Source organism: Pipistrellus kuhlii, unplaced genomic scaffold (genome assembly GCF_014108245.1).
Source record: "Pipistrellus kuhlii isolate mPipKuh1 unplaced genomic scaffold, mPipKuh1.p scaffold_m20_p_31, whole genome shotgun sequence".
Classification (NCBI taxonomy): Eukaryota; Metazoa; Chordata; class Mammalia; order Chiroptera; family Vespertilionidae; genus Pipistrellus; species Pipistrellus kuhlii.
The window spans coordinates 6,125,848-6,257,528 of record NW_023425531.1 but is presented as its reverse complement, the minus strand read 5'-3'; the positions used below and the strand labels follow the sequence as shown (position 1 = coordinate 6,257,528).

At 56.8% G+C, this 131,681-nt stretch overlaps 14 protein-coding genes and 1 non-coding gene across 47 annotated transcripts in view; 5 read left to right on the top strand and 10 right to left on the bottom strand.

Moving 5' to 3' along the window:
* FBXL16 (F-box and leucine rich repeat protein 16) overlaps window positions 1-633 on the top strand; it is a 15,014-nt gene extending 14,381 nt beyond the window's left edge. For both annotated transcript variants that reach the window (XM_045570341.1, XM_036460373.2), the window contains exon 6: window positions 1-633. This exon is cut by the window's left edge and continues 844 nt beyond it. The gene's annotated coding sequence lies outside the window, so the exon portion shown is untranslated.
* A 2,603-nt stretch (window positions 634-3,236) lies between these two features.
* WDR24 (WD repeat domain 24) lies at window positions 3,237-9,143 on the top strand. Of its 2 annotated transcripts, XM_036460366.2 has the most exons (9): window positions 3,237-3,539; window positions 3,940-4,422; window positions 6,156-6,333; window positions 6,487-7,159; window positions 7,659-7,777; window positions 7,855-7,976; window positions 8,070-8,174; window positions 8,255-8,595; window positions 8,721-9,143. In XM_036460366.2, exons 2-9 carry the CDS (start codon window positions 3,942-3,944, stop codon window positions 9,072-9,074), a joined length of 2,373 nt encoding a protein of 790 aa, XP_036316259.1. In that variant the 5' UTR covers window positions 3,237-3,539; window positions 3,940-3,941; the 3' UTR covers window positions 9,075-9,143. The 2 variants fall into 2 exon arrangements, with proteins under 2 accessions (XP_036316259.1, XP_036316260.1); XM_036460367.2 differs by having other exon boundaries at window positions 3,237-4,422.
* Window positions 9,144-9,195: 52 nt separating this feature from the next.
* On the top strand, window positions 9,196-12,073 carry JMJD8 (jumonji domain containing 8). Of its 2 annotated transcripts, XM_036460386.2 has the most exons (9): window positions 9,199-9,462; window positions 9,535-9,630; window positions 9,803-9,851; window positions 9,933-10,029; window positions 10,115-10,180; window positions 10,270-10,389; window positions 10,476-10,543; window positions 10,622-10,756; window positions 10,845-12,073. In XM_036460386.2, the coding sequence occupies exons 1-9, from the start codon at window positions 9,368-9,370 to the stop codon at window positions 10,923-10,925; spliced, it is 807 nt and encodes a 268-aa protein (XP_036316279.1). In that variant the 5' UTR covers window positions 9,199-9,367; the 3' UTR covers window positions 10,926-12,073. The 2 variants fall into 2 exon arrangements, with proteins under 2 accessions (XP_036316280.1, XP_036316279.1); XM_036460387.2 differs by lacking the exon at window positions 10,115-10,180 and having other exon boundaries at window positions 9,196-9,462.
* Window positions 10,975-13,357, bottom strand: STUB1 (STIP1 homology and U-box containing protein 1). The gene is made up of 7 exons (XM_036460372.2): window positions 13,064-13,357; window positions 12,396-12,594; window positions 12,143-12,308; window positions 11,846-11,933; window positions 11,652-11,708; window positions 11,452-11,568; window positions 10,975-11,380 (listed from the first exon to the last, which is right to left on the bottom strand). Exons 1-7 carry the CDS (start codon window positions 13,220-13,222, stop codon window positions 11,255-11,257), a joined length of 912 nt encoding a protein of 303 aa, XP_036316265.1. The 5' UTR covers window positions 13,223-13,357; the 3' UTR covers window positions 10,975-11,254.
* Window positions 13,358-14,987: 1,630 nt separating this feature from the next.
* RHBDL1 (rhomboid like 1) lies at window positions 14,988-18,342 on the bottom strand. Of its 9 annotated transcripts, none has more exons than XM_045570337.1 (8): window positions 17,405-18,342; window positions 17,153-17,173; window positions 16,811-16,972; window positions 16,376-16,600; window positions 16,155-16,303; window positions 15,770-16,058; window positions 15,636-15,696; window positions 14,988-15,550 (listed from the first exon to the last, which is right to left on the bottom strand). In XM_045570337.1, exons 1-8 carry the CDS (start codon window positions 17,441-17,443, stop codon window positions 15,279-15,281), a joined length of 1,218 nt encoding a protein of 405 aa, XP_045426293.1. In that variant the 5' UTR covers window positions 17,444-18,342; the 3' UTR covers window positions 14,988-15,278. The 9 variants fall into 9 exon arrangements, with proteins under 9 accessions (XP_045426293.1, XP_036316275.1, XP_036316276.1 ...); XM_036460382.2 differs by lacking the exon at window positions 17,153-17,173 and having other exon boundaries at window positions 15,770-15,870; window positions 15,946-16,058; window positions 17,405-18,335; XM_036460383.2 differs by lacking the exon at window positions 17,153-17,173 and having other exon boundaries at window positions 15,770-15,870; window positions 15,946-16,058; window positions 16,811-16,969; window positions 17,405-18,335.
* Window positions 18,343-19,441: 1,099 nt separating this feature from the next.
* RHOT2 (ras homolog family member T2) lies at window positions 19,442-25,268 on the bottom strand. 4 transcript variants are annotated; one of them, XM_036460370.2, is made up of 19 exons: window positions 25,130-25,267; window positions 24,949-25,007; window positions 24,760-24,841; window positions 24,632-24,675; window positions 23,696-23,749; window positions 23,161-23,213; window positions 22,976-23,084; window positions 22,647-22,748; window positions 22,476-22,574; window positions 22,255-22,363; window positions 22,046-22,166; window positions 21,665-21,749; window positions 21,435-21,577; window positions 21,246-21,346; window positions 21,039-21,169; window positions 20,836-20,916; window positions 20,594-20,716; window positions 20,277-20,479; window positions 19,631-19,966 (listed from the first exon to the last, which is right to left on the bottom strand). In XM_036460370.2, exons 1-19 carry the CDS (start codon window positions 25,164-25,166, stop codon window positions 19,840-19,842), a joined length of 1,863 nt encoding a protein of 620 aa, XP_036316263.1. In that variant the 5' UTR covers window positions 25,167-25,267; the 3' UTR covers window positions 19,631-19,839. The 4 variants fall into 4 exon arrangements, with proteins under 4 accessions (XP_045426291.1, XP_036316263.1, XP_036316261.1 ...); XM_045570335.1 differs by lacking the exon at window positions 20,594-20,716 and having other exon boundaries at window positions 19,442-19,966; window positions 20,273-20,479; window positions 25,130-25,268; XM_036460368.2 differs by lacking the exons at window positions 19,631-19,966; window positions 20,594-20,716 and having other exon boundaries at window positions 20,279-20,479; window positions 20,836-20,938; window positions 25,130-25,268.
* Window positions 25,269-25,572: 304 nt separating this feature from the next.
* Window positions 25,573-41,348, bottom strand: WDR90 (WD repeat domain 90). 4 transcript variants are annotated; one of them, XM_045570331.1, is made up of 44 exons: window positions 41,236-41,347; window positions 40,875-40,966; window positions 40,575-40,751; window positions 40,379-40,484; window positions 39,952-40,122; window positions 39,566-39,680; window positions 39,416-39,483; window positions 38,986-39,089; window positions 38,735-38,917; window positions 37,844-37,912; window positions 37,145-37,255; window positions 36,926-37,071; window positions 36,798-36,855; window positions 36,094-36,212; window positions 35,839-35,982; window positions 35,627-35,757; window positions 35,444-35,560; window positions 34,933-35,168; window positions 34,581-34,720; window positions 34,272-34,402; window positions 33,705-33,835; window positions 33,250-33,411; window positions 32,931-33,059; window positions 32,611-32,741; window positions 32,467-32,531; window positions 32,174-32,305; window positions 31,858-32,040; window positions 31,511-31,608; window positions 30,831-30,933; window positions 30,598-30,719; window positions 30,274-30,433; window positions 29,983-30,173; window positions 29,728-29,896; window positions 29,466-29,577; window positions 29,154-29,325; window positions 28,110-28,232; window positions 27,752-27,926; window positions 27,532-27,662; window positions 27,293-27,436; window positions 27,098-27,217; window positions 26,928-27,012; window positions 26,379-26,571; window positions 25,862-26,041; window positions 25,573-25,629 (listed from the first exon to the last, which is right to left on the bottom strand). In XM_045570331.1, exons 1-42 carry the CDS (start codon window positions 41,243-41,245, stop codon window positions 26,414-26,416), a joined length of 5,424 nt encoding a protein of 1,807 aa, XP_045426287.1. In that variant the 5' UTR covers window positions 41,246-41,347; the 3' UTR covers window positions 25,573-25,629; window positions 25,862-26,041; window positions 26,379-26,413. The 4 variants fall into 4 exon arrangements, with proteins under 4 accessions (XP_045426287.1, XP_045426288.1, XP_045426289.1 ...); XM_045570332.1 differs by lacking the exons at window positions 25,573-25,629; window positions 25,862-26,041 and having other exon boundaries at window positions 26,414-26,571; window positions 31,867-32,040; window positions 41,236-41,348; XM_045570333.1 differs by lacking the exons at window positions 25,573-25,629; window positions 25,862-26,041 and having other exon boundaries at window positions 26,414-26,571; window positions 35,627-35,745; window positions 41,236-41,348.
* A 777-nt stretch (window positions 41,349-42,125) lies between these two features.
* Window positions 42,126-47,096, bottom strand: MCRIP2 (MAPK regulated corepressor interacting protein 2). 2 transcript variants are annotated; one of them, XM_036460388.2, is made up of 5 exons: window positions 46,913-47,083; window positions 46,709-46,826; window positions 43,095-43,222; window positions 42,762-42,863; window positions 42,126-42,503 (listed from the first exon to the last, which is right to left on the bottom strand). In XM_036460388.2, exons 1-5 carry the CDS (start codon window positions 46,962-46,964, stop codon window positions 42,433-42,435), a joined length of 471 nt encoding a protein of 156 aa, XP_036316281.1. In that variant the 5' UTR covers window positions 46,965-47,083; the 3' UTR covers window positions 42,126-42,432. The 2 variants fall into 2 exon arrangements, with proteins under 2 accessions (XP_036316281.1, XP_036316282.1); XM_036460389.2 differs by lacking the exon at window positions 42,762-42,863 and having other exon boundaries at window positions 46,913-47,096.
* An 18,369-nt stretch (window positions 47,097-65,465) lies between these two features.
* TRNAG-CCC lies at window positions 65,466-65,536 on the top strand. Its single transcript has one exon. It is a non-coding gene; the product is annotated as a tRNA-Gly (tRNA).
* A 347-nt stretch (window positions 65,537-65,883) lies between these two features.
* Window positions 65,884-67,507, top strand: METTL26 (methyltransferase like 26). 3 transcript variants are annotated; one of them, XM_036460363.1, is made up of 6 exons: window positions 65,884-66,133; window positions 66,264-66,426; window positions 66,633-66,692; window positions 66,988-67,055; window positions 67,134-67,212; window positions 67,283-67,507. In XM_036460363.1, the coding sequence occupies exons 1-6, from the start codon at window positions 65,937-65,939 to the stop codon at window positions 67,328-67,330; spliced, it is 615 nt and encodes a 204-aa protein (XP_036316256.1). In that variant the 5' UTR covers window positions 65,884-65,936; the 3' UTR covers window positions 67,331-67,507. The 3 variants fall into 3 exon arrangements, with proteins under 3 accessions (XP_036316256.1, XP_045426286.1, XP_036316257.1); XM_045570330.1 differs by having other exon boundaries at window positions 65,937-66,133; window positions 66,988-67,065; window positions 67,133-67,212; XM_036460364.2 differs by lacking the exons at window positions 66,264-66,426; window positions 66,988-67,055 and having other exon boundaries at window positions 65,937-66,133.
* Window positions 67,508-67,646: 139 nt separating this feature from the next.
* Window positions 67,647-71,349, bottom strand: WFIKKN1 (WAP, follistatin/kazal, immunoglobulin, kunitz and netrin domain containing 1). Its single transcript, XM_036460360.2, has 2 exons — window positions 70,103-71,349; window positions 67,647-69,500 (listed from the first exon to the last, which is right to left on the bottom strand). Exons 1-2 carry the CDS (start codon window positions 70,271-70,273, stop codon window positions 68,028-68,030), a joined length of 1,644 nt encoding a protein of 547 aa, XP_036316253.1. The 5' UTR covers window positions 70,274-71,349; the 3' UTR covers window positions 67,647-68,027.
* A 137-nt stretch (window positions 71,350-71,486) lies between these two features.
* On the bottom strand, window positions 71,487-99,879 carry RAB40C (RAB40C, member RAS oncogene family). Of its 5 annotated transcripts, none has more exons than XM_045570328.1 (7): window positions 99,760-99,867; window positions 98,783-99,008; window positions 80,592-80,652; window positions 79,990-80,050; window positions 74,551-74,628; window positions 74,038-74,260; window positions 71,487-73,225 (listed from the first exon to the last, which is right to left on the bottom strand). In XM_045570328.1, the coding sequence occupies exons 2-7, from the start codon at window positions 98,922-98,924 to the stop codon at window positions 72,945-72,947; spliced, it is 846 nt and encodes a 281-aa protein (XP_045426284.1). In that variant the 5' UTR covers window positions 98,925-99,008; window positions 99,760-99,867; the 3' UTR covers window positions 71,487-72,944. The 5 variants fall into 5 exon arrangements, with proteins under 5 accessions (XP_045426284.1, XP_036316255.1, XP_036316254.1 ...); XM_036460362.2 differs by lacking the exon at window positions 99,760-99,867 and adding an exon at window positions 99,150-99,213; XM_036460361.2 differs by lacking the exon at window positions 99,760-99,867 and adding an exon at window positions 99,129-99,209.
* Window positions 91,776-120,263, bottom strand: PIGQ (phosphatidylinositol glycan anchor biosynthesis class Q). 7 transcript variants are annotated; one of them, XR_006739517.1, is made up of 12 exons: window positions 120,132-120,263; window positions 116,140-116,838; window positions 113,816-113,947; window positions 113,541-113,661; window positions 111,406-111,532; window positions 110,975-111,128; window positions 110,721-110,832; window positions 109,874-109,954; window positions 109,184-109,298; window positions 107,512-107,573; window positions 105,618-106,619; window positions 91,776-92,245 (listed from the first exon to the last, which is right to left on the bottom strand). XR_006739517.1 is itself a non-coding variant. In XM_045570326.1 (12 exons), the coding sequence occupies exons 2-11, from the start codon at window positions 116,826-116,828 to the stop codon at window positions 106,467-106,469; spliced, it is 1,746 nt and encodes a 581-aa protein (XP_045426282.1). In that variant the 5' UTR covers window positions 116,829-116,838; window positions 120,132-120,263; the 3' UTR covers window positions 105,190-105,946; window positions 106,424-106,466. The 7 variants fall into 7 exon arrangements, 4 of the variants coding, with proteins under 4 accessions (XP_045426282.1, XP_036316246.1, XP_036316247.1 ...); XR_006739518.1 differs by lacking the exon at window positions 91,776-92,245 and adding an exon at window positions 103,734-103,744; XR_006739519.1 differs by lacking the exon at window positions 91,776-92,245 and having other exon boundaries at window positions 105,190-105,899; window positions 105,959-106,619.
* A 1,699-nt stretch (window positions 120,264-121,962) lies between these two features.
* On the bottom strand, window positions 121,963-123,026 carry NHLRC4 (NHL repeat containing 4). The gene is given in 8 exon segments (XM_036460164.1): window positions 121,963-122,186; window positions 122,189-122,230; window positions 122,233-122,343; window positions 122,346-122,381; window positions 122,384-122,440; window positions 122,443-122,670; window positions 122,673-122,736; window positions 122,943-123,026. Coding segments are annotated over 8 exon segments (846 nt in total).
* A 1,787-nt stretch (window positions 123,027-124,813) lies between these two features.
* Window positions 124,814-130,764, bottom strand: PRR35 (proline rich 35). 3 transcript variants are annotated; one of them, XM_036460357.2, is made up of 3 exons: window positions 130,131-130,764; window positions 125,981-127,116; window positions 124,814-125,665 (listed from the first exon to the last, which is right to left on the bottom strand). In XM_036460357.2, the coding sequence occupies exons 2-3, from the start codon at window positions 127,075-127,077 to the stop codon at window positions 125,047-125,049; spliced, it is 1,716 nt and encodes a 571-aa protein (XP_036316250.1). In that variant the 5' UTR covers window positions 127,078-127,116; window positions 130,131-130,764; the 3' UTR covers window positions 124,814-125,046. The 3 variants fall into 3 exon arrangements, with proteins under 3 accessions (XP_036316250.1, XP_045426279.1, XP_045426278.1); XM_045570323.1 differs by lacking the exon at window positions 130,131-130,764 and adding an exon at window positions 129,459-129,760; XM_045570322.1 differs by lacking the exon at window positions 130,131-130,764 and adding an exon at window positions 127,819-129,437.
* Between the last annotated feature and the right edge of the window lie 917 nt (window positions 130,765-131,681).

Below are 131,681 nucleotides of genomic sequence, written 5' to 3'. Positions count from 1 at the left end.
TCCCTAGGCCCTGCCAGACTGGGGCTGAATTAGGTTGGGAGCGGTGCAGAATGGGTGACAATGACCTTGGCACAATCAACATTAGCCCAACCAGCTCTGTCCATCTCAACCCAGAGGTGGTACAGCTACCTTGGGAGACCCTGGAGCAAGCCTCAGGGCCCACAGGCCTTGGGAGCAGTCCCGGGTGGACCCTTCACTGCACCCCTGTAGCTAGCTAGGCCCAGGCCTCCCAGTGACACACTTCACCTTGGCCAGGTCTCTCTATATTAGAAACTGGAAAAGTGGGCCCCAGTCCAGGCTCAGGGTCAGCAGCAGCCAGCTTCCAGCAGCCAGCACACCCTTAGCGCCCAGAGGGAGGGAGGGCTCATTTCTAGCCACCCCCACCCCTCCCCAGCTGCCCGAACTTTTGCTGGCCCTATTGGGCCCTGGCCATGATCTGTCAGATCCCAACACTTGGAAGTCCTAGGGGATGCTGGCACATCATGGCAATTGCTGAGGAGGGGGGCTGGGACCCCTTTCCATCCCAACCTTGAACCCCAGGAGATACAGTGCCCACACCTAATCTTGGGACATCCTGCCCACCCACCCCAATCTGGTTGGAAGAGAGTAACCAGTTCGAGAGAGAGAGAGAGAGAGAGAGAGAGAGAGAGAGAGAGAGAGGGAGGGAGGGAACAAGAGATACTATTGAAGCATAGAAACAGTTCAACAGCCCAAAGATCTTCCTGCCCCTGGAGTGCTCGCAGAGGCTCCTGGGCTGAAGTGGTGAGGAGCCAGTTTCTTTAGCCCCTCCCACAGCTCCTTCGTGAGAGGTGGCCGCTGTCCACTTGTCCAAAGTATTAATGCAACTGAAGCTGTGATATTTCCAACGACTGTAGAAGGAAAGATTAAGGGGAGAGAGGAAAACAAAACCAACCAACCCCTAAAATCATTTTCTTATTGTACATAATGACCTCATTCTCCTGTATATGCGGAAGATATAACCTTATATTTGGTAAGTGTTTCTTGTGCTATTTTATCACGTGACCTGTTTATAAAAATATATATTAAAAAGGTTGTAAAAACATGTGTCTGAGTTGTTTTTAGGTAATCAAGCTATGATGGGGAAGGTATATCTGCCTGAGGGGCCTATGTCTCTGGATTCTTGTGCACCTCTCCACTTCTCAAACTTGTTGTTTTCTTTGTTTTTTAAATATTTTATTGATTTTTTACAGAGAGGAAGAAAGAGGGATAGAGAGTTAGAAACATCAATGAGAGAGAATCATCAGTCAGCTGCCTCTTGCACACCCTCTACTGGGGATGTGCCCGCAACCAAGGTACATGCCCTTGACCGGAATCGAACTTGGGACCTTTCAGTCCGCAGGCCGATGCTCTATCCACTGAGCCAAACCGGTTTCAGCAAACTTGTTAGTTTTTTCAACAAATATAGAGTCTGGGTGCTATGGTGCTGACCAAACAGGGAAGGTTCCTAAGCTCTCTGGTTCAGGGCAAAAATGAACCTTGTTTTATGCACAAAGTAAATGAGTTTAAGAGAGGGGCTGGAGCTAAAACTCCCAGTTTCTTAGATATGGCACCAAAAGCACAAGCAACAATAATTTAAAAAAAAATTGGGTTTCATCAAAATTAAAAACTGTGGTTCAGAGGACACTATTAAAAAATGTCAGAAGAGCCTTAGCTGATTTGATCTGTGGACTGAAGGGTCCAGGTTCAATTCTAGTCAAAGGCACATACCTGGGTTTCAGGCTTGATCCTTAATGTGTGGCGTGCACGAGACAGCTGATCAATGATTCTCATCATTGATGTTTCTATCTCCCTCTCTGAAATCAATAATTTTTTTTTTTTAAAGAGAGGGGCAGGATGTCCTAAAAGGTCGCACAATGCAGCAAGGACAGACCAGAACTCCCACCGAGGAGAGAAAGGGAGGGTCATAAAGGGTCATTAACAGGATTGTGTGAACAGACACTCAGGCACTGGAGTTTGTGGAGGCCAAGACAAATGTGATCCCTGCCTGATGGAGTCACATTCACATGTAACAGATAATAGTCAGTAAACAGACAAATGGGTTGAACTACCTTCCACACATCCCACACTGGGAATCAAGCCCGCAACCCAACTATGTGTGCAAATGAAGCATGTGCCCTCACCGGGAACCGGAGCTTTCTGGTGTTAGATAAGGTGGTCAGAGAAGGCCTCTGAGAACGGGACCTTAAGCTGAGCACTCAAGGGTGGGAAGAAGGCATGCATGTTCTGGAGAGGAGAGCCTAGCACGGGTGGCCGAGAGGCAGGAACTTGGTGAGATGGAATAAAGAATGGAAGTCTCTGTGGATAGAAGTGCGCTGGAGAGAAAAAGATCAGGGATTTGGGATTTATTCACCACGTGATGGGGAGCTATGGGACGCCTTAGTCCGAAGAATAGTACATACTGCAGTACGGAGTTCAGATCATGGGTAACAGTGGCCCGGGAAGCCTTTAAGAAAACCTACTCCGTTGAAATTGGTTTGGCTCAGTGGATAGAGCGTTGGCCTGCAGACTGAAGGGCCCCGGGTTCTATTCCGGGTAAGGGCATGTATCTTGGTTGTGGGCACATCCCCAGTAGGGGGTGTGCAGGAGGCAGCTGGTCGATATTTCTAACTCTCTATCCCTCTTTATTCTTCTGTAAAAAATCAATAAAATATATTTGAAGAAGAAGAAGAAGAAGAAGAAGAAGAAGAAGAAGAAGGGAAAACCTAGGGTTCCTGGGGTTCCGGGGAAATGAGAAAGGAGGTGGAGAGCACTGTAGGAAATCGGGACTCATTTAGGGATGATGCATAGAGGGAAAGATGAGCACTGGTAACAAATACTGAATTTAAAAAAAAGAAAAAGAAAGAAAGAAGGAAGGAAGGCAGGGAGGGAGGGAAGGGGAGAGGGAGGGAGGGAGGGAGGGAGGAGGGAGAGAGAGAAGAAGAAGAAAGAAGAAAGAAGAAGAGAGAGAGAGGAGAGAGAGAGAGAGAGGAGAGAGAGAAGAAAGAGAAAGAAAGAAAGAAGAAAGAAAGAAAGAAAGGAAAGAAAGAAAGAAAGAAAGAAAGAAAGAAAGAAAGAAAGAAAGAAAGAAAGAAAAAGATAACCACCGAGGAGAAACCGGGGGAAGCCCTCTACCTCAGTCCTGGACCAAACCTCCGCCTTCACCAGCGCCTATTCCTTACCCGGAACTATTGTGGTGTGGGAGCTCACTTCCGACAGGGGGCAAGAAAGAGACGTACTCTTTCCTTTGCGTCACTTCCGGTCCAGCCGAGCAGCTTTACTAAATGGTTCGGGTACTCACGGAGGAAGAGGTTTCATCAGTTTCTCTGACTCTGTTCCCGCTGCCTTCGCTCCCCCACGCCACCGCAACCTCGGAGCCGCCGGCGCCTCTTGCCTCCCATCCCGCCAGCCAGATCCTTCAGGCTCCTTAAACATCTCAGCTTGAAGTTCCTCTGGGTGCCCTGCGCCCCTGTCCTTCCAAGGCCCCCTCTAGCTCTCTGCTCAGTCCCCCGGAAGCCCGGGAGCCAACTGTGTGGATGGTGGTAACGACCTCACTTTTCTGTTGGGATTGACTGACTAAAGGTCCAGTGACTGCCTAGATCTGACTGTTAAGGGGATGGAAAGGTGGTCTGGGCTGTGACTGACCAGGTAGGAACTTTCCCACAAGTCAGACATGGATTGACCAGCTTCAGGGCAGCTGTGGCACCTTCTGACCGTCCCGCCAGAGTGGTGGAACTTGTCCATCAGACTGACTGACCAATGACGGACTGCTCTGGACTGGCTCACCAAGACTGATTAGCTCAGGTCTACGCAGATTTGGGGGATCCAACTAGGGTGAAGGGTTTGAACTGACAGATCTCTTTGCTTTATGGTGACTGACCTCCTGTCTCCACTACCTGTACAACCAGCTCCACTGACCTCCTGTCTCCACTACCTGTACAGCCATGGAGAAAATGTCCCGTGTGACCACCGCCCTGAGTAGCAGTGCACTAACAGGCCATACTATGCACTGCCACCTGGACGCTCCAGCCAATGCCATCAGTGTGTGTCGCGATGCTGCCCAAGTGGTTGTGGCAGGCCGTAGCATCTTCAAGATCTACGCCATTGAGGAGGAGCAGTTTGTGGAGAAGCTGAACCTGCGTGTGGGTCGCAAGCCTTCGCTCAACCTGAGCTGTGCTGATGTTGTCTGGCACCAGATGGATGAGAACCTGCTGGCCACAGCAGCCACCAATGGGGTGGTGGTCACGTGGAACCTGGGCCGTCCATCCCGTAACAAGCAGGACCAGCTGTTCACAGAGCATAAGCGCACGGTGAATAAAGTCTGCTTCCACCCCTCTGAGGCCCACGTGCTGCTCAGTGGCTCCCAGGATGGCTTCATGAAGTGCTTCGACCTCCGCAAGAAGGACTCTGTTAGCACCTTCTCAGGTGAGGCCCTCAGAGGCGGGTTGGGCAGGTGTGCGTCTTTGCAGGTGGCTGGACTGTCCAGGCAGGTTAAGACGTGCTGCATGGACCCCTGGCCTGGTGGCTCAGTTGGTCAGAGAGTCGTCCCGTACACCAAAAGTTGCCATTGGATTCCCAGTCAGGGCATGGACCTAGGTTGTGGGTTTGACCCTCCATAGGGGCACATCCAGGAGACAATTGATTGGTTTCTCTCTCTCTCCCCCCTTCTTTCTATAATAGATAAAAACATCCTCAGGTGAGGATTAAAAAAAAAAAAAAGCCTTCAGATATATGCTCCCAGAGGGCTTCCTGGGGGAGGGGCCAGCTTAGCAGGACTGAGGGAGTAGGTGGTGGTCAGCAGGGAGGGACAGGAAGGCCTAGTTGAAGTGTGAGGAGTAGCTGGAGTGTGGCTGCAGCTCTGAAGCATCCGAAAGGACAGCTGGGCATTGGACGGAAGGGCAGAGCCTGAGCAGACCTACAGCCAACCTCGGAGGTTGTGGAGATGGTGGTTTCACTGCCTCCTCTTTCCTTGCCTCAGAGCCCCAGGCTGCCTCATTGCAGGAAATCCACTGGGACCTTCAGAGTCCTCAGCCCTGGGATGCAGAGGTGGGGTGCACTGCCTGGTCCCACTGTGGCTCTTTTCCTAACAGGCCCAGCCCCGTCAGTGGTCTTGAGACAGTTCTCCCGTGTCCATCTCAGTGAAACCACGTGAAGCACAGGGCAGAGTCGTTGGAGAATTGAGGGAGGAGTTCCCTTAAGACAGACCCTGAGCTACCTGTGCTGGGGTAAAAGCTGGACACGGCTCAAAGGCTCTTGGTGTGCCAGTTTATGGTGATGGACATGGACCCGCAAAGCCTCCTGGCCTCTGGAGTTGACCGAGAACTTCAGCTCAAGGTGGAGGGACTGGGCAGAGGCTGAGGCACCCTCATCCATGCCTCCTTCTGGGCCTCAGAACTCGTTGGGGAGCGTAGACAGGTGGTCCAGTGAGCCTCCTGTTCACCCAGTCCTGAAGCTAGGCCACAGCTTTGTACAAGGGCTGACATCAGAGAAGAATCCAGGGAAAAGCAAGGTCCAGGAGTTTATATCAGAAACCACCTGATGCCACCCTGCATGGTGTGGATCCGTGGTTAGAGCATAGGCCTGTGCACTGAAGGGTCTTGGGTTCAATTCCTGGTCAAGGGCACACACGTGCATTGCAGGTTCCATCCCCAGCCCCAGTTGGGGTATGTTTTGAAATCAGTGGAAAAAATGTCCTCAGGTGAGGATCAACAAAACAAAAGAAACTGCCTTAACCGGTTTGGCTCAAGTGGATAGAGTATTGACCTGTAGACTCAAGGGTCCCAGGTTCGATTCCTGTCAAGGGTATGTACCTTGGTTGTGGACACATCCCCTTGGGGGGGGGGGGAGGTGTGCAGAAGGCAACTGATTGATGTTTCTCTCTCATCAGTGTTTCTAACTCTCATTCTCTCTCCCTTCCTCTCTGTAAAAAATTAATAAAATGTATTTTTTAAAAACTAAGCTAAAAAGAAACCACCTGATGCCTGGTGTCCTGCTCTCCAGCCAAGGCTGTTGTGTCTGTGAGGCCTCGCCTCTTGTCTATTCTAGGCAGGACTCCAAGGGTCCCAGCCTCTCCAAGGATTCCCCTCTTGGCCACTCTCTCTTCTGGAGCCCCCTGTGGGCTTCACCCCTCACCTTCTCCCACTGACATCCTCCCGTAGGCCAGTCTGAGAGCGTGCGGGACGTCCAGTTCAGCATCCGGGACTACTTCACTTTCGCCTCCACCTTTGAGAATGGCAACGTGCAGCTCTGGGACATTCGGCGGCCTGACCGTTGTGAGAGGATGTTCACAGCCCACAATGGGCCTGTCTTCTGCTGTGACTGGCACCCCGAGGACAGGTATAGGGCGGGCTGGGGCAAGGGCAGTAGGACGGGATGGGTGGCACTCATGGAAGCATTCTCTCTCTCACTGCCTCAAGTCCTGTAAGTCAGAGAGTGGGGAACCCTCCCGCCCCAAGAGAAGAAACTGAGGGCTTCCTGGGCCTTCCATAGGGGCTGGCTGGCCACAGGTGGGCGTGACAAGATGGTGAAGGTCTGGGACATGACCACCCAACGTGCCAAGGAGGTGCACTGCGTGCAGACCATCGCCTCAGTGGCCAGAGTTAAGTGGCGGCCCGAGTGCCGCCACCACCTGGCCACATGCTCCATGATGGTGGACCACAACATCTACGTGTGGGACGTGCGCAGGCCCTTTGTGCCAGCAGCCATGTTCGAGGAGCACCGCGATGTCACAACTGGCATCGCCTGGCGCCATCCGCATGACCCCTCCTTCCTGCTCTCTGGCTCCAAGGACAGCACACTGTGCCAGCACCTGTTCCGTGACGCTAGCCAGCCTGTAGAGCGTGCCAATCCCGAGGGCCTGTGCTATGGCCTCTTCGGGGACCTGGCCTTCGCGGCTAAGGAGAGCCTAGTGGCCGCTGAGTCAGGGCGCAAGCCCTGTGCTGGTGACCGGCGCCACCCCATTTTCTTCAAGCGCAAGCTGGACCCTGCGGAGCCCTTCGCAGGTCTCGCCTCCAGTGCCCTCAGCGTCTTTGAGATGGAGCCTGGCAGTGGCAGCATGAGCTGGTTTGTGGACACTGCTGAGCGATACGCCCTGGCTGGCCGGCCACTGGCTGAGCTCTGTGACCACAATTCCAAAGTGGCTCGGGAGCTTGGCCGAAACCAGGTAGGTGGGGCTGAGGGGGACTGAGGGACCATGACCTTGGGACAAGGTCAGGGGACTCCTTTAACTGCTGCACCCAGCCCCTGCCCTGAGTTCCGCTCACCAACCCTCACCTGCCCCAGTAACTGAGGGTACTCAGGGCCCCAGAACAGAGCAAATACTAGTGCCATCCTAGGGGTACAATTTTGGGGCATCATGAGGCTTAACCCCCCTAATTCTGGCTCATTCTTGCTCAGACCTCCTAAGGTGTCTGGCCCTGTATAAGTCCACACTGCCTCTCTCATCAGCCACCTCCCTCAGCTGCTGCTTCTGTGCCCTACAGGGTGGGGGCTGGAATTTTTTGTCTTTCCCATGGGCCTTGGTGTCCCTACCTGAGGTGGGTCAGGACACTGGGTCCCTGGACAGATGAATGCAGAGAGTTTGTAGTTCCATCCAGGCAAAAGGAGGGCCTGCATGGGACACAGGGACGCAGGACCTGTGAGTGACCAGTGCCCACTCCTAGGTGGCACAGACTTGGACCATGCTACGGATCATCTACTGTAGCCCTGGCCTGGTGCCCACTGCCAATCTCAATCACAGCGTGGGCAAGGGCAGTTCCTGCGGCCTGCCACTCATGAACAGGTAGATCCCTGGCGGCGGCACTCTCAGAGGGCGGGACTGCTGGAGCCTACCCACCTATTAGCCCTCCCTGCCCCCAGTTTCAACCTGAAGGATATGGCCCAAGGACTGGGCAGTGAGACCCGGCTGGACCGCAGCAAAGGTGACACACGGAGCGACACGGTGCTGCTCGACTCTTCGGCTACACTCATCACCAATGAGGGTAGGCCAGAGGGCAACACAGGGTATTGTGGGAGTAGGGCCGGGGCATCCCAAAGCAGCCAGCTGTGTACATCCCTCCCTTCCTCATGGGCAGATAACGAGGAGACGGAGGGTAGTGATGTGCCTGCTGACTACCTGCTGGGCGATGTAGAGGGCGAGGAAGACGAGTTATACCTGCTGGATCCAGATCACGCCCACAGTGAGTGGGGGCTGGGAGGGGCAGGGCTGGGAGTCAGGGCCAGAGGCTCAGACCTTGCCTTCCCGGCCCCTGCCTCACAGCTGAGGAGCCCGAGTACGTGCTGCCCCAGGAGGCCTTCCCGCTGCGCCATGAGATTGTGGACACGCCACCAGGCCCGGAGAACCTACAGGACAAGGCAGACTCGCCACATGTGAGCGGCAGCGAGGCAGATGTGGCCTCCCTGGCGCCCATGGACTCCTCCTTCTCGCTGGTCTCTGTTTCACACGCACTCTACGACAGCCGCCTGCCACCCGACTTCTTCAGCGCCCTAGTGTGCGACATGCTACGCTTTTATGCTGAGCAGGGCGATGTGCAGATGGCTGTGTCCGTACTCATCGTGCTGGGGGAACGTGTGCGCAAGGACATAGATGAGCAGACGCAGGTTGGTGAGCGGCTGGAAGGAGGGCCTCCCTGCACACCTGCCTGGGCTGGTACCCAGCATGCTGGGGTAAACCCGTGCCCACGACTCTGGTCTCTCGCCTCCCTCTGTCCTCCCCGCACCATTAGGAGCACTGGTACGCGTCCTACATCGACCTGCTGCAGCGCTTCTGCCTCTGGAACGTGTCCAACCAGGTGGTCAAGCTCAGCACCAGCCGCGCCATCAGCTGCCTCAACCAGGCCTCCACCACCCTGCACGTCAACTGCAGCCACTGCAAGCGGCCCATGAGCAGCCGGGGATGGGTCTGCGACAGGTGCCACCGCTGCGCCAGCATGTGCGCAGTCTGCCACCACGTGGTCAAGGGCTTGTTCGTGTGGTGCCAGGGCTGCAGCCACGGGGGCCACCTGCAGCACATCATGAAGTGGCTGGAGGGCAGCTCCCACTGTCCTGCTGGCTGCGGCCACCTGTGCGAGTACTCCTGATGTGGTCCGGGGAGGGAGGAGACGAGCCTGGGCAGGCTTGTGAACCAAATAAAGGAAACGGAACCACGGTCTGAAGCTGCCCTGTCCTCTCATTGAGCAACTCTGTGGGGCGGGAGGGCAACGCCCCCCGGGCCCCGGGAACTGATAGAAGTCCCTAGCAGTGGTCTTCCCCCTGCTTTCCGGAGGTAACGCCCCTTGTGGGCGGGCCAAAGGAGGCGCTTCCGGGAGCCCTCCCGACGCTAGGCTGTTGCCACGACTACGGAGTTCCCGTCGAGCCTCGCGGCGGCGGGCTCATGGCGCCGAGGGTGCACAATCTCCTGCTGCTGGTGCTCTGGACGCAGGTGGCTCCCGCCCGGCCCGGCCCCAAAGAAGAAGGCGATGGAGGGTGGTGAGCGGCGCGGGCCGGTTAGGGAGGGGGCGCGCGGCGGGCGCCCGGGTGGCTGACCGGCTGTGCCCACAGGAGGCGGCGCGGAGCCGCCCCGGCGGCGGTGGCGGAAGAGGAGCGCTGCACCGTGGAGCGCAGGGCTGACCTAAGCTACGCGGAGTTCGTTCAGCAGTACGTGCGCCCTCCCAATGCCGCCCCACCTCCCAATGCCGCCCCACCTCCCGCCCAAACCCGTCCGGGAGCGCTGTCACCCCCCTATTTGCCTGCTGCGCACCAGGACCCCCGTGTGGCGGCGGGAACAGGGATGTGTCAGGCCCAACTTAGACTCTGCCATTCCTTCTAGCTACGCCTTCTCCAGACCTGTCATTCTGCAGGGACTCACCAACAACTCAGTGAGTACTGGTTCCTCTCCTGGCCACCTCTCCTCGTGTGGGGCCGGACCCTTAAATACTCTCTCCACTCCCAATCCCCAGAGGTTCCGGGCCCTGTGCTCCCGCAAAAGGCTGCTGGCATTATTTGGGGACAACGTGATTCGGCTGAGCACTGCCAACACCTACTCCTACCAGAAAGGTGAGTTGCCCCGCCTCACAGCCAGCCTGCTTGACAGCATCCTGGAGGCAGCATCAACCAGTCCTGCCCGGCCCTTTCCCCGCAGTGGACCTACCCTTCCAGGAGTATGTGGAGCAGCTGCACCCCCAGGACCCCACCTCCCTAGGCAATGGTGAGCACTTGGGCTGGAGGCAGTGGGTTGGGGTGGCACTTGGGAGTGCCCAGGTGCCAGGACCCCTGCTTCCTGTTTTTTGCTGGCAGACACTCTGTACTTCTTTGGGGACAACAACTTCACTGAATGGGCATCACTCTTTCAGCATTACATCCCACCCCCATTTGGTCTGCTAGGCACCACCCCTGCCTACAGCTTTGGGATCGCAGGTGGGTGCCTTACAGGACCAGGGGATTTGGGGGATGGGGAGTGCAAATTGAGTTTGGTCACTTGCTGCTCATAACTAACCCCACAGGAGCTGGCTCTGGGGTGCCCTTCCACTGGCACGGGCCTGGGTTCTCAGAAGTGATCTACGGACGAAAGGTCAGCATAGGGTTATGGCTGAGACTTCTGGCTCACTGACCACAATACAAAGAGTGACCTTGCTGCTCCCACCCCCAGCGCTGGTTCCTATACCCCCCTGAGAAGACACCAGAGTTCCACCCCAATAAGACCACTCTGGCCTGGCTCCAGGACACCTACCCAGCCCTGACACCATCTGCACGGCCCTTGGAGTGCACCATCCAGGCTGGTGAGGTCAGTGGTTGTTGGGGGGCGTCAGGCTGGGCGGATTGAGGCCCCTCCCACCCCATCCCTGCTAATCTCTCTGCCCCACCCAATCCAGGTTCTGTATTTCCCTGACCGATGGTGGCACGCCACACTCAACCTCGAAACCAGTGTTTTCATCTCTACCTTCCTCAGCTAGCCAGAGCGGGCAGCTGGCGAGCCCAGTCTCACACCAGCACACATCCCTATACTGCTCACAGGTTTTATTACAAGGATAGTGGTTGTGGCAGCAGCCTCTGCCCAAACCACCACAGCCTGCTGTTTCAGGCCCAGAAGGGAAATGGGGGACAGGGAGTGGGAGGGCTCATGGCCTACCAGCAGAACTGATAGAAGATGGGATGGGGACACCAAAGTAGGGATCCAGGGACACAAACTATATACAGGAGCAGAGGGGGGTACTGCCCCAAGGCCCTCCTGGGCCTGGGTGCCAGGCAAGGAGGGGCAAGTTGCCCTCCCACTTGCTGTGCCTCAGTAGTCCTCCACCCAGCCATTCTCAGAGATGAACGCATCGATGACCTCTTTCATGGCCAGGTTGGGGATGAGCTGTTCCTGGGTCAGAGGGCTCCGGGTCACAGGGTCAAAGTGGCCCACACGCTGCAGCAACAACAGAGTCAGAAAGTGTTTGGTGGGCTGGGGCCCTGCCCCCAGCACCCCTAGGCTCTCACCTGCAGGTGCTCCTCAATGTCCTTACGGTCATAAGTGATACCGCTGGGCGTGATGCACGGCTCCCGCATCAGCTCGAAGCTGATTTTGCCACACAGATAGTCCGGGATGTCTCGCTTCTGCGTCACAAGGGTCAGTGGTCAGGAAAGGGGCACTCCTACAGTTCCTGCTACCTGCAGGCCCTAGAGAACAGCCAACTCACCTTTCTCTTCTCGTCCACCTGGGAGAAGAGGTCATCCATGTCTGCTAAGTACTTGTCCTGCAAATAACCAAGCAGCCATGCATGGGCCAGACTTCCCTTCTCCCTTCCCGACACAGACACACACAGGAGCCAGGGCACCCTCACAACATGTGCACACAAACACAAGACCCACACGTGGGCCGGGGCACCCTCACGTGCTTGGCCTCGATGCAGGCCTGCTGGGCCCGGATGTGGCCATCATCCTCATCGCCCTCATGGTTCCGCTGACATTCTTCCAGCTCCCTGGGGGTTGACCGGGAGCTGGTCAGAGACAGATCTGGCCAGGAAAGGTCAGACTCCACCCCAACCTCAGGTTTGTTCAGGCCTTGTCCCCCCCTGTCTTCTGTCACCAGGGTTAGCCTTCAATAAACATTTGTGTTCATAACCAAGTGGTGACTTGTTGGGGGGAAATAGGGGGGAGGGGGTTCCCAGAGTCTGTCATCACAGCCCACCTCTCACGCTCGGCCACAATGAGTCTCGTGAGGTAGGAGTGCAGCTCATTCTCCTGGTGGATGCGCCGCTCCTCAATGCTATTCCAGCGCTTCTTCTTGGCGATGCGCAGAGCACTGGGGATGTCGTCCCCAAAGTTGAGTCGCTGCTCCTTAGCCAGGTTGTAGGCTGGGGGAACAGGCTTCTAGTCACCCTTTGGCCAGTCCACCCACCCGGTCCCAAGGACCCCCTTAACCAGCCAGCCTGTAGACCCACCTCGCTGCAAGTTGGCAATGGCCTCATCATAGCTCTCCATCTCCAACTGGCATTGCCCCAGGAAAAAGTGTGCCTTAACAGACTGCCCATCCAGCTCCAAGGCGCGCCGGCAGTCAGCCAGGGCCTGCTCGTGCTGCTGCATCTTCAGGTAGCACAGTGCCCGGTTGGTGTAATACACTGCCACCAGGGGATTCCGGGTCTGGGGACCAAGGCAGGCCAATCAGCAGGAGGGAGTGAGCTCAGCCTGCCCCCTCTGTCCCAGGCCTTGTCCTGCCCTTGAGGTCCATGGTTGAAATCAAGACACTAGAGGTTTTACAGCTTCAAAGCCTTTGAGGCCTGCCTGAGCCCTCTCAACTCAGCAGGTTTTGTAAAGGTAAGTTTACCAGACTGGGAGGTCCCCAGCTTTGGACTGGGATCCCTGGCCCTGCCGGCACCAAGCGCCCTAAAGCTCCCACCCGACCATAGGTCTCCAGCAACCAGCACTGGGTTCAAGAATCTCGGCCTTGGCACCTTTGCAACGAGATCATCGAGTCCTCAGAGCCTAAGTGCTCCTTCCTCGTCAGAACCAAAGCCCTCGTAAAGTCCGAAAAGGGCGGCCGAGCAGGCCCGGCCCCACCCCCTCCTCTGGCCCGGACGCCGGTCCCCGCCCCCGGCGCCGGTGCACTCACGATGGCGCGGCCGTAGCAGGCCGCCGCCTCCGGGTACTTGCGGCCCACGAAGAGCCGGTTGCCCTGCTCCTTGAGCTCCTGCGCGCTCGGGCTCTTCTCCGGGCTTCCGCCGGCTGCGCCCAGCCGCGCGCCGCCCTCCTTCTCCTCCTTGCCCTTCATGGCGCCGCGCGGCACGGCCCGGGACCCGCTCCCAGACTCAGTGCCCGGGTCGCCCAAGCCCGCAGCCCGAGCCCGAGATCCGCTCGGGCCCGGTCCAGCGATTCGCCACCGGAACTTCCGGCCGCATGGGGCGGAGTGAGCAGGGCGGAACCGTGCGAGCTGGTGGGCGGGGCCGCGCCTGCGCGCGTCGCTCTGTCGGGGGCGGGGCTGATGGGCTCGGGGGGCGGGGCTACGTGAGCCGCGGCGTCGCGTGTCTGGAGAAGCGCCGGGGTTTGCACCGGGAAGCCCCGCCCCTCGCGTGCGGGGGCCGTCCTTCCAGGAGACGGCCCCGCCCACTCCCGAGGCCGCCCACGCCCACCGAGGCCCGGCCCGGCGCGTGAAACTGGCGGCCGCCCGCGGGCTGGGGGGCCGAGAGGACCCGGGCTGCTGGCGCACCGTGGAGAGGCCGGCGGCCGCGCGCGGGGTGACTGGAAGTCCTGGACCTATGGTAGGGCAGGGGGCCTCGGTGCCCAGACTCCGGCACCGCCCCTCCCCTGGCATCCAGAGGATTTCCCCGTGGGCATCGAGGTCGGAGCGGAGCACGAGGCGCGTGGAAGCTGGCGGTGAGGGGCTTCCACGTGAGGGGCTTCCACGTGGGTGGCAGAACCTCGGCGAGCGGGCCCGCCTCCTGGTGTCGGGGCTTCTTTTTGGCGGCCGCCCCTTGCGCCGTGGGGCGGGGCTTCCTCCCAGTAATGAGTCTTCTTGTTGTGGGGCATGCCCTCCTGTGGAGGTCCACCACCAGTGACCATTCCGCCTCCCCCAGCTCTGCTGCTCAGGGCCGCTGTCACCCGCGCCTGCAGCAGCTGGTGACCCCAGAGCTGGTAGTAAAGCCCTGGGTCGCTGCCTCCCTCCACCGCCTCAAGGTTAGTGGGAGAGCTGGTTATATGGGCGGGTCACAGGAGGGACCAGCTAGTGACTTTGCGAGATGAACCCCGGGTCACGTCCATGGCATGGAGGCTCATTGATAATGGCCGCCCTCACCGAGGTTGTTGGGACACTGGCGGGTCTGAATGCTGGCTTTTCACTCCCCCTTCCCACCACCACCCCCCCAGTCTTAGCTGTTGCAGCTCCTGAGGGGGCAGCCTTCATGCCCAATGAGGCAGTGGACCCAGGACCTGGCCTGCCAGCCCTGCAGTATACTTAAGGTACTACCCGCCGTACCTGGACCAGGTGTGGAAGCGTGCCACAGCCCTGAGCCGAGGTGAGGGGACGGTTGGTAGGCTAGAAGGACATCCAGGACTCCCGTCAGGATGGAGTGTACAGAGCTGTTCCGCAGGACAGGATGCCCTGGGCCCCCGACTCCCTGCGCGCCTCCCAGGCTGGGCCTTAGGGCTGTGGAGAGAGCACTATGGACCTGGGCTGTGGGGTAGAAGCTGTGCCCCAACCTGCGTCCTGACCTCAGCCCTAGCCTAGCCATCTCTGAGGGTACCAGGCCGGCCGGGAAGTATAGGACCCAGTCCGACTGAACTTGACTATGGCCTGCTCACCTGCCAGGCGACTGTAGGAGCTCAATAAACGCTTGCTGAACTCACTCCAAACCATGAGGTCCACAGCCCCTCTCCAGGGGCTCCCACTTCCCACGCAGACATCCCTCATACGCCTGCAGAGGAGCAAGGGGGAATCCAGGCTGCCCAAATGGAGGGAAGTGCCCTCACAGTCGGCTCATTGGGGCGGGGGGCGGGGGGGAGGCCAGCCCAGCCCCCAGAACCCCATTACAGCTACCTGGTGTTGCGTAAAATATTTATTCTCCAAAAAGGCTCAGACTGCAAGTGTTGGAGGGAGACCAGGATAGCGTTCCTCTGGGACCACCCTTGGGACCTCCACCACCCAGCCCGGCCCAGCAGTCCTAACCCCCCCCCGGGCCTCAGAGGGGGGCCAGGGCTGGTGTAAGGCTTGGTTTGGACTCAGTAGGCCACAGGGGCCACCTGCCCTCGCGGGAGAAGCAGCCCGAAGACATACTTTCACAGAAGGTGGGCATGCAGGCCACGCCCTGGCCCACGTGGCCTCCAGGAGTCCCTCAGGGTGGTGGAGGGATGTGGGCACCCAGCAGGTCATAGGCGAAGATGTTCCAGAAGATGGCGAAGAGCAGGAAGGTGCCGTAGGCGAGCAGCACCACCCACCAGCCGCACTGGTCCCGAAGGCGTTCCTCATAACTGCGCAGGATGGTCAGGCCCATGCTGACGCCCACCACCGCTCCGGCCAGGTGCGCCATGAAGCTGGGCTGCGGGCCCGAGGCCGGCAGTGGCGGGGAGAAGCGCAGCCACACGGCCCGACCCACCTCCGAGCTCACTGCAGAGGGAGTTGGCACATGGGAGGCACCCTGGCCCTGGGCTCGGTTCCCCGCCCGCCTCCAGCCCCCTTCGTCCCCACTTACTGCACACCAGGGCCAGCACCATTCTCAGCAGCTTGTAGGGACACCTCATCCCAGCCCAGTTCTGATGGGACACGAGACAGGCGGTGAGGCAGGCCTCGGGGCCCCTCCCCAGCCCGCCCCGGTGGTTTCATTACCATGACGACATTGGCCAGGTGTGCAGAGCACAGGGCGTAGACTCCGCCAGAGCCCCCCACCACCGGGGCCCGCATGTCAGTGATGGAGACAGTCAGGGAGCCTGTGTGAAGCAAGGGGACGGCCATGAGGAGGCGGCCTTCCGGCGAGGTGGCCGGGGGCTGTGCGCCCGCCTCACCTGCCAGCACGCCGGCCAGGTAGAGCAGGCTGATGCGGAGCAGGCCGTGCACCATTTCCAGGGGCACTCCAATCATCAGCTGTAGGAGCGCGTTGAACCCCAGCTGCTCCAGCCTGGTCACAGAGAGGCAAATGGGCGTGATGGGTGTGGTCGATCATCAGGCTCCCTGCCGCAGCCACTTGGGGGCGCCAGAAAGGGGCCTCACTCACCCAACGTGCATGAACATGTAGGTGAGGAAGCGCCAGGCCCGCGCTCGGTGCCCGGGGTGGTACACCAGAGGGCTCTTCATGTACTCGGGGTGGTAGGTCTGCAGCACCCACTTGTTGAGGCGGGCCCCATAGCACAGGAACACGATGATCTAGGAGAGGAGGGCGTCAGGACTGGGCCAGGCCGGGGATGTGCGTGGCAGGCAGGCGGGGGGTAGGCTCACCTGGGCCAGAGTGACCGAGGCCATAAACACGGGGGGCGGGCAGCTTCGGTGCCGGTAGAAGTACCAGTGGCGGTCCACCTCTCGGGGCAAGATCTCGTAGGCCACGTAGCGCACAAACCGCTTATAGACGCCCAGGCCCGGCTCGTCGAGCAGCCCATCCCGGGGCAGTGCCCGCTGTCCGTTGGCAATGGCCCGCTTAAAGCTGCTTGAGCGCTTGCTGCTGATCTGGGGGAGCAGGGCCTGAGCATGGGACATCGTACTACCCCCACGGCCTCCGTGCCCACCTGGTCTGCCCAGCTCCGCACAGGGTTTGGAGCTCTGCTCCAGTGGGAGGTGAGGAAAGAGGGGCCACCTGCCCACCCAACTCCAGCCAGGCACTGTGCAGGCCAAGGCCTGGGCCCCCCACTCCTGTTGCCCACCCACGTTAGCACTGACCAGGTCCACCAGCTCCTGGTAGCAGACCTGGCCCCGCTCGTTGCTCTGGGCCAGGGCCACCAGCATGTCCAGCTTGGCTGGATCCAGGGGTAGCTCATGGCTGTGCACCAAGCCCGTGAAGGTGTCTGCACCGATGAAGCCCGTGTTCTCAGGGTCCAGCTGCTGGGGTGGGGGTGGAGGAGGTGATGCTGGCCAAGGCCTGAGCGCGGACCAGACCCACAGACCAAAGGCTGCCCCAAACCAGCTGGAAAAGGCAGTCTCCCAGCACCCTGTGCCCACGTGGTCTCAGGAGCTGCCAGGGAATCGGTTCCTGAGTCCCCAAGCCTCTAGGGGTCTCCTCACCTCATTTTGGCTCTGTCCATCCTGGAAGGATAGGGCTGAAGTCTGAGGACTGTCACCCCCGCCCCTTGCCCCTCCTCGGGCACCCTGGTCTGGCTCACCCCCTCCTGGGGTCTCAGGCGGCGGGCCAAGGTCGTGCATGAGAGGGTTTGAGGAGTGGACAGGAGCGGGGGTTGGGCTGAGGCTCTGCCAGTTCCATTTCCCCGCCCAACCCAGCGGCAGGGGCGGTGCCTGAGCCCCTCTACCCCAACGCACCTGCTCCTGGATAAGCTGCAGCAGCGAGCTCCTGTCCATAGAGCCGGGCCGGTCCGGGGTCGACGGCCAGGCCGGGAGGGGCTGCGCTGCGGATGCCTCCGCTCCGCCCCGGCCCGTGCGCTCCGCCCACTCCGCCTGGCGCCGCGTCACCGAGCCGCCCGCCCGCCCCCGCCGCACGCGTGGCCGGGACACGCGCGTGCCCTGCACGCGGACGCGCTCCGGGATGGTGATGGCCCGGCCAGTGTCCCTCCCTCCACCCGCTCAGCACATGCGGGCTTCCCCAGCCTCGCCCCCGCGTCCTGGCCGAGCTCCATGACGGAGACGCAGCTGCTGCTCCTGACGGGACAGGAGTGGAAACTGAGCCACAGGCGGCAGCCAAGCCCCTGGTATCCCTTCTCCCGAGTGGGGTCTTGGCACCCACACCACCCCCTTGGGGAAGCCTCCCCGGACCACCCACCACCTGATTCCCCAGACGGCGGCTCCCTGAAAGTGTCTGCCCACCAGTGCTGGTCAAGGCCCCCCAATGGGTGCCAAGACTGCCAGGGCTGTTCGTGAACGGCAGAGGCTCCTGCATGCTCTTTGCAGACCAACCCCAGCTCACATCTCTGACTGGAGGCCCTGCAGCCACAGGCCGGACAGTGACAGTGGAGAGGACAACCCCAGGAGGGCACTGGGGAGCCCAGCGGAGACCACGACGGACAAGGCTGCAGCTGATAGGAAGGGCTCCATTTCCTAGGGAGGCAGGTAGAGCCCTCCAACAGCAGAGGTTACAGACCAGGAATGTGTTACCACAGCAGCCCCTCAGGGAACCACTCAGAACCCCAATGCCATGGAGCCATCAATCCCAGCAGCCCGGCCTCAGGATAGAGCCCAAGTGAGAATGACACCTCCACAGCTGCAGCTGGGAGAACAGTAGAACAGTGACGATATGACCAAGAGTCTTACTCCCTCCCCTGGCTGGTGTGACTCAGTCATTGAGCATGAACCAGGAGGTACCAGTTTTGTTTTGTTTGTTTTTTTGGGGGGGTTGTTTTTTTAAAATATATTTTATTGATTTTTCACAGAGAGGGAGAGGGACAGAGAGCCAGAGACATCAATGAGAAACACTGACCAGCTGCCTCCTGCACACCGCTCCCCCGCAGTGGGAATGTGCCCCCAACCAATGTACATGCCCTTGACTGGAATCAAACCTGGGACCCTCCAGTCTGAAGACCGACGCTCTACCCACTGAGCCAAACTGGTTTCGGCTAAGATAACCAGTTTTGATTCCCTATCAGGGCACATGCCCAGGGTTGGGAGCTTGATCCCCAGTATGGGGAGCGTAGGAGGTAGCCGATCAATGACTCCCTCATCAATCATTGATGTTTCTCTCTCACTTCCCCTGCTCCTTTTCTTACTGGAATCAATTAAATATATATTTTTAGTCTGACTCCAGACCCTGCTGGGTCAGGCCTGAGCAGGGCAGGTAACTCCCCCCACCTCCCAGGACAGCACCTGGATGTTCTGGGAGAAACCTGGGTGTGGGAGCTGTCTTGCATGGAGTGACTGACGGCAGGAGGGGCACCTGCCTGGGTAACCAGGGTCTTTCAGTCCCACCATGGGCTGCCTCTGCCCCAGGTCCCAGAACACTGGCCAAGGAAGCACTTGGGCAGGTGCCGAAACATAATCCCAAGTAGAGCCTCCCAAGAAGCCCCCTCCCCTCAGGCTGGCACCTCTTCCTGCCGCCTACCCAGTGAGTGTCAGGCCTCTGGTCAGGGTGCGGGGACAGGGCAGCAGCCACCCTGCACCCAGTTCCACCTCAGAATCCCAGCTCCTCCCCACAGCTCGGGCGGGCTGCCGGGATGGATGCTGAGGTTTGGGGAGAAGGCAGGCCACGTCACGAGAGCATGGACCTCAATGGGCGGCTCCCGGCTGCGGCTGACCCACAACCAGAACCTCATGTGGGACTGTTTGAGGTGGGGGGTCGGGAGGGAAGTTTCCAGTCCACAGAGGCAAAGGACGTGATTAAGAAGAGCCACCTTCAGAAAAGTAGGGTCCAAGATGGAAAAGACACCGAAGTTTAATCAGGAAACCCAACCCTCACACCTTCCACGAGGGGTGCAGCCCTGGGCCAGTTCCCCATCGATGGAGCGGGGAGGAGCACTTCCTGCCTCGTACCCCTGGCTACCTGGGACCAGGAGTGGGTGGAGCCCCGAGGATTCAGATCTAGGACCACTGGCTTCTCACCTATACCCCCTGTCTCTCCAACGCGATGCCCACACAGGCAGGTGGTGCTGGGCAGGCACAGGCTGGCAGGACCTGGGGCCCACCTTTGGGGCTGGGCAGTGAGTAGGCTGTCCCCAGAAGCAAAGTGTAGACAGAAGGGAGCTCCACCAAGTGGGTGGCCCAACAACAGCACCCTGAGGCCCTGAGATCAGACTGCGGGCACCAGGGCCTCATCGGCTCTTCACCAGGACTCTGTAGAGCGAGAAGCTGAGGATGGCAGCAACAGCAGCCCCAAAAGCCCCCAGGGTCACCCGGAGCCAGAAGGAGGTGGTATGCAGCTCCCCGTGGGCCAGGTACCTGCAGGAGAAAGGGGCTGGTTGGAGGCACCCTCAGGGTGCTGTCCAGAGCTTGCTGCTGTACCCCCATCACCACCACCACCCCAATCTCCTGGAAAGTCACAGAGCTGCTAGCAGACCACAGGGCAGCTGGTGAGACCAGGCCCCAGAGGGCCCTGCCAGGACCTCAGCACCTGACCAAGGCCCACCCTGCCACCCTGAATGACTCCAGTCTGACACCCCAGCTGTTCCCCTCTCCGGGGACAGGGACCATCAGTGCCCTAGGACAGGGACAGGCCTCCCACCACAGGGGCTGTGGAGCTGGTACCCACGGGAAGGTGGCCATGGTGGCAAGCCGGGTGAAGACAGCTGTGCTTGGCTCTCCTGGGCCAGCGCAGGAGAACGGGGCAGGGGCGGGCAGCCGGTGCCTGCGGCAGAACTCGGCTGGAGACAGCCCGGGCAGCGCAACACCTTCAGGCAGGTCGGCCTTGGAGGAGACGAAGAGGCAGGGGGTCTGCCCATCCATGTAATGGCGCTGCAGGGGAAGGGGCCACGTGATACACGGTCCCGGAGCAGGCAAGGAGAGGGTGCTGGGGCGCTACCACTCAGCCAGGCTGCCCACAGGAGGGTGGGGGAGGTGGCGGCTTGCCTTGTAGACGTTGGTGCAGAGTGCAAAGGACTGGGGGTCACTGCCATCAAACATCAAGCAGGCGACGTCACAGGCAGCATCCGACGCAGTGGACAGCAGGCTGTCTGCATCCACCTCACATAGCTGGACAGAGGGTGGCCTCAGGGAGATGCAGGGAGCTCAATTCCCCAGGCCACATTGGGACAGCACTGCCCAGCATGCACCCGGGATCTACTGCAGGGACCCCCGACCCCAACACTCACTATCAGGTACTTTTCCTGCCCGTTGACCTGCACCGTGTTGATGGCATAGATGGCAGATATCTGGTGGAACTCCCTGGTGTCCTAACATTGAGGAGGGAGGTACCTGAAACTCACTGGCCCTGATGCTCCCCAAAGCCCTACCCCAACCCCCAAGGCCCCAGATGGGAGCGGGGTCCCCTCCCCTGACACACAGTGATGCTCACCCCTAGGCCTCGGCCAAGGAAGGCCTGCAGGAAGGCAGACTTGCCCACGCCATGCGCTCCCACCACTTTGCACAGAAGGACATTCCTGTGCGTTTGTCCCTTCTCCTGGTCCAGCCTCTTCTCACGGGTGACTGTGAGGATGGAAAAGACAAGAGTAAGCGGCTGTCAGGGAGCAGCTGGCCAGACGCCGGGCGGGTGGGCGCCCACCTGTGATGGCATGAGTCTGGGAGTCCTGATTGCAGAGGGTGGGGTAGCCCAGGTAGCCGAGGTGCTCCAGGCAGCGCCGGACATCCAGGTAAGTCACCAGCCTGGGGCGTGAGGGGCACAGGGGGCGCGGTCAGCATCATGAAAAGGCAACACTGTCTGCCAAGCGGGGCAGGCCGGGGTTGCACTCACGTCCACTGGCAGAGGTACCCATGCAGCGGCAGCCGACCCGCTTCAGTTTGGACTTCTTGCAGGAACTGAGGGCCCCAAGGGGGTGCTGGGGACACGCTGAACAGGTCCTGCAGCTGTGCCAGCGAGAGGGCTCCATCACGGTCCTGCAGGCAGAGGGGCTGTGGTGACACTGCTGGGGGCCAGGACTGGAAACCAAGACAGGCAGCACGGCAGGGGGACAGCGCCCTCACCTGGTCATGCTTCTCAAACACCCTCTGCACAAACTGGTAGCCAAAGTGGTTGAGCTCCGTGCTGCAGCCAGGGGGCACGTGAAGCCTATGGGGTTGCCATCCGTTTCCACCACGCTCAGGGGGTGCAGTCCGACCCTCCCTGCCAGTCTGACTGAACCCCTGAGTTCCCCCGACTCTCTCCCTCGACTGAGCACCACAGCAGAGAAGCAGGCAGGGATGTGGCTGGGGCCAGGGGCCACCTGCCCAGCATTAAATCCCAGTCTGCCTGCCCACAGCAAGGTGCCTCCTGCACAGGCCACCCTCCGCCTGGGCAAGGACTTCAACACCACCACCCCCGCCCCCCGGGCACCATCTAACCCTGAGAGCCCCCCCCCCACTCACGGAGGGAAGAGGTAGTCGGTGGTCAGCTCCAGCGTGTCGCCATAGCCGAAGCGCCGCAGGATGGTCCACGTGGTCTCATGGCGGCCGCGCTGGATGAAGAGCGTGTTCAGGAAGAGGAAGCCTGTTCAGAGAGACGCAGAGAAGGTGACGCTGGGTGTTACCTGAGCCTCTCCCCACACCAGGAGGACAGGCAGGGCACCAGGGCTCACCGTCCAGGGTCAGCCGGTCATCCCGCACCCCTCCTGCCACGTTCTTGCGCACCACCATCTTCACGTCCTCCAGGGCTTGTGGGGCCAGGGGATGCCCGAAACAGGATTTCTGCCTCCAAGAGAAAGTTGCTGCCAGTGAGCGGCTGCCTGGTCACTAACGGCGTGGGGCCCGGCTGCAGCCAAAAAAGGGGGGGCACTCCCGAGAGGTGGAGGGGCCCCACCTGGAAAGCATTGAGCTCCTCGTCGCTGAGCGCCTGGTCCAGGTCCTGGTCCGAGAGCCTGAAGATGCGTGTGAGGGCCTGGGTGCACGCAGGCTTCAGCTGTGGGGACAGCCAGCTCAGCACGTTCCCCAGCCCCACCTGCTGGCCGCCCCACCCAAGCCAGCCGCTCACCTGCTTGGCCTCAGGGTCATAGAGCGGAGCGGTGGGGTGCAGCACGGCCTTCTGGGCGTAGTAGAACAGCTCTGAGATGTTCCTCAGGTTCTTGGCCGAGCACTGGGGACCACCAGGACAGACTCAGAGAGTGCCCGATGCTGGGAGACTCGAAGGCGCTGGCCCAGGGGGTCGGCAGCCCCCATCCCATGGAAGTCCTCAGTAAGAAAGCTTGTCTGTCTTAGGTCCCAGGCCACCAGCATGTGAGTGCGTGCTGCGGGCCCTGGCCTGGCCCTTCTCTTCTCCACCCCGGTGCCCCCTGCCTGGCCCTGCTGTGCACGCCTGCTTACCTCCACACAGGTCTCAATCTCAGGGAACTGGCTCATGATGGGCAGCACAGCCTCCATGGAGCTCCCTGGCCGCAAGTCCGACTTGTTGCCCACCAGGATGATGGGGACCCTGGAGAGAGGCCCACGGTCACCAGGGATGAGGGAGCTGGAGGAGACCCACCAGCCCCTTGGGCACTGCCCATTACCTGGGCCCCTCCTCTGTCCCTCCATTCACCAGGGGGATCCATTTGGTGCGGATCTGAAAGGCAAGACCTGGCATAAGGGGAGGGAGCCGCCCAGCCCACACCTCTCCGATGGAACTTAAACCTGAGCCGAGAGAGACGGGGCAAGTTGAGGGCCACAGGCACGGTCAATGGGAACAAGTGGAGAAGGCACGTTGCAGGTGTGACCTTATCTGATGCTAGCAGTTTCCAAACACCCCCCAGGGACCTGGGTCAGCAGCTCAGGACAGCCCCTCTGCAAGCCCAAGTGGCTTAGACTCATGGCTGCTCATGCTTTCTGCAGGACGGGGTCACAGGGAGCTCCCTGGGGAAGCTGTGGGGGCCTGTGGCCAAGAAGCTCCCCCAAGCACCCAATAGAGATGGGGTTGGCCACGGGAGTGAGTCACCCAAGCACATGCCTCAGCTGGGCACCCCCCTGGGGTCCGAGCGGAGAACAGAATGACAACCAACTGGATGACAGCGGCAGGGACCCAGGACCCTCACTCACTCCCTCGCTCACCTTCTCAATGGTGGCCTCCTCGGACACGTCGTACACCACACATACCACGTTTGCCTGTGGGGGAGGGCACGTGGCACAGCATTACCAGAGGCTTCCGGTCTACACCACCCGGCACTCACAGGCAAGGCAAGGCATGGCTCAGAGACCAGGAAGCCATCCTTCACTGGTGCTCCTCAGCCAGTGCTCCTCGGCAGTGTCACTGGGATGGATGGTCATCTGCTGTGCACATCTCAGACGGCCCTTCCCCGCGCACTTCCAGGTGCCAGCACTGCGACTCCGGTCAGTGAGTCCCCTGAAGGCTCAGGGCATGCACAGCCACCCCAGACATTTGGTACCCCAGATCTGGCCTTGGGCCTTCACTCCTGTCCCTCTGGGCAGAAAAGATGCCGAGAACAGCACGCCAGGACACAGCAGAAGCCGCAGAGGGACAGGGCGAGGCTGCAGGGGCAGCTTCCTCCCAGGGGCTTGGCCCAGACACATGGCCCCCTGGTAACAGGTGAACAGAGGGCTGTGCAGCCTGCAGCCCGGGTCACTGCGCCACGGCTCAAAGGCCCAGAGTAGTGGATTGCACTACAGGGTGGGGGGTAGGTGGCCGGGGCACAGGGCTGTTTCAGGGGTCATTTTGAAAGATAATGAGATCTGTCCCCCAGTGAATGCTGGGTGGAGAGCCATGGGGTTGGCCAGACGTGTGGGGTGGAGAAGGAAGTGATGATCCCTTGTCTCCCCAACTCCCAGCAGGGTGCATCACAGTAACCCCAACAACTTAGTCCTGAGAGGTCATGGAAGAATTAGCGAGGCTGAAGACGCTCTGAGCACCTTAATCCGGTCCCTCAGAGAGAGAAGCCGATCAGAACTAGGCAGCAGCCCACCCCCAGAGCCTGAGCCTCGCCCCCCAGGGAGGGGGCGACCCTCCCTGAGCCCCAGAACACACTGCACCTTGTTAATCTCGTCCTGGAGCTCCTCCACGGTCTGCTCAGCTTCTGGATGAGAAGGAGAGACGGCATTGCAGACCTCCAGCCCGAAACGCGGCTCCAGGGCAGGACGTGGGGCGGGGGCGGCTCTACCTGAGGAATCCACGATGTGCGTGGGCACCTTCTCCGGGGTGACGTCCGCGGGAATGGTGATCTCTTCCGCCCGGGGCGGGACCTGAAGCACACTGGCCGTGAGGGTGGCCCGGGGCGGCGGTAGGACCGCCCCGGGGCCTCAGTCCCTTCCTCTGCGCGCCCGGCACCGCTCAGCACCGCCATCCTCACCTCTTCGGGGAACTCCTCGCCCACCAGCGACAAGATGAGAGACGTCTTCCCCACCTGGGCTGCGCGGGACGGCGCGGTCAGCGCGGCGGCCAAGGTCGCGGCGCCCCCCCTCCCACAGGACAGGCCCGGCCCGCCCCCGGCGCCTACCCTCGCCCAGCCCGACCCCTGCCCGGGCGCCTACCCTCGCCCAGCAGCAGGATGCGGACGTCCCGCTTCATAGCAGCCGACGCAACTCAGGCCGCAGCACTTCGGGAGTCCTCTGCACACGCCGCCGCCCCCAGCCCGCACTTCCGGCCCCGCCCGCGCGGCCGCACCAGCGAGCCCGGCGGGCCAGAGAGGCCGGGGTGCGCGGCAGTGCCACCGCGTGGGCGCATCCGGCATTGCTGGCGCCGCGCCGGCCAGGGGGCGGGGCCACGGCTTCGGGTGCCACTAGGCCCCAGCAGTTTCCGGCTGGGGCAGGACCAGACCACCCTGGGCAGGATAGCCCTTCCAGGTGGACTGGCCAGGGCCTCAGTGCTGGGCAGGGAACAGGAGGTCTGGGATTTGGGCAGAGGCTGATTTCAGGCCAGGCAGGAGAGCCAGGCCCAGGGCAGTAGGAACCTGGAGTGACCAGCAGACAATGCAACAATGCAACAAACATCATGTTTATTTCAACTGTACAGGTAGAAACATAGAAAAGCACTCAGGCCGAGACCGGTTTGGCTCCATGGATAGAGCGTCGGCTTGGGGACTGAAGGGACCCGGGTTCGATTCCGGTCAAGGGCATGTACCTTGGTTGCGGGCACATCCCCAGTAGGGGGTGTGCAAGACTCTCTCATCGATGTTTCTAGCTCTCTATCTCTCTCCCTTCCTCTCTGTACAAAATCAATAAAAATATATTTAAAAATAAAAAAAGAAAAAGAAAGAAAAGCACTCAGGCGCCATCAAGCACTTTACACATGTTTGGGGTCTTGGTGATTTATATACAGAGGGTCCTGAGCCCATCCAATGTGAAGGGACTGAGCCTACCCAGCCATCCTGTCCAGCACGAGTTCTCCACTCACCCGGCTTCTCAGGAAAGCCTCTACCCCGGCCAGGTGCCCGGTGTGACCGGACAGCACAGCCGACCCCAAGGTGCCCGGTGTGACCGGACAACACAGCCGACCCCAAGGTGCCCGGTGTGACCCGGTCAACACAGCCGACCCCAAGGTGCCCGGTGTGACCGGACAACACAGCCGACCCCAAGGTGCCCGGTGTGACCGGTCAACACAGCCGACCCCAAGGTGCCCGGTGTGACCGGACAACACAGCCGACCCCAAGGTGCCCAGTATGACCGGGACAGCACAGCCGACCCCAAGGTGCCCGGTGTGACCCGGTCAACACAGCCGACCCCAAGGTGCCCGGTGTGACCCGGTCAACACAGCCGACCCTAAGGTGCCTGGTGTGACCAGGACAGCACAGCCAACCCCAAGGTCCCCAGTGCAGCTCAGCAGCCTGTGACTTCCCACACCAAGATCTCGTTGTGGGCCGCCGTGAAGAGCAGACTGGCAGACGGGGCAAACCTACAGAGCTGTACCCAGTCGTCGTGGCCAGCAAAGTCTTGTGCAGCCCCTGACACACAGTCCACCAGCCTCAGCACACGCTCTGTGGGCAAATGGTATGGGTGGGTCCTGTGCGCATGTCTGCAACTCCGGGGCCCAGGGGTTCCCAACCCACCCTGGCTGCCTCCAGCTGGACGTTGAAACACCAGAGAATCTGGGCTAAATGGCCTGTCTTCCACACCCACGGCCGAGAAAGAGCCTGTCATTGTCAGGGTGTCTAACAACATGGGGCTTCTAAGGCCCCAAACTGGGCCGCTGAGGCCCTCTATTTGGTGCTTGACTCAGTACCCCACTTCAGAGATGAGGGTGCAGACTGAGGGGCATGTCTCAGTGTGGGGGAACAGGTAAGTCCACTAAGCCCCACGGAGATAGGCAGAGTCCATACCCACCAGTACTCACCAGCAAAGCCAATGGCCATGGAGTGGGCCCTGGGGGACAGACTCAGGGACACAGCAAAGAAAGGGAGTGGGATCTTCTTCACCACCTGTGGGCGTCGAGCATGAGGCGGTCAGCAGGGCGTCACATGCCCTGGACCCTCCCCTCCCAGGGTCACAGGGGCGTGCACATGCCTGCTTCTGGCAGAGGCTGTAAAAGACCACCTGTGGATGTGGGCCGAGGCCTGCACACGCCAGCAGCGTCCTATCCCAGGGACAGAAGGCGGCGAGGGAGGGTGGAGAGCAGTCTGAAGCCTGAGGAAAGGCACAACGTGCTGTGGCAGGATGGGCAGGCACCGTGCCCCCCTGAGGTGCCAGCAGGACCCTCACCTCCCTGAGGATCGGTGCCGGGAAGCTCAGCCAGTCCACCAGCTCACAGCAGTCCCGCAGCCAGTTGGAGGCCCAGATGCTGACCCGCTGGTCCCCGCTGGCAGCCAACCACAGGTCTGTGCCCTCCACCCCAAAGGCTCCATTCTGGGCGGGTAAGGGCAGGTGAGTACCCCCTGCCCCTCTTTGCCCCAGCCCCTTCTCCGCCAGCACCCCCGAGGAGGCCCTGCTGGCCACGTCACCTCCTTGCTTGTGCTCTGGATGGTAGAGATGGGGGCGCCCTGGTGGTCACTCAGCGTACGGACGGTCAGCCCTGTGCATGGCTGGCTCACAGCCACAAGCCCATCCTTGTCTCCAGAGATGATGGTCTGACCTGGGCCAGGCAGGAGCCACTCTGTTACCTTGTGAGCTCCCAGCCCAAAGGTGTGACTTGGGCCAGGCAGTGAGCCCCCAGCCCCTTACCGTCAGCGGAGAAGGCGATGGCTGTCAGTGCGGCCCGGTGTGGGTGCATCTTGAGCTCCATGGAGATCCGGGAGATGTGGAACACACGCAGTGTGCCATCACTGTAACCTGCCGCCACGTGCTGCTGCTCTGGGCGCCCACAGGACGGGGGGCTCCAAGCCAAGCAGAGGCAACTCTGGGGACCCCAGTGGGGAGACATCAGCACTCCCCTGGGGAGCATGATGGGCCCAACCCCAAGGCCGAGGACAGACACCGAGGCTGAAGGGAAGGTGGAGCGCCCAGAGCCCTTCAGTGGGGAGGCAGGGTCCCACCGCAAGCGCACGCGCGCGCACACCCCAGCCCCTGGTGCCCTGAATACCTGGTTCAGCACCTGGAACTGGATCACCAGCTCCATGCTGGACAAGGACCACACCCTCACACTCCCGTCGTCTCCACATGTGGCACAGTGGGACTCGCAGGGGCTGAAGGCCACCTCGTTCACCTGTGGGTAGCCAGCCAGCCCTGAGGCCACTTGGCCAACGGGGCCAGGTCACTCCTATGAGAGCATGTGTCCTTCCCAAGCCCGCCTGGCCATGCTCACCTCCACGTGGAGCAGAGAAACTGTCCCAACCTCTCTTCTGAGTGCCCCACACAAGACCGAGGTGGAATTCAAATTGCTAGGGGCCCATCTGCCATTGAACCTGACCGGAACACCAGAGAAGTGTTCTGGAAGAACCTAAAATGTGGTGGAGGGCCCTGGCCATTTTGGCTCAGTGGATAGAGCGTCAGCCCACAGATGGAAGGTTCAATTCAGGTCAAGGTCATGTACCTTGGTTGCAGGTTCGAACCCCGGCCAGGGTCAGGGCTCGTGCAGAAGGCAACCAACTGATGTCTCTCTCACATTGATGTTTTTCTCTTTCCGTCTCTTCCCCTCCCTTCCCATCTCTCTAAAAACCAATGGAAAAATATCCTCGAGTGAGGATTAACAAAAATAAACAAAAAAATAAATGAAACATGGTGATGGGACAACACATCCGTAGAGGACTGCAAACTAAAGGTCGAACCCTGGTCAGTGGGAGGCCCAGGGATGGATGGCCTGGTTTCTCTGCCACATAAATTACAAGGGGAAAAGCAACAGACGGAAAAGGAAGGAGGAGAGCCAGGCCTGTGGGGCTGCCACGAGTGGACGCCACGTGGACTGTGTCCACACGAGACGACGTGCAGTCTAAGTGTGTGGAATCCTTTTCCTGAAATATGTGCGCGTGAACTAATCCCACAGCTGGGCCTGACCCGGGACAACTGGGGGTCGCGGGCACAACACAGACAGCAGAGAGCGAATGCGGGGCTCACAGCCCGGCCTGTGTCCAGGGCGGAAACCACCTCGGACATCTCCGACAGACGGCTGGCGGCCCCGCCGCCTCACCTTGCTTCTGTGGCCGCTGATGAGGCGGGTGCTGGTGCCCTCGGCCCAGCTGACGTACCAGAGCGTGCCCGCCGTGGTGCCCACCACACCCATGTCCATGCTGTCGTGGAAGACAGCGCTCACGATGGCCCCGTCCAGGGTCAGCTCGCGCTCCAGGAACACAGAGCTGGACCTGGGGGGAAGCAGAGGGCCCCGAGTGGAGGCAATGAGAGCCCAGGGAGCCTGGTGCTTCTGGGGTGCGCCCATGACCTTGAGCTCTGGCCTCACCCCAGCATGTCCCCCCGAGGGCAGGCCCAGCTGGCGAAGGCTCACCTGGCTCCGGAGCCCCTGCGCCGCAGCTCCGGCACGGCCCCCACGGCCCACAGGCGCAGCCGCCTGGTGTTGCTGCCACTGACCAGCCGCGACCCCGAGCACAGCAGCACTCCTAGGGGAGGGGCAGGACGTGGCAGGAGCTGCTTCTCCAGCTGCCCAGGACCCGACAGGGTCCTGCTGCCCCAGCATTGGGGCTCCCAGGGAAGAGGCCACACCCCTAGCTTGTGGGGGGGGGGGGCGCAGGGGCTTCTCAGGCACCCACCGATCTCACCGTCGTCAGCCTCCCAGGCCAGGAAGCACCGGCTGGCACTCGTGTCCCAGACACAGACCTGGCCGGCATTGGAGCCGCAGTACAGCAGGGGCTCGGCCCCGTAGCACAGGGACGTCAGCTCGCCCGCCCCCACCGACTCGGGGATGGGCTCTCGGTGCGCCTGGAGGGACACAGGGCAGTGCGGGTCAGTGATGTCCCAGGGCCCGGCTAGACCCGTCCTCCAAAACCGCCTCTGCGCCCTGGCACCTGGAGGCTGATGCCGGGCCCGCGCTGCTGCAGGAGCCACACGGTGAGGGCGCCCTGGCCCGCGCAGGCGAGCTCCCCGGCGCCCCAGGGGCTGAAGGCCATGTCGTGCACCGGCTCCGGGAGGTGGGTAGACGAAACGAGCTCATAGGTGGCCATGCTCCACAGCGCCAGGGTTCGGTCTCCATAGTCCCCTGGGAGATGCATGTGGTCATACCGGCTGCCCAGGGGTCCCAGGACAGGCAGGGGAGTCCAGAGGCCACTGCCCTCTGCACACCCCCTCCCCCAGCCGACCTAGTGTGACAAGGAGCCGATCGTCCCGTGAGAAAGCTAGGGCTTGCACAGCGGTGCGGTGGTGAGAAAGGAGCTGCTGGCAGGAACCCCCGGGCACATCCCAGATGCGGATCTGGCAGCCAGAGGCAGCAGCACCACTCCCAGAGGCAGAGGCCAGGACCTGGCAGGGTGGGCGAGGGGGAGGTGGTTAGTGGGTGGGGCAGGCCAGGGGGGTACTGGCTCTGGGTGGGTGGGAGGCCAGGTCGCCCGCCCCCCGTGCTGCTCTGGAGGCCTTGCAGGAGGCACACTATGATGTGCACCATGACCTGGGCGTGGGGGGAGCACCTGGGCGTTGTGGCTGAGAGCCAGCGTGGAGATCTCCTCGGAGTGGCCGAGCCAGTGCTGCTGGGAGCCGGAGTGCAGGTCCTCCACCACCACCAGGCAGCCGCAGGTGTACGCAAAGAAGCCTGTGGAGGGAGGGAGCCCCAGAGCGGGTCTGCTGTGGCCCTGTCACCCTCCCTGTAGCTCTGGGCTGGGAGCCGGGGCGCCGGGGGGTGGGGGGTGCCTGTGGTCCCTACCTGTGTCTGGCCTCCAGATCACGTTGGCACGCCCATTCCCGTTGTAGCCCACAACAGCCTTCAGGTGCAGCCACTCGGCCCCGGCAGGCGGGGAGGACACAGTCTGTGAGAACATGGTCCGGGATGCTTACGTATGGCACAGCCCCCAGCCACCCCACCGACCGCCCGCCACCTCGGGCTGTGTCCCATCGGGCTGGGCCTGGGGCGAAGCTAAGGAGGTACACGCCCGGGATGGGACAAATGGCAAGAGCGTGGGCCCAAAAGCCTACACGAGAGGCCAACTGGGGATGGAAGCTGGTGGTGCAGACAGGGGGCAGGAGGGGGAGATGTGGGTGCTCCCTGGAGTCCGGGGAGGGCAGACAGGACAGACAGAGATAGTAAGACCCACGGGCTCTTAAGGACAGGACACACAGGAGGAAGGACCATCGTGGAGATAGTGGGCTTAGCTGGACACTGAGTGTCAGCGTGGGGGCGAGAGCACAAGAGCGCGGTAAAATGTACCTGAGAGGTGACTACTGCCAAGGCCTGGACTGCCGTCAGCGTTGGCAGCAGCCCCAGGGAGACCCAGGGAACCCACGTGTTAGGAAGAAGGAACACTCCCAGAAACCACAGGGCTGTGCCACCTCACCCCTGACCCTCTGGGGTGTCCCCGTGTGCCAGAGGCTCCCACCCCGCACAACCTGGGCCATGAGGGAGGCTTTGTAGCGCGCTGTGAAGTGTCTGTAGGCATCCGGGCGGGCAGTGGGCTGGGTCCTGGCTCCCCTGATGCTCCAGGAACCTGGCAGAGAGGAGGAAGAGGTCACAGGAAGGCAAACCACCCACAGCATTCAGAGACCCCGCCCTCCCAGTCACTGGGCCCGGTTGGACAAGAGCACCCAACCCAGGAAGCACTCAGGGTCAGAGGCTGCATACCAGCCACAACCTGGCGCCCGGCCTCACAGCAGCCTCAGCTCATGGGCTGAACCCCAATCTGGGGCCCATGGGCACCTACATCTGACCCACGCCAGTCATGAGTACCCTGCCCTACCTTGCTTACTAGGCTGGCCGTGGGGGTGGGGCAGCACGCTGAGGTCCCAAGGGCCCCCTGTGGCCCTGTCTCCAGCCCCACAGGCCTCCTTCTGCACCAGCAGGGGTGGGCCTGGGGCCCGGCAGAGCCCCTCAGGGCTGTGGCTCTCCTCAGAGGGTCCTTCATCTGACGCAGAGGACGTGCCTAGGGGAGTTGGGGGCCAGTGAAAGAAGGGCACAGAGCCCCCTACGCCTCCCCTCTCCCCACAGACCTGGAGCAGCACCCAAACACGCTGACAAACAGGCCTGCCCGGGTGCTCCGGGCCTGCTGGCCTTACCATCACCGCCCTCTAAGGGCCCAGCACAGATGCTCAGCTGGGGTGGGGCTGCCTGGGATGGCACGGGCACCTGACACCGAGGGAGCCCGTTGGTCCCGGACAACACATCCTCTTGCTGTCTTGCATTTGGGTCTGGGGATGGAAGAGGCTGTGCTTAGGGACTGAGGAGGACAGAGAGCAGAGGGGGAGGGCTACCTGGTCCCCCACCCCTCATGCACTGGGACCCTCAGGACCGAAGCAGCACCATGCCACTCCCGGTGGCTCCAGTGCCAACATGAGATGTCACCACAGACCTTCCACTGCCGTGCGACCACTCACAGCCTCACTGGTTGGGGGGAGCCCGGGGGAGCTTTGGACGCTGCAGAGGCAACAAGAGAGGGTGTCAGGCGTGGAGGATGAGGCAGGAGGCCTGGCAGAGATGGGTCAAGGGCACTTGCCTTTCGAGGGGCGACCTCTCAGGGGGGGCCAGGACGTCCCAGAGGAAGATGGCATCCCCCACGCTGAGGAGATGCCGCTGGTCCGGGGTGAAGGCCACGGCCTGCACGGGCTCTGAGTGGCCGATGTACACCTAGGGCAGCACATGTCACATACAGGACCCCTGAGGCCTGGCCAGAGACCCCACGATCCTCCCACAGCCAGGCCTGACCTGAATGGTGGCCGGGCAAGGGGTCCTCACGGTGTCAGGCCCTACGGGTCATCGTCCACCCTCCTCCTCACTCCCCCGCCTGCCCACACCCGCGTCCTCAGCAGCACGCACCTGGCAGCTGGGGCTGGACTGCGTTAGGTAGTCCCACACCTTGATGGCACGGTCGGCAGCTGTCAGCAGCAAGCGGGCATCGCCGCTGAGAGCCAGGGCGGAGCAGGCCACGGGGTGCATGTCACAAAACTGCAAGAGAACATTCTCGTGGGGAGACGATCAGAGCACAGGAGTCCCCTGAACCTGGGAGACCTCCCTTCTCAAAGCACTTAGCTCTCAGGAGTGGAAGGCAGCCCAGCACCTCCCCTCCCCAGGCACGGGGGCCACCAAGATGGGAGCCCAGGGGAGCCCAAACCTCCGGCCACGCGCCAGGACTCACCTCCCGAACCATGCGGCCCGAGGTGGCGTCCAGCACCACCAGCTTGTTAGAGGACAGGGACACCAGCAGGTGGCTGCGGGGGGCGGGGCTGAAGCAGACAGCCTCAGCCGAGTCCAGGCCGCTGCTGGCCAGGTCCAGGGCGCTGACATCAATCCGCAGCAGCTGGGAGGGAGCGGCAGCTAGTCATCTGCAAGCCCCGCACCCTCCCCTGGCTGGCCCGCCCAGGGCATACCAGGTCCTCTGTGCCCGTGAGCGAGGGCAGCAGGGCCGGGTCCTCTTGGAAGTGAGTGTGGCCTCCCACCTGCCGCCTTGATGTGTGGCACTCCACACAGGGCCACGGAGATGCCCAGGCGGAGCCCAGGGGAGCCGTGCGGCAGAAACACCCCTGGGGTCTGCGGGCCAGGCTGGTGCAGGCCCGCCCACACTGGGCACACGGAAGGTCCTGGCGGACTCACGTCATCCAGGGAGGCTGCATCCATGATGGTCACCGTGTACTTAAAGGGGCCCATGAAGGCCAGCAAGTGGTTGTCCGCACTGACGGCCAAGGCGTTGGGACGTGGGAGGGCATCCCGGCACACCACGTTAGCTGCCGGGGTCACAGGGGCGGGTGTCAGCTGGGGGGGAAGGGGTGCCCAGAGCAGGCACAAACCCTGCCCGCAAGTGCAGAAACCGGCCCAGGGCCCAGGTCTGCCAGAATACAGAGGGGCTTCTCCTCGGCCACGTGATCCCCCAAGTGACCATCTGACCGGCCATGGGAGGGACAGATGCCCTTGGGTGGGCCTACCCTCTGCCAGGCTGGCACTCAGGCTGCTCACCCCCTTCTGGGGTGGGGCGGAAACGGACCCTCATAGACCTTCTGCTTTGAGAGCTTGGTGTGTGCTAAAACCACACTTGCCCTGGGGGCTCTGGTAGTGAGGCCACTGAAGGCAGTTTCCTGCTCACAGCAGTGAACACTAGGCAAGCCCCACCCCCCAGGAGCCAGAGGAGGCGAAGGCTGGGAGGCGGCGGGGGTGGTGTCTAACCGGCAACACGCAGGACGCGGCAGGACGTGGCAGCGCAGTGGTACTGGGCCAGGGTGCCCTGAGAGCAGGCGCTGAACAAGAGGCTGCCATCGGGGCTGATGACCAGGCTAGCGATGGCTCCTTGGTGACACCTGCCCACACAGGGATGCCCGCTGCCTTATAACACCCCTGACCACGCCCCCAAGGGGCAGCAGGGCAGGAGGCTCCTGAGGACGGCCCTCCTGCTCTTCCCGGCCGCCCACATACCCCAGGGGACCCCCAGGTATCCACCAGCGGCCTCTGCGAAGCCAGGGGCCAGCGGGCACTCACCTGTGCTCCTCCAGGACCCTGGTGGCCTCCAGGCCGAAGGAACGGACGGCCCCGCTGCCGAAGCCGCAGAAGACGACGGGCTGCGTGGGGTGGAAGGCGACCGCACAGGGCGCTTCCTCGGGCGATGTGAAGTCGTAGAGCTGGCGGGCGGGGCCGTGTGAGGGCGGGCAGGGTGCTCGCTACCAGCTGGCCAGCACCTGAGAGCTAGTCCCTCTTCAGGCGGCCTGCACCGGAGGATCCCCAATACGGGCCACCAAAGGGCCTCCCCAGCCCCCCACCGGCCTGGGCCCGGCCCCCCAGGCCTCAGCATGGCCCGCGGCTCTCCAGTCTTTCCCTCCCGGCCGCACTCTACCTGCTGCAGGGTCGCCAGGTCCCAGACTCGGACAGTGTGGTCCTGGGACACGGTGGCCAGCTGTCCTCGGCTGCACTCGGCGGCGAGGGCCAGCACCGGGGCAGTGTGGGAGCGCACCAGCACGTTATACTCCCGGGAGGGGATGTCCAGGAAGCCCAGGTGGCCCGAGGAGGTGGTGGACAGCACACGCAAGCCGTCAGGGCTGAGTCGGACTGAGCTGATGGGGCCCTCATGCTCTGCAGGCAGGGTGGCTGGGTGACCTCCCAGGCAGGGTGGGCTGGCACCAGGGGGGCAGGCTGGCCACACCCAGGATGCACCTCCCTCCCAGCCCCCCAAGACACAAACCCGTTTCCTTGCTGCCTTCCTGTGGACAGATCAGGCAGCTCCCCCGTGGCCACCCACCCCTGGCTCAGCAATGGTGGGTCCCAGGGCCAGGATGGAGCTTCTCAGAGTCCTGACGGCCATCTAGCCCAGGGATGGACCCTGATGGCGAGCGGCCGTCTTGTCCTACCTGCCTCCAGGAGCACCAAGGAGAAGTCCAGGGGCCAGAGGCGCAGGCAGCCATCCTCCGAGCCCACCGCACACTCCGCCTGGGAGATGCTGAGGCTGCTGATGGCGATGCCAGGACCTGGGGGGCAGGCGGTGTCAGCAGGAGCATCAGGGCTGCTCCGCCCACACAGCAGGGGCTACCTACCCGGGCTGAAGGCCTGCTTCTGTGGGAGGGGGCTGCTGGGAGTCTCCACGGGCAGGAGGTAGCGAGCGCACCGCACAGCCATGCGCTGGTGGTCAATCTCCAGGATGTGACCACTCCGGCTGCAGACGTAGCTGCCCGGGGAGGCGACAGGTGAGGGCCGAAGGGCCAGACGGACGGGACGGGGCTAGTCGGAGGACAAGGGTGGTACTCACAGCATGCGGCCATCCTGGGCCTTCCCGAAGGCCAGGTCAGTGAACTCCAGTGCGTGATGCTCCCCCAGGTCCACGGGACAGGAGCACAGGCCGCCGCCTCGAAGCCGCCACAGCCGCACATTGCCCCGCCCGCATGACGCCATCCTGCAAAAGGGTATGAGTTATCCAGACGGGCTCAGTGGTTCCGCCCCACCCAGGCCCATGGGGTGCCAGACCCCCATCCCAGCCCTGCAGGTGGACAGGAGGCCTGGTTACCTGGTTTCATTAAAAAGGGCAATCTCAAACGCCTGGATGTCAACGTCGGTGTTTGCCTTGGCAAGAATGACAGCCTCACCGCCTTGCCCCACCTGGTCAGTGCCCCACGCCACCACCATCTGCAACAAGTTCCTGCTGAGACCCTGCGGCACCGGCCTGCCCTGCTGGGCCTCCACTAGGCTCCTCTCTCCTAGGGGACTCGGCCCTCAGCTGGTGGGAGTGTGGGGAGGGCAGCCCCATGACCCGTAGGGACCTCCACTTGCCCAACCCAGCTTCAGACACAAAACCCAGCTGCCCTATGACTCCAGAAGATGCACCAAAAAGAGTGAGGCGAGTTATTTAAATGTTGACTCTAGACCCAGCCGGTGTGGCTCAGTGGTTGAGCATCAAACTATGAACCAGGAAGTCACAGTTTGATTCCCAGTCAGGGCATATGCTTGGGTTGCAGGCTGGATCCCCAGTGTGGGGCGTGCAGGAGGCAGCTGATCAATGATTCTCTCTCATCATTGATGTTTCTATCTCTTTCTCTCCCTCTCCCTTCCTCTCTGAAATTAACTGACTCCACCCACAAGGGGTGTAAAACAGAAGATACTCTGTAGTGTGTGGGAGGGGGGCCTCCCAGTGGGGCCGGGGAAGGCCAGCAGGGGAAGGTCGCTTCCTAAGTGACTTGGACACGGCCCCACTTCCTCAGCCCGCCCTGTTACCATCTTCCCGTGGCGGTCCTTGCCAATGCAGCAGAGTAGTGTCCCGCTGTCGGAGAAGCTGTGGGCGTGGAAGAGACAGTCAGTGTCACCAGGGCTGTCCCTGCCCGCCTCAGAGGCCCCTTGCCCACCTGAGGGAGCAGACGGTGTGGACAGGGCTCCGGAACAGGGACAGGCAGCTCCTGGTCTGGAAGTCCCAGAGGCGCAGCATGCTGTGGGGGCGTGCCTGGGCTGAGGCCAGCAGAGAGTTGCTCCCATCCAATGCCAGGGCAGAGATCTGGGGAGGCGGCAGGTTGAGGGAAGCTGTGCAGCCTTTGGGTGCAAGCCACCCCTGGGCCGGCAGTTCCCACCTTGTCCGTGTGGCCGAGGAAGAAGCGCTGCTCCCGGGTGTCCACGCACAGGACCACAATGACCGCATGGCAAGGGTACACCACAGCAGTCCCATCCTTGGTCCACAGGGCCTGTGCACGGGGTCGGAGGCTGAGGTCGCAGGCTGGCAGGCCTCGTCTCCCCACCCTGGTATACCTTTCCCACGTCATGTGCACAGGAGTCAACGGGATGCACACATCAAATAGGAAACTGACAGACACATGAATACACGTGCATGCACTCACACACACACTCACACAGTTTCCTCTGAGCCCTGTCCACAATGCAAGAAACTTTGGAGTTCAGGCCATGAAAAGCCAGAGAGCCCACAAAGACTTGGAGCTTGTGTCCAGGAGGGCCTGACAAGCCAGGGCCTCCTCTCCCCCTGTCCTCAACCGCACCCCACAGGGACCCACCAGTCACGCCCACCCCACCCCACACGGCTGCATCAAAGCCTTAAAGGGTAAGAGCTCACTGGTCTCTGGAAGCTCAAACACTCAGACCCACACTGACCAGCCGATGCTCATGAGAACTAAGGGAGCCTGTGAGTGACGGTCACTGAGGAAGCGCCGAGCTCAGTGCAGACGGGAGCAGGAATGGGAATGCAACAGCAACCTCCGGGGGTGGAAGGCCTTTCCTCGGACACTCGTCCAACCCACCGAGAGCATGGGACCCCTCACCCATTTAGTGCTGTGGCCCCCGAAGCCAATGACTCTCTTGAGCCTCAGGACAGGGTCTGGCAGGAGGCTCTGAAACAGACAAACCCACTGTGAGACCCCAGAAAGCAAGACCTGGTCCAGCCAGGGCTGCCCAATGGGGCTGGTTCCTTCCTCCCAACAAGCTGCTTAGGACTGGGTGGCTTCTTTGGACTGCTCTGTGGCAGGAAGTCAGGAAGTCTGGTGCTGCCCCCGAGGCACCTGGGGCTGAGAGTTGGGAGCTGGGCACCAGACCCTCCTTAGTCTTCATTGAAAGGGATTTTTTAAAAACATATTTTAGCCGAAACTGGTTTGGCTCAGTGGATAGAGCGATGGCCTGCAGACTGAAAGGTCCCGGGTTCAATTCTGGTCAAGGGCATGTATCTTGGTTGCGGGCACATCCCCACAACCAAGAGGCAGCTGATTGATGATTCTCTCATTGATGTTTCTAACTCTCTATCCCTCTCTCTTCCTCTCTGTAAAAATCAATAAAATATATATTAAAAAAACATATTTTATTGATTTTTTTACAGAGAGGAAGGGAGAAGGAGAGAGAGTCAGAAACATTGATGAGAGAGAGACATTAATCAGCCGCTTCCTGCACACCCCCTACTGGAATGTGCCTGCAACCAAGGCACATGCCCTTGACCAGAATCAAACCGGGGACCCGTGAGTCCGCAGGCAGAAACTCAAACCAGTCAGGGCTGAGAGGGATTTTTTCCCAAAGCTGCCTCCTGCCTACTCTGTGTTCTGCCAGGGGGCTGATAAGAAGGGACCCTCAAAAGCCCAACTGCCCCACCCCTCCCCACACCTCACCAAGACCCCACCCACCTCGATGGCTTAGACTCCCCTGCCTTCCTCAAGACATGCACTCACCTCAGGCTTGGTCACGTCCTCTGGGGCCTTGGGCTCCACGGCCGAGTTACGAACGTGCCTGTCAGTGGCCTTCGTGCTGGCCGACAGCCGTCGTCTATGGACCCTGGAGCCACGCCCGATGGAGACTTCGGAGCATTCAGACAGGCCATCCTCTGCAGGGAGCCCCGAGGAGGCCCGCCCAGTCTGTGGAGGGACAGTGCGTGTCAGACCCTGGGGCTACCTTCCCCACCCCCGACGGCACAGGCACTCACAGCTGCGGGGCCACGCACCTGGGCCACAGGGGACACGCTGTCCTGTCTGGACTTGCGGAAGGGCACTGGGCGAGCGAGAAGCTGGGGCACGTGTCTCGGGAAGTCTGCAACGAAGCAAAGGGCAGAGCCCACTGAGCAGAGTGAAGAGGCCTGAGAAGGATGTGGCAGAAGGGACCGGGCAGGGCAGCAGAGAGAGAAGCCACCTCGTCAGCTGCAGCCCACCAGCGCACCCAGGCTCCAGCACCCTGCCCAGCTGGAGAGCTTGAGGCCCCCGGGCACCCCACAAGCCGCCTCCCAAATGCATCTGGGACCTCAGGATGACCTCCAGGCTAGCCCAGGCTCCTGCAGGCACCACACCTGAGTTCACCACCACCCAGACACAATGCCAGGACCCGTCCCCCGCAGAGCTGTGCGTGCCCCACAGGCCCACCTGCCTCAGGAGGGGAACAGTTCCTCTGAACCAGCTTGGAGGGCGCTGCTGGGCTGTCGCTTGGAAACCTCAGTGGGGCAGAGGGAGAATCAGCATAGCGGCCACCTGCCCTCCCCTGCCAGCCGCCCTGGGACAGGCAGAGCTGCTCACCGGATGTGAATGTAGTGGTCGTGCCAGTTCTCCCCCTTGGGCACTGGAAATGCCATTTCTCGAGGCATGGGGGTGACGGGCAGCTTTGCCCGCCGGGCCTCGGCGGCAGTGACAGCTACAAAGAGTAGAGTTGCTCCAGGTCTAAGGCAGTGCGCCCAGCAACCTCTCCCAGCCCAGGCGAGACTCTGCACACCAGGGGCTTACAGAGTATCGCCTGGGCACCTGCCCAGCCACCACCTCCTCCCATCAGTGACTTGGGAGCTAGGGCAGCAAGGGCACCTTCATCAGGTGCCAAAGCCTCTCCTGGGCAGAGAATCTGGGAGGAGGGATGGGTTTGGAGCAGCCCAGCTGCAGGCTAAGAGCAGGGCGCGGGGCACAGCCCTCACCTGGGTCGAAGCACAGATCGCTGGTATAGAGGCTTCGGACCAGCAGGCTGGCACACAGCCGGACACCCTTGAGGTGGTTGTAGCGCCGGTTCAAGTACACGAGGAGGATGGCGTGCAGGTCCAGCTGCAGGCAGGTCCAGCGGGCAGCAGGGGGAGGCACACCTGCCAGGTCTGCAGGAGGTAAGCCAAGGTCAGCAGTGCCCATCCTCTCACCAGCCAGCCCACAGTGCCTTCTGTCCTTGGCCTGACCCCATTCCCATGGCCAAAACCATGTGCCCACCCCCCTCAGGCTGCCCCACTCCAGGCCACAAAGGAGCCTGACTGGGCCTGTCCCACCTGCCCCTGGGCCTGCCCCACATCCCAGTCTGCCCTCAGGCTGCTTCTCCTGGACTATCCCTGTCCCCTTCACACCCCATCTCGGTGTCACCTTTCCTGGTTGTCCCTTCACAAATAAAAGGGAATTGAAGCCACGTGGCTGTAGATTTAAATTCCTTGAAGAGGTTGGAAAGGGATACACGGATGACCTGGCTCTCCTGCAGGGGCACAGGGTGGCTGTAAGGAGACCAGAGGTGGCACCAGGGATGCAGAGCCCCCACCATGGACCCTGCTCCCAAGCTCAGCACCTCAGTGGACAAGTCCAGGTGGATGACGAAGTGCTTGGTGGACAGGGGCCGGAAAAGCAGGTACAGGTAGCGTCCTGTCAGTCCCAGGGACTGCGAGCTGGTTTTGGGGAGCTGGATGTAATTGCTGGCGGAGACAGTGCCTCTGATACGATACACGGTGCACTTTAGGGTCTTGTCCTGGAGAAAGAGATGGGCGTGTGCCCCACAGAGCCCGGGAGCAAAGGAGAGGCGCTGCCCGCAGGTGTCCCAGGCAGAGAAGAGGACCCCACGCACCCTCTGCCAGGTCTTCGGCTCACTCACCATCACCGTGGCCACGTCACCCTCCTTGGTGGACCGCTTCCACTCGTCCACCTTGAATTGTCTGAAGACGTTGAGGAATGGGTGCTGCCACACTGGGGGGACAGGGAGGTGTGGGGGACCTGCCCCAGGTGCCAGGCCCAGGGCGGGGCTGGAGTCTGTGTCTGCACGCTCCCCACTAGTGACAGCAATCAAAGCGCGAGTATTGGGTCCGGGCCCGAGATCCGCACCAGCCCGCCCAGGGGCCTGGGACGGGCGCTGACGAAGCCAGGCCCCAGGCTCCGTGCGCACCGGCCACCGGCCCCGGCCGCCCCCCTCAGGATCCCGGACCGCTCGCCCCCGGGTCTGCGGGCCGCGCGCCTACCTCGCGCCATGGCGCAGCCGCTGGCACTTCGCTTGCACTTCCCGCCTCGGCCGCCGCGCGCTCCACGCAGGGCACGCAGCGCGCGCCTAGCAACGGCCGCCTGGCAACGGCGTCACTTCCGCCTTGCGGACCACGTGATCTCGGGCCGCCACCTCCACCTTAGCGGCGCTGAGTTCGTAGTGGTATGGTCTCTTGCGGGTCCCCAAGACCCTGCCCAGTCTGCTCTGGCCACTCTTTCGCTGTCGCAGTCTGGGGTAGGAGCCTTTGTCCCCAGGTTCCTGTGGGCACTCTCAAGCCAGGACCCAATGGGGGAGGGGGGGCTCTAGCACCACCAGCTTTGGGATCCGGGGAGGTTCCTGACTCGTTCTGGGGTCCATCTCCATTTCCAGAATGACACGCACCCCCAGGAGCGGTCCACACCCACAGACAGCCCTCTGGAGGGAGGGTGCACACCGGGTACTCCCCTTCATCCTGTCAGCCATGAGGTCACCTGCCCCACAAGCTAACAGTGTCCCACAAGAGCCTAGGGTTGAGCAACCCCAGCTCCCATAGTCATCTGCCAGGGTTCCCCTAAAACCTGTGGGTCATCTTCTTCCACTGTCCCACTCCATGTCTGGGAGAGAGGACCAGGGATCCTGAGACCCCATCCCAGATTCTGTTACAGAACATTTACGGGCCTCCAAGCTGGGCTTGGGCACCTGCCAACTCCAACAGGGAGAGGAAGCAGGAGTGGGTGTCAGGTGGGGCAGGGTGAGGTTCAGACTTCCAAGGAAGATGAGCTGGCCCCAGCACCGCTGTCAGGACACAGGAGAGCAGCTACGCCGAGCTGAGAGGACACACACACACACACACACACACACACGCACACCAAATAAAGGCCACTCTGAAAAGGCAGTTTCTTGACTTTATTAACCTGGAGCTCTGCCATACAGCCCCAGGGGCTGGTGCCTAGGCACAGTGAGCAGGATTGAGGTCAGACAGGTTCAGCCCCTGGCAGCCTGGCACAGCTGGGCCAAGGGTTAGAAGATACAAAAGTCCAAATGCTGGCACTTCAGGTGTGGCTGGCATCCAGCCTGGCCGGAGGGGAACACGACCTGCTGCAGTGGGTATACAGGGTGCCATGGTCCTCTCCTGGCAGAGGGTCTGCCGTATGGCAGGGCCAGGCCTGTGCAGGCAACGTTCCTTCCAAAGCAGCGCCTAGGAGCAGTTAGTGATTCTGGCCAGGAACTGCTGTGCCCACCACTCATCCAGGTCGATGGGCACGAAGTCTGTGGGCAGAGCAAGAAGGCTGGTCAGTGATGTCGCCTCCCAACATGTCGGCATCTCACTCCCTCAAGCTGACGACAAGCCCCTCACTCAGACCCGAATGTGGCACGCCTAACCCAGACCCCAAATGTAGCAGACAACTGTGAAGATGTGGGTCAGGTTCAAGTCCCCTCTGCTATGTCCTAGGACTAGAACCTGGCAGGGCCCAGGTCACTGTGGCAGGGAGTGGAGGGTCTCCCTAAGGGTGGGGGAGGGCTCACTTTGCAGTCTGGGGTTGGGGGTCCTCTCGACGTACTGCACAGGCCTCGGGCTGCTCTCACCGGCTGGGCCACCACCCAGCTGCTGCTCCACCTGCTGCCAGGCTGTGGGGAGAGGACAGTCAGGGTGAACCAGGCCTCCCTGTCTCCACCCCCCACCCCAAGGCCACTCTGGACCACAGCCCGGACTGGAAGTAGGCAGCCTTCTGGTCTGTCGCAGGACAAACAAGCGGAGAGCCCAGGAGGAACCCAGCGCTCTCACAGCTGCAAGCCAGGTTGCAGCGGGGAAGAGGCCAGGGGCCCAGGCCATACCCTGGAGCCTCCAAACTATTATACCTTCGGACACAAAGCGGACGTTCTCTTCGTGGGCCGGCGTGTAGGTCTCCTGGGTCGCCTCGATGGATGGGGACGTGGTGGGGGGCCTCCGGCCATTCACTCGATTGAACACAAGCCTTGGCCCTGTACTGTGGGAAGAGGGAGGAGGTGATTGGTGACTGCCAAGCCTAGGGGCTCCTGGTGAAGTTCCAGGCCCAGGCTCAGGCCACACCCCATACCCCCAGGCCAAGCCCAGCCTCAGCCCTTCCCTGAACCACAGCCTTCCTACAGCCAGTGGCCAAGGCCTCTTTCCTGCAGCTCTGAGCACACCTCAACCTCCGGCCCTGAGGCATACCTTTGTCCCAGCTCCTCAGCAGGGCCCATGCTCAAGGCACACAGGCACCCCTCCAAGGACCTCTCAGGCACCCACCCCGCCTCCCACCTGCCTCCCACCTCCCATGGACTGGCCAGGCCTCCGACAGCCCGGGTTCTGACTAGTTGTGACCAGATAGATCCCTCTGTCCCAACCCCACCCACCAGGTACAGTTCTTGGCCATTTCTCTCCACAGAAGCTTCTCCATCTCATCAATGCCCCAGGGTGGGAAGAAGAACCCAAACAAGTGCCCAGTGACCTCTGCTCCCGGCCCCATAGGGATGAACCCAGATGGGGTGGGCGTTCTTGGGCAGGTGTGGCTGCAGCCCTGGCCAATCCCTGCCAGCCCCACACAAGGGCAAGGCTCTTGCTCACAGGGGTGGGAATGCTGAATGAGGAGGTGGCCACAGTGGGCATGCTCTGTCCAGGGGGCCGCTGGGCCCGTCCTGGCCAGCTGGACCCAGGGCTGTGATGGGCCGTGGAGGGAACAGGGCCGCACCTAGAGCAGGAAGTGGGAGCCGGGAGTCCTGGGCTGCACGTGCCACTCGGCCAGGCACTCTCCTGCTCGCCATCCTGGGCTCAGGTGCCCCACCGCTGCTCGGACTTCCTCCTCAGCCGAGAGGGGCGCTAAAATAAAGAGGAGCGTCTTGAGGGGCACCGGTCCCACCGGCTCTGGGCTATAGGGAATCTACTGGGACGGGGCTCCTCACAGTCTGAGCTGCAGAACCAGAGGATGTGACCTGCCCATACATGTACACATGCACACACACACACATGACTGCAGACTTCAGGAAAAGTTTGCAGGCTGGATACTGAACAGGGAACAAATAAAGGGAATTTGCAGCCCTGGACTTCAAACCACAGGGACCAAGGTGGTGGCTGGCACCAGCCTGGCCACCCCTGTCCTCTGTGGGCACTTGGTGTGGTTACATAAAACCAACACACAGGCCCTCTGGGGGAAAGGGCACGGGCTCCCATGTGCTCCTGTGATTGAAGGCCACCCTGTGCTGCTCCCAGGGACACTGGCCGCAGGCCAGCTCCAGCCCACAGCACCCACGTCTCTGTAACACCAACAGGGGCATCTTCTCCCCTAATCCCTTCCAAGGCCCCCAAGGTAGACCCCCCCTCTGGTTTTCCGCCCAGAATCTGGGCTCAAACGAAGTGACCTGTCCAAGGTCACCTGCCCTGATGGGTAGCAGCATCAGACCTCAGCTGCACATCTAACCCCACAGCCTACAGCTCTGGTCCCAAGCCCCCTCCCCACCTTCCTGCCTGTCTGCCCCTAGACCTCTGGTGGTCACATGCCCCCATGCCATCTCCTTCCCAGCAGATGGCATAGCCTCTCTCCTGCCTGTCCCTGGCGGAGAGGGAGAGCTTGACAGAGGTCCAGACCCATGTGGCCTGTTCACCACCCTGACCCGGGACCAGCTAGAACCCAAGCCTGTCCATTTAGAGGGTCAGACACTGTGAGCATCTGCAGGGCACCAGGCCTGCAGGATGGATGCAACACCCCCTCCCTCCTGGACAAGTTGGGGCAAGGATGGGGAGCAGTGAGAAGGCTTGGCAGAGGAAAAAAGCAGGGGAGGTGGGCAGGGGGGCAGGGTAGAGCCATTTTAGAGAATGGCCCCCTGAGAAGATGCAGTAGAGGTCAGGGCTCCTCCAGGTAGGCGACAGCTGGCCAGCTGACCTCCCAGTGGGGGCTCTTTAAGGCCACAGGGACTACAGCGGGAAGTTCAGGGGAGGAGGAGTGAGCTAGGAGAGAAGGGCAGCCAGCACAGCGGGCACACTCTCTTCCTGCTCCTCACTCCTCTGCATGTGGTGTGCACAGCCCAGCTCCTCAGGTCCAGCTTGTCAGCACCCTTCTGACCCGGGACTTGGCAGGCTGCCTGTGCCCACGGGCTCAGGGCATGCTGAAGACAGGTGAGGCCTCCTGGGACTTGTAAGGGCTCTGTACTGTCTTCCCCACATCCCTCCCCAGCAGGCGGGACATGGAGAGGAAGGTGGAAGTTTCTCTAGGTGAGAGGGGGGGAGCACGGTGGGCCATTCCAGCCCCAAGCTACCTGGCTGGGTGGCACACCTGTGCCTCACTTCCCCTGGGAGGGAGGGGTGCTCCGAAGACCACCATCCAGGCGACAGGCAGTGTCAGCGCAGCTGTGGTCCCAGAGCAGCCCTGAAAGCTGTTCACTTCCCTCCCAGGAGGCCCCTGTGACTGGCCTAGAACATTCTCCTCACTAGGACAGAGCCCCAAAGTGTCAGCTCAGCTCAGAAGGGTCCCCAAAGGATGCCTCCACATGTGTCATTTGAAGCTTGTGACTGAGGGAGAGGGGCAGGCTGAGGGATCCCCTCTCTGTCTTCCCCGCACACATGCACATGCACACACACACACACACACACACACACACACACGCCCCTGACCTCCTGACCAACTTTAGAGACGGTCTGTCCTCATCTTGGGAAGTCCCCCTCCCAGCACCTCCTCCTCAGCACTGCCTCTGGGGGCCCAGCCAGGAGCCCTCAGCCTGTGTGCGCCCAGACTAAAGCCAAGGCCAGGGCTTGAGCTCTGTGGGAGGGGAATCTGACCTCCAGTTCATGGTAGTGTGAGGCCAAAGTGTGCAGGACTGACTGGTCTCAGGCTCCTGGCACCAGCAAAACTGCTGGTCAGAAAAGGCGAAAACCGCAGGCTCCAGAGAGCCCTGAGCATCTTTGGGGGCCTCTGGGCCCAGCCAGGGTGTTTGGGGAGAAGGGCAGAGGAGGGCATTTGGCATGGCAAGGCCAGAGGGCACCACGTGCCCCTCTCCCCCAGCGAGCTCTGCAAGCAAGGAGTTGGCAGCCGGACAGGATCCTTGAGGGCCGGCGCCGTCACGCACCCGCGGGAGTCCAGAGCAGCTGGCCTTAAACCCTGTTCTCTGAAGCTCAAGGTCGCCAGGACATTTGACTCAGATGCCCGGAGCCCCTCCGACCTTGGAGTCGGTCGGCTTTCTTCCGGGGTGCCACAGGGCTCGCCGTGGGGGTGTCTATCCGACCCAGCTGGGTGCCAGGTGCGGCATTAGCGCTGTGGGAACCGGAGCTGCCCCGCGGGCAGGGCTGGGCGCGGCGGGTGGGGTAGGCGCGCCCCGCCCTCCGCGCCCGCCCACCCCGAGCACGTGGCCCCGGCTCCGCTAACCTTTCCCCAAGGTCACTCTGCGGCCCCCGGGACGGACGGACGGACGGACGGCGCGGGAAGGGGGGGGCCGGGCTCCGGCCGGGGCGGCGCGCGTCTCACCTCAGCAGGGGCCAGGGCCCGGGGGGCTGCGCCCGCGGGGGCGGCGGGGTGGGCGGCGCGGGCTGCCGGCATTTCAGGAGCTCGCCCAGCCGACTCTCCACCTGCTGCTGCGTGGGCCCTGCGGGCACAGGGGGGCGCGTTAGCCGCCGCGGCGGGGGGACCTCGGGACCCCTCCCCAGTCCCGCCCGCCGCCCGCCCGCGCACCTGTGCGGCGCTGCGCCACCAGCTTGCTGGGCCCCTTGGTGATGGTGTACATGGTGCGGGGGCCGCTCCGCGCCGCGCTCGGATGCACGCCCTCGCCTCCCCGGCCCGCGGGCAGGTCCGGTGCCCTCCACCCGAGCTCGCGCCGGGCTGGTGCCGCGGGCGCAGCCCCTTTAACGGGCGGCGGGATGGGGCGGGCCCGCTACACGCCCCCGACTCTTAAAGGGCTCGCGCTACTAGCGGACCGGCCCGGGGGCAGGTCCGATGCCCTCCACCGGAGCTCGCGCGGGGCCCCTTTAACGGAGGCGGGAGAGGGCGGGCCTCCTACACGCCCCCGGCTCTTAAAGGGCTCGCGCTGCACGGACGAGCCTGGGGGCACGCGGCGGAGGCGGAGCTCTGGATCCCGATCTGGCGAGAACAGCGTCCCGCCCCAGGAGGCTGCAAGCCAAGGCTGAGGGAGTGTGGTGGGACCTGAGACCCGGGCCCCCGCGCTGCCCGGAGGCCAGGTGAGCCTTGGGTAAGGTGACTAGACGTCTCGATTTCTAACAATTAACGCCGCGGGACAAACTGTTAAAAATCGGGACGTCTGGTCACCTTAGCCATGGGGCACCCATACGGGGCGCGAGGCCCTGGCCCAAGACCTTTGCTGGGTCAGCCGGGGTGCTCTGTGTGCACCCCGGAAGAGAGCGCTCCTACTGTCGCTGGCCTCAGCCAAGATGCTTGGCTTGGGTGGGCTAGGACAGTGTGAGGGGTCCGAGGGCGTCCGAGAAGAGAATAGGGGGTCGGTCCCCAGGGTTTGGGTAGTTGGCAGACACCCTGGGAGTCTTCCTTCCACCCCAGGAGACAGGAGCCGCCTTCTGCTCCATGTCTCAGCCTCCCATGCCCATGCGCTCCGCCAGCCAGCCCCAGGGCAGGGAGCAAGCATTGGGAGGGAGACCTGTGGGCAATGGGATGGGGGGAGGGAGACGGTGAGGTGGCCCAGCTTGCCTGTGTTATCTTGAGGCAGGTCAATACGAAGTTAGGGACATTCCCTGACAAGTGGGATGAGGGAAACAGACAAAATAATTAAGCAAGGCCAAGGATTTGAACAATAATGAGTCACAAGGTTTTGTTTTTCCTAACCAAGGAAACTGAGGAGAAAATGGTTTACACACAGTCCAGACCGTCTCAGGACAGAACGGCCTGGGTCCTTGTCCCTCTCTGCAAGAATGTTCTTTAAAATTAAAACTAACCAGCCCAGCACAGCTGGTATGGCTCAGTGTTTGAGCCTGACTCACTCCAGTCAGGGCACATGCCCAGGTTGCTGGCTCTATCCCCAGTAGGGGGCGTGCGGGAGGCAGTGGATCAATGATGTTTCTCATCAATGTTTGTTTCTCCCTTCCTCTCCCTAAAAATCAATAAAAACATTTAACAAATAAATAAAACTAACAAAGTTACCCTGGCCTCTATATACATGCATTTTGGTAAATCAACATATCGAAGGACACAAAGCTACTGAATATTCTATTGAGACCCTTCCCTGAGACCTCCCCCAGGATTCCAAGAAAGACAAAAAATTAAAATTAAAAAAACAAAACACCTCAATGCCCTAATAAGTTTGGCTCAGTGGATAGAGCATCAGCCTGTGGACTCAAATGCCCCAGGTTCAATTCCAGTCAAGGGCATGTGCCTTGGTTGTGGGCACATCCCCAGTAGGGGGTGTACAGGAGGCAACTGATCCATGTTTCTCTCTAATCCATGTTTTAAACTCTCTCTCCCTCTCCCTTCCTCTCTGTAAAAAATCAGTAAAATATATATTTTAAAAAGACTCAAGACAAAGGATACAAGGCCCGCTCCCTAGAGCAAGCCCACTGTTACGAAGCGAGTCCCCAAGAGATGGACCACCGGAGCCAATTTGATTAAGCATGCTAGAATTTATTACAGATTCGAATCTGGACTCAAACCATGGCTGACGCAGCAGCCGGTAAACACCCAGGTAAGAGCCCCGATGGAGGGGCAGTCCCTCCAGAGCGCTCACACAAAAACACAGACAAACACACACCTACTGCGGCCAGTCAGGCTCTCCGGAATTGGGGTCCCTCATGGTCCTGGCTGGGGATTCCAGTCATGATCCCCAAGGACCACCAGGGAGCCGAGTCCGATGCAATAAACAAAAGAGCCATCTCCATGCTAGCATGGGCTATCCCACTCATGCTGGCAGCATGGCGGAAGAGAGCGAATATCGCTCAGTCCAGGGGTTTTACTCAGGTCAGTGATGTCACTGCCTCGGCTAACCCTGATTGGCCCCTCAGGACTAAATTCTAAAGACTGGGGACGGCCTGCAGGGTTGGTTCCCAGTCACACCCTGCTTGACATTGGATGTGGCCCTATCTTGCCCATAATACAAAAGCAGAACTAAAGGTCATCTACAGTTTCTACCCCTGAAGCTACTGAGTCAGTGGGAGTCAATCTCCTGCAACTACCCTATTGTTCAAGCAAGTAATCGAAGGTCAAAGTTAGATAGCAAGGTTAAAATTCAAACAGCAGTTTTTACCCAAGTATGAGTGCTACCATATTTCACCCACACTTTGTATCTTTGCTGTTTTTCTTCTAAACACTATGGACCCCATGAGACCTGCAGGAAGGGGACCAGCGGGCAGCAGCAGCTCATCCTGGGCTCAGTCTTTTTTTTTTTTTTTTTTTTTTAATTGATTTTTTATAGAGAGGAAGAGAGATAGAGAGCCAGAAACGTCGATGAGAGAGAAACATCGACCAGCCGCCTCCTGCACATCCCCCACTGGGAATGTGCCCGTAACCAATGTACATGCCCTTGACCGGAATCGAACCCGGGACCCTTCAGTCCACAGACCAACGTTCTACCACTGAGCCAAACCAGTTTTGGCTGGGCTCACTCTTTACCTGTCTCCAAGGCCCTTTTCTCTGACATTCTCCTGTTGCTTCCTCTACCTTAAGCCTTTGTTTCACTGTCCCCAACTTTATTTATTTTTTTAATCAATCTTTATTGTTCATATTATTACAAAGGTTCCTCATTTCTTCCCCCCTCCACCAGGTTCCCACCCCACCCTTCGCTCCCTCCCCACCCCCCATTGTCCTCATCTATAGGTGCACAGTTTATGTTCAGTCTCTTCCTCCCTCCCTTTCCCAGAGAACAGTCAGTCCACTCCCCTCCCATATCTCGGACTCTACTACAATGAACCGCTATTATTGTTCATCAGGTTTTTCAATCTCCTGTTGTTGTTGTTGTTGTTTTTAATTAATAAACTTTTACACTTCTAAGAATAAATTTTAAAATCTAATAATTTTAAACTTTGTTTTTCTGCCCTGGGAATTGAGAGTAAACTTGTTTACATGTAAACTTGCCCTTAGGCTATCAAAAGGTATAGCCATTCAAGTGTAAATGGACACATTGTTTAAACTAGGGGTGTCGAACTCAATCAGAGAAGGGGCCAAAATCTAAAATCCAGCCTAAATCACGGGCGGAATGGTTTACAGAACAGTCATAAACTGTCATTGTGATGGAAACGCAGCGGAGTGCAGTGATGACAGCGCGGTGCAGGCACATTGCAAGGCCTGGCGGGACGGATTTGGCCCGCGGGCCTTGTGTTTGACACATGTGGTTTAAACATAGCTGCTGGTTGGAATTGGATTACCTGTTCTGGGTGGGAAGGGCTTGTCATTCCCTTTCTCCATTAAAATTAGGGTGTTAGTGCGGGGCCTGGATGAGGTTGGTTGACCTATTTGGAAGTATCTTTTGTGTGAAGTGTATCTTTGGGCATGTGGAGGTATTATTGATATGAGAGGATGCTGGGTGACTGATTTACTATCTGAAAAGGGATTTACTGTCGGGGAAGGGGAAGGAGGAAGAGACTGAACATAAACTGTGCACCTATGGATGAGGACGATGGGGGAGCCTGGTGGAGGGGGGAGGAGATGAGGAGCTTTTGTGATGATATGGACAATAAGGATTGATTTAAAAAAAAAAAAGAAAGAAAGAAAAATAAAAAATAAAAAAATAAAATTAAGGTGTTAGCTTTAAAACCTCTTTTTGGCAAGAGACCTTAAACTTTCAGAACTTTAAATTTTTCAGATAGTAAATCAGTTACTTAGCATTTTCTCAATCAATAATACCTCCACATGCCCAAGGATACACTTCACACAAAAGACATTTCCAAATAGATCAACCAACCTCATCTAGGCCCCACACAAGGCACTCACAGATCAACACCCCAGAGCTATACTAACTCAACACATCCAGATCTAAGCCTTCCTCACTTGATTCAGCAGACCCTCAAGTTCCCCAAAAAGTTTCCAGCCATGTCTGAGAGGCAGCTTTGGGGTGGGGGCAGGCCAGGAGCGAGCTGTTTCGGGCCTGGCTGCTCCGGGCCTGGCCTCTGTTGCTCTAGTCCGTTCCACAACCAGCTGCTCCGGGTCTGGCCACTGCCGCTCCTGACCTGGCTGCTCCGGGAGTGGCTGCTGCTGCTCCGGGCCTGGCCGCACCCTACCCAGCTGCTCTGGGCCTGGTTGCTCCAGGCACTGTCCCCAACTTTAATAAACATACTCTCAAAATCATCTCATATTGTGAAAGCTTTCCTACCTAAAGTCAAGAACCCATACACTGCCTGGGGGCTCACACTCACTCCACGCCCAGATTCCATCTGGTACATTTTGTTGCTCAACACGGGGAACAAAGTTGAAAGTTGTTTTCTTTTTTTTCTTTATATGTGTTTTTTAAAATATGTTTTTATTGATTTTTTAGAGAGAGAGAAAGGGAGAGGGATAGAGAGATAGTAGCATCTATGAGAGACCTACCAGCATGACTCAGAGGTTGAACATCAACCTATGAACCAGAAGGTTGAGGTTCGATTCCCAGTTGGGGCATGCAGGAGGCAGCCGATCAATGATTCTCTCCAAGTATTGATGTTTCTATCTCTCCCTCTCCCTTCCTCTCTGAAGTCAATTTTATATATATAAATATATAAAGAAATATTGATGAGAGCATCCAGCAGCTGCCTCCTGCACACTCCCTACTGGGGATCAAGCCTGAAACCCAGGCATGTACCCTGACTGGGAATCAAACCAACAACCTCTTGATTTGTGGGTCAGGCTCTAATTCATCTTTTTTGTCACTTCTCATCATTGGTGTGGGGGAAGCCTACCTATCAGCTGTGGAGTAAATCATCAAAACTTGCCTCATCAGCTGTAGCCAGTTTGGCTCAGTGGATAGAGCATTGCCTGTGGACTGAAGGGTCCTGGGTTCGATTCTGGACAGGGGCACATGCCTGGGTTGTGGGCTCAATCCCCAGCAGGAGGTGTGCAGGAGACAGCCAATCAATGATTCTTTCATCATTGATGTTTCTATCTCTCCCTTCCTCTCTGAAATCAATAATATATATTTTTTTAAACTTGCCTCATCAACGCTGAAATGGAAGGTAAGCCTGCCCTCTGGGCATAGAGCCACCCACCCCTACGACCATCCCCAGGTGATACCTGGGTGACTGGGTCTGGTGAATCAGGACTGGATCACCCTGATGTCCAAAATGATCCTTTTCCTCCCCCCGTTTGGCTGGCATGGATGAGTCCCTGTCTGAGTGGGGTAAATCCATCCCAAGAGGCATCTGGCAAATGTATAGGTGGCTGGTGAAGCAACCCTCAGGGCAGAGGGTAAACATGCTTTCTTTTTGTATTTCCCTTTCTGCACTTTTCTCTGTTCATCCTATATAATAAAAGCCTAATATGCTAAGTGTCCGGTCATCTGGTCTTTCATTCAACCAATCAAAGCATAATATGCTAATGATATGCTAAGGCAGCTCAACCACTCGCTATGATGTGCACCAACTACCAGGGGGCAGACACTCCAACCTGTAGGTTAGCTTGCTGGTGGGGTCTGAGCCAGACAGGCCAGACACGCCCTCCCAAGGTCCCTCCCAGGGTGGCCAACCTCCCCCATCCCTCCCTCGCCCCATAGTGTGCTTGTGGGGTCCTTCAATGTTGGCAAGCCAGTTTCAGCACGATTCCACAGGCCAGGCCAAGGGACCCCGAATTCCTGCACCGGTCCTCTAGTATTGTATAAATCCTGGTCATTTACTTGAGCAGTTTTATTTTTTTATTATTTATTTATTTATTTTTTAAATATATTTTATTGATTCTCCACAGAGAGAAAGGGAGAGAGACAGAGAGCCAGAAACGTCGATGAGAGAGAAACATCAACCAGCTGCCTCCTGCACACCCCCCACCGGGGCTGCGCCCGCAACCAACGCACATGCCCCTGACTGGAATCGAACCCGGGACCTTTCAGTCCGCAGACCGACGCTCCACCATTGAGCCAAACCGGCTTCGGCTACTAGAGCAGTTTTAACAAGTTCATTCCTGTCTGCCACACCTTACCCTCTGCCACCTGGTTTCTCCCTCTCCTGCTTAAACTACTCTTTGGGACTCTGCATAGGTAATTCCTTATCTTGGGGTCAAGGATTTATTTCTGCAGCTCACTCAGATTTCACTGAGTCTCCACAAGTCTTCCTACTGGGCAATTAGAAATGTGAGCAAGGCCTTGCTCAGTGGTATGTGGGTGGGGAAGGGGATTCAGTTCCCAGTCAAGGTCACATATTATACTTTGGTTGCAGGTTCAATCACCAGCTCCAGAGGGCACAAGCAGGAGGCAACCAACTGATGTGTCTCTCTTAGAGAACTGCTTCTCTCTCTCTCTTTCTCCCCCCTCCCTTCCACACTCTCTAAAAAAAAAAAAAAAAAAAAAAAATCCTCTCATTGGGTGAGGATTAAAAGAAAGAAAAGAAATATCAACAAGGTGATTGCCGGAAAATAAACACCCTAATCCTCCCCCTGGAGGCTGGGGAGTGTGGCTTGGCTTCAGTCCTCAGAACAATAGGGGATTAACACCTCCCCCAGGTCCTGTGCAGGTTGTGGGAACAGCAGTAGCAACTGCCTCACCTCAGTGTGAAGGACGAGGGGTGAGGGGGTGGTGGTGGGGGTGGTGGTGGTGGTGGGGGTGGGGGTGGTGGTGGTGGTGGTGGTGTAAGGCTGGCATTAAAACAAAAAACAGCCCAAGCCGGTTTGGCTCAATGGATAGCGCCTTGGCCTTCAGACTTCGGGGTCCCAGGTTCGATTCCGGTCAAGGGCATGTACCTTGGTTGTGGGCACTGTCCCTCTCTCTTCCTCTCTGTAAAAAATCAATAAAATATATATTAAAAAAATAAAAAGGAGAAGAAGAACATAAAAAGAAGAGGTGTCCACAGCTGACTGGCTCTCCTTCCTGGAGGACGCTGTGCCGTTGCCAGAGGGGAGGCCATTGGAAAGGGAGTGTGGGGGCTCCAGAGGGAACCCAGAGCCTCCAAACCAATGAGGCCGAAGCACCTGGAACTGACATGTCTGAGCCTCCTCCCGCTCCCACCAAACAGCTGCCCATGGTGCCCGGAGCCTTGGGTAGCCCTCGCTGTGACAGGTCAGCCCGGTTCATCCTTATTAGACACGGGGCCGCTTACTCTGCTCTGACTCATTCACGCCGAACGGCCTCTTTCTCCCAAAACCTGTCTGATCAGGGGTAAATGGGCATTCTGGACGCTTCCATTTCACTTAACCCTTTGGCTGCCGCCTCGGGAATCTCGCTTTTAGCCATGCCTTTCTTGGGGTTCCGGGGTGCCCCGTTCCCTTGTTAGGGAGGGAAATCTTGTACAGTCTAGGACACATGTGTCAAACACAAGGCCCTCGGGCCAAATCCGTCCCGCCAGGCCTTGCAATGTGGCCCGCACCGAGCTGTCATCACTGCACTCCGCTGCGTTTCCATCACAATGACAGTTTATGACTGTTCAGTAAACCATTCGGCCCGCGATTTAGGCTGGATTTCAGATTTTGGCCCCTTCTCTGATTGAGTTCGACACCCCTAGTCTAGGAACTCATGTGCCCCAGGAGCATTAGCCACAGAAGACAACGGGCCCTCATTGTTATGCCTGATGGCCATAACTCCTCACCCTGAACCAGGAATTAATAAGTTCCAGGATCTGTCCTCATCCAAGTCAACCCCAAGGCATGGGAACTAGAATACCAGGCAGGGCAACAAATTCATCTCCCCCCAACACCCTCCAACCCCGCCGCCCGTCAAGATATCTCTAAAACCAGGATACCATACCCTGACCAAAGACAATACCCCTAAAACCTAAGGCCACTAAAAGGGCTCAAAACTCATTGAAAAATACTTAAAGCATGGGCGTCTCAGGTCCCCAAGCAATACCCCTATTCTAGTACAAAAGCCAAATGAGAACACTGGTTTGTATAAGACCTAAGCGCAGTGAATAAGGCTGTAATTCTGGTACATCCTATAGAGTCAAAATTCTAGGCTATCTTTTTAAAAAATATATCTTCTTTATTGATTTCATATAGGGGAAGAAGGAGAGATAGATACATCAATGATGGCCGAAACTGGTTTGGCTCAATGGATAGAGCGTCAGCTTGGGGACTGAAGGGACCTAACTGGTTTGGCTTGGTGGATAGAGCGTTGGCCTGAAGAGTCCCAGGTTCGATTCCGGTCAAGGGCATGTACCTTGGTTTCGGGAACATCCCCAGCAGGGGAGTTGCAGGAGGCAGCTGATTGATGTTTCTCTCTCATTGATGTTTCTCTCTGTCCCTCTCCCTTCCTCTCTGTAAAATATCAATAATATATATATATATATTTTTTTAAAATTCTATTCTGGTATTAAACTTCCTCACAGATAGAGGATATAAAAAGTTTCTTCATGCCGAAACCGGTTTGGCTCAGTGGATAGAGTGTCGGACTGAAAGGTCCCGGGTTCGATTCCAGTCAAGGGCACGTACCTTGGTTGCGAGCACATCTCCAGTAGGGGGTGTGCAAGAGGCAGCTGATCGATGATTCTCTCTCTCTATCCCTAACTCTCTATCCCTCTCTTTTCCTCTCTGTAAAAAATCAATAAAATATATATTTTTTAAAAAGTTTCTTCAAAAAAAAATTTTTTTTAAAGGTCCTAGCCAGTTTGGCTCAGTAGAGAAGAGCGTTGGCCTGCAGAGTGAAGGGTCCAGATTTGATTCTGGTCAAGGGGACATGCCAGGGTTGCAGGCTCGATCGATGTTTCTATCTCTCTCTCCCTCTCCCTTCCTTTCTGAAATCAATAAAAATATATTAATAAATAATTAAGTAAAAATTAAAATATATTTAAATTTTCTCCCAAAAAGGCCCAAATAACCTCAGCAGGTCCAATACCTTAGGGTATTTACTTAATCCCAGGAGTCTAGACCCTGTCACCCCAAACAAAACAGGCCCTCTTGGCTTTCCATACAGTAAATGACAGCTTCAGGGATATTTAGGAATAGCTGGCTTCTGCTGTTGTAGACACCAGATTTGGGGCCAATTGCTAAACCTCTGTTAATGCAAAAACATTCAAATCTGTGGAGAATTTTTGTGAGTTTATTTGAGCCAAACTGTCAATAATTGCTGGGAAGCAGGATCTGAACAGATTGGGATAATGTTCCAGAGAATGGTGGGTTTTCATCTATTTTTTAAAAATATATTTTTTTTTTTTAATTTTTTTTTTTACAGACAGGAAGGGAGAGGGATAGAGAGCTAGTGTTGTGGGGTCAAACCCTGGGTTCAAAATAAGACCACCGGAGGCTGAAGATTGATTGAAAAAGCAGGCAAGGATTTATTGAAATATCTGGCCAGACAGTCGCAAGAGCACCACATGGGTGGACTCCACACGACTGCACCATTTCAGGGGTAGGCAGTCCCTTTTAAAGGTTCAAACCACAGGAATTTTCCTTTGTTCTAAATTCTAAATCCTAAAGACTACATTCTAAAGACTGGGGTCAGCCCGCAGGGTCGTCACTAGTCACATCCTGCTGGACATTGGAATGTGGCCCTATCTTGCAATAGCTGATAACATAGAAGCGAGCTCAGAGGTTATCTACAGTTTCTATCTCTGAAGGTTATTGAGTCAGTGGGAATCAATCTCCTGGGTCCTGGTCCCAGGCAAGGGAAAATTGCCTTAGCCTCCAGGTCTCCACCTGGAAGCTGAGGTAAATATTCTGTGTTTAATCAGGTGCAGGAGCCAGACTTAAAAGGGTTAAAATTCAAACAGCAGTTTTTACCAAAGTATGGTTGCCACTATATTTCACTAGAAACATCTATGAGAAACATCAACCAGCTGCCTCCTGCACACCCCCTATAGGGGATGTGCCCGCAACCAATGTACATGCCCTTGACCGGAATCGAACCCGGGACCCTTCAGTCTGCAGACCAATGCTCTATCGACTGAGCCAAAACAGTTTCAGCTCATCTGTTTTTATACATTACAATCAAAGGAGGGGACGTAGGTGAGTTACCTGGACTCCATTGGTGATAGACTAGAGAGGCGGGAGAAAACCTCTGGGATTGAATAAGGAGTGAAATGATAGACAAACTTCTTTTCCTCAGATGGGTACAGGATAGCTAACAGTCAACAATGAACATGATAGTAATAACAATGAAGAAATTTGTGGTATCTGTCCTGGTGCCAGGGCATTGGGTTGTGCCCTGAGGGGTCCAGAAAAAGAAGGGGAAGTTATGTTACCCTGACATTTCTTTCTTTTTTTTTTTTTTTTTTGCTTTTCTGGAGGCATAATTTAATCGTCTCACCTACGCGCCTTGGCTCTACTGGCCGTCATACCCTGACATTTCAATGACAGATGCAAAAAGACAATAAGCTCAGTTAAGGGGAAGATTGACCTAACAAGCTCGGGGGTGGCCTGCATGGCGCTCTTGCAAACTTAGAGACAAAAAAACAAAGAACAAAACAAAAAAAAAAACCCACACAAACAAAAAAACTCAGAGACCTAAAGTAACAACAAAGGACGATTGGGGCACAACCTACTGTGCCAGGACTGACACCACAACTTCTTTGTTGTTATCATGTTAATTGTTGACTGTTGGCTGTCCTGCACCCACCTACGTGTGTGTCTATCATTTTAGTTTTTATCCAATCCCAGAAGTCTCCCCGCTTTTCTTTCCACCTCTCTAATCTACCACCGGTGAATTTTATGCAACCCGCCTATGACCCCGCCTTTGATTGCAATGTATAAAAATAGATGAAAACCTGCCATTCTCTGGAACATTATCCCAATCTGTTGAGATCCTGCTTCCCAGCAATTACCAACAGTTGGGCTCAAATAAACTCACAACAGTTCTTTACAGGTTTGAATGCTTTTACGTTACCACCACCCTTGTCTCCCAGTATTTGTGAGAGAAGGGCTCCATCAGACTGTAAGGAGGTGACCAACAGCATGTGCTCTCGTCCAAAAATCACCTACCGTATTTTTCGGACCATAAGACGCACTTCCCCCCCCCCAGAAGTAGGGGGAAAAAGTCCCTGCGTCTTATGGTCCAAATAGCCTACACATATACTTTAAAAAAAAAGTTTTTTTACTTGCCCGGCTCTGTGTGGTCTCTGTGTGCTTGCCCGGCTCTAAAATGGTTCTAAATGCTGCTGTTTACTTTACAGGGTTGATTACATGTGTTTATACTGTGATGTTGGGTTTTAATGCACATAAAATATTTTAGGACACTATTTGTTTCAGAATCTTTTTTTCTTCATTTCCCTTCTCTAAAAACTGGTGCGTCTTATGGTCCGGAGTGTCTTATGATCCGAAAAATACGGTAACTCACCTCCTGACCCCAGCACAACACTGGGCACATACCCTGGGAGGACTGGCAGGCTGGTGTCATGCACAGGTCCCCCAAAGCTCCATTTAAATATTTGCGAGTGTTTGTAGACACCTTTACCGGATGGATTGAAGGCTTTTCTTTCTTTCTTTCTTTTTAAAATAAATTTTTATTGTTCATATTATTACAAATGTTCCTTTCTCTCCCAACCCCACCTCCATTGCTCTCCTTCACTAGGTTCCCATCCCACCCTCTGCCCTTTCCCCACCCTCCATTGTCCTCATCCATAGGTGCACAGTTTATGTTCAGTCTCTTCCCACATCCCCCTCTCCCCTTTTCCCCAAGAATCGTCAGTTCACTCCCCTTCCATACCTCTGATTCTATTATATTCACCAGTTAATATTGTTCATCAGATTTTTTTTTTAATTTCCTTGGTTTTTAGATTCACTTGTTGATAGTTACGTATTTGTTGTTCATAATTTTTATCTTTATTTACTTTCTCTTCTGAAAGAACCCCCTTCAGCAATTCATATAATTCTGGTTTGGTGGTGATGAACTCCTTTAGCTTTTTTTTATTAGTGAAGCTCTTTATCTGGCCTTCGATTCTGAGTGATAGCTTTGCTGGGTAGATTATCTTTGGCTGTAGGTTCTTACTATTCATCACCTTGAATATTTCTTGCCATTCTCGTCTGGCCTACATGGTTTCTGTTGAGTAATCAGCTGACAATCATATAGGTTCTCCTTTATAAGTAACTACCTTCTTTGCTCTTGCTGTTTTAATATTCTCTCTTTGTCTTTTGCTCTTGGAATTTTAAGTATAATGTGTCTTGGTGTGGTCCTCTTTGGATTCCTTTTGATTGGAGTTCTGTGCGCTTCCTGGACTTGTAAGTCTAATTCTTTCACCAAGTGGGGGAAGTTTTCTGTCACTAGTTCTTTCAGTATGTTTTCGATATTTCTCTCTCTCATCTTCTGGGACCCCCATAAATCTGATGTTGGTTCGCTTGAAGTTGTCCCAGAGGTTTCTTATATTATCTTCAATTTTCTGGATTCTCTTGTCTTCTTGCTTCTGCAGAGGAGTGTCTTCTGGTTCTTTATGTTCCAAATCTTTGACTTGATTCTTGCTATCTTCCATTCTGTTTTTAGGACTCTGTATAATATTTTTTATTTCAGACAATGTATTCTTTATTTCTTGCTGATCCCTTATCATTTCTCGTTGATTCCTTATTAATTCTAGTTGATCCCTTATCATATCCTCATAGGTCTTATCGACCTTTTCTAAGAAATTCTTGAAAAACCTTATAAACGTAGATTTGAACTCTGTATCCGGTTGCTTTTTGTCCTTCATTTCTTTCGTTTGTGATCTATTTCGTTGTCGCATTTTCGCAGCTTCCCTGATGGGGCGGAGTTTAAGGTTGGAGCCTATAGCCTTGGCTTCCGTCAGCCCTGCCCTATGTGGCTCCTGAGTCTCAGGGTCCTTCAGTACTCGCTGCAAGCACCTCTGAGCGAAAGGTGCCCTTGATTTTCGCCTGCTACCAAACAGTCTAGGCTCTCTCCCAATAAACCCGGAACTGGGGTTCAGTTCAGTTGGTAGTGGGATTGGAGGTGGCATTCAGAGCAGTCTGGAGTCCCTGTCTCCCTCCCACCAGGGCAATCCCGTGGCACAGCCATCTCTGCGCGCAATGTGCGCGCCTCCGGGACCTCCTTTCACCTCTCCCTCAGGGATCCACCTTACAGCCCAGCTCCCTCTGTTTGAGCCTGGGTCCCCAGGGTCTGACCTAGAACTGGGGTTCAGAGCAGTCGGAACTGGGGCCCAGCACAGTCGGAGCTTTTATCTCCTTCCCGCTAGGGAACGCCAGCCAGGCAATCAGCTGCCCCTTCTCTCTGGCTCCGTCCTCTCCGCGCACATGTCTCCGTACCTCAGGCTTTTACAGCTCCTCTGCGCTTCCTTCTGGTTTTCTCCTTGCTTCTCGTTGTAGAATTTCCAGTCAGTCGACTTTCCTGTAGTTCTGGGTAATGTCCATTTTATATTTCAGTTGTATTTTATTGAAATTGTTGTGTGCGGCTGCGGCTAGGTGTTCACCTGTGCAGCCATCTTGGATTCTCCAGATTAAAGGCTTTTCTACAAGAACAGAAAAAGCTACTAAAAGAAATAAATCTTACCCAGGTTTGGACTACCAAAAAGCTTACAGAGTGACAAAGGGCCTTTCGTAGCTGAGATTACACAAGGGCTGGCTCAAGCTTTAGGAATCAGCTATCACTTACACTAATTATGGCGACCTTCATCCTCAGATAAGGTACAAAGAGCTAACCAAACCCTAAAAGGGACTCTAGCCAAGCTATGCCAAGAACTTCAGGGTGTCTGCGAACCTGGGTGTCTATGTTACCCATAGGCCTCGTGCGAATGAGAGCTGCACCTAAAGAAAAATCACAAGTTAGCCCCTTTGAGCTTGTGATCCTATACGATAAAAGGCTAATATGCAAATCGACTGAACAGAGGAACCATCGGTCACAATGACGTGCACTGACCACCAGGGGGCAGACGCTCAACACAGTGCCTGGGTTGTAAACTCGGTCACCACTGGGGCTGTGCAGGAGGCAGCCAGCTGATGGATGCTTGAGCTCTCTCATAAATGTTTCTCTCCCTTCCTCTCTCTGAAATCAATAAAAGCATACTGTGCCGAGTCCCTCCCAGGCTGTCTTTCCTCTCACGTGCCTCACACAGGGCCCTTTAGTTCTGCACCCTGTCCTAAGCAAAGTTCAAGGTCAAATGCCTTCCTCCGGGACTTAGCTCCGGGACCTAGCTCCAGGACACAGACTCTCAGGACACAGGCCCTCCTCCCACGCCTCCCCCTGTGGTGTCTCCCCAGTGTGAGTGAGCCATGCTCAAGGCCACCAGAAAGGCCAGGACAGCCCGCACAGCTGGTGCAGGAACACGCACAGAGCAAGTGGGGTGAGCGGTTCCTCCTGCTGGTCTGTTCCTGCTACACCCCTCTGTCCTCTCCCCTCTGCTTATTGTGTGGCACAAGCGTTCCTAGACTCCTCATCCCCAGGCACCCACTCTGGCCGGCTCGGATAAGGGGGAAGGAGGGGCCATTAACAGGCAGACAGGCCCAGCCTCTGAGCCCTCTGGTGGCCAAGCCCCAAGGCTGTAATATCCTGGCCCTGCCCACAGGCCTAGTCTGAGGTCAAAGGTTGGTCCAGAGACCTGAGAAGGGCCCCAGGATGCCAGCCCAGTTGGAATGGTCCTGACCAATGGGAGGGAAGGAGGCACAGATCAAGCAGGGCTGCAGGGGTGTGAGGTGAGAGACCCTGAGCCCGGGGAGCAGGGGGAACTGAGGAGGGACGAAGCCCAGGTGGTAGGGGCAGCTGCCAGCCTCACTGCTCCCAGGACACAACTGTGAACACAAGACTCTCCCTGGCTTGGGGGACAAAGGTTGGCATCCAAGGGGCATGGGATGGGCCCAGCAAGAGCCCCCCCAAACTCAGCTTCTTTCTCTTGAACCGGCAGGAACCCCAGTCAGCTCTGCAAGGTCTGCTGCCCCATCCCCACCTCCCTGGCCTTCCTCTGTGCGGAGAGACTGTTCAAGGACATCACTGGCTGAAACCGGTTTGGCTCAGTGATAGAGCGTCGGCCTGCGGACCAGACTGAAGGGTCCCAGTTAGGTTCCGGTCAAGGGCATGTATCTTGGCTGCAGCACATCCCCAGTAGAGGGTGTGCAAGAGGCAGCTGGTCGATGTTTCTCTCTCATCGACGTTTCTAGCTCTCTATCTCTCTCCCTTCCTCCTCTCTGTGAAATATCAATAAAATATATTTTTTTAAAAATAAAAAATAAATAAAAACAAAAACAAAAACAAGAAAACGACATCACTGGTGCAGACTCTCAAATTACATCTGCCTCCATCAAAGAGGGAAGCAGCAAGGCCCTGGATGGAGACCTAAGGTCAAGACCAGAGGGAGGAATGCAGTGTGGGCACTCCTGGGGGTCCGCCCAGAGTCTGACTCACATCCACGATATTGCAGAAAATGTGTGCTCACATAAGCTCCGGTGTTCTCGCATGCGCTCACACGCATTCACACAAGCTCGATCATGCACACATTCACACACTGCAGCAAAGGCTGCCACTGCTTCTGTGCCAGGTTCAGAGCTTGGCGGTTGCTGAGGGCGGATGTTGGCTCACAGCATCCAGTCTAAAGGGGCAGATGTGGCAGGTAGTTACCAACCTGAGATCAGTGCCATTAAACAGCCATTGCTGCTGGGCATTTGGGCAGTGCCTTACAGCAGCCCATAAGACACAGGGGACGCAGGCAGATGGGCCAGTCTCCGGCTCCTCCCCACTGAATGGACATAGGGCGAGAGGAAAACTTACTTTCCTGTATTTATTATAATGCCTGACACCAAATGTACAGGTTTTCCTCACCAAGTAATTCTCCAGTTCTCTGCAGACACCAACTGGTTGTCCTGTAACTTAATTCTGACACTAACTGCCCGGCCTTAGGGCAGACCCGTAGGCTAAGGGCTCAGTCCCACATGACCGCCCAATTTCGGACCCAAGCCACAAGTCCAGGATGCCAGCTACAGATTGGGGTTCCCATGACTGACCACCTTGGATTCCATAATTAGGAAGGCTCACGGAACTTAGGGACATGCTTTATATATGTTCACTGGTTTACTATAAAGAATACAGGTGGTATGCCCAGGCCGGTTTGGCTCAGTGGTGAAGCATCGGTCTGCGGACTGAGGGGTCCCGGGTTCGATACCAGTCAGGGGCATGTACGTTGGTTGCGGGCACATCCCCAGTGGGGGGTGTGCAAGAGGCAGCTGGTCGATGTATCTCTCTCATCAATGTTTCTGGCTCTCTATCTCTCTCCCTTCCTCTCTGTAAAAAAATCAATAAAATATAAGTCAGAAACAATGGAATTAAAAAAAAAAAACACACACAAAAAGAATACAGGTGGGGGGAAGGAGGGGAGAAAGGAAAGGAAAGGGAAGGGAAGGGAAGCCTTATCAGGTTTGGCTAGTGGATAGAGCATATGCCTGCGGTCTGAAGGGTCCTGGGTTCGATTCTGGTGAAAAGCATGTACCTTGGTTGTGGGCACATCCCCGGTAGGGGGTGTGCAGGAGGCAGCTGATCGATGTTTCTCTCTCATCCATGTTTCTGGCTCTCTATTCCTCTCCCTTCCTCTCTGTAAAAATCAATAAAATATATATTTTTTAAAAAGGATACAGTGGGGGTCTCTTCCCCCTCCCACGTGGGAGCCAGTTCCGTGGGACTCTTCCCTCTCTCTACATGGGCGTCTGTACTTGTTCTTCAATACATCTCCATCTTTGCTGTACCACTTTTCTGTCCGTGGATCCATTCTTCAATTCCATCGGACAAAGAATCCGTGTTCCAGTCCAAAAATTTGGTATCAGCAGGAAGAGCAAGTATCAAGCATTCTTGCCGAAACGGGTTTGGCTAAGTGGCTAGAGCCTAGGTCCCAGGTTCGATTCCGGTCAAGGGCATGTACCTTGGTTGCAGGCACATCCCCAGCAGGGGGTGTGCAAGAGGCAGCTGATCAATGATTCTCTATCACTGATGTTTCTAACTATCCCTCTTTCTTCCTCTCTGTAAAAAAATCAATAAAATATATATAAAAAAAAGTATCAAGCATTCTTTTCTGAAGATTCTCTCACCTCTGCATCAAGTGAGGAAAACAAACTAACAAAGAAACTCCATGACCTCGCCACTTGCTAAAGCTCACAAGTCATCCTGTCTTTTTGTTTTTTTGTAAAACAAACAAACCAGACCCCTCAGATATAACTTCATTTTCCACCCCCCCTTTTTTAATTTATATTTTATTGATTTTGTACAGAGAGGAAGGGAGAGAGAGTTAGAAACATAGACGAGAGTCATCCATCAGCTGCCTCTGGGGATGTGCCTGCAACCAAGGTACATGCCCTTGACTGGAATCGAACCTGAGACCCTTCAATCCCCAAGCCGACGCTCTATCCATTGAGCCAAACCGGTACCAGCATTCCCCCCCATTTTTTTTAAGTTTAAAATTTATATGGGTTTTTGGCTGATCCAGGATTAAATTATGTTTACTTGCCCCATGTGAGGTTCCACCTTTGAGTCCAGGAGTTACTGTAGTAACCAGCCTAAAGGAACATTGACCAATCAGAGGGGATATCAAGGCACCAGGATCTGCAGCCTTTATCAGCCACAGGGAAAAAGGAACTCAGTGGGGCTCTCCCCACACGGGCGTCTGTACTTGTTCTTCAGTAAGTCTCCACCTTTGAGATATATATATAAAGAATACAGGCGGGAACAACAGGTAGAAGAGACGCATGGGGAGCTGTGGGAGGATTTGGGGCTCCCATGCCCTCTCCAGGAGCACCACCTTCCCAGCACCCCCACGTGTTCACCAAACCCCTTCATTTAGGGTTTTTATGGAAGTTCCATTACACAGGCTGGTTGGTTAAGTCATTGGTCATTGGTTGACCAGCTCAGTCTCCAGCCCCTCAACCTCCACGGAAGTCAGGAGCAGGGAAGAAAGTTCCAAGCTCTGGATAATCACATATTATTGTATATATAATCACATATATAATCATATATAATCACATTCTCCTCTGGCAACCAGCCCTCATCCTCCAAGAGTCACCTCATTGTGTAAACCAGCTAAGCCTGGAAGGGGCTTGTTAATAACAGCAAATGGTTCCAGCTTCCAAGCGACATAGCGAGACCTCCCACCATCGCGGACCAGGTCCGGTGGCATTCCCACCCTCGCTGCCGGCTCAGCCGCTGGACCCGCCTCTCCCAGGCTGCAGGGGCGGCGCACGCATTATGACATTTTTTGAGCAAGGGGGAGGTTGCGTCATAAACTCCTAGGTCTCGCGAGCCACACAGAACCAACAAGCGCCGCTGGTGTAGTGGTATCATGCAAGATTCCCATTCTTGCGACCCGGGTTCGATTCCCGGGCGGCGCACTTAGTCTTTTCATTTTTATTTTTTTTCTTCCCCCCATCTCAGAAAGCTGTCGGTGACAGCAGGAATTTCCAGACGAGAGAAAACCCGTGCAAGCACGAACGAGGCCATTTCTGAGTCACAAGTGCTATGAAAATGTTAGGGCAGCCACGGCGACGGAGTGCTGAGCTGAGGAGCACCTACACACCAGCGACCCAAACTCTCCGCCCGAGTCACCGCAGGGGCAGCGGCTCCCTAGGCGCCTCCGGATGATGCGGGCCCTTTAAGCTGCTGCACCGGACCTCCTGGGAACTGTAGTCCGTGGGGGAATGCTTCGCGGAGGGCGGGCTTCCCGACTGCCTGACTACAACTCCCGGCGGGCCTTGCAGCGGCCGCTCTGGGAGGACCAGCTGGGGCGTCGCGATGCTTTTGGCTGCGGCCGCCGAGCGGAACAAGGAACCAATTTTGCGCGTTCTGCGGCAGTATTTGGACCCGGCTCAGCAAGGCATTCGCGTGCTTGAAGTGGCCTCGGGCTCCGGCCAGCATGCGGCCCACTTCGCGCGGGCCTTCCCCCTTGCAGAGTGGCAGCCGTCTGACGTGGACCAGCGCTGCTTGGACAGGTGCGGGGAAGACGGGACCCCGGGTGATCAAAGTGGGCCTCGCCCTGCCATCCCCGCTTCTCGAGCCAATGTGACTGCTGTGAGCGCGGTTGCACAGGCCACCCCCACTCACGGGCTGCCCCTCCGACAGCATCTCGGCCACCATTCAAGCCCAGGGATTGTCCAACGTGAAGGCTCCGCTGTACCTGGACGCGACCTGGGGTTGGGAGAAATGGGGCGGGATCCTGCCGCAGTCGCTGGACCTGCTGCTCTGCATCAACATGGCCCATATCAGCCCCCTGAACTGCACCGAGGTCTGTGAGGGCGGAAGCGAGCCACCCCCAGGACCAGTACCTGCCCCAGGGGGCACCCTTCCCCCTGCATTGGGTGCCAAGTTTGCCCCATTTCATAAGGCACTGAGGCCTGGGGAGTTCAGGTTGAGCCTCCAACCCCCCAGCCCAGAGCTCTGTTGGAGGCCTGGGTAAAGTTCCTCACTGCCCTCCTGCCTCTCCCTCCCTAGGGCCTCTTCAGAGCAGCAGGACACCTGCTCAAACCCAAGGCGCTGCTCATCACCTATGGGGTGAGTGCTCCTGCAGGGGATGGAATTCCCCTGGCCCTGTGATCCCAACCAGCCTCAGCCGTCCTCTCTTTTCTAGTCTCCTTCCCTCCTGTCTCAGGATTTTCCTTTGCCCTCTCCCCTGCTACCTGCCACCATTGAAACAGACCCAGACCTTCCCCCGTCTCCCCACACCCCCTAGGCTCATGGGAGCAGGGAGAAGTGTGCCTTTTCATCCTCTGGGCACAGCCTGGAAGTCTGCCCAGTGGCTGGCTGACCCTGGGGCTGTGGGCAGAGCTGTGTCCCTCTGTCTCCACAGCCCTACGCTGTCAATGGGAAGATCTCTCCCCAGAGTAATGTGGACTTCGACCTGTCGCTCAGATGCAGGTTAGAGCTGGTGGTGCGAGGCCTTACTTGGGAAGGCAGGTTAGTTGGGCGACTCCTAACTACCTCTTCCCCCCGCAGGAACCCAGAGTGGGGGCTGCGGGACACGGCCTTCCTGGAGGGCCTGGGCCAGGCCAACGGCCTTCTCTTGGAGAAGATGGTAGGTGGGAAGGCCTGGGGGACTGGGTGGCCTCCCTGGTAAGCTTCTCCAGCCAAAGCAACTCTCCTAGGTGGATATGCCAGCCAACAACAAATGCCTGATTTTCCGGAAAGAGTAACCCTTCTCCCTGCATGCCTATGTCCTCGGTGAGGCCTCTTCTGGGACAAACCCAGATAGCCAGCTCCTGCCTTCCTGGACCGGGCCATGCAGATTGGCCTTGCCCATTCTGGGGGCTCTCGGCCAGTGGCCACAGGGCTGCAGAGAGCCTGGGAATAAAGTGTTTCCTGCTATCCTATTGCTGGTGCCACTACGCCTCTTCCTGGGAGCACCCTAGATGGGGCTGGGTGTTCAGGCTGTCTCCAAGGGCTGCATTCCTGGGGGCAGGAGAGGCCTGGCCTATGGGGTCAGGGTGTATGGACATCCTAGACCCGGCTGTTCCACTTGCACAGCAGAGAAGGGAGAAGACAGGGGCTGCTGAGGCAGGACCGAACTGGTTGCGTGGTCCTCCTGCCACCAGAGGTGGCACCCACCCCTGGACCTAGTCCTGGCTTGTGCTCTTGGAGGGAGACAGGAGTCTCCCCAGGAGGGAACTAGTGCTCCATGGTGACCGTGGACTAGAGCCTGAACACCAGTGTGGAGGCGGGACCCAGCTGGATTACAGGTTGGATGGAAGAAGGATGGTAACCCTGGGAGGCTCAGCACCAGCAGCCATGATGTCTCTCCTGGGAAATGCTTTTATTGGGGGGGTGGGAGGGTGAGAGGCAGGGACTGGGCGGGCTGGAGGACAGGGCAGGCAGTGCTCTAGGTCGGTGGGGCTAGTCCTGGAAGCGGTTGAGCAGCTCGCAGGCCCTCTTCTCCAGCAGCTCCGAGATCTTCTTGATGCGCTTCTCGCTGGCGATACGGACGTAGCTGCCAGCATCCAGGACAGCCACACCGTCTCGCACTTCCCCCATAATGACCAGCGGACCATCGCCTGCTGTCACATTGGGGCAGGGGCAGGCCCAGTCCATGCCACTCAGGGTCACCTCCAGGTACTTGGTGCCCAAGAACCTGAGGCCCATCTTGTCATCCTTGAGCACATCGTCTAGGGCCACACGGGCAATGCTGCCGCCGCCAGCCTCGGACTCCTCCAGCACCTCTGTGAGTCGCCCTACGATGGCAAAGTCACTGCGGCACAAGCTCAGCGCCAGCTTGCTCCTGAGGCGGCAGGCCCGGCAGGGCGGCATGCGCGGCACGGGGCAGGCATCCTCACAGCTCTCTTGGCTCTCAAAGCTGTTGCCGTTGCCTTCACAGCCACCGTACACGAAGGGGTGGCACTGCTGTAGCAGTGGGCTGTAGGCCCAGCGTGGCTCCCAGCCTTGGCAGGGGCCCTGCACGGCTGGCAGCACACAGTTATCCCCTGGCCCGTGGGCACAGGCTTGCTGGCACTCCTCATAGGTCTCAAAGCCCTGGGTGCCTCCGTCACAGCTGCTAACTTGGAAGGTCATGCAACCCCCCCGCTGTGGATCGAAGTGCCAGAGGACATGGCTGGAGAGGGGGCTGGCACAGGCCTGCGCTTGGGGCAGGCACTCAGCAGGGGCGCCGGGGGCCCCGTCCCTGGGCGGATCCCGCTGGACCACAGAGAGGGGGAAGTCGGCCCGCAGCAGGCCGGCGGTGTTGCGGGCGGTGCAGGTGTAGAGGCCGGCGTCCTCAGGCCGGGCGTTGTAGAGCACCAGCTGCCCGATGCTGGTGACCACCACATTGCCATACATCTGGTCCGGCCGCATGATGAGGTTCTCCCGCTGCTCACTCTGCTTCTCCCAGGTCACGGCGGGCGGCGGGCGGCCACTGACATCGCAGTGGAGGCTGGCGGTGCCCCCCACATACACCACCTGTGGGGAAGGGTTGCTGTAGAGGGCAGGTGGCACCGGGGTGTCCCCGGGTGTCGGGCGGGCGGTGGTCTCAGGTGGCCCTGGGCTGCTGGGCGGCCAGGTGAGGATGTGTTTGCAGGGCACGACGTGCAGGTGGAGGCCACGCAGGCAGGCCTCCGCATCCATGTAGCAGCGGTTGTAGTAGGTGAGGCCATCTGAGGCACAAGTGAAGCTGGGTTCCTTCTCACAACGGTCACGGCAGCGGCACACAGGCTGCCCGTCCCAGATGTCGCAGTCTGAGCCCTGCTGTGGGCATGAGAAGCCCTCGCACGAGGCCACCAGTGCAGGTGTGGCCAGGCCACCCTCAGGGAATCGGGCAGCCACACAGCTCTGCAGCCCACACACGTTGGTGCAGCACTTCTCGGTGGTCAGGCAGTCCTGGAAGGGGGTGGGGGGGTGGGTGAGGGGGAGCTCAGCAGGCAGTGGAACACTCCCGGCCTCACATGGGGCTCTGGCATTGCTAGGTTGGGGTGCCCCTACTGCAGCTCCCTGAGCCCGTTTTCCCTCTGGAGAGCCCCGCAGGCTTGCACACATTTCCATCCAGTGCTATTCCAGTTACCTCACTGATAAGTCCTGTGTGTCACCTCACTGAATCCTCAGATCCCCACCCCTCAAAGCAGGTTTAATCATTATTCCCGTAGTACAGAAGAAGAAACCGAGGCCCAGGGAGGATGGGCAGCATGCTCAAGGTCACTTCAGGGGATGCATGGCCAGGCCAGCCTGCAAAGGGGCATCCACACAGCCCCTGCCTTTCTCCCTGGCTGGTCCTGAGAACCACCAACCCCAGGGTCTGATGGGCGATGAGGGTCAAGAGGAATGTTCCTTAAGACCCTCACGGGAGCATGGCCTGAAACCCCCTGTGGGAGAAGAGTAAGGAGACTCCAAAGGCTGGGGGTCAGGGGTAGGACCTGGGCTCCCCCCGTGCCACCCTAATTCCCTGGGACTCCCACCGGGGTGGGTGGGGGTGGAGCCACACTCACCTGGTCCCCGGTGCACTCGCGCTCACAGGTGCTCTGGGCGTCCACCCACAGGTTTGGGCTGAGCTGGTTGGGGCACACGCCTGAGTGGCTTCTGGGCCCCTGCAGCAGGCTGGCCCCTGAGGTCAGCCCAACCATGAGCAGCAGCAGCAGAAGCAGCCTCTGGGCTGACATGGGGACCACCGGCCCAGAGGGTGGGGGTGTGTGGCTGCCAGCCCTTCAGGCCCTGATCCCTTCAGGCATCCACCCTCCCAGGCCTGTGGTCAGCACCCTGACCATGGGCCCCTGACCGATCCTCTGGGCTCCTCGTTGGCTCCCAAGGCCTGAGCCACAGCAGATGCTCCCTCTAACAGTCTTGTGATTCCAGATCTGAGTTCTGGCAAGACCCCTTCCCAGCCTGGCTCTCTGTGGTTAAGAGGGCAGGGGGCGTGGTGGGGGAGGGGCTGAGGCCCAGGAGCAAGGAGACACTGGCCACCAGCGTAACTGAGGGGCGGAGAAGGGCTGGCTGTGGTCAGAGTGGGGAGGGTAGGGAACACTGTAACTGGAGGCCCTCCCCCCTCCAGGCTCCGGGCTCAGGGGATCAAAGCAGCCTCACAGACCCTCCCAGCTTGGATTCAGGACCCGGAAGGAGGGGGAAGGGAGATCAAACACAGGGACCGCCAGAATCTGCCCTCCCAAACCCTTTCCTGGGGTCTGGGGCCCCAGGAGCATCTGCTTTAAGACTGGATGGAAAACGTCCCATGACCCTGCGTCTGACCTTCTGACCCAGGAGGCAGGGTAATAAGAGCCTGGTCTGGTCAGAATGAGACCAAAAGACACCCCAGGTGCAGAGGACGCCATTGATCTGCCCTGGGAGGGGGCCTCAGGCATGGGGGCCAGTGGGCCAGACTTTGGACGGGGCTCAAGGCCCAGAACCCTCCCACAAGCTGTAGCCTGAGGTGGGGGTAATGTGCAGTGAGATGGTCCTGGGCTGGAGTGTGTGTCAGGGGACGGCCCACCGTCTCCACCAAATCCCTGCTCCGTGCTCACCGCCCTCCCAGGCAGCAGTGAACCCGAGTGGTTATGCCCCACCAAAGCCCCAGGGAGGGCTCAGCTTCCCAGGTTCAGGATCCCAGACTCCAGCCTTTGGGGGCAGCGGGGAACAGGTGATCCCGCCAGCCATCTGCTTTACTGCCGCACAGGGAAGCACAGGCTGGGAGGGCTGCCTGCCTCACCAGAGAAACAGCTCATCCCAGTATCCAGGGAGGCTGGTGCAACCACTCTTGGCCCCAGGGGCCACGATGTGTACCCGTCAACAAGACTAGTTATAGGGGTGGTGCGATTGACAAAGCAGCCCTGGACCCATCATGTGTGCAGATCCATCCCACTCCTCCAACTAACCAGCCAGTTAAAACCAGAGACTTTAATTCACATAAAATGTAGCCTGGAGGTCAGAGCTTACATTTACTGTACAAAGAAACAAAAACCGTCCAAAATGAGCTCAGGAATGGTGCGAGTGTCAGCAGCAAAGGGTAGTGTTTATGTGGTGAACGCGGGACCGTCCACACCCTCACATCAAAGTCCATGTTATTTGGTTCAGAATACAAAGAAAGGGGCTCCGTTGGCAGGACAGGACAGGCAGGGCCTCCTTTGCCTGACCCTGCTGGTGGCGAGGCCTTGGGCAGGGCCCCAGGCACCGCTGCTCACAAGGGCCACAGACCCCTGCCCAGCTGCCTCCCGGAACAGCAGGCACAGGCTCCTCCACAGAGTCAGGGGATCTCAGGCCCAGGGGAGCCCAGCAGGAGGTAGAGTCGAGCACCAGTGTGACTGGTGGTCATGTCACCAGCCAGGCAGGTGGAAGGAATGAAGGCCTCCAGCCCAGGGTTGGCTGCCAGATCATGGAGGAGGTCCACTGCTGTGACTGCTCCAGGTGGCGTCACTAAGAACTGGGTTCTGGTGACATGTGCCTCAAAGAGGGGCGATGCCAGGTGAGGAGCAGCTATGGGGTGATAACCAAGGTCAGGGAACAGAAGCTGGCAAAAGTGGGGTCCAGGCGCCCTGAGGCAAGTGGGCCAGGACTCAGTCCAAAGCTGCAGAGCACCTGGCAACCCCTCAAGTATGCATTGCCCACAGACAGCTCTGCACCTTCACACACGGGTGCAGAGTCCATCTCACAGCAACGTGTAAAAGTGTCTCCACTTCTCTTTTCCCAGAAACATTGACCTTCTGCTTGGAGTCCACGGCTCCATGACACACAGGAACATCACCCCACTGTGCAGACTGCCGGGCCCACCCCCGCACCACTGACCAGTACTGTGTGGTAGGCACAACACTCAGAGAGGCTGGCACAGGGAGCGGGGTCCAAGAGTGCTGCCCAGAGCTGCATGTGCCCCCCTGGGCCTGCAGTCCACACCCATGTGAAGTGTGACGGCAGATTCCTTCCCATCTTTGCCTCGGGTTCCACGCTCCAATGTCCCAAAGTTCATCCCCACAAGCAGACATGAGCCCGCCCCATGGCTGCATTAAGGCTTCCCTGTCGGCCCTTTAAAAAGGTATAAAAGTGGTGAAATGTCTTCTATATAAATAAGTGAGCCAGGCCCCACGGGACCCTAGGACAGTTCCCTCGAGGTGGGACCAGGAACAGCACGTGGGGACTTGGGCTTGTTTGGAGGCCCAGCCTCTGCTGTCCTACAGGGCTCCTCTGGCTGAGACCACCTGCCTACGAGGTGGGCCCACGCTCCCAGGAGGGGTCATGTGGCCAAGTCTTCCCTGTACATGGTGCCGCCCGAGCGCCCAGCAAGGAGCTTCGCCAAGCCCGAGACCTGACTCCCCGAGCGTGTCCGGATGGGCGGTGCCTGCCTCCCTGCTAGGAGATCTTGCAGTTGCTCCTGGAGCAGTTCTGGGGTGGGCTCTGGGGGGGACGAATGGACTTAGACCTCTTGAGGCTGTTGCCCTTGCTACCGCCACCCCCCGCCCCACTGGCCAGCGAGTAGGAACGCCCATGCATCATCACGGCGTTCATGCCATTGGCCATCGAGAAGGACTTGAGGTGGCTCTTGATGGTGACAGGCAGTGGGAGCTTGTCGATGAGGTGCACGGGAGTGCAGGAGACGATGGCGCGGCAGCAGAGATCCTGCAGGCTGAACACTGCGGGGAGTGGTCAGAGAGGGGGAGTCAGATGACCGGGGTCAAAACAAACCGTAGGGGAAAGGGGTCAGTGGGGGGGGGAGGTGTCAGATGGGAAAAGGATCAGATATGGCAGGGGCGGGCCCTGGAGAGGGTCAGACCATGGGGAGGGCGGTCTGATTACGGGGACGTTCAGAATGGAAAGACGGTGAGATGCTCACAGCCTAAGGACCTGAGGGGGGGGGAGGACAGGAAGGGACAAGCTGTCATCTGGCCAGATGAGCACAAGTGACACTCATGGGGATGGAGGTTTCCAAACCAGGACCTTGGATGCTTCATTGCCCTACTTGGTGCCAGGCACCACTGGGTGCAGCCCCTGGATGGCACCGTTCCTGCTTTCTCCCTACAGCTGCATACTGAGAAATGTCCTTGGGGACCCCACTTCTGAGGGCTTAGCCAGCTCTGCCCCCAGCACCGCAGGAGACTGAAGCTTCTGGGAACACTAGCTATCCCTGGCAGCTCTGGGTGGCCAGGGCTTGAGCAGCTGAAGGACAGGGAAGTACACAGGATTAGAAGTCGTTCCCCTGCTTGCTCTGAGACACGTCACCACCCCCAGCATAAGGGCATCATCTGAATGTAAGGCACAGTCCTCTCCCAAATCTCTGGGACCCCCAAATAAAGCATACGCAGGAGGCAAGTTGGTTTAGTTGCGGCACGTTGTGTAAGTTCTACAACTGGGGAGCCTGGACACCTGGGAGGGACCACGACCTCTGAAGGGTCGCCTGTCCACTGCATCCACACTCAGGTCTCAGGCCGCACTAGCCGCACCTCACCTCGGTTGGGCCTCCAGATCTTCTCCATGCCGTGCCGCATGAGCACGATGCGGGACAGCTCAGTGAAGGACTCGGTGACATTGAAGTTGCACAACGGGCTGACCTCAAAGAAGGTCATGCAGTTCTTTTCTGCGTAGGCGCGTGCCTGCTCTGTTGGGACTTGCCGCTTGAAAGCCAGGTGCAGCCGGTTCCCAACCAGGATCCGGGGGACCCCAGGTGCATGCTGGGAGGGCAGGGCAGAAGACTCAGCACAAGTATAAACCCGGGATGCCCCCCTCTTGGCTGGGCTGTCCCCATCCCAATTCTTGATGAGGTGGGGCTCAGACCCATGAGCATGGTCTCTTGAGGCAGGAGACCCCGACCTTCAAGTGCCATGGATGCAAGAAAGGACGCACAGAGCTGGGGCCACGAGAGCAGCAGCAAATGGGGGCCACAAAGGCTCTTGTGGGGATGGAAGCACATGTGCCCTAAGGAGGATGACCATGGAAGGGGTTTCCACAGGTGCACACCTACCTCATCAATCTCCTTGATCCACCGGTCAATACCATCAAAGGACCAGCGGTTGGTGATATCATATACCAGGAGGATCCCCTGTAAAGAAGACAAAGGTGTCACGAGGATGAGGGGTCAGCCAGATGAAGGCCTCTTGTTTTGGCATGAGCCCCGGCATGGACATACACCCCTCTTCCTAGGACAGGCAGGACAGGGACACTTGGCACAGCCAGATACCTTTCAGGGATTGTACAGGTTACTGAACACATGGCAGTGTGGACAATGTACTGTGAGACACCCTGTCATATTTAAGAGGGGTCTCTGGTGTTGGACACTGTGTCTTTTCGCCTGGGCCAGGTCCATGTGGGGTGGCAGCAATGTCATTCATGGTCAAGGATCTCATAGGCTCAATGCTGCCCTCTCCCTCCCTTTGGGGACTTGGCTAGGACAGAAGTGGCATTTTTTCAACTCCTTTCCTCCAAGTACACAGGAGGCACCATCCTGTGACCATTTGAAAGTCATGGGAGCTAAAGCAGATGCATGCAGATCTAACAGTGTGGGGCAGGCCCTGTGGATAATCCTGGTAGGCAGATGTGGACGACTTGCCTGACACTCTAACCGTGTACTCTTCCTTGGGGCCCCAGGGGAGCTGAGCAAAGGTGTTCCTGAGTTTTCCAGCCCAAACCTGCAGAGCAGGACATCAGTTACTCCAGCAGCTGCATGTGCAGCTCCACTGGCCAGCAGAGGGCTTGCTACAGGCTTTCCTGCACATCCCTCAGAGACTAATTACTCAGAGCTCAGCTCTAGGCTGTCCCCATCTGCTCAGAATGTCTCAGCAGTGACCTGTCAGAGGCCTTAGGAAAGTGACTCCAGAGAGTGCCCCAGATCTGCACACCGCCCATCTGGAACAGGCTCTGGAGCAGGCTCACAACCCTCCCTGCCCCACCATGTCTTCACTGAGCCTATGTTCCCAACATAGAGACAGGAAAAAAGTGCAGCTGAGATGGAAGGCACAGGATTTTTCTATCTCAAAATGAGTGATTTTAAAGCCTTTCTCCTTAAAAAATGTTCTTCAAATTTTGGAAGACTTAAACGTAGCCCCTAGGCCCTATTAAGAGGAATGTAGAAATTACTGAACGCCCACCCAGTGGCCCTCTGGACGGAAAACTTCACACAGAACAAACAGAGCTGCCTATCTCCAGGAGGAAGAGCTATGATTGGAAGGAAAGGCCCCCTACCTGGAGCCCACCTGAACAAACCATTTGATGGGACAGAGAATAACACTGGAAGGGAACCATGGGGTAGCAGGAGGGAGTCCTGCTGCTCGGGGAGCAGGGAACAAAGCCCTCTGCTCTGGGGTTGGATGGAGACGTTCCATCGACCCTCCAAATCCCCTAAGAAATGACAGAGAACGTGTCCAAAGATCAGCCTCACAGATGTTCAGCACAGCATGACACACTGCATATGCAGAGAGGGCTGCTGAATCAGTTGAGGTGCATACATGCTGATCCTGGGCAGGTGCACAACAGACTGCACAGTGAGAAGCACGGATCCCAAGTAATGTGTATAATATGGTGTTTGTTTTTTGTTAATCCTCCCCTGAGGATGTTCTTTCCATTGACTTTTTTAAAGAGAATGGGAGGGGAGGGAGGGGAGAGAAAGATACAATGTAAGAGAGATATATCTATTGGTTGCCTCTTGCATGGACCCCAACAAGGGCCTGCAACCCAAGTATGTGCCCCTGACCAGATTGGAGCCTGCTACCTTTCAGTGCATAGGCTATCCAACAAACCTCACTGGCCAGGGCAGTATGGTATTTTAAAACAAATATAAACATAGAACACACCACACGGAAAATGTTTCCTAGGATGTAACCACACTTTGAAAAGCTGGATGAGGGCTTATCCTCTTGCTTTTGCTTATTTATTTATTTATTTATTTATTTAAAAGTTCCTTAAAAAAAAAAAAAAAAAAAAAAAAATATATATATATATATATATATATATATATATATATATATATATATATATATTATTGATTTTTACAGAGAGGAAGGAAGAGGGATAGAGAGCTAGAAATGTTGATGAGAGAGAAACATCGACCAGTTGCCTCGTGCACACCCCCTACTGGGGATGTGCCCTCAGCCAAGGTATTATACAATACATGCCCTTGACTTGGAACCCTTCAGTCTGCAGGCCGATACTCTATCCACTGGGCCAAACCAGTTTCGGCTTATTTACATAACATTGAAAAGCTTAAACTAGCTTGGCCGGTAGTTCAATGGTTAGAGCATCTACTCACACACTGCAGAGTCTCAGGTTCAAGGGGTACATGTTTGAGTTGCAGATTTGATCTCTGGCTCTGGTCAGGGTACGTGTAGGAGGCAACCAATTGATGTGTCTCTCTCATATTGATGTCTCTCTCTCCCTTCCTTCTACTCTCTCTCTAAAAATAAAAAAATAAAAAAAATCCTCAGGTGAGGCTTAACAAAAAAACAAAAAAATTCAATCCAATTTTGGCATGTGTCGTGCATTTGTATGGTGGAGCTCCCAAGGAACTCAGGCTGCAAGTGGAAGCCTCTGCCCCAGCCCCACAGCACTTCGGCTCTGCCCAGAAGTAAGTGACGCACTAAAAATGGTCCCTGAGCCATATGCCCACCCACCTGATCGGTCCTAACCGCACTCACTGAATGGTTAAGTGCACACCCCACATCTTGAAACCCCTTTTTTGTGTGGACAAACTGATCTCTCTCCAGAAGGAGACTTGCTCTTCCAGCTGACCCCAAACCCTAATCTAAACAGGACACCCACCCCACCCCCATCTCCAGCTCTTAGCACACTGCATCCAGGGACCTGCTCTCTTCAGCAGCAGAGGCACTAGCCTCCCAGGGCCATGAGTGGCCACATCAGATCTCGACAACACAAAACAAGGGTCATGCATATAGGTCAGTGACAGAAAGGTTATTTCTTGTCCAGCTGGTGTTCCTCAGTGGTTGAGCCAATGAACCAGGAAGTCACGGTTTGATTCCTTTCCTGGTCAGGGCACAAGCCTGGGCTGCAGGCTTGATCCCCAGTAGATGTTCAGAAGGCAGCTGATCAATGATTCTCTCTCATTATTGAAGTCCCCCCCCCCTCCCCGCCTTCCCTTCCTCTCTGAAATTAAAATAAATAAATAAAAACTTTTAAGAAAGTTTACTTCTCACGATAAGAACTACAAGACAGTCCTGTTGCAGAACAGATGACAGCAGTCGGGTTGGTGGTGGCTTTTGTAATGTGGGCCCTGAGGGGCCCCGTAAGGTCTCTCCAGTCTTAACCAAGGGTGGGGAAGTGACTGGAAATATAAAACCTGACTGGGAAAGATGGTCCTGCAACTCAATGTACCATCAGGGGCCACATAGCAGCAAAGCCAGGAGGTTTACTCTGGATGCTGCCTTCACTTCTACGCTGCCACCATCAGGCAGGACGGAAACGGGACAGGGCAGAACAGGCCATGCAGTAAGAGCACAAGAGGGCAGAGTTGAGCTCAGAACCCACCAATCACCACTCAGGCCGAAATGTGCAACTGGCTCCTTCAGCCCAGAACTGACAAGAACCTCCAGAATTAAAGCAAGAGCAACAGCAAATACACAACCAACTGGACTGGATGCTTTGGAGAGAACCGAAAGTGACTCAGTGTTTGCTTCCATGAAACACTGTACATGCTGGCAAATGCCCGAGCTTGTTGGGTGTCCTCAATTAGCTGAACAGAAACAAGTGTCTTCAGACTGTCCCACGTTCATAGTCAGAGTGCGCAGATCCAGGTTTAATCTCAGTGCCTTTCTGAGGTTTCCAACTGCCCTTCATTATCACAACCCAAGAACTACCCTTACCCTTTCATTTTCTTTTTTATTTCAAAAGTAGTATGTGTTTATTGTAGACAATTAGGAGCTGCTCAAAAGCAGAAGGCAGACAACAGAACTCAGCCATCCCGCCATTCAGGCTAACAGCACCTTTGGAACACAGCTTTCTCATCTTCTTGTCTGTATAAAATTACACATGCAGTCACTTCTTTAAAAAGAGAAAGGGACCCGTAGGATGCATTCATCTGAAGGGCACTGGGTTCCGCAGGCAGTTCTAGCCATTCAACCTCACCTCTGGTGCTGACTAACGTCCCCACGCTGTGATCCACACCTTGATCACCTAGGATTAGCTGCTCCAGGGGGAACTGCTAGATGAAGCACCACCCCTACAGGCGCCAACACCACACATGCTGAGGGGCCATCGAGCTAAGGCTCCCGGTGCTATCACCCACACCTCTGCAGAGGCTCCCAAGCCCAGCCTGGGAGTCCTCGGCACCCCCGTTGAGGAGAGAAGGCCACATCCAGATCCTCCCACCTCCCACCACGTCTAAAAGGCCCCTACTGAGGAAGGCCCTGGAGGAAGGCACAGGTCGGGGTCCCTAACAAACCTAAGCAGATTCGGCCAGACCCCTGCCACAGACTTCTCTCCCTCTCAGCCTCCTCGGGTCTCATGCAGCAGCAAGATCAGCAGGAGTGCAGAGTGCCAAATAGTCTTCATCCATTCTGACTAACAAAGCTAAAAAGACATCCCATGGTGCTCCCCGAGCCCAAGCCAGAGTGAGGGGGTGACAGGAAGCCCCTGCTTCTGCTGAGTGCAGACCCACCTGGAGTTCATGCCCCAAAACCCGCCCAAGTGTCCCCTCTCACAGGAGTGCTGCTCTCAGTGGAGGACCCTGCCTGGTGTGTAGAGCAGGTTTGAACTTGGGAGTCTCCTTGCCAATTCCAGAAATCTGTGGGGGTGGGTCATGGCCTGCTCTGAATTATAGACCAGACTGATCAGAATCCTCACACTGTCACAGCAGCAACAGCCTTTCATTGGCCGGTTCTTGCAACTGCTTCTCCCTCTCCTTAGAACACGGTTGGGGAGTCCAGAGGATAAGCAAGCCCTCACATACCCCTCCCCCCCAGAATGCCCCTGTACAGTTCTCAGGGTGCCCTCACAACCCCGTACACTGACCCAAACTTGGGTATACTTCCATGGCAGCCCCCGGATAGCCCCCATCTCCTGCTCTTCGCTAACACCCTCTCTATGAGCAGCGCGTCCCAGAGTGGCTCCAAAGCTCAGTCCCCACAGTCCTGATCAGGAACACAGCCCAGCCCGCCTGGGAGCCCTAGCCCTGTGAGGGACCTGGCTGCCCCAGCAGCCTCCTCACTTCAGGGTGACAGGGAAGTCACTTTTGATTCCTAGTGAACCAGGTGACTAAGTGGAGTCTCCACAGTACTGGGTGGAAACTCAGAGTAGGAAGTGGGGGGAGGGACGGGACCTGGTACCTTCTGACAGCTGAGGCCCTTCTCTCAAAGGGCAGCCTAGTGGAAGCCTGATGTCCCAACATAAAAACTTGTTAAGAGTCACACACATGGGGTCCCTCTGGAGAGCAACGCCGGCAGTATGCTGATCTTACCTGTGCGCCCCTGGAGTAGGACCTGAAGATGGTGCAGAACCTGCCTTGGCCCGACGTGTCCCTGAAACACAGGGGGAGTCAGTGGGATGTGTCCTGTGGGACCTTGGCATGCGCGGCGTGATCCCTACAAAGTGCTCTCCTGCCCCCTCCACAGCTTACACTGGCCAACCTCGTGGGCCTGAGTGCTCTAGGACAGCTGTCACCAGCCTTTCGGACCTCATGGACTACAGATTGGAGACCGCTGCTCTAGGAGACCACGGTGCCAGGCTGGAGAATCCCACACCTATGGGAATTCACATCTCAACTTCAAGGCTCTGGAAAATGTATAGCGCGGTAAGAGGGAGCGAAGGGAGGCTGTGGCTAATGTGGAAATGAGTAAGGGTAAAGGGAGCCGGGCTCTATCAGAACGAACAGCACTTAGCAGAATCCATTCCATGTTTACACAGGACCTCTTCAACAGCTATTTCACTTAAAATGTTAACAGGACTCCTTCCTTCCTGCTCCTTTAAGGATCCTTGACTGACTTCATTTAGCTTCTGAGGCTCCAGCTAAAACTCTGAAGTGCTGTCCCCCAGCCCGCAATCACACACAGCCCGACTCACCAGAGCTCCAGTTTGACCCGCCGGCCATCCAGTAGGATGGTAGTCGTCTTGTAGTCGATCCCTGCAAGAAAGCAAAGGGCGGCTGAAGGGGACGCCTGGAGAGGAGCCTGCCAGGATCCGCCTTGCCAGCACTCAGTCTACAGGCTGGCGGGGTCAGTCATGGAGGAACAGACTAACCCCAGTTGGAGCCTTCTTGTGGCTCCAGCCCAGGGACCCAGACGTGCTGGGCACTGCTGCGCCAGTCAGAGGGAGGATGCACAGGAGCAGAGCTCAGCAGGCCTGCAGAGGACGGCTCATCTCTAACTGACCTACTTTACGTGGATCTCAAGCAGAGAAATTTCCGAGTTCTTGGATTCACCATAGCCCCTAAGTACTGACAATCAGTGTGTGTCTAGAATATCATTAAGGGTAAAGTAATTTCTAAATCCATTTCTCTGGAGAGCTCTCTGCAGAACCTATGCATGCCATATTGTTAGCTTTTAATATTTTTACTTTTATGGGAAAAAATCAGTCCAAGAGAAGTTGGTAGGATCAGGGACAGTGCTGGACAAGTTACATTACATGTAAAGATCTTCAACTGATTTCATTTATGTATATTTTACCACAATAGTTTTTAAAGTGAGAGATTCTCTGGCACATATTTTCATGTGAAAGAACTATTCGTCAGGAAGAGACAAAATTCAGGCTTGCCTCCACCATACCGTCTCAGCATTTGCCCTTCCCCCAGCTCTCATCTCCTGATAACCAGATTCTCTGGGTGGAAGCTCCTGGAATTCTGTCAAACAGGAAAGACAGATTTGGCCAGGACTTGCCTCCTCTCAATCCTGTCTCCACAGCTTCTGTGAGAGGGACCCCATGAGGGTAATTTCCAGGAAGGCTGGGTGTGGGTGCCCATCTTCTAGGCAATATCAGCTCTGCCTCCCCGTGGCAAACCAGCCACACAGGCTCAGAACTCAGGAGGGACAGGGTACAGGGAGAAGGCTCCCGCACTCCACCCGCCTCTGGGCTCCCTCCCACATCCAGCACTTTGCAGACCCATGTACCTGAGTTCCACCCAAGATATCAGGTCATTAATTGTGGTCTGGATCAGATAGGACACCTCATCCCTGCTCTCCAGCAGCTCTGCTCAACACTGCCAAACACACACATGGGACCAGTGGGGACAGTTGCTCACAGTGGTACAAGGAGGGGCCACTGTCCTCCCAACACCCCTTCTGCTGCAGAGCTACCCACCTACACGGGTCAGAGGGCTCATTAGAGAACAAGACTCTCAGGGAACACAGCAGAGGAAAAGCTGAAGTTGTTTGATGGCTGAGCAACAACACCATTAAAGTGATTTGGTCTCAGAGTGACTGTGCTCTCTGGAGCCCTCTGGTGCCAGCCCGGGCCTCTAAGGAAAGGCGGCCTCCATGCCTGGCTCCAGCATGCACACTGCCAGGAAGGCTGAGCACCGGTGTGAGTAAAGTGGGCAGCAAGTCCCTACATAGCGGAGAGCATGGTCCAGCTGAGAGCTGAGGACTACCCGGGAGCCAAGAAGTCAAAGTGTGGTGGGGCAGGTAGGGGAGGAAGGGGAGAAGGAGATGGTATGCATGGAGAATTCCTCAGCTCACACACTCACTTGGATATTGAAAATTAAAATTCAAGTATATTCTTCAAGCTTATTCTGTCCCCCACCCCGCCACATCCCAAATCTGGATAAAAAAATAACAGTGTGCTTTATAAATTAATAGAAAATATAAATATAGCAAGTCCACAGAGAGAGGCAGGTAGGAAGACAGAATCTCCCTGCTGTAGACAAAGATAGATGCCAACCAAACTTCAGCTCTGACAATTCTTTGGTTTGAAGATTTGTTGCTGAAGAATTTCAATCACCCACTTTGAAAAACAATGACCAGAGGCTTCATTCAAACATTTAATCCTGCCCTGGCCGGCATGGCTGTGGGTTGAATGTCATTCCATACACCAAGAAATCACAGGTTAATTTCCCAGTCAGGGCACTCATCCAGAAAACAGTATGCCCCAATAGGGGGCATGCAAGAGGCAGCCAATGCTATTTCTCTTTCTCTCCCTTCCTCTGTCTAAAATCATTAAAAACATAGTTGAAAAAAACTGAATACCCTGTACAGCACAGGCATGACCATTGAGAACAGAATCAGCTATGGGCATAGAACCACTGCTGGTGCACAGGGATGAGCAGGCTTCCTGGGGACGGAAGCAGCTCACACAGGGATGCCGAGGTCTCAGACCCTAGGACTGCAGACACTCCCTGGATGGACGCGGGAGGCCACCAGCAGGTGACCAGAGGTTCTCAGGGGAAAAGAGTGCGGTTCTGATTCCTAGCCCTTCTCATATGAAAGCTTTCGGGGCTTTATCTGTCCAGTGTTCTGGGGGTATTTTTCACTCTCTGTGCAGGGAACCCAGGAGCCATTCAGGTCCCCAGTTCACCCCTCTAACTACATGCTCCTCTGTCCTGTCCCACATCCTGGCCTCCCATTAGCCAGAGAGTGACACCTGGGCTAATGGTCAGTTTTCTCCTCTATTCCTCCAACATTATCATTTTGTTCAACTTTCTGGAAAATGCCTTCAATTTAATCTTCCAGCCCTTCTAAGATATTTTTTAAAATTCTGTTATTTTAAATTTGATTTTAAAAGCTTTCTGGTTTTCTGGAATGTTCTTTTCTAAGAGCATCCTGTTCTTGGATGCAATAATTCTTTATGTCAGACAACATTAATTATAAGGTTAAGGTTCTCGAATGTCTTCCTCACCTGCGGTGGCCCTTGGCTGTCCATTCACTCCTCAGAGATCCTAAAAACCTGTAGGAGCCCTGGCTGGTGTGGCTCAGTTGGCTGGAGTGTCGTCCCATGAAGGTTTGATTCCTGGTCAGGGCACATGCCCAGGTTACAGGTTCAGTCCCTGGTTGGGCTGTGTACCGGAAGCAACCAATCAATGTTTCCCCCTCACAATGATGTTTCTCTCTCTCTGAAATCAATAAAGAACATATACTCAGGTGAAGATTAAAAACCCATGGGAAGTTCTAAGTGACTCTGTCTTGTGACCTGGGCTTACAATACTAGTAAAGCTGCCAGGAACCTTGAGGAGTATGGCGCTCACGTCTCTTTGACTGATGTCTGCTGCCACAAGGCTCCTACCTGAGCACTGAGGATGAGGGGCAGCCAGGGTCTCCTCATTTGGAATGGACTTACACTTGACCGCCACCGTGCCTGACTCTCTCGGAGGGTAGACCTCTGTGTCCTTGCTGTGGGCCACCCAACCATTCACCCCCTGCCCTTATTTCAGCCTGTCCTCCTTGTGTTGAGTTCAGAGGGGCCTGCAGACAGGGAGTGCAAGGTCCAGAGCTACAGGATCCATACTGGCCCCTCACAGCCCAGGCCTTAGCTCTCTGCACTCAACTGTGACAATGGCACCTGCTTCCCAAATTGTCAACTTCTCTCACCTGATGGCAAGTTTTTAAGAATGCATTTCCTATTGTTTCATGGGGTTTCTGAAGGGAATGAATACCTGACATGAATTACTTTCTGAATTTCTATTATACGGCAGGCATTGTTCCAGGAGCTAATGGACTCCTGATGCCAAGCTGCCTTGTGCCATGTTTTTCAGGGCTGCCACCACCTTGCAAATCACAGGAGACAGGGTTTTGTTCATAAATTTACGAGAGAAGAGAAGTCTCATCACCAATAGTGACACCCACACCAGGTACAGTGTAACTGTCATCTTCTCAGCATTTAGCACAACTGTGTCCAAGCACTGAACTACTGAAATACAAATGACTTACAACACCTTGCACCCTTTCTTTCCCCCTATATTACAGGTATATTTACATGTGCACGTCTACTTTAGTTTTAAATAGAAGTAGAATACATTATTTATGAATTTCACTTCTTTTAAGAACAGTAAAGGGGATGCTGCAACACAGTGGGCCAGAAGGACATGCCTGGGCTCAGTACGGCACATGCTGGCGTCCTCCCACGCCATGTCCCTGCATCACTGGCCTCATGTCCCAGTGACATCCCTCATGACCCCATTTGTCCCTTGACAACAGCCAAGGCAGGGAGGAGCACAAAGCAGATCACTGGCTCCAGAAAAATGCTGACGGAGGCTGAAGTTGCAGGAACATTATAATTATCTGTCTGCTGACTGCTGTCCTTCGAAGAGGTATTTCAAAGTACAAGTTCAGAGAAAGGAGGTGGAGGAGGAAGGAGGAATGTTACAAAAATTATCATTAAAGTCTCAATTTTCTAGAAAGTCGCTTTATTTTCTGACAGTCACCCTTGACTTGGTGATTAGGAGAGTTCCCCAGGGCACCCCTCCTGCTCACTGAGTCCCACTTCATCAGGAGCTGTAAGCAGAGTGGTGGGGAGGCATGGGAAGAAGGCTTTGGGCTGGGTGGCACTGACAAACAGGACATCAGCTTTGTCTTCACCTGCCCTCCCATACTCCAGACCGGGACACAGACCACCTGAGTGGGACATCCATGGTCATGTGGCCAGACTATAAAGAATAATCTGCACAATCCACTCTTCTCCAGCCAGCTAGTCTGCACAGCACAGCCACTCTGCTGGCTGAAGTCAAGGCACAGTGTTCCACCAGGAGTCTTGAGACAGAGTAGGCTAGAAATCACAATTTCCTCCTCCACGTCCCTTCCTTTAGATGTTCACAATACTCGCATATCTGTTAGCACTGACACAGGACACCGGACCCCAAGTAAACCCACCCCCCACTAAAGCCCTGGGAAATTACAAGGTAATCAGGGCAAGGGAACAAAGACACATGAACAAGAATCAAAAAATTCTCAGAGATCTGCTCAACTGCCTGAGATCCACCCTCAGCTTTGTTCTGGGTGCATAAATCAAGATTGCTGAATATTTTAAAGTTCAATTTTCTACTGTTCAGAGAGAGCAGGGACTGGTCAGAATGAGGACCACTATTACAACTTAGCAGTCCTCCAGGTGAGGGCATTTCCCACAAACCTGCCCAGATTCCACCTGGACCAAAGTGGAGGGAGCAGGCAAGGCGGGATGCCACCTGCCTAGGCGGGATGCCACATGCCTAGGTAGCATGTGTAATCATCAAGCTACTAGCCAACATAATTAATAGCCCAGCTAGTGTGGCTCAATGGTTGAGCACTGACCTACGACCCAGGAGGTCACAGTTCAATTCTGGTCAGGGCACATGCCTGGGTTGTGGGCTTGATTCCCACAAAGGGCGTGCAGGAGGCAACTGATCAATGATTCTTTCTCATCATTGATATTTTTTCCTCTCTCTCTCCCCATCTCCCTTCCTCTCTGAAATAAAAATATTTAAAAAGAATGAAACAGAAGCCTTGGCTGATATTCTCAATGGTTAGAGCATCAGCCTGTGAACCAAAGGGTCGTGGTTTTGATTCCTGGCCAAGGACATATACCTGGGTTGCAGGTTCATTCCCTAGCCCGGTCAGTGTGCACATAGTAGGTAACCAATTGATATTACCTCTCTCACATCTCTGTCTCTCTCTCTCTCTCTCTGTCTCTCTCTCTACCTCTCTTCCTCTCTCCCTCTCCTCTCTCCCTCCCTCCCACCCCCACGCCCTTCTACTCTCTCTCAAAGGAAAAAATATTCTGGGTGAGGATTACAAAGAAAAAAAAAAAAAAAAAGAACAAAACAGAAAATGCTAACCAATGTTTTCCTTTGCAGTGTTTAAACAGAGCACAGAAACCAGAAACTAGAATGCTGGCTAGTGTCCGAGGGAAAGAAAACCATTCCCAACAGGTTCTCCCCATTGTGGCAGCTCCATGATAGAACTAGAAACATCTCTGGGCAGTGTGGACCGTGAATGTCCCTCACGCCGAGTCAGGTGACCCAGCTGAACAGAGGTCACCTAGTGACTTCAGGGAAGGCTCCAGTGCAGCTCGGCCCCTCCACACTGGCAGGAGACGCTGCTGTGTCAAAAGGCGAACTTGTTGGCTTTCTACACAGTTCTCAGGTCTCACTTCCTGGGAAGCACAGCCCCAGCCAGGATGTCTGAATGAAGCGCATGCCTGTGTTTCAACACGATATCTAACTCATAGCATGAGGGTGCCACCCCCAAACCCAAGACAGGCAGCTGCTGTTTCTTAGTGTTATTCCTTAGGGAGGGAAAATAAGTTCCCAAAGGCAGACAAATGGCAAACAGGAACGTCAGGTCTTCTAGGAACCAGAAAAGCTTTCCATAACACAAGCGGGGAAGTGCCCTGGATTCACACACCAGCCACCCAGACAGGTCCAGGCAGTCCTTCCGGATATGCATGTAGCCTGAGACACTTGACCAGCCTCACTCTTACTCTCCCAAGGGTAAGGTACATGTTTATACCACAGAGTGGGGACAGAAAAGGGAATTCCATGTCCCAGTGAATTCCATGCAACTGGGTACAGCCCTAAGGAGGCAACACTAAGCAGTGCGGCAGGCACTCTCAGGTGGATCAAGGATCCCACCTCCTGGCATTCATGCTTGTGGGTACACCCCTCCCCTTGAGGGTGGTAGGAGCTGATACCTGCTTCTGACCCTGAGTAAGGCCAAGTAATGGATGGCCCCTCTGATCACCTTACATGAAACTCCTGCAGGCAGATTCTCTCCCTTGCTGGCTCCATGAACAAGCTGCCCTCTGGAGGGGCCCATGTGGCTAAGAACAGAGGATGGCCAGAAAGATAATAACCACTTGAGTTTAGAAAGGATTCTGCCCCAGCCCACACCTGCCTATAGCTTGTGAGAAACCCTAAGGCCTGTGAAGACCCAGCTAAATTGTGCCCAGATTTCTGACCCCTCCCAAAAACCTATCTATATATATAAAAGCCTAAGTAACCGATATGATGGAACAACCAGAATGCACGGTCGCTATGATGTGCACTGACTACCAGGGGGAAGACACTCAATGCAGAGGCTTCCCCCAGCCCACAGGCCCTGATTGCCTGATGGGGCCTGCCAGCCAACCGTCCAGTCCCTCCCTTAGGCCAGTAGGCCCTGATTTGCCAGATGGAGGCTGGGCCTTGAGCCTGGACAGGGAACTAGGAGTGGGTGGCAGTGACCAACCTCCTGTGGCATCAGGCAGAAAGGGGGCCTGCAACCTCTCACCTACTACCTGGGGGCAGGGGTGATGGGGATGGAGGTGCAGTGAGAATGAAGGGCGTCTGCTGAACTCACTCTCACTCCCCCTGCTACCCTCCCTTGGTGTGCCAGGGCTTGCACACCAGAGAAGCCCCCATGCTCAGGTGCCAGGTGCCCACCCTGTACCCATGCAGCCTCTTCCAGGTGAGCCAGGCCACAGCTGCCAGGATTTCAGGGGCCGGTCGGGCTCCCTGTGGGTTTACACAGGAGCCGATCTGCAAGGCCAACCTGGAGAGAGCGTGCTAGCCATCCAGCTTCCATGTGGTGCCACTGCAACCCAGCCCGCGGTGTCCGGCCACAATGACTGCATCTCTGCTTTGGGACTTGGCACCATGACTCAGGCAGAAGGGGGCACTTGGGGCCAAGCTCCCAGGTGCTGCCCAGGGCCCAGAGATCAGCTGGGACCTGCTCTTCTACACCAGATGCTGGCGCTTCTACCGCCGGCCAGACCTAGGGACCACACCCAGGCATGAATTTCGTGCACTGGGCCTCTAATATGCTAATGACTGGGTGCTGTTTTTTGTGTTTGTTAAAATATTCAAGGATATTTTCCACAGACTTTTAGAGAGAATGAAAGTAGGGGGAAAGAAAGAGAAAGAGACACATCAAATGGTTGCCTCTCATACATGGCCCAAGCAGGGCCAGGGATCAAGCCTATAACCGAGGTACATGCCCTGACCAGAATCAATCCTGGGACCTTCAGTCTGCTCTTTCCACTAACCAAATTGGTTAGGGCTGGGTGCTCCTTTAAGGTGCTCAGTTTGTGGTAATTTCTTGGATGCTATAACAGAATATTACAGATTGGGGAGCTTATAAACAACAGAAATTTATTTTTCACAGTTCTGAAGACTGGATGTCCAAGATAAGGTTCTAGCAAAGTTGATGTCTAGTGAAAGCCCACTTCCTTGTTCACAGACGGCTGACCTCTTGCTATGTCCTCACAACGCAGAAGGGGCAAGGGAACTCTGTGGAGTCTTTTATAAGGCACTATGCAATTCATGAGGTTCCACCCTCAAGACCTAGTCACTTCCCTAAGCCCCTATCTCCTAATACCATTGCCCTGAGGATTAGGTTTCTACATATGAAGTTTAGGGGGTGGGGAGATACATTCGGCCCACAGCAATAACTAATACCAATTATAAAAATCATACACTCCTCTGACCAGCCACTGTAGCTATAAAAATCTATCAAAACAACAAGATAACTTTTTTAAAAAAATATATTTTATTGATTTTGTACAGAGAGGAAGGGAGAGAGATAGAGAGCTAGAACCATACACTTAAAAATGTATGATAAATATGCATATTTTACCAAAAAAATAAAATTTAAAAAATGTTTAAAAGATTTGTATAAGAATGTTTATAGTAGCATTATTCACAATAGCCAAAGTCAGAAAATAACCAAAACTGTATCAATAGGTAAACAAATTAAGGTATGTTCGTGCAAAGGAATGCTATTTGGGAACAAAAAGAAATGAATACCAGGGGTATGAACAAATTTCACATACATTATCCTGAGTGAAACAAACTAAAGTAAAGAAGACTATACTGTATGATTCAATTTATAGGAAGTTCTGGAGAGGAAAAAGTACCCTAGAGTGACAGGAAGCAGACCATGGGGGCTGGGGCTATGGGACTGACTTCCAAGGGACAGGAGAGAACTTTTAGGAGTAGTTAAAATGTTCTAGGTATCAATTAGAGAAATAGTTATACAGATACTAGAGGCCCAGTGAATGAAATTCGTGCACAGTGAGGGGAAACCCTCAGCCTGGCCTGCACCCTCTCGCAATCCAGGACTACTGGCTCCTAACCACTGCTCATCTGCCTGCCTGCCTGATCACCCCTAACCACTCTGCCTGCCTGCCTCATCACCCTTAACTGCCTCTGCCTCAGCCCCCACCACAGCAACTTTGTCAGGAAGGACATCTGGAAGGTCGTTCAGCTGTCTAGTCTAATTAGCATATTATGCTTTTATTATTATAGAATATAACTTGTCAAACTCATCTAACTTAAATGTATACTTAAAAATGGGTGTATTTTCTTGTATATCAAGTATATGTCAATAAAATATATATATATATATATTTAAAGTAAATCCACAGCATATTGACCTGCTCTGAGTTAGATTAGTAGGCTTTGTGACCACGAGGACCTGAATTACCCTACAAGAAAGGACTGAATACAGATCAAAGCCAGGTGTGAACTCCCGATCCATACCGTGCTGCTGCACAGATATTCTGGGAACAAGGATGATCTTCAGGTCGCTGATGCCTGCCCTTCTATGGGCCAGCTTTCCCACCACAGGCGCATGAGCAAGCCTGTCACTAAGGACAGGGCAGAAAGGGGAGCTGCCTGGTGAAGGACGAAAAGAAAGCAGAAGTTACCTAATGTATTTCAAAATGCCTTTGTGTCTACACTGGCATGCCGAGTTTTGGGAGAAACACTAGAGCAGTTTGTGGACTGGTTTCCTGTGAAGGAAGAGCTTTTCCTTTGCCTTAAAAACCACACCAGACCAAACCAAACCAAAGCTTCCTGCTGTCCATAAAAAACAAACCACACACAAAAACAAAAAAAACAAGCACACACAGAAACAGGAGAAATACAGGACATTTAAAAAAATATTCATAACCCCCAAACAGAGATAACCACTGTTAATGTTTTCATGTATTTCACTCCATAACTCTTTCATTTGACACCCATAGATATACTATATAATTAAGCATACATTTTCCCCACTTAAAATACCAGAGATTCAATATCATTGAATATTCATTAAATATTCCTCCAAACCAACACTTTTAAAGGCTGTATAATAATCTCATCCTATGAATATTTCTTCTGTTGGACCCGTAGGCTACTGCAGTTTTTATTTTTGTTTGTTTTTACCCCTACTGGGGATGTACCCGCAACCAAGGCACATGCCCTTGACTGGAATCAAACCTGGGACCCCTAAGTTCGCAAGCTGACGCTCTATCCACTGAGCCAAACTGGTTTCGGCTATTTTTCTTTTTAATAAACAAATACAAAACCTTGATTTCCTCTAGTTATGTCCCTTCTTATTCTCCAGGAGACATTTCTAATTAATTGGGAAGTAAAAGGGAAGGCTGCTTTAAGGCTCTGGATATGTTGCCGAGTCCCTTACAGAGCACCACACACACCCCTGAGCACTCTTAGTGCTGAGTGTTATCAGACTCAACTCTGTGATAAGCTTCAGGTGAGTGTTTCATCCTATTTAATTTTAAGGTTAAACATCTTTCCATGTATTTTTCATCACAGCAATTTTCAACCGGTGAGCTGCAAGAATTTCACAATAGCTGTCCGGTGCAAATAAATAAAAACTATATGCTTTTTTTTGGGTCAGGTCAGCAAAAAAATATTTCTTGGTGTGCTGCAGAATTTTAGTAATTACTTTATGTGTCCATGAGATGAAAAGAGTTGAAAATCACTGTTTCATTAGAATCTCCTGTGGCCCTGGCCAAGTGACTTAAAATAAGAAAAATACTCCCACTGATGACACTGTCATCAAGTTGTTCCTATCCATCAAGGGGTTTGATCACTGCTGCTCTGGACCAAACCAAGTCACTGCCTGCCCCAGTAACCAAGAGAGCAGTGTGCATGTATCGATACATGTGTGCTTGCAAGCATGAGTGTGAGCGTGAACTCAGGACCGTCGACTCTTGTGGGAGATCTGTGCCACAAGACAGCGTGGCAGCTTCTGCAGGCTGACAAGCACTATCTACCACACAATTCCTGAGATCTGTGCCCAGGGACAGGCCTCTCCCTTGCACACCTTGCGTCTTTAAGAGAACCAGGCTCAGCTCCTAAAGCCTGCCAACACTGGATCCAGGAAGAGAGGGGACCAAATAGGAAACAGAAATCAACACAAAATGATTAGGTAACTAGAGGAGACTCACTGAACAAGTGCTAAGTGGTGCATCCCCAGAGGCTTTGGGATGGATACCAGCAATGGTACCTGGGCAAGAGGGGGGGCGGACGACAGTAACTGTTGCTAAGTTACAGCTCCCAATTCCTCTGCAGTGATTCTTGGACCTAAACACAGAACCTCAGCACCCTGTCAGATATCATTTCCTTCAGTCACTCAAGGCTGTACAAAGCAACTAAGTCCTGATAACAAGCTGTCACCCATCTCTCCCAGCAGAGACCTGAGTAGCAGGCACTCACCCTGCCTTGGTTCAGTTGACAGACAACTGCTGCCGGGAAGATCCAGGCTGGTAATGAACCAGCTAATGACCCCAAGAACTGCCAGAAGGAACACGGACCCACCTCAGCCAGTGTTGCTACTCAAGCTAGGAACCACCTGATGGCTTCCTGGGCTCACAAACACCTGCTCATCACCCCGCTTAGATCTCTGTCCAGGGTTTACATTTATTCACTTGCCCAGAGATCTGGCACCCAGCTGTCCACACTCTGACACTTAAAAATCTGTCGAGTGCTTGCCTTTCCAGCACTTGGGCCTTCTTCCATTCTCTGTTCTTCCTAAAAGATGCTGGGACACCTTCTCTGGAGTGGAAGGTATCCTCTCTTGGGATGTTGGTCTCCTGATACCATGCCCTTGCTTCCCTCTTCACTTTATTAACTGTATTTACCCTCACCTCCCACCCTAATGACTCCACACACCTGGTGGTCTCTGATGTCTGCACTCAGTCTCAACATCCTGCTCCTTAGGGCCCAGGGCACTAAATTCTGCCCCACAAGCCATCTCCCCTCTCTTCTCCCATTTTTTTTCCCCCTCTGTAATGTGCTCCAAGCCAGGTGCCAGACATTGAGAAGACCTCCCCCAATTTTCTCCAAACACCCAACAAAGGACGCCCTGACTAATGTGGCCGCAGGTCCCACAACAACCCATCAAGACACATGCCACTTTCAGGACCGGTTTGGCTCAGTGGATAGAGCGTCGGCCTGCGGACTGAAGCGTAGGCCTGCGGACTGAAGGGTCCCGGGTTCAATTCCGGTCGGGGGCATGTACCTTGGTTGCGGGCACATCCCCTGTGGGGGGGGTGCAAGAGGCAGCTGGTCGATGTTTCTCTCTCATCGACGTTTCTAACTCTCTGTCCCTCTCAATTCCTCTCTGTGTAAAATCAATAAAATATATTTAAAATAATAAAAAAAAAGACACATGCCACCCTTCATAGTGCTGTCCACTACGCAGGCCTAACTACAACTCCATCCCTTCTCCTACTCACCCACTCCCCAGACAAGTATGTGGCTAGCTTCTCAGGGACCAACAACTTCACACTTTGCCAACTGCAATTCATATAGAACAGGAGGCAAAAATGCCTACAAGACTTTCTCATCTTCCCCACTTCCTGTAACATATTTCTATTTAGTTCATCATCCAAGACATAAATACTCTTGCTAATGGGAACAATGACATTACATAGTATATTCACAACAGGACACAGCAGTGTCACTATTACCACACAACCTTGAATGAGGGACCCGGCTCTGCACAGTAGAACATTTGCTCTATTAACTGCTTAGTTTACAGAAAGTGCTAAAGATTGGAGAAAAACTTAAACACTAAAAATATTCTGCCTACTCAACTGTTTTCTGAAAATTTCGGAAAGGCCACACCAGTCCAAGTTACAAATCAGCCAAGTTAGCATAATCTGAAGCAGATAAGGTTACCTGTTCCCCTTCCCCACTCGGTCTGATCTTTACTAGAACATCACACACAGCAGGCGAGTGCCTCTGACAAAGGAGGAGACAGGTCCAGATTGGTCTATGTGTGGCCCTTTGTGGCCTCTGGAAACCTCTCTGTAAACCCGTGGTTGGCGGGGGACTGGAAGCGCTGGGGCTTCTGCTGCTCTGCTGGATGCAGACAGGAGGGAGGCAGCAGGGCAGGAGTAATATAGTGAAGGGAAAAAATGGGTCTCAGTGACTGGTCCTGAGAAGGTTTCTAATTTTAATCAGAGGAAGAAGGCAGTCCCAGGACCAGGGACAGAGGTACCAGTAGAAGGAAGGCGTACAGGTTGGGATGCACTAACAAGTAAGTCAAACACAAAGGGAAGCACTAGTGGGGGGGTCAGGCCCAGGCTCAGGGTGGAGGTGAGGGCAAGAGCACAGAATACCTAGTGAGGTCTACGGCCATACCACCCTGAACACGCCCGATCTCGTCTGATCTCGGAAGCTAAGCAGGGTCGGGCCTGGTTAGTACTTGGATGGGAGAATACCTAGTGAGAAGAAGGTCACTCCCACCAATCTGACTGCCAGACTCCTGAAGAAAGGGGTCACACAGCAGCACATAAGATAGTGGTGCCAGCCCCATGCTGCCTGATAGCTGCAGGCTCTCAGCCGGTCTGAGCCTTAGTTCTTCATTTGTAAAATGAGAGGGTGATGGTACCTGCATCACAGGATGGCACTGAAGACTAGATGAGGAACAGCGCCAAGAAGCTCAGCCCTGGGCCTAGCACCTATCACTCAGGCCAACACCCACCTCAGAATCCGGCATCAGACAGAGAGAAGGCAAACCCCAATAAATCACCCAGAAAGTGGGCAAGAGCCAGACATGAGAACCCAGCCAAGTACAGAGGGAGAGAGGGACTGGGAGGGGTTGTGAGATGCCCAGCAGAATGGGGATGCTGCATACAGGCAGCTCTTTCATTTAGAACACACATCTAGTTAGTGCCTCTTTTTTTTTTTTTTTATAATATATTTTATTGATTTTGTACAGAGAGGAAGGGAGAGAGAAATAGAGAGTTAGAAACGTCGATGAGAGAGTCATCAATCAGCTGCCTCTTGCACACCCCCTACTGGGGATGTGCCCACAATAAAAGTACATGCCCTAGACTGGAATCGAACCCAGGACCCTTCAGTCCCCAAGCCGATGCTCTATCCATTGAGCCAAATCAGTTTCGGCTAGTTAGTGTCTCTTGTGTGCAGGTCCCATGCTACTGTTGAGGACAAGGGTGTCCAGGCCAGAGGCACGTCCTGACTCAGGGAATGGTATGGAGAAGTGTTTGAAGACACCATGTACTCTGAAATTTGAACTGAGGACTGAAACCCACTTGCAGCCAGGTGAAAAGAGACATTTGGAATTGTCCAGTGAAAAGCCATGGAGTGGGGGACAGGGCAAGCTCAGGCCCAACTGCTGGGTGCTGACATGGGCCACAGCCCACATTCTGACACCTAGGAGTGCAGACACACAGCATCCTCTCCCCACAGGCACAGTACTAACACAGAAATAATCAGTAGGGCCCTAGCCAGTTTGGCTCATGGATAGAGCATCAGCTTGCAGATTGAAGGGTCTCCGGTTTGCTTCAAGGGCACATGCCTGGGTGGCGGGCTCAATCCACAGTGGGGCATGCAGGAGGCAGCCAATTAATGATTCTCTCACCCTTGATGTTTCTCTCTCTCTCTCTCTCCCTCTCCCTCTCCCTTCCTCTCTGAAATCAATAAAAATATATATTTTTTAAAAAACCTTTAAAAGCTTATTAAGACCCATATTTGAGAGAGAGAGAGAGAGAGAGAGAGAGAGAGAGAGAGAGAGAGAGAGAGAAAAGAAGGACGAACCAACAATCAAACCAGAAGACTCAAGTATTAGTGGCAGACCTCAATGCTTGCCCGACTTTATCCATACCTGTCACAACTGCCTCACTCCTGTTCATCGGACCTCCTACTTCCCTCTCTGCGTGCCCTGGGCTCAAAGGACACGAGCGTCCTATATACTCAGCAGGTCCCACCAACATTGACCCCCCGATTAGCAGACAGAGAGAGATGGAGTTATTCCTATTTCAAGTCTTTCAAGATGCAGACATATCAACTATATCGCACCTTCCTATTGACCCTCAACATAAAGATCTGTGAGAGCGAAGGCAGAGGACACAACTGTCTTGACCAGGACCTTCATCACTCTAGATTAGGGGTGTCGAACTCAATCAGAGAAGGGGCCAAAATCTAAAATCCAGCCTAAATCGCGGGCCGAATGGTTTACTGAACAGTCATAAACTGTCATTGTGATGGAAACGCAGCGGAGTGCAGTGATGACAGCGCGGTGCGGGCCACATTGCAAGGCCTGGCGGGACGGATTTGGCCCGCGGGCCTTGTGTTTGACACATGTGCTCTAGATAAAACGGGGGGCTATGCACCAGGGTGCACCCAGCACACTGCCTTGAGGACCCACAGCCTTGCGCAGAGTCAGATCAGGCAGTGCACTCAGGAACAGAAGCTGCTCACGGAATACTCTACTTTCTTCCTACCAACTTCCACAACCCAGACTTCTTGTCGCTTATGCTCTGGCGTGTATTTCCCCAGCAGATGGCCCGGTAGAACCTCTATGCAAAGTGTTCTGCTCTGTCCAAGGAGAGCACAGACTCTCCCCTAAAACTGTTGCTATGTATTAAGAAAAACGTAAACCTCCTGAGAAGAAGGTTTCTAATTCTATGGAAGCCTGTCAGCACAGTGCACATCAGCAACACCAGAGTCTAAGAGCCACTGTGGGCCCCCGCAGGGGTTGGCATGTTGGCACATAGGGCTCATCACTAACTCCTTCAGGTGCCAGCGCTAGAAAAGGCTGTCTTGATGACTCAGATGTTTATGAAGCTGCCGAGAGCGACGTGCGCTCACATACATGCCTGAGGAACAAGCTAGACAAGACTTCAATGTGGGCAAATCATCTGGGGCCTAAGGAAGGGGGTTAGTCACACACCTGTCACATGCCATGTTGTCACCTGCTCCTAGACAGAAGAACCATAAATGTTTAGGCTAAAAACAAGAAGCCTAGAAATATGCAGAGGGCTTTTAACAACAAAGGGGGAAAAGAAATACATGTATATCCTTTGTAAGATGGCCAGAAATAAAATTTAAAAAAAACACACTCACAACTCCTGATTATTACACCTTTTTCAAAGGAAAAATTCCCATGATGCTGAATCCTGAGAACCAGCAGCTCCAGAGCTTCCAAAACTCCCAACAGTCTCCCTTAGGAAGCCTTCAGGGGAGCAGAAAGAAGTACGCTCAGGTCACCAACTTCACTCTGATAAAGAACAGGCCTTGGGGTCGGTGAGCCAATGCACTGACCACAAAGACCCACTGTGCACGTCTGCACCTCGAGGACCCCTAGATACTGGGCACAGGTGCTCTGCCTTCTCCGTTAATGCTCTGGGGGACCCACAGTAACCTAGGGGTGTGCCCTGGCCCTAACGGCACACAGAACCTTCCTAAAAGTGGGCTTTCTTCTCCTTTTCTGGCAGACGGCCCTACACTGGACCAAACACCTCCGCTACCTCAGGCAGGTCTCCACACTGTACTCAGCCAGCATGTCATAGGAAATGTGGCAATGCCCTGCAACTGACAGAGGGGACAGAAGGCAGTTCCTACCTCTCCAGCTAGTGGCTCTGTGTTCTCCGAATGCTCACTGCACCGGCTGGAGTACCCGATGGCGGAGCTAAGTTGACCCTCAGAAGTGCAAACATATGTCCCAGGAAAACACTGCTGCCCCTAAGGAAGCCCAGACCCTCTCACACTCTTCTCATATGCCAGCAGCAGCCCTGGAAGCAGCACTACCAACGGAAAAGCACCTCAGCAGTAGCTGCCAAAGGTCCATTAAGGGAGCAGTGGCCGGCGGAGGGACCTGCTAAAGCCCCAACGAAGGCCCTCCCTCTCCCATCCCTGTTGGGACTCACCCTTTTGCTCCCTCACCTAAAAACAAACCCAGAGTTCCTCCTTTCTTGCTCTTCCAGATGTCTCCTCTAGGGCTGAAAGCATGTGCTCCGGGAGGTGGCACAGCATGAATCTGGCACAGCTGCCCACCGCTGAAGCTGCTACAGCAGCAAGGGCACTCAGCCAGCCCAGGTAATCCAATCTTGACAAGTCCTAAATCGAAAGGGTGGGAAAAGCTGGGTCCACACACTCAGCTGCCCACAGGCAAGCAATTTAGCAAAGAGCAAATGCTCAGAGCAGTCAGACAGGACTGACAAGAACCCGAGAAATAAAGCAACAAAGAGTGTGGAGAGCAAGGACCTGAAGTAAAATTAGTTAGACAAGACAGAACTTCCTGAAGCACAAAAGGTCCTTGAAGGGACTGGATGATGACATACTATAAACAGAGTCCCTGGTTCGCCCAAGGAAACACCCTGTGTGGCCTGGGACAAGGCCCCCACTGCAGAGGTGGAACTGGCGACTGGGCTTCTTGGCCAAAATAACTTTGTTAAATATGTACATTAAGGGGAGCTCAGCCAAGTGCCGGTGATGTGGATTTTAGTTATACAACCAGAAATTTTAAAAGAAAATTGAACCATGCGTTTTCTTCTGCAACCAGATGTTGATTCCCTGAGCACTGAGTAAACACTGAGAAGCCTGCCTTTGAGTCCCAAATGTTCCTCCCACCCCCGCCCCATCTGTGCACAGGCCACAGGGCTGTGAGAAAACCCTGGCCATACCTGGCACACCTTGCCATAGAATCCCGGCCCTCATGAGACCCCCAGCACTGGATGCTCGCCCCCTTACATCCTTCCTCCAGCTCCTGCACATTTCCCCCCCCACACACACTTCCTAGGTCAGCTGTCACCCAGCAGCCACAAAGCTACTCGGTCATGAAAGCCCTTCTCCAAAGACTCACAGCAAAATCTCAGCCTCCCATTAAGCCCTGAGCCTCTGAAAAGGCCTCGAGCTGGTACTTAGAGGTGCCAAGCTGTAAGCTCAGGGTCCAGCTGCTTTCTTGCAGCCTCGGGCCTCCATTAGAGTCGAAAGGTGAGAAAGAAAACAGATTGCAAATCGCCACAGGCCTGCTCCTTGCCAGACAGTGTTAGGCTTTCACCACAGTGAGGAGATGAGGAAAGGCAAGGCGCTGCTGCCTGGCTCCTAACTGCAGTCCAACCGGGTAGGGCAAATGGCTGGCTGGCGCAGTTCTCATTACAGACCCTACGTGACAGGAGGTGGCAGATCAAGTCCGCCTCCCAGGCCAGCTGCGGTGCTCACGCCGCCTCCGAGCAGCCCTGGGCCCAGCGGGGCGAGCCCGGCCGAGGACCCTGAGCCCTTCCCGGAGGGGACAGGAGCGGCTCCCCAGGGCAGGCCGGCGGCGGGGCCTCCTTACCGTTGCTGTAGGCGTACGGGGACTCGGCCGCGCCGTCCTGTAGGCTTTCCAGGATCTCGCCCTTGCCCACATCGCTGTCGCCCACCAGCAGGAACTTGAGGAGGTAGTCGTAGCTTTTGACCGGACTGCCCTGCGTCCCCATCCTCGCTCACGCGCGCGCAGGCCGCGCCCGCATGCCCACGGCGCCGGCCGCGGGAGCACGGCGGGGAGGAGGCCTTCGACAGATCTGCGGGGACCGGGCGTGGGTGAGTGGGGGAAAGCGAGGCACGGCCTGCGAGGGCCCGTCCACCCCGCTGCCTCACCGACCGCCCAGGACGCGGAGCCCAAGCGCACCCGCCGCCCGCACCTGCTCCGCGGTCCGCCTCACCTCAGCGCTGCCGCCGCCCCGCCGCTTCCCGCACCGCGCCGAGCAGCCCCGCCCCGCCCCCAGACCACGCGCCGCCATTGGCCACTCGCCTCCTGCCTGCCCTCATTCATTGGTGTGCATGCACGTCTTTCACGTACGCCCGCCCTCACCGTTTCCCACACAGTGTAGCAAAGCCTCCGGTCACTCCTCCCCATCACTGCCCCATCCCACCTCTCTGCGATCTCCATTGGTCGCCCACCGACCCTTTCCTGATATCATTGGTCTCTGTACACGTCTGTCATAGATGCGATTTCCCTCCCCCTCCCCCACCGTTCCACACACAGAGTTGCGGAGATTTCAGCCGCCTCGCCTTCTCGCTGTCGCCATTGGGCACTCGCCTCCCTCTTTCCCAGAACCACTGGTCCACCTGCACGTCAGTCAGCATTACTACGGAGCTGGAACGTCACGGAACCACCCGCAATCCCGCCCACTGCCCCCCCACCTGTTCCGCCCCTCCACGTCTTCATTGGTCACCTCTGCCTATCCTCCCAGAGCCACTGGACCAACAGCATGTCGATCACGTTCCTCTAAGCCCACCCCCTGCTTCCCGCCCTCTTCACTACACACTCACCAATGAGGAGCTTGGAACAGCAGGTTGTTTGCATACGCCCCTTCTTCCAATGGACCAGAGCTGGATGGTGGCGCTTCCCGGGCTGAGGTGACGCGGGTGGGTCCGGGAGGACTAAACTCCCTAGTAAGCTGCGGCAGTTGCTTCCGCAGAGATCCCACAGAGGCCCCCTGGAGTTGCGCTTGCGGAAGCCACCCTCCCGCGGCGGGGGCGTGGCCTGGTTGGGCAAAAGCGTCCAATCAGCATGGGGACTCTAGAGAGGTGGGACTTCCGCTGCCAAAGTGGGTGGGCCGGAGGCGGGGGCGGGGGCCAGGCCCGGGAGGTGGGCGCGGCCCTTGCGAGTGGGTTCAGAGAGCTGACGGCTGGTTCTGTCCGGGCGTCTGTCCTTCTCAAGGTCGTAGGTCACAGCGTGTGGCTGTGAAGGTCTAAGGATCCAGAATTCTGGGGCTCCGTGGGTGGGAGACTCTTCAGCCGTCAAAGGCGATAGCAGCACAGGCTCCAGCAGCGGACTGACAAGACTCTGCCGCCATGTGCCCGAGCCTAGATGCCCAGCTGATTAGGGTCAGCCCAGGTGAGGGGCTTCAGGAGGGCCCAGACCACGGAGGCTTCCAGGAGGAAATGACTTTGGGGTTGTTTACAGGATGGATGGGTAATTTTCCTAATGGGCAAGGAAGTATGAGAAGCCTGTGAACATGTGTGAAGATGTTAATTTTCACTCTTCGGAATGAAAATTAAAGTAAAATAATACCCTTTTCACCCACCAGATTGGCAACATTGTTTTTTGGATATGGATGTGAGAATAAACAAGTAGTCTTGGTGAACAGCCCTCAGGGAGGGAGGTTGGACTGACTAATAATTCTGTATCTGATTTAGCATGGAGAAAACCTCGGAAAGGAGCCCAAAGAATTTTACTGCAGTATTGAAGTGATGATGCAAGTCAGGAAACTGTTAGGGAACTGTTAGATTAACCAGGTGAGCAACATAAGGTGCAGAAGAGAAGAAAGCAAATGACTACAGTATACCCAGTGTAATTTCAATATTTGTGCTTAATAAAACTTAACATAGTTTTCACTCTAGATAAATGGAATGCTTGTGTAAGATTAGGTCTGGAAGGATACTCAACAAAGGGACAGCATTGTTTTCTCTGGGGTAACTTTCTCTTCATTTATGACACTTTTAAAATCCTCACCAGATGATATATTTGTGTGTGTGTGTGTGTGTGTGTGTGTGTGTGTGTGTTTGGTTAATCCTCACCTGAGGATATTTTTCCATTGGTTTTTAAAAAAGGAAGGGAGAGGGAAAGACAGAGAGAAACATCCATGTGAGCGATACATTGATTGGTTGCCTCCCACTACGTGCTCCCACCAGGGTCAGGGATTGAGCCTGCAACCGAGGTACATACCCTTAACCTGGACCCTTCAGTCTGCAGGTCAACACTCTAGCCACTGAGCCAAGTCAGCTAGGGCTGGATAATGTCTTTATTTATTTTTAGAGAGAGAGGAAAGGAGAGAGAAACATCAATCTGACAGAGAAATATCAATTGGTCTCCATATGTGCCCTAATTGGGGAACCAACCCACAACCTTTTGAGTCACGCCACAGGCTCCCAGCCTACAAATGATGACCACTTTATGAGACCATGACATGTACTTTATAAGTAACTCAAAAAGTTAAGCATAAATTACAATATAGCAATTCCACTTCTAGAGAAATGAAAACATGTCCACAGAAATTTGTATATGAATGTTCACAGCAGCACATTATTCATAATCATCAAAAGGTGGAAACAACCAAAACATCCATTAACAGATCAATGGATAAACAACATGTGATATTATCCACAATGTTGATATTCGTTTATAAAAAGGAATAAAGTATTGCTAAATGCTACATCCCATTTATATGAAACTTTCAGAATAGGCAAATTCATAGACAAAGGAGATTAGTGGTTGCCAGAGCCTGAGGTAGGGAGACATGGGGAACGATTGCTTAAGGGGTATGGATTCCTTTCTGGGGTGATAAAAATGCCCTAAAATTGGTGGTAGTTGGCCCAGCAGAGTGGCTCGGTGGTAGAGCATCGACCTATGAAACAGGTCACGATCTGATTCCCAGTCACAACACATGCCCATGCCCAGGTTTCCGGCTAGATCCCCAGTAAGGGGTGTGCAGGAGGCAACTGATTGAGGATTCTCTCTCATCGTAGATGTTACTATTTCTCTCTCTTCCTTCTTCTCTGAAACCAATAAAACATTAAAAATAATAAAATTGGTGATAGTTGTACTACTTTATAAAGTTACTACAAATAATTCAATTGTGTACTCAAAATGGGTGAACTTTATATGTAAAATATCCCTAATACATGTTTAAAAAAATAATAAAAGTTGTCCAAACGGAGCCAAATCAGGCAGAGTGGTGTCAGCTAGGAAGAAGCCACAGGAGAGTTAGAGCTTCCTAAGAAGCAGAACTGTGCAGAGGGAGCAACACAGCAACCAGGCCCCGATGTGCTGCACATCGGCAGCCTGGCTAGCATGTCCTCCAGCAGGCGAGGAATGGGCAGTAAGAACTTTCCTCCCAAGGGGTCACTGCACCCACGCCATGCCTTCAATAGCAGGTGGACTTCAGAGAGCAAACCCTTTCACGGGCAGCACCACACTGAGTGACCCCCACCCAAAGCTGCACAGCCTTTCCTGGACTGTGAGCCATGTGGCTGGTGCCTGGGGGCTTCCCGAGGAGCAGGTCCCTCTGGTGCGTGCCTGACGAGTGCCTGGGCCTTCCTCACTTGCCTTCAGTGAGGCTCTCCAGGTGTCCTCCTGGCTCTCTGGGGAAGCAGGGTGCTGGGACACTTGATGGTAGAGGCTAGCCAGGGATGGGCAGGGCCACTAGGAACCCTGATGGTCCTGCTTGTGCGCTTCTTCAGGCCATGTCCCCTCCCCAGAAATGGCTGTCCCTGGATTACAGCAGACAGCCTCCCATGTTTATGAAAAAGGCACATCCACCCCTACACAGTTTACAGAAACAGCCAGCAGGCAGTCTTATTGGCCCTGAGCTGGTCAGAGGTGGGGGACTGAGTCGCCAGAGAGGCCAGGGATTGAGCACTGACTGTTGCAGCACAGGGGAACCCAGCAGCTAGTGCTTGTTCACCCTTGACCTCCACCTGGCAGGACTGGGAGGGCCCTTGGGGGTCAACAGGCCAGGAATCACTGTGCCCAGCCTTGAGCCTGCCTCCGCCTTGCTCTGCCCACTCCCTGCTCTGAAGTCACCCAGTCCCCTCTCCAGAGACTGGATGCTCTGTAGATGAGAAGCTATTATCTTTCCAGAGAATTTAAGTCAAAAGCGCCTTTCTTACCTCTCAGGAACTCCCCTGAAGGGGCTCCAGCAGCTGCTGCCTGGTTCTCCATCACCAGGAAAAAATGAGGAAGTGGGCTCAGCATGCACATTTTCTTTTTTTTTTTCTTTTTTAATATTTTATTGATTTTTTACAGAGAGGACGGGAGAGGGGTAGACAGTTAGAAACATCAATGAGAGAGAATCATCGACCAGCTGCCTCCTACACACCCCTTACTGGGGATGTGCCCGCAACCAATGTACATGCCCTTGACAGGAATCGAACCTGGGACCTTTCAGTCTGCAGACTGACGCTCTTCCACTGAGCCAAACCGGTTTCAGCAGCATGCACATTTTCTGACGACCTTCCCCAGCAAGGCCTGTGGAGTAGGTGCAGCCATTCCTGCTTTGTAGGTTGGAGCCTCTCCACAGGGTGATTCTGGAAGCAGGCCTACACAGCCTCCTGTCAGGGGCTTCAGGTCCTTTGCTGAGATCTTGCACCTCAGAACCCCTGGCCTCAGAGCAAAAAGGTACCCACGGGTGTGGGGCAGCAGGGCCCAGTTGAGGAAGGATTGCCAGAGAGGTCCCACTACCTGGTGTCCAGGAGGCCTTCTGGACAGAGTAGCTGGCTTCCCCCTCAGCAGCATACTTTTGTGCAAGGACATCTGGGGCCCACTGAGTGCCAGGCCTAGCCTAGGGGACTGAGGAAGGGACAGGACAGCATCCCATTGAGGGACCTCAGGCCAAGGACGAAATGGCTGTCCCTGGATTACAGCAGACAGCCTCCTCCCATGTTTATGAAAAAGGCACATCCACCCCCACACAGTTTACAGAAACTTTTTTGCAGGTCCTAGATCAGGCACTGCGTTGAGAAGGCCCAGAAACTGTCTCCCCTATGGTTCCCACACCTGTTGGCTCTGGCAGGATGGACCTAGGCCTCCAGACCCAGCCTCTGTCCAGGTAAGGAGGGTGGGGCCTCTGTCCAGGTAAGGAGGGTGGGGAAAGAGGGGGAGGGGGAGGGGGAGGGGAAGGGAAAAGGGTAGAAAGAGGGGAAGGAGGAAGGGGGGTAAAGGGGGAAGAAACCCACATTCCTCTGGCTATAGTCCAAGCCCTCCCCTCTGAGAAATATCTAGGGTTTAACCAATGGGGCAAATAGATCTTGGTCCTGAAGCTCTGTACCCAGGCTTTCTGGGAGCATGCACAAAGCTTTGACTGCTCTAGAAACCCTGGCCCAGGTTTGATGCCAAGGAGAGACCCCACTCAAGTCCCATCGATGTATCTCTTTGTGTACATCTAGCAAGAACCAGGCCTGACACCAGAGCTGTCACTCAGGAAATGGGCAGGTAGCCTAGTACCTGCCACAGAGGGTGACAGCTGCCAGGCTGACCTGTGATGTGGCTACCATCTTGTAGTAGTCTGGGCCACATGGCAGGACCCTCACCTGATGGGAGCCTGACAGGAGGAGTAAAGGGACAAAAGTAGGCAAAGGATGAGCAGGTTGGCCAGGGAGAGTGGGCAAAGAATCCAGCAACTTCCAGAAATGCAGTTGTGGGGCCATTCTTAGTAGGCACTGGGGGTGCACTCCCTGCCCACCAGGACCCATGGGGATCTCTGGGTGGAAGTGCAGGACTGGGAGTTGCTGAGTGACTTTTCTGGGCTGGTCCTTCGCTATACAGCCAAGACACAGATGCAGAAGAGGCCACTTGAGGACTCCTGGAGGCTGCAGGACAGTCAGGGAGGGCCTGTGCAGGGTCCTCAAGTTTCAGGTGATGACAAATTCATCAGAGCCAAAAGCAGCTCACCCCTCGAGCAGGATGGCCTGACCCCTACTGTGGGAGACCCCCATGCAAGGACAAGGCTAAAACCAAAAAGAAAGTGGTCCTGGGTCCACCCACCCACACTAGGACATCTTTAAGGGCCAGAGCCTATACACCCCCTCACCAGACCTGCAGAGTCCTGCTCCAAGAGACAGGGTGCCCCAATGCCCCCATCTTGGCATCATCAAAAACAGTGTGGTAGTCATCTCAGAACAAATAATGGGAACCAGCTGCCACCCCAGGAGAAGAAAGCCCCCAGACCCACTGCACACAGGACATGAGAAGGCAGAGCATCATACTCAAACACAAGAATCTTTAATGTCACATCAGAGAAAGACTGAGCCAGGATCTAACCCAGCACATGTTGGGCTGGTGAGGACTTCCATATGGGCCCCCACTGTGATCTGTACCCAAGGAGTGTGGGCAGCAGAAGTGGACAGTTCTGAGTGCCCACAATGAATAGGAAGTACTTCTACCCCCCTCGCCCCCCGACTATGGCACACATGTGATGCCATCGTATCTTCAGGTTTCCTCACCCTGGGGATTCTGTGGCTCACACCCACAGATTCTGCAGCCAGCCAGCAGGCAGAAGCAGCCTGAGTGCCAGGACCCCTCCCAGGACCCCTCCCAGGGGCTACAGAGCATCTGCCCAGGAGCTGCCTGCTTCTGCAAGAAGCCAGTGAGGGGATATGGAAGATTTGGCCAAAGGGGCTATTCATACAGGGCAGGTATGTGGCCGGAACTGGGCAGCTGGGTAGGTGGGCACTCAGCTTCTAGCAAGGCAGCTCTGAGCACCCCACATGGCCTGGCTTCACACAGGGATTCTCAACGGCATGTGGTTGGCTCCTTCTGCAAAGCAGTCTCCCCAGGGAGCATCACAAGTAATACTGTGCAATTTAAGGCATGGGGAGTACTCCATCCCACTTCCTGGAGGGTCCTGCCTCAGTGAGGCTGCTGGTTTGGGCCAGGGTTCAGTGATGGCTTGGATTACCCATACTGGCCACTGCTCCACTGAGGCAGCTGAGAGGTGTCAGGGACCCAGGAGTGCATCTGCAGAAAAACCCCCAAGGAAGGAGATGCTTTGGGGTCCAAGTCTCAGGAAATGTTGAGTGCAACCTGGGAGGAGTCCCTCCACCCATGCCAGAGCTGGACCACCATGGAGCAGCCAGACCTGTCAGCTCGTCCCACTGAGAAAAGATATGGTGGGCAGAGGTGGGGCTCTGTAAATCCCTCCTGGACAGGGTCTGGGTCTGAGCAGAGTCAGGAGGGTAGGGCTCCTTGGTAGACTTAGGGAGGGGGGATTGGGCTAACAGTGCCATTGCAACAGATTGGAAGTGGGTCCTGAGGCAAACAGAGGTCATATGGAGCACAGGCCAGCTGACCAGGCTGGCCACCCCTATGACCTCAAATTCAGCCTCAGTTGGGAGGATATGTGACAGGCAAGGCCCGGTAGGGGCAGGGAAGGTAGAGTATAGGGCCACATGCTACCTGACAGTCAACACCACCCTGGCGGGGTTGAGGACTGACCATATCGTGCAGTGGTGCTGGGCAGGCTGGTGGCTAGGGTACCTCAGTCCTGCTTCTCCCCTCTCTGCCTCCAGGGGTAGATGAGCTCCCCGAAGAACAGCTTGCGACACAAGGAACCCCAGGAGTGTTTGGGGTGGCAGCCACAGCTGGGGAGTCGGTAGGTGTGTACCACACGATTGTAGGGCAGGGGGTTGATCTGAAAGCACAAAGGTAGCAGTCATCCCCAAACTCCCTGGGGCTTGAGATCTCTAGGCCTCAAAAGCCCTCAGAGGGGGCTGAGGGGTATCCCTGGGGCCAGCTCTGTGCAGTTGTGCTCTTGCCTGTGGCCCATGCGGTAGGATGAGCAGCTTGGGAGGGAATGACCTGTTCTGACCAGGCCGCAGGGAGGAGAGTGGGCTGGGCTGGCAGAGTGCAGACCCCTCCACTCCAGGACCCATGGAACTCCTAAGAGCGTTCTCAGGGACACACTCCACATGAGAAAACCACACAGGGCACCAGTTGCCTCTGCATCTGACCTCTTCCAGTGATCCTTAGGCCAATCCCACTTGCCTGGACCCAATACTGGTACCCAGTGAATCATCTGGGGGGAGGGGGAGAGGGTCACCTGGCAAGTAGCCCATTCCCTCCTGAAGGCCCAGGGTCCCAGGACTGTTTCAGATAAAAGAGCTCAACAGAGAACAGATGTGTGTCCCAATGCCTTCACTAAATTGGTGCTGTTCTGCCTGAAACAAGAGCTCTTGGAGCCCAGGGTAGGATTCAGGGGCCCATAGCCAAGTAGGCAGGAGCCCTGGACAGCCACATGCACCTGATGGTGCAGGAGATCTTGTCCACGGGCCCTACTGGGGAAGGTTCCAGGCAGGGCTGGTCACGGTGCAGAGGCCTTGGGGGTGTGGAAGTCTCCCTTTGGGCTGTACCCCTTAGCTCTGCTGGGGCCTCCTGCCTGTACCTTACCCTGGCCCATGATGCTCTAAACCCAGGGCAGCAAAGAGGGGCCTACTCCCAGCTGCCCAGGAACATGAGCAGCATCATGGGATAAGGAGAGGAATCTGTCCACAGACAGCAGTGTTAGGGGTATGCAGAGACCTTACCTGCATCAGGAGGCGGAGGGGCCTGCCAGCCTCATGCTCCAGGACCTGAAACTTCACGCCGGCTAGAAGGAGAGCAAGGTGTTCCTGAGGAGGGGAGTGGACTTCCAGGGCTCCGAGGGCCCGGAAGACAACCCCCATCAGTCCTCCTCCTCTGTCAGCAGCGGAAGGTGTGGACAGGGAGCTCTGGCGGTGAAGGGCCTTAACCTCTGGGCAGCACTCAGAGGGCTGCCTGAGCTCTTCTGTGCTGCCTGTCCTCCCCACATGCCTCTTTGGATGGGTTGCTGGGCCAATATCAAGGCTTCCTGCACAAATCCACTGAGAGGAGAAAACTGAGTGTCTGGCTAGCAGAGGAGCACAGCCTGTGCTGTTTTCCAAATGAGACGTGGGTTTTCCCACAGAGCCAATGGGCACTTGCTGGGTGGCGGCCGTCCCACTGGCATCGAAATGTCTTCCAAATTCTATGTGTGTGGCCAACTGGGACCTACCACGCCTCTGGCCTGCAGTTTGGACACCTAAGCCTGGGGAGTCCCAGGCCAAAGGTTTTTTGAAACGAGAAATAGGAGCTAATTATTATTTGATGAAGAGGCCCAAGGCAAATTCAGGGAAGAAGAGAAGAAACAGCGGCATCTGGGCCTTTAATGTAAAGTTAAAACAACTCTCCTCTGGCAGTGAGCCAGGGGAGGGGGGAGGAGGGTGCCAGGTCTTGGTCTCTCCGCTTGTGTTGCACTGGCATTCTGAGGAGTAGGCTGGGGCTGAGTGAACCTGGGCAGCACAGTAGATGGCCCCTGGCCTGGCCCTCTGTAGGGAAAGAGCCTTGTAAAGAGGGTTTAAGGGCATCCAGCAGACAGACTTTAGGTCCAAAACCCGTGGAACACTCATATTCACATCGTCTGGCTCTGAGCTGGTTGGGGGCAGCCACAATGAGCTCTTGGGTGTCCCAAGCTATAACCTGGGGTCATGGCCTCCTGGGTATGGTCAACTCGGGGGCCACCTGAACAACTGCTGGACGGGGGCTGTGCTAGAACTCTCCAAGTGCCCTGTGTTCAAGCCCCTACACTAACCCATAAGCCTGTGACCAACTTGGGGGTATAGCCTCCCCTTCAGGGCATGTGGCCAACCCAGTGGTTAGTATCAGCATAGAAATGGGCGGGCACTTGCACAAGGATGGCCGGGGGCAACTGGGATGAGAGGCATCTCAGCAGATAATGGTCTGCTGGGTTTCAGGTAGGAGTGCATCTTGTCACACAGATCTGGCCAGCCCAGCATCCTCCATACTGGCATGCTGACTCCAAAACTGAGAGTTACCAGCAGGCACACACAGCCCCACACAACCACACAAGTACACATCTTCTCTGAGCCACATGCAGGTACTACCTACACCACTGGAGACAGACCTCAGGGCAGATGTTCACACTTGTCACAGAAAAGGGTAAAAAAAGGAAGTATCATCCCTGTGGCCTCTGAAACCTGAGCACCAGCTGGGCCCTCTACCTCCAGTTCAGTGCAGGCAACTGGTCCAGCCCACAGCCTGGGACCAGGGGTCTCTGTCTTCCCTTCCCACTCCCCCCCCTCCCCATGCACACCACTGCTTCCAGGAAGGAGGCACACATGGTGCAGTTAGTGTTTCTGCAGGGCCCACAGGTGTGTGTCTGCCCACCCGGCACAGACCTACCTGAGAGTCTGTAGGGCCGGCAGAGCCGCAGGCCGAGCGCATACAGCGGCAGGGAGTTGGTAAGGTCCACAAGCAGATGAATCAGACCCTGCACAGTGACCACCAGGAGCCGGAGCTGCAGCACAGACAGTGCTCAGGGCCTCTGAGCCAGGACCATGGCCAGAGAAGGGTGACCAGGGACTCAGGAGCCTTGGGAGAGCATGTATCCCACTCTGAGGAGGGCACTAATCCCGTTTCAAACCCGAAACGCAAGCTCAGGAGGCAGGAGAGCAGAAGGCAGGAGAGGTTGGCCCTCCCACAACGTCAGAAGAGTCGATGCTCTGATTCCGGGAAATAAATCACTGGTCCCTCGGCCCAGGTCACCTCGGTGCTGCCCCTCTCCTTTATCTGAGTCCCCACCCCATGTCAGGCACGGGGAGACCTCCACTATGACCCGCCCACCGTGGGTCCTGTCCTCCTTATACCCGGCTAAGTGTCGCAGAGCGGTGGGCAATGGCCCCCAGGGTGGAACCCCTATGCACTCCAGGCCCAGCACACACTGCCCAGAGAGTTTAGAACAGCCATACCCCATATGGCCTATTGCCTGCCCTTAACTGCCAGGCTGGCAGGCACATCTGGCAGCAACCACTCTAAACACTGCGGGCAAGGCCCCTCGGCCAGGTGTCATGCCCAGAGTCCCCCATAGCTCACCAGGGTGAACACCAGGTAGTACAGGGCTGTAGTGGGCAGCAGGAAGACCAGGATGGTGAAGAGCAAAGTCCCAATGAACAGCTGCCAGGAGAAGAGGGTCCATCAGCTGGAGCTCACTGGGACAGCCCCCATAGCACAGCCCACCCCTGCTTCCCTCCCCACCAAGCCCACCCTGTAATTGGCAGAAAGGGGATGCCTGCTGGTAGGACACTGGCTTCCTGAGACAACTCATGAAAGCTTGCTGATGACAGCTCTCTCCAGTTCTGGGGATGAATGAATGTGTGCCCTGCAGACTCAGTGACCCATGGGAGATGGAGGCAGAGAGAGGACCAGCCAGTAAGGTGCACAGCCACATACACCAAAGACAAAAGGTTGTGAAAATCATGCAGAAAAAGACATGCCCTGGAGGCAGCACTCAGGTTCCATGTGTTAGGTCTGAGCAAGCTAATGGGATAAGCCAGAACCAGGAACCCACTGCCTGGGTCACCTCCAGGGTCCCATGCTTAGGGTCATGTCCAGGGCCCACTGCCAAGTCACTTCGAGAGCCTGCTGACCACTGATTCCCTAGGGCCAGCAGCCTCTTGAAGCAGGGTCCATCTCCCACGTGGGATAAGGTTCTGCACTGAGGGCCCTACATGACCACGCATCTTGCAGACTACCCAGGTCCCCGGGGTTGATGCTAACCCTGTGGTTAAGTGAGCTGCTGGACAGGAGCAGGCTGCCTCCTCATGGTGCCCAAGCAGCTGCACTGGCCAGGCTCATTTACAGGGGTTGGTGGACTGGAGCTGGGAGGTCACACTGGCCAGTTGAGGCCAGGGTGCACCCTCCCCAGCATCCTGCCCAATACCTGGTCCAGGTCATAGGAGCAGGAGTCCACCCGCTGGCGCAGAACATTCCACTTCTTCCCTCGGAACAGGCGCCAGAGTGAGGAAAGGCCACAGATCTTCAGGCAGTACAGCCTGCAGGACATGGGTGCCATCAGGACTGGGCATGGTTACTGCACCACCCCTGTAGCCACCCAGCCCCAAGGCCTGTCTCTGGTGCCCAGGGTAAGGAGGGCCGCACTGGGCCAGCCTACAGGGGTGGGGTGCACACACCCACCTGGCACCATAGACATAGAAGCAGTAGATGTGGAAGGTGAGGAGGGCGATGATGTCCGACAGGATGGACAGGGAAACTGTCAGGCCCAGGCAGGCTGAGAGGCCCATGTGCCACAGGATTCGCTCGATGAATGGGGACATGAGGTGGATGTAGCCTGGCACGAGGGGAGTCAGCCCTGAGAGGGTGCTCAAGGTCCTGGTCCCCCACTGAGGATGGTGCCTGAGTCTTCTGGAAACTGAGTGACAGACTATGCCACTGCCATCCCTCAGTAGAGTAGCCAGCCTAGAACAGCAGGGGCCAAGGGAGTGGTGCCAGGCCTGGGCCCCACTGCCCTGCTCAACCAGGGCCTGTGTCCCTGAGGGCACAGGCTTTAGGAGCCAAGTCAGGGATCCCTGGGAAGTCCCATGCCCCCACCCACCCCCAGCACTCACTGATCCACAGGTGGATATGGTACAGGAAGAAGCGGCCCAGCACCTGGTCCAGTGCCCGGTTCATCTTGAGCCCGGCGGGTGCGCCCATCAGCCACTGCAGCAGGTGCTGCAGCTCCTCGGCCACCCACTGTGAGGACACAGGGGCGTGCTGTCCAAACCGGGCCAGCCCCTCTGTGCAGGGCAGAGGTAGCCCAGGCTCCCTTCTTTAGGCGTCTGGACAGCCATCTTCTATCATGATGGGCACATGAGATTTCCCACACTTGCCTGGCCATGGAACCCCTCTTCAGATATTCTGGGATTCGGGGTTGAGAGGTACAACCTATGATGCCAATAGTCTGTCCCTGGCCTACTGGACAGGTAGCCCCTAATGGGAATCACCTTCAGAATAAAGCATCCTTGCCCTATCTCACCACTCTGGCCACTGAACCCACAGAAACCCTTAGCCCAGGCTCTAGGATATGGGACAGACCTAGGCTCACTGTGAACCTCGTAGGGATAGCCTGTGGGCCCACCCAGTCTTCCTCCAAGGACCCACGCACCACCAGCCACAGCAGAGGCCTGGGCCTGCCCTGGGTGGATGACCTCAGGTGAGGGAGAAGGTGTCCAGCCTATCAGGGGCTCAGGTAGCAGGTAGGAGGGCGAGAGGGTCCCCTAAAGGGAAGGAGAGATGGGGACTTATAGTCAAGATCAATGTTGAGTGAGAGCTAGAGACAACACAGAGACCCTCACCAGCAAGCAATGAAGCTGACCAGTAAGTGTCCTGGCTGTCCCAGGAGGAAAGCCAATGTCCGTGTGCCATGCCGGCCCCAGTGGGCAGGCCGAGGACTCAGCCAATGCTGTGGCCACAGTAGTGACATCCCTACCTCACAGTCAGAGGTATGCCACCACCACCATCCCTACATCAACCCCATCTGCCTTGCAGGCCTCTCCCAACACCGTATGAAGGCCTCAGCTGTATTAGGAGCAGTGAGAAGGGGAACAGAACATTCTTTATAAATAGAGCTTATTTAATATTTAAAGGATAAGAGCTTGGCAGCAGGAAGAGGCTTTCATTTTTTAATTAAATATTTATATTTCTGAGCAGTTTCACAGAAAGGAGGTCTAGGGTGAAATTGGCCACAGGCAGAGCACAGAGGAGCAGGCAAAGTAGCCAAGCCTCTTTCCCAGCCCTCAGCCCCTCCTTTCCCCTTCATCTAAGCTGGGCCACTCTGAGAAGCCACGGACACTCAGCCTGTGAGGGCTCCTGCCCACAGCATCCGGTCTGGCCACAATTAGGCCCAGTAAGCAACCATGGCTGGACGCTGATAATGGCCAAAGGAGGCTGAGCCCACAAGGGCCACCCACTCAGGCCTTAGTCACAGAAGGCCCTGAAGAGGCTGGTGGGTAGCTTAAGAGACCAGAGAGATTGCCCAAACCAGGAAGACTAGCTCCCAACAGAAGTGACAGGGTCTTTGGCGCTGAGGAAGGCAGGCAGAGAAGCTGAATGCAGCAGGGGGACCCTAGAAGGATGACGTGGCAGGGAGGAGGGAAGTAGCACCCAGGCCCTGGAAACATTGCCCAGATGTGAAGGCAAGTCCAGGAGCATAGCAGATGAGCTGGTACCTCTGGCTCTCAGCATGGGAACAGGAGAACTAATGCTGGGAGCGAGGTGATCACTGATGGATGGGAGGCCAGAGCTCAACCGCACACAGACAGCCCTGAACACACAGGTTTTCGTGATGCTGACAGTGCAGAGGTCCCCACCCAAAAGGCAGCCAGGAGAGCAGAAAGTCATGCACAGGTAGCGGCAACAGGAACACTATGACACTGAGCCAGGCCCAGGGAGGTGGGGTCCCCCTAAAAGCCTTGACCACAAGGTGGCCTCCCAGACACGGCCACCTTCAGGAAGAAAAGCTAGAAGCCAGGAGCTGCCATTTGACTGAGTGGGAAGGTGGGTACCTGGTAGATCCAAGTCTCCATGGCTCCTAGGGAACTGGTCTGGGATCAGTGAGAAGGACTGCTCTTGTGGCCACAAAATGTTGGGAGGAGCTGCTCTAGCTGGTTGAGGGGCCTCTGCTGCCCCCAGGAAGGGACTCTCTCCCACCCCAGGAAACGGGGACTGGAGTCCAGACCTGGCTCCACCCCATTAAACTCACATCAGCCACGGGAACAAGGGCATCAGCCAGCTGCCCAATGCGGTCTTTCCCATGGAGCCAGGACAACAGCGTGAGGCCTAGGGCCACGTCAAGGAGCACGGAGACAAGCATGTTGGCCTTCCTGGAAGGAGAGGTCCAACAGGAGTGGATGGTGAGGGCGGCCTGGTCAGGAAGAGTGAGCGAGGACGGGTCTGGTGCAGAGAAGGGGGTGGGGCAGGGGCTTGGCCTATGGCACATCTGGCCGCTGCCAAGTAGACCCAGGGAAGGCCCCGAACCTCATCAGCTGCGAGGCATTCTCGGCCTTCTGGGTGCTGAAGATGAAGGTGAGCTGCTCCAGCCGGTGCCTGAGCTGCTCGCACGTGGAGAGCTTGCTGCAGATGAAGGACAGTGGCCACAGCTTGAACACCCTGGGAAGGAGCAGAGAGGGATGGGCCGTCAGCTCCTCCTGGGGCTCTCCTGCCTGCCAGGGAGCAAGGGCTGCCTCAGTGTTACCAATCCCCCTCACTGTGCAGACAGGAAGCCAGGCTCAGTCGAAGTCCCTGGTGGCACCAAACATCGATGGCCCCACTTGCGAACTCAGCAGGGCAGGAATACAGGTGGGAGGGCCCAGATAAGCAGCCCAGTGGGGCTCATGGCACATTCATAACCATTAACTGGGTGCCCGAGGACCTCACAAAGAGCTGATTCCAGGCCAAATGCACCCGGTAGTGGAGAGAAAGCACTCATTGTCACCCAGCGCCTTGCTGTGCTGGATGGGTGATCCTCGTCAACGGTCTCTGGGCTGACGTGGACTCCCAATGAGACTGAGTTCTCTCCAGGCAAACGAAGCACAGGTGCTTCCACAGACATTCAAACATTGAAGGGACATGCTTGCAAGCAAAGATGAAGAAAGCGCTGGATTGCAACTCAGCCATGACCAGAGCCTCTTCCACTTCCTGCTGGAAGGAAAAGAGAAAGGGCTGGTGCAAAACACAGAGTCCCCTACCAGCCGTCTTGGACTCTTCAGAAGGAAGAGGTCCACCCTGAAAAGTTTAAAGGCTTCATCTCCAACCGATGAGCTATGAACCAAATCCAAGAAATGAAAAAAATAATAAATTAAGAAATAAATGGCCCTAGCTGGGTTGGCTCAGCAGGATAGGGAGTTGGCCTGCAGACTGAGGGCGCTGTCAAGGGCACATGCTCGGGTTGTGGGCTCAATCCCCAATAGAGGGCATACAAGAGGCAGCCGAACAATGTTTCTCTCTCAACATTGATGTACCTATCTCTCTCTTCCTCTCTGAAATCAATAAAAATAGATTTTAAAAATTTAAATAAAAGAAGAAATGAAACGAGTTCAGCATATTTCCTGCCCCCTCCTCACCGACTCCAATCAAATGGAAGGTGGCCTCGCACTGTCTGCACAGCAGTCTCCCCAAGGTTCAGCCTGGCCCTGGACAGCCTAGCCCCAACAGAATCCCTGGGCTGGTCCTGGGGAAACACGGGGCTCACTACTGCACGGTGACGGTCATGACTCATTCATAACCACCACCAGTCCCTGACCGGCCTCTGACTGATGGTTAATCCAAATTTGGGTTGGCCTTCCTGGAAGGAGGGGTCCAACAGGAGTGGACGGTGAGGGCGGCCTGGTCATGAAGGGTCAGCGAGGATGGGTCTGGTTATTAAAGGTTAATACGATTTATTAACCTTTCTTGGGTCCTTTGAAAGCTGATAAAAGCTAAGAACCTTCTCTCCCCAAAATTGTAGCTAGGCCCAGACATACTTTCACATACTTCATTCCAAGGGGATCATGAAGCTCTGAAACCCACCCATTCCCTGCAGCCTCCACAATCTAAGGCGTGTCCACACACAGCTGCCAAGGTCTCTGCCAGAACAGGCCCTTGTCCTGATGAGCAGGCAAGGCCAGTCCCCAAACCAGACAACTGAAACCCCTAGACCTATGGGAAGAGGGTGATTCCCTCACCAGAGAGATGGCTTATCACAGAGAGAGGGGCCCCTACAGCCCAGCCAGAACACCCTGGTGCTGCCCCAGCCATTCCCAGGGCACTTAGGGCTTTTATAAACCCCGTGACCTGGCCTGCAGCCAGGAGTGTTCCAGGCGATTCCAGAGTGGCCAAGGCTGGAGAGTGCCACACCACACCCATGACTGTCAGTGAGTGGACCCCCCCACCCACAGCTGGTGTTTGCCCTGCTGGTGCCAGGGACGGGGAAGTGGGCGGGCCTATATGTGTTTAGGAAGACGAACAACTCCCAGGCAGGGCAAACAGCAGCCCTCAGCCAGCAACAAGCCAGTCTGTCCACTGTCTCACCTCCCTCTCAAGGGCTGGAGCTGAGGTTCACCCAGTATCCCTGCCCTGTGGGTCATTCACAATCGCCAAGGTTGCCAGGAAGCCTGGCTCTTCCTCAGGAGTGCGGGTCACCAGAACAGCAGCCACCACCAGGACACCCTCTGAGATAGATACCAGAGAGGAAGTAGGGGGAGGCTGAAGTGGGGAGGACACCTCTGAGCCTCCAAACAGCCCTGTCTGGGCCTTCACACCGAGGGGGTGGGCCTAGGACTTAGGAGTCTGACTCCTTCCTACCCTGGCCCCAGGGTACCTACCGGCAGGCGCTGGCAGCGGAGATGAGTGACAGCAGGTAGGCAAACAGCAGGCAGACGGGGCCCGAGGCCTGCTTGGCCAGCTCCACAATAATGCTGGCCTCCACACCCTCCGACTGCCAGTGGCTCAGCCGCACGAGGCCCTCATCAAACCGGTCACTTCGGAAGAGTGCCTCGCTTCGTGCCACTGTGTCGAAGACGGCAGCCAGGCCCCGAGTGCTGGCCGTGGCATCCCCAGCCTGGTGGTCAGGCAGGGCTGTGGGCGGGTGCAGCTGGGACAGCAGCACCTTGCGCTGATCATAGAAGATGAGCATGACTTGGTCTTCGCCGGGGGCATCGGGGGAGGTAGGCACCTGCCGGTGGGTGACCTTGCAGCTCCAGAGCTTGCTGCCCCTCTCCCGGCACAGCTGGAGCCAGGGCTCGTGGGAGAAGATGGCGCCCAGGCCCTCTAAGAAATGGCCCAGGCTCTCCTCGGGCTCCTGCCGACGGTGGCACCAGGTGCCCAGCACAGCCACGCCCACTCGGCTGGCCTGCTGCACCTGGGCCAAGAGCTCCTTGACCTGGATGGGGATGAAGGGGAAGTGCACCACGGCCAGGACCACAGCGCTGTTCTGCTCGGGGACCCACCGTCCAACCAGTAGGCCGCTGTCCGCTGAGGTGCAGCATGTGGGAAAGAAAGCCTTCAGCACCATGCTGGGGACACTGGAAGAGAGGGGAGGGGCTGAGCTCAGAGCTGCTGCTGCCACCAACACTAAGCCTCCATGGCCCCGGGTGGCTGGCATCCCTGTGGCTACAGGCCATGGCCAATGTGTGGCACAAAGCGCACTGGTTGGAGTAACCAGTTTTGGGTTTGTCCATGGAGGCTGGTTTGGGGTCCCCGGTTGCCCATCTCCCATGGGCGCTGCCCTCACTTTGCCCTGGGCTGTTGTGAGACAGGCCCCAAATCACCCCTCATCCCCACCCCAAGGCAGGTCAATGCTTTCCCCAGTTCTGAGACAACAGGCAGGCTATTACGTGACCTGGTCAGTACCACTCACAGAAGTTTTGAAGATAAACAAAAGGTTTTAACTTGTTTTTAAAGACTGATTAGTTTTTTATGTGTAACACTTGGGAAAATGTAGTCTCATTAACAATTAAAGTAATGCAAATAAATACTAAACAACCTTGATTTACTAACTAAGCTAGCAAGAATAAAGTTGAAAATGTAGGGATGTGTGGGAGGGAGGGAGGGGGGAAAAATCAATAAAATATGTAAAAATAAATAAATAAATGTTAAAAAAAAAAAAGTTGAAAATGTAAACAAACTGCTGCTGGGCTGACGGGAACCAGACATGTGCACACTGCTGGTGCTGTGGGCGCTGGTGCAGACACCCCAGAAGATGCCTAGAAGTGGGCCTGGTAACCTGGTAACCCTCCTGCCCAGTGAGCCTCCTGGGGGAGCCTCGGTGCTCAGAGCACAGGCCCAGCTCTCACAGGGCTCCCGCCTGTACCCTGACCTCAAGCCTCAGCCATGCCCCTCCCGCCCGGGGAGCCCCCTCCACCCGCCACTTCCGGGAAGGGCTCCCGACAGGGGAGTGTCTCCTTTGTCACAGCTGAGCACCTTCTTTGGGACATATTCTTCCAACCAGGTGGGGTGGGAGAAGTTCACTAGCCCGGGGAATGGAGAGACACCACCGTCTTCTCTCAGGAGGTGGGACACCAGCCTTCCTGGCCTCTCACTACCCTCATGGCCTCTGAGCAACAAGAACATCACCAAATGGCCGAAATTCCTGAATGTTGTGGGACCCTGAGCCTTAACTTGCCCAGAAGTAAGCTCACTGGGGATGAGGGTTTCTCAGCAATCCCCTCATTCTTCCACCTGAGCCCCTCCCAGATGGGACCTCACCAAGTGTGGACTGAGGGCATTCATAGCGAGGCCTGCCCTTTCTCAGACACTGGTGGCCCCCACCTCATCGGCATAAAGGGCAGAGAGCCACCCTGAGCTAAGACCCCCAAGTTGGAGCCCAGACTGCAGGGAGAAAACACAGGCCTTGGACTGAGCCTGGGCCTCCAGGCTCACCAGGCCCTTGGGGATAAGGGGAAAGAGACACACACATGTTGGGGCAGTGTGACACTGGGGGAGGCACAGGGAGCCTTTTCCTGAGGACCAGGGGCACTGGGAGGCCTCACACACACAAATGCCCAGGGATTAAGAGGCTACTGATGCAGCTGCTCTTCTTCCCTGCAGGCAGCCCAGCTTGGGACCGGAGGCCTCTCCCAGACAGCTTGTGAAAAGGGCCTCTCACAGCTATGGGTTCCAGCTGAAAGGGCCCCATTGAATCCAAAGGCCCCGCCCCCAGTGACCAGGGAGGGCAGGCAACAGTAGCCGCCTAGAGCCAGATCCCTGTGGCCATCATCATGGACATCCAGAGCCAACTTGTCTTCCAGAGCCTTCTGCAGGGACTGCCCTCCTGAGGGACAGGGGGATTCTGCCTGTGAGGGACCCGTGTGTCTGGCTTGACAATCACCATGGGAACCAGGCAGCACAGCAGCTCAGCCAGAGGACACCATCACAGCCTTCGTGGGGCCGACTTTCCCAAGAGCTAAGGAAACTGCTCACTTGGGAAGTATTCTTCCAACCAGGCAGCTGTTGACAAGCGGGGGCGGGGGAAGTTCCCTGTAGAAGCAGCAGCACAACTGGACCCTCTGAGGGAAACTGACCGCACGGGATGCTCACTTTGGGAAAATCTGTCGCCTTGTACACATTATGCTTTACCTACAAAGTTTACACACACACACACACAAAGAAAAGAAACAAAGGAAAAAGAAGCAGCTCCTCACGTCTAAGGAAGAGCAGGGAGCAGAAGTTGATGTTCTTACCCGCGGGGCAGTGAGAAAGAACTCTTAACAGATTACGGAGCAAATCCCCATCCCTGCTCCCACCGCAGCCTCTGGGAGTGATGAGCACAAAGAAGTCTGCTCAGATCAGACAGCCAGAACGAGATGAAAGAGCAGGCGATCGATAGCAGAGGCGCAGATTCGGAGAAAGCAGGGCAGTAACTTGTGCAGCAGCATGCACACCTTTAAAGACAACACACACACACACAACACCCACAGAGCACAAAAACAAGGGCCCATACCTAGAAAAGCCTCCCCCATTAGAAATGGCACCGAGTTCCCTTATGAAACAGCCCATCCCCAGATCAGTTGGGATCTCTGGGCGCGGGCCCCACAGGAGCAGAGGCCAGTCCACCTGAGAAAGAAGGACTGCACTTCCCCCTCCATTATCCTTAGCACAAACTGGCTCCGGGAAAAAGCCCAGCTATGGCTAGTCCCGGGCATCTCACTGGCTGCAACCCTCCTCTGGGAGGCCCCCCAGGCACTGCTCCTCAATAGCTCACAAGAATTAGTGTTTACCCCATGTTGTTTGTGTTTTAAAAAAATGTTTTCCCCGTGTTTTGTGAACAGTGCCATTTCCCCCTCTCGTTTCGGAAGAATGGCCACGAATCTAGGATTCTGTTGTTTGCCCTTTACTGCAGTCAGGGACAACTATAAAGCGCTGACAGTCAGTTTCTCTGACCCTGAGTGCCCTTCTGAGGAGTCCTCAGCAAGACCCAAGTCGGGTGGGTCAGCAGCGGGAACAACTGGCCAGGGGCCCTTCACCCCACCGGGTGCTGGGACCAGACTCCCCACCAAGAGCACCCACGTGGCCCGGTCCCAAACCCACCCGGTCTGCGGAAACGGCCTCCTGGAGGCGGACGGGGACGGGAGCTCGTGGGGCCGCTCCCTGCCCTCCTAAGTCCCAGGCCGGTGGCGTCCCCATTTTACTGAGGATGAAACAGAGGCTCCGAGTGGCCAGAGAACGGCGCCGGCAGGGAGAAGTCTTCGGGAGCGCCTTTCGCTCCCTCGCCGGCGCCTGGTCCGGCCGCGACCCGGGAGTTGGGGCCCACAGCCCCGGGAGGGGGGCTCCTCAAGGTCACACCGCACGGACGTCAGCCCTCCCCGGGAATGCTCACCGGCGGCCCCGGGAGCCGTGCCCTCGGGCGGTGGGTTCGGGATGAGGTTGGGGGTTGCGTTGGGGGGGCCAGAGCGGACGACAGCAGCCGCAGTCCCCAGCCCCGCCGTAGGGAGCCTCGGGGCACGAGCCCCATTTCCGCCGGCTCCTCACGTTGCCGCGCGACGGTCCGTTCCTCAAAGGCGCTCGGGCTGCCCGCGGGCCTTGCCCGAGCGTTCCGCGCGTGCAACGTTCCTGTCCCCGGAGCCCGGAGCAGGCGCGCGTAGTTTCCTTATTTTTCTTTCCTCGAAGCGTCTTTGTTCCCACACAGCTTCCTTGTTCCCCACCCCGCTACGTCCTTGTCCCTCCCTGTAGCATCCTTGTGGCCCCCAACAGTGCCTTTGTGCCCCACCACCACCAGCGTCCTTGTGCCCCCCCCAATCCATCTGCAGCACCCCAACACCCCTGCCTTCCAATTCCTCCACCTTCCCACATTGCTGAACCTCCGCGGGTTTTCTCATCTGAGGGACCCAAGCTTTTCCCAGGGTGAAAGGGCACCTATGCCCTATGTGTAATTCCAGAAAGAGCTGCCTCCCCAGCCCCAGGCTGGCCCCTTGGAACACTGGTATCTCAGCCACCCCCTCCCCCGCCCCAGAGACAGGTGGGCTAGGAAGTTGTTGGGCCAGGGAGAACCATCAGCCATCTGATCTGATCTCAGGAGTGTTCCTTGCCTCTTCTGCTCTGGGGTATAACACCCTAACACCAGTAGCAACAACTAGTGAGCAGCTTCTGCACATGTTTTACATTGACCCATTTAATGCCGCCACCCCCAGGGGCTCAATGTATGGAGGAAACTTTTATCAGAGGTGAATGGCCTAAAAACTATAGACCCCAATTATCCTGGTGATAGACAGGAGCACACCATCATCAGCCTTCAGGAGCAGGAGCAGGCACTGTCCCCTCTCCCTGAAGACCTCTTGTTGGCACTAGGAGCCTGTCTGGGGATCAGACTCAGTCACCCCCACTTTCACACCCTTTGGGGGCCTCATTTCCCTGCTGTTTTTAAGTAGCAGGACCCAGTTTTCCTAGACTTGACCACTGCCTGGAACCTTCCCAGCACCTCCACCCAGGCACTTGGAGCTGTTTGGTCCTGGTTTACAGAGGAGAAAAGGAATGATCAGCCAGCCTGTGAGAGTCTCCCATGGGAGAAGTGGCCAGGGCCACAAAGGCTCCCAATCCAGCCATGTGACACCCAGGGCAGCCCCTCCTCCGCCTCCCCTTACCTCAGCTGGGCCAAGAGAGGCTGCAGGAGGCTCGGAACCTGGGGTGTCTCTGAGGATGGGGATTATGAGGAGCCGCACCCCTGCCCAGGCCACCCAGCCCAGCCGCACCCTCCCTGCCTGCCTGTGACTGATTAGGAGACCAGGAGTAGGGCATTTGGTGGGAGATCCTGCCAGGATAAGTGCTAGCAGCTTGTCCAACACGCCAAAGATCTCCAGGCTTCAGTTGCTGGTCCCAAAGCTCAGGCCTTCTGGGCCCCCGAGCCAGAGGGCCAGGGCCTGAGTGGACACAGGAGTGGTGAGTTCTGGGGCACAGTGAACTCTGGGGTACAATGACCCTTCTTCAGACAGCCCAAGCCCCTGCCCATTGGTACCACACAGTCCCTGGGGCATGGAGAGGACCCAGCTTTGGAGGCTGGGAGGCCGTTGATTTGTGGCTGCTGACAAAGTCTGAATTCTCTCCAAGAGAAGACCGGAGGCCAGCCCAGGGCGTGGCCCACTAGGTCCTCAGCAAATGTGCAGGATCAGAAAGATATGGCTGTTGGACTCTACCTCTCATGGTGGTCTGGAGGCCTAAGGGCTGGGCCCATGCACAAGAAGGGGGATGCTGCCATCTGAGTCCACCTGAGTCATCACCATGAGCTGGCTCTGGGGCCCAGAGACCATGCCCAAGGGCATCCCTGGTCCCTCAAACACCATGCAGATGGGTGTCCTAGCCCAAGGGAAAGCGCTAACCTGACACTGCTGCTTGTCTGCCACAATAACGTTACCCTCCAGATCAGTGGGCACACCCAACAGAACAGCTAAGCATCCCCAAACTTCTCACTCACAACAAAGCCCCTGAAAACCCCAGGCCCACCCACCAAAGCCCCTCCAGACCCAGCCTAGAGGCTGGGACCAGCAGCTCCAAAGTGGGTCCCCCTGTGGAGCTCTGTGCAGTTCCAGAAAGCCAACAAGGGCATCCACAGCCAGCCTCCAAGGGGCCAGGAAGTGCCCACCATCACCAGTTCCTTGGGCACTTGGGAAGTGTGCTGGAGTGTGTGGACAGCCTGTGGACAAGTTCACTGACCACCATGAGCACAGCACCTGTCACAGCCATATCCTCTGGCACCAAGAGATGTCCTCCCTGGCACCGGCAGGACAGGTGGCAGACAGAGTCCCCCAAGGTCGAGCACGTGGATGCAGGAGCAGCTCCAGCTGTCAGGAAGAGCAGGCCAGCAGGGAGCAGTACAGACCCTGGGCCCCGCTTCAGCCCTGCAGGCACCGGGATCTGCCTGAGAGCCAGGAGTGAGCTGAGTCTCCAGGACGGTCCAGAGTGAGTGAAGGGCCTGGGGGGCAGCTGGCCAGCTGGTGAGGAAAGAGCAGGAAGCCAGAGGTGGGTGTGCCAGCAAGTCACCATGGTTGGGCCGAGTTTGGGGCTGCTAGAAAGCGTGCCCCGCAGTGTGCCGAGCAGCGGCTGCCTCAGTTCCCTGTGCCCTTCCAGGCAGTGCTGGTGTTCTGATTTTCCAGATGAGGCAACTGAGGAGTGAAGGCAGGGGGTGGAGGTGATGGACCTGGATTCGATTCAAACTCAGTTCCACCAGGTCCTGAGCTTGGTTCAGCCCGAAAACCCAGCAGCCAGCTGTCTTAGGTCCCATTTTCCCAGCATGATGCGTGGAATACAGTTCTGGGAGACATGGACCATGAAGGTTGCTGTGGGCTTTGCTCTGAGACCTGAATGAGCTTGCGGGCGTTCAGATGTCCCAAGATGGGGGTGAGGGTAACAGATGAAGAATGCTTCTCAAACTCATTTGCCCATGGAACCGTTCCTTCCTGTAGGCAGGGAGAGTGACCCTTCTTGGGGACAGCCCAAGCCTTCCCATTGGTACCACACAGTCCCTGGAGGGATGAGGCCAGGGTCCTGTCCTCCACCTCCCCACCTGCCCTTACCCAGGGAGGCTGGCAGGAAGGGGCTCCTGCTTCAGCAGCAGCCTGAGGGAGTGGAAGGGGCCACCTCCACATGGGCAAGGAGGAGGGGGCAGAGAAGCCATGGGCCCTACGGAGTCCTGACACTTCGCTTCCGCTGCCAAACCCCAGGGACTCCCAGGGCTGCCGCATTCCTGCCTCAGCACCTTTGCCCCGGCCCCTGGGCCATTCTTCCCACTGCCCCTGCTTGGCTGGATGCCACCCGTGGGTATCGCACCCAGCCCCTCCCCAGGGAGGCCCCACAGCGTCCACACCCACACCCTCTGCGATGTCAGGGCTCACTCTTCAGAGGGCTCTGAGCAAGTATCTGCAGATGAAGCGGTCCCACCCCGACCCCCAGCAGGACCAGGGCCAGGTGGAGGGTTTCCAGGGGTCCATCTTGTCCCCTGCCCCTAGAATGGGCAGGTTGGGTCCTATCCCTCTGTTCCCATTTCTGCGCCGGTGAAGCTGGGTGATCTTCCCGAACAGGGACAGGCTGTCTGCCCTGTGGGTGATGAGAAATCAGGGAGCAGCAGACACAACACCCGCAGGTGGGAGGCCCAAGGCTCAGGACCTGGGGGTTCTCTGGACACTTTCTAACCCAGCCCACGGTCCCCTGCAGCTCCTCTGGGAAGCCCCTGGAGGTGGAGGGTCAGCCTCTGTCTGCAACTCACAGCTCTCCCCGCCTGGCTGGCCTGCACCCCACTCTGGTCACCAGCGCTTCATGCCCCCCGGTGGGGAGGGCGGCCGATGCTATCTGCTGCCCGGTACGGTTAATGGGGCAGCCACAGGTCCTGCTCCGACTGGCCCCAGCCCGGCTGGTCCAGCTCGGGGGAGCCGGGCGCAGGCAGGAACTGCCTTCCTCGGGGCTATTCCTGAGAGGGCCAACTCCCAGGGAGAGAAGTGATTAGCTGGGTCCAAGGGTCCCCTGAGGAGCTCCCCCCCCTACCCACCCCCACCCCAGCCTGTGGGAAAGGCGAGTCTGGCCGGGAGGGAGGCAGCGAGCTGTGAAGGCCACCCGATGCCTATCATGGCTGCAGGCGCTGGCAGGGGCCCAGGGGAGGCCATGCTGGGCAAACAGCCCTGGGCCACAGAATGTGGGGAGCACCTTCTCACTGCGGTGGGAGCAGCCTCCAGCATGGGTCTGACGCTCGGGCTGCCCTGCGAGGCACACAGGGGCTGGAGGCATGCCTGGAGGCCCTGCCCACCACCGATGTGCTGACACACGCTCTGGTCCGTGCACCTGCTTCTCCTCGCTCTGCCCCTTCCGATGGAAAGCCCCCCCGCTCTGTCCCCAGACTCTGCCCCTCTGGGGAGGGCCCCGTCTTAGGAAGCAGGTTAGGATCTGGAGGTGGACACTGGCAGGGCGGCCCAGGACGCTGCCCACCCAGATGCCCGTGGCTGGTACATCTGCACAGTGGGACGGTGTTCCGAGGGCGACAGTGGAGCAGCAAGGGAAAGAGGAGGCTCAGACAGGGTGTGTGAAGGCGGTTTCTATTTTAATGTCCACAGCTGTGGTCAAGAAGAAGCCGTGACTCTCTGCTGTCCCTGTGTGGCCCCAGGGACAGGCCTCGGCCGTGGTGGTGGCGGGGGGATGTTTTCGGGCATGCTGGGCAGGCCCCGGGTCTCAGCCCCGGGGTGGAGGGAGGCCGGCAGGGTGCCAGGCGGTGGGCATGGGGTTGCGGAAGGGGCTCTGTCTGTTCGGAACTGTGGTCAGACCTCGGCCCCTGGGGAGCTCTGCAGGCCAGAGGCAGCCTCCGGAGGCCAGGAGCCCCCCACCCTGCCCCGGGGGCCCCAGCTACTGCCGGGAATGACAGGGTCATCGGGGGCTGGGAGGGGGAGCCCCGGGGGCGGGACACTGGAGTCAGCCTCACACTTGGTGGTATGGCCAGAGAAAGGCTCCGCCCCCGCGGGGCCCAGCATCCTGGCTGGCTCAGGGGTTCCCTGGGCCAATACAGAACCCGGCTCCGGTTGCTCCCAGGGCCCCGAGGACGCCTCGGGCACCTTGGGCGGTGTCCGCTTCACCGAGAGGTCCAGCGGCATGTCTGGGGGCCGCGCGGCCTGCTCCAGCACCTGGCGGATGGTGAGCAGCTCCCTGCGGATCTTGCCCAGTTGCTCCCGCAGAGGCCGCGGGGCCAGGCCCCTGGCAGGTGCCAGCTGCCCCAGGCGCTGCTCCACCCTAGCATAGTCGCCGAGAGCCCGGGTCAGGTCCTCACACACGTGCCCAGGGCCCCCCAGCACCAGGCCCGGCGGCTGCTGGGGCAGCGGGATGTCCGGGGCGCCTGGCTCTTTGTCCTCCGGCCAGAGAATCACCGAGGGGCCATTCCGCAGGCTGGGGAGTAGGAGCCGGTCAGAAGGCGGTGCTGCCTCCCTCCCGCCGCCCCCGTTCCCCCAGCCTCCAGCCTCCGCCCCCACCCCCGTTCCCCCAGCCTCCGCCCCACTCTCTCTCGCGCGCTCCCTGTGCAGTCTGTCTCCCTGGCCTAGAGACCCGGGACCCAGGAGGACAGACAGACTGGCTCTCTGGTCTCAGTGTCCTTTCGTGGCCTGGAGCACATATTCCCGGACCCTAAGTCAGAACAGAGGCCCAGCCCCCCTCCCCCCAATCTCAACCCACCCCTCAACACGCCTGGGGAACGCTGACACCTACCTGCTCTGGGAACCAAAGCTGGCCGAGCTGGAGGGAGCCTTCGGCGGCTCCAGCCTGCTCCCTGGGGGCAGCTTCCTCTTGGGGTCACTCTGGGCAGCCAGCTCCAGCCCTCCCTCCTGCCCTGGGCCCCTGGGGGCACCACAGGCCCAGGGCCCCCCCAGCCCAGGCATCGGCACTTTTAACAGCCCGGGGGCCAGAGTCCCGGGGGGTCCCTTGGGGGGAGCAGGAGCCTTGGCAGGGGCGGCAGCCTTGCCTGCCGGCAGCCCCAGGCTGTGCTCCAGGAGCAGAGGGTAATAGAGGCGGGGGAGAGGGGTGGGGCGCTCTAGGGGCTGCAGGGCGGGGAAGGCCGAGGCTGGGGGGAGCAGGGGGCTGGCTGAGCCCAGGAAGGGCATGTGGGCCGCTGTGGCCAGGGAGGGCCCCAGGTAGGAAAAGAGGCTGGGGCCGAGAGGGTAGTTGACGCCCAGCAGGGACAGCTGCAGGCTCTGGGCCTCAGGGAGCTCGCTGGAGGCGGGCGGAGGGTAGCAGGGGACGCTGCTCTCCGGACCCACTGTGGCTGCGTCTGCCACAGCCATGCTCCTGGGGCCCCTGCCCAGCCCTGGCTTCCAGGACTCGGCCAGCAGCCCTCCAAGGCCCACACCCTTGTGGGCATCCTTGGCTGCAGGGGGAGGTGTCCCTGGGGACCCCTCAGCCTCTGGCTTGGGGCTCCCGACACAGCGGTGCAGGGAGAGAAGGTCAGTGACAACGAGGTCGGGCGTGGCGGGAGCGTCTGGGAGCCGAGCTGCTCGGGGCCGCCTGCCCGGGTCTGTGGGGTCAGGGGGGCAGTCCGTGGCGGGCTCCAGCGGCCGGGGCGTGGCCGGGGCACGGCGGCATGCCCAGTCTGGGGAGTCCAGCAGCAGCGAGAGGGAGTCCTTGCAGAGGCTGTACTTCATGTGGTTGTACAGGTGCGACTTCTCGAGGCAGGTGAACGGGCACTGGAAGCACTTGTAATTGTAGGGCTTGCCCCAGGGCCGCGGGATGTAGTGTGGCTTCTTGGGCTTCCGTGCCCGCGCCCGCGCCCCGGAGCCCAGGCGGCATGAGCCTGCCACCTCTCGGGACATGGCAGCCTGCTAGCGGGCCGGCCGCGGCACCATGGCCACCTGCAGACAAGGGGCCTCGGTCAGTGCCTCCGTCGGCCCCCAGAGGCCAGGGGTAGAAGCCGGGCATGGCATGGCCTCCTCCCTGAGCCTGGGCTTCCCTGCCTCCACACAGGTAGTTCGGACCTAGAACACCCTCCCCACCTCACCCTTCAGCCCCTCTCCACCCACACTTCTAGAGCCACCGGGCGCAGATGATAAAAATGCAGGATGTCCAGCCCTGGCCGGTGGGGCTCAGTGGCTAGAGCGTCGGCCCCCACAGAAGGGTGTCGGGTTCGATTCCTGGTCAAGAGCACCTACCTGGGCTGCAAGTTCCATGTCTGCCCGGTCGGGGCGGGTGTGGGAGGCAACCAATCTATGTGTGTCTCTTACATCGACGTTTCTATCTCTGTCTCTACCTCCTTCCCCCCTCCCTTCCACTCTCTCTAAAATATCTATGGGAAAAATATCCTTGGGTGTAGATTAACAAAATAAAAAATAAATAAATAAAAAAAACACACACAAAAAAATGCAGGATGCTCAGTTACATCTGACTCAAATAAACGACAAATATGTCTTTTAATCTAGCCAATATTTGGAACATACTATAAAAAGTATTTGTTGTTCACCTGGAATTTAAGTTTAACTAGATATCTGGTATGTTATCTCTGCCTCAGGCCCAGCTAGCCCCCAGCAGGCCCAGGTCTGGGGTGACTCCATCCAGACCTGTTTCTGTTTGCCCAGCGGGCACTGGTGAGTGACTGGAAGGAGCTAAGTATGGCCAGGCCTGGTCCTGCGGGGGGGGGGGCGGGCATCAGCTCTTCCTTGTCCCACTCCTCCACAGACCCCCTGCCTGTGCCGGGAAGCTGAGAGAAAAGCACCGAGACAAGAAGCCGGCAGAAGGCTCTGAGCCTCTGTGTGCACACGCATGAGTGTGTGCTTCTGCCGGGCACTCGAGCTTTCCGAGGGGGTCAGCCTCACGCGGCGGAGGCCAGGCTGGGGGGCGTGGACATCACAGCACGGCCCCACGGCACAGCCACCTGCTCAGCCGGGCTCCATCTGGGTGGCTGCGGGCAGGCATCAGCCGAGCCTGCATGGCCGAGCTCGGCCAAGACCTCTTCCTCCCCCCATGCCCTGCGTGTCCCCTCCGAGCCGTCCTGCCCTCCATCTGGGCTGCCACCTGGGCTGCCCACACCCTGGCGTGTGCCTGGCGGGGCGTGAGGGGAGTGTGGCGCACTGTGTGTGAGGCTCTAGCCGAGCTCTCAGTGCCCGAGGGACAGCCTCTGCACCGCTGGGCCAAGTGGGAAGAGAGTGGACCTCCGAAATTCTGGGCACAAGCACACACAAGACTCACACCACACTCAGTGTGGACATGGTACCTGCATGTGAATGCACTCACAGCGCAGGCGGGGCGTGAGCAGATACTCAGACACATTCAGGTGCAATGTGCCCACACACACATGCATACATGCACACTGCACACATGGTCACAGACACTCTCATGGATGCGGACGGACACACTCCTGCTGCTCCCAGGGCTCAGGGAGGGCCCGTGGGGTAAGCAGGGGCTGGGGCAGCCGGGCAGCCGCAGAGAGCAGGCTGCTCTCCCTGCCGGCCTTCGGGCTCTGCACATGGCAGGCAGGCATGTCTGCTGCTCCCCAACACCGGGTGAGCACCCCCACTACGGGGACAGCCAGGGAGGCAGAGAAGGCTGCCCACGGGAGGAGGCCTCTGAGAGGGGTTAGCACAGGCCAGGCCGGGACATGGGAGGCAGGGTGAGCAGAGATGAGGGGAGCAGTTTGGGGTGTCTACATCCGGGAGGGGATGGGGCTCCAAAAGGGGTGAGGGGCTGGGAGGAGGGGGCTGGGACCAGGAAAGGGCTCCCAGGACGTAGTGGTGGGTGCAGAGGCAGCCCCCAGCCCCCAGCCCCCCAAGATACAGATGACAAATGGGCATGTGTGCTGGGGAGACAGAGACGGCTGTGCTGGGGCCATCGATCACCCAGCCCTGGGAGCCACACAGCTGTGCTGCCTGGTGCCACCGCCCACCTCACCTCCCAGCCCAGTCCCTGGACTCGGGGGCGGGGTGGGGGTATCCTCCTGGGCCCCAGGACTCAGGAGGAGCAAGTGGGGGGCTTGTCCGGGACCCATCCGGCAGCTGCTGGCTGCACAGGGACCCAGAGGAGGCCTGACACCCACCCGGCATTCTTGTGCACAGGCATGAGACCCCCCCAGACACCAGCACGTACCCACATACATCCAAAGGCACATTCATTGGCACACACGTCCCAACCCGTGACTGGGTGCATGCTTCCAGAGGAGCCTGCGCCCACATTGTGCCAGCCCAGACACCCGGATCCCACTAACCTCTCCTTGTCTGGGGAGACCTGGGGGCAGGCGCGGAGCAGGAGGCCCCACCCCAGGAGGCGAGCAGGGACAGCAGCTCCTGGAGCGGCCACCAAGGGATTACAGCTCTCCCATCCTGCGCCCCTTTGGGACTCGGGAGCACCCCACAAGGTGTAGGGCAGAGGGGGTGAGCAGGCTCCTCCTTAAGACCCCAACTCCCTCCCCCTAGCCTCCCCAGCCTCACCCTGGAGGGCGCCCTGGGATGGGGCTGCTTCACCCAGTTAATCCTGGTGCCGGGAGCCTGGACGCTGGGAAGTGGGAAAGTAGTGTCTGGGATACTCCCGGAGTCCCCCCCCCCCCCCCAAGACCCCGCCACTCCCCCACCCCGCCACCCCTTTGCCCTCGCACCCAGCCAGGGCCCGCGCCGCCCTGGACTTGGCCAGCTGCGCCGGAGCTGCGCCCACCCTGCCTGAGCCGAGCCCGCGGCGCTCCGGGAAGTCTGCGCGGCGCCCCCAGGATCAGGCAGAAACTTCTCGCTCTTTCCCCCTCGGCACCCTTTCCTCCCCACCCCACCCCACACGACACCGGCTCAGGCTCTCGGGGTAGCGACACGGACTCCCGCGGGGGAAACTGAGGCCCGATGGTAGGAGAGCCCCCCCACCCCCGCCCCCCGCGCGGTCTGCGGTCACTCACTCGGCAGCGAGTCCCCGAAGCCTTCGCCGCCGACCGACCGGGTCTCCCCGACGCCGGTCGCACCCACTGAAGTTGGCGGCAGCAGCGGCCGCGCGTGCGCCGCGCGCCGGGCTCCGGGGGGCGCTGCGACCTCCAACGCGGACCGGCGGGGGCGGGCGGGGGGGAGCGGCTGCAGGTGGCGTCTCCCCTCGGTCGCCCCCGGTGACCGCTCTCCCAGCCCCTCTGTCCCCCACCCCCCGCGCACGGCCGCCCCTGCGCGCACTCACCGGCGGGCGCCGGGACCTGGCCAGCTCCCCGCGGCGCCGGGGACTCCGGGATGGAGCGGCGGCCGGTGACACCGGCGGCACCACCGGGGACGGACGGGCAGCGCCGCGGAGACGCCGGAGTGGAGGCGCAGGTGTACAGGCGAATGCGGGGCGCCTGGCACCGTCCCCGCCCCCCGTCGCCTGCAGGCTGCCGCGGGGGTGCGCGCAGAGGCGGCCAGGTCTCCCGGGGTCCCCGCAGCGGTGTGATGGGGTGTCAGCGGCGAGGGCACCTGGAGAGGGGCCGTCAGCATTCATCCGTCAGAGCAGGGCTCTGGCCCCTGACAGCTGCCTGCCTGAGCCAGGGCCTAGGGGCCAAGCCCCAGGACAGGGGGTGCTGTGGGGAACAGAGCCAGCCTTGGGGGAGGGGGGTGCTGAGGCCCAGCCCAGGAGGGCACAGGCCCAGCCCAGTGAGGGGACAGTGGAACAAGATTCCTTTTCTGGCCAGCTCTGCCTCCAGTGCTGTGTCCTCTGCTCCAAACAGGAGGCTGAATGGATCTGCACCCCCAAACCCTTGCCCTTCCCACTGGCTCATACATTCACCCCCCAATTCCTGAAAGCATTGCTACCTCCTCCAGTCCGAGCCCGGACTCCTCACTCCCCTGGCAGGTGCCCCAGGAGGATGGTACAGCCGGGCCCTCCACCTTCTGTCTGCAGCCTCTCCGCTGCTGGAGGGCCCCAGGATGGGAAGGGGGAGGCCAGGGAGAGGCTTGTGTATCCACAGACCCGCCATGGTCCCCGCTAATGTCCCCATGGCCGGAGTGCTCCCAGCCCCACCCAGGGTGTACCAGCTTCCACATTATTTCCCAAGATACCAGATTTTAAGTCTGGGGTCCCACTACTTCTCAGCTGGGTCCTCAGGGAAGTTCACCTGGGCAGCCAGTTCCATCTGGACATAGACACAGACACGCCAGGACAGAGCCAGACCATGCTTCTCCCAGCAAATCTGCCTCCTTCAGGAGGAAGTGCCTCAACCCGGAGGCGTGAGATGGTGCCGTTCAGGCTGCGAGTGGGATCTGCAGCCAGAGGGGTGTGTGCGCTCCGGGCTGGCTCCGTGGGGGCACAGAGGGCCCTGTGAGAGCTCACTTGGCTCTCCCTGTAGGCTCAGCGACAGGTTTCCTGGAGTACCCCCAGCTCAGCTTGGGGGACAGGAGTACGCAGGGGAAGGAAGGAGTACCCTAGGGGCCTCTGGGTGTCCCATCTCGAATGGGGAAAAGAGGACCGGAGAGAACTGGATCCAGAGGTTAGC

Coding starts and splice junctions, on each gene's coding strand:
- WDR24 (XM_036460366.2), top strand. CDS start 3,942: ATGGAGAAAATGTCCCGTGTGACCACCGCCCTGAGTAGCAGTGCACTA. Junction 6,334..6,486: donor GACTGGCACCCCGAGGACAG/GTATAGGGCGGG, acceptor GGCCTTCCATAG/GGGCTGGCTGGCCACAGGTG. Junction 7,778..7,854: donor GGCCTGCCACTCATGAACAG/GTAGATCCCTGG, acceptor CCCTGCCCCCAG/TTTCAACCTGAAGGATATGG.
- JMJD8 (XM_036460386.2), top strand. CDS start 9,368: ATGGCGCCGAGGGTGCACAATCTCCTGCTGCTGGTGCTCTGGACGCAG. Junction 10,390..10,475: donor CTACAGCTTTGGGATCGCAG/GTGGGTGCCTTA, acceptor CTAACCCCACAG/GAGCTGGCTCTGGGGTGCCC. Junction 10,757..10,844: donor GCACCATCCAGGCTGGTGAG/GTCAGTGGTTGT, acceptor CACCCAATCCAG/GTTCTGTATTTCCCTGACCG.
- STUB1 (XM_036460372.2), bottom strand. CDS start 13,222: ATGAAGGGCAAGGAGGAGAAGGAGGGCGGCGCGCGGCTGGGCGCAGCC. Junction 11,569..11,651: donor AGGTGGACGAGAAGAGAAAG/GTGAGTTGGCTG, acceptor CTTGTGACGCAG/AAGCGAGACATCCCGGACTA. Junction 11,381..11,451: donor ACATTGAGGAGCACCTGCAG/GTGAGAGCCTAG, acceptor TTGTTGCTGCAG/CGTGTGGGCCACTTTGACCC.
- RHBDL1 (XM_036460379.2), bottom strand. CDS start 17,290: ATGCACGACCTTGGCCCGCCGCCTGAGACCCCAGGAGGGGGTGAGCCA. Junction 16,601..16,810: donor ACCAGGAGCTGGTGGACCTG/GTCAGTGCTAAC, acceptor CTGCTCCCCCAG/ATCAGCAGCAAGCGCTCAAG. Junction 15,697..15,769: donor ACCTGGCCAATGTCGTCATG/GTAATGAAACCA, acceptor GTGTCCCATCAG/AACTGGGCTGGGATGAGGTG.
- RHOT2 (XM_045570335.1), bottom strand. CDS start 25,166: ATGAAGCGGGACGTCCGCATCCTGCTGCTGGGCGAGG. Junction 22,749..22,975: donor AGATTGAGACCTGTGTGGAG/GTAAGCAGGCGT, acceptor GGTGGTCCCCAG/TGCTCGGCCAAGAACCTGAG. Junction 20,917..21,038: donor TCCTTGGCCGAGGCCTAGGG/GTGAGCATCACT, acceptor CCTCAATGTTAG/GACACCAGGGAGTTCCACCA.
- WDR90 (XM_045570331.1), bottom strand. Junction 39,484..39,565: donor GACCACTACATTCACATCCG/GTGAGCAGCTCT, acceptor TGCCCCACTGAG/GTTTCCAAGCGACAGCCCAG. Junction 29,578..29,727: donor GGCTGACGACGGTGAGATCG/GTGGGTGCCTGA, acceptor CCCCTCCCCTAG/GAGTGCTGCTGTGCTCGGGG.
- MCRIP2 (XM_036460388.2), bottom strand. CDS start 46,964: ATGTACACCATCACCAAGGGGCCCAGCAAGCTGGTGGCGCAGCGCCGC. Junction 46,827..46,912: donor GGTGGCGCAGCGCCGCACAG/GTGCGCGGGCGG, acceptor CTGTGCCCGCAG/GGCCCACGCAGCAGCAGGTG. Junction 42,504..42,761: donor CCCCAACCCCAGACTGCAAA/GTGAGCCCTCCC, acceptor CTCTGCCCACAG/ACTTCGTGCCCATCGACCTG.
- METTL26 (XM_036460363.1), top strand. CDS start 65,937: ATGCTTTTGGCTGCGGCCGCCGAGCGGAACAAGGAACCAATTTTGCGC. Junction 66,693..66,987: donor CGCTGCTCATCACCTATGGG/GTGAGTGCTCCT, acceptor CTGTCTCCACAG/CCCTACGCTGTCAATGGGAA. Junction 67,056..67,133: donor GACCTGTCGCTCAGATGCAG/GTTAGAGCTGGT, acceptor TTCCCCCCGCAG/GAACCCAGAGTGGGGGCTGC.
- WFIKKN1 (XM_036460360.2), bottom strand. CDS start 70,273: ATGTCAGCCCAGAGGCTGCTTCTGCTGCTGCTGCTCATGGTTGGGCTG. Junction 69,501..70,102: donor GCGAGTGCACCGGGGACCAG/GTGAGTGTGGCT, acceptor ACCCCCTTCCAG/GACTGCCTGACCACCGAGAA.
- RAB40C (XM_045570327.1), bottom strand. CDS start 99,793: ATGCAAACAACCTGCTGTTCCAAGCTCCTCATTG. Junction 99,009..99,759: donor CTGTTCCAAGCTCCTCATTG/GTGAGTGTGTAG, acceptor CGGTCCCCGCAG/ATCTGTCGAAGGCCTCCTCC. Junction 80,653..98,782: donor CCCGTACGCCTACAGCAACG/GTAAGGAGGCCC, acceptor GCTTTCTTGCAG/GGATCGACTACAAGACGACT.
- PIGQ (XM_045570325.1), bottom strand. CDS start 116,828: ATGGTGCTGAAGGCTTTCTTTCCCACATGCTGCACCTCAGCGGACAGC. Junction 111,129..111,405: donor CCATATCCACCTGTGGATCA/GTGAGTGCTGGG, acceptor CCCTCGTGCCAG/GCTACATCCACCTCATGTCC. Junction 110,833..110,974: donor TTCTATGTCTATGGTGCCAG/GTGGGTGTGTGC, acceptor CATGTCCTGCAG/GCTGTACTGCCTGAAGATCT.
- PRR35 (XM_036460357.2), bottom strand. CDS start 127,077: ATGTCCCGAGAGGTGGCAGGCTCATGCCGCCTGGGCTCCGGGGCGCGG. Junction 125,666..125,980: donor AGCTTTGGTTCCCAGAGCAG/GTAGGTGTCAGC, acceptor CCTACTCCCCAG/CCTGCGGAATGGCCCCTCGG.